The 115,701-nt window shown below is 46.5% G+C and overlaps 3 protein-coding genes across 5 annotated transcripts; 2 read left to right on the forward strand and 1 right to left on the reverse strand.

Moving 5' to 3' along the window:
- The first annotated feature begins 27,217 nt into the window (after positions 1-27,217).
- Positions 27,218-92,511, forward strand: Bicral (BICRA like chromatin remodeling complex associated protein). Of its 3 annotated transcripts, XM_045156365.1 has the most exons (13): positions 27,248-27,297; positions 57,330-57,401; positions 62,994-63,039; positions 66,385-66,433; positions 66,527-66,595; positions 69,755-71,434; positions 80,732-80,837; positions 82,021-82,121; positions 83,558-83,619; positions 84,459-84,604; positions 85,583-85,677; positions 87,502-87,604; positions 91,350-92,511. In XM_045156365.1, exons 3-13 carry the CDS (start codon positions 62,999-63,001, stop codon positions 92,102-92,104), a joined length of 3,207 nt encoding a protein of 1,068 aa, XP_045012300.1. In that variant the 5' UTR covers positions 27,248-27,297; positions 57,330-57,401; positions 62,994-62,998; the 3' UTR covers positions 92,105-92,511. The 3 variants fall into 3 exon arrangements, with proteins under 3 accessions (XP_045012301.1, XP_045012300.1, XP_045012302.1); XM_045156366.1 differs by lacking the exon at positions 57,330-57,401 and having other exon boundaries at positions 27,218-27,297; XM_045156367.1 differs by lacking the exons at positions 27,248-27,297; positions 57,330-57,401 and adding an exon at positions 61,306-61,324.
- A 7,462-nt stretch (positions 92,512-99,973) lies between these two features.
- On the forward strand, positions 99,974-110,286 carry Rpl7l1 (ribosomal protein L7 like 1). The gene is made up of 7 exons (XM_004649497.2): positions 99,974-100,025; positions 101,058-101,166; positions 102,060-102,220; positions 105,875-106,012; positions 106,476-106,585; positions 106,714-106,928; positions 108,824-110,286. Exons 1-6 carry the CDS (start codon positions 99,985-99,987, stop codon positions 106,920-106,922), a joined length of 768 nt encoding a protein of 255 aa, XP_004649554.2. The 5' UTR covers positions 99,974-99,984; the 3' UTR covers positions 106,923-106,928; positions 108,824-110,286.
- A 677-nt stretch (positions 110,287-110,963) lies between these two features.
- C8H6orf226 (chromosome 8 C6orf226 homolog) lies at positions 110,964-111,666 on the reverse strand. Its single transcript, XM_045157467.1, has one exon. It carries the CDS (start codon positions 111,595-111,597, stop codon positions 111,334-111,336), a length of 264 nt encoding a protein of 87 aa, XP_045013402.1. The 5' UTR covers positions 111,598-111,666; the 3' UTR covers positions 110,964-111,333.
- Positions 111,667-115,701: the final 4,035 nt, after the last annotated feature.

The following is a 115,701-nucleotide window of genomic DNA, read 5'->3' on the forward strand; positions in this document are numbered from 1 at the left end:
AGTACAAAAGTGTGATGGGTTTTAACTTTTTTTTTTTTTTTTTTTGGTTTTTTTTGAAGTAGGGTCTCTGGCCCAGGCTGACCTGTAATTCACTATGGAGTCTCAGGGTAGCCTCCAACTCACAGTGATCCTCCTACCTCTGCCTCCTGAGTGCTGGGATTAAAGGCGTGTGCCACCATGCCCGGCTTCATTAAACTTTTTTATATATTCTATTTTTACTTATATTTAGGGGAGAGAGAATGAGTGCACTAGGGCCTTCAGCCACTGCGAAGGAACTCCAGAATTAAGCATCTGACTTACATACTGGGGAATCGAACCTGGGTCCTTTAGCTTTGCAGGTTAGTGCCTTAACCACTAAACCATCCCTCCAACCCTTAGCTTTTTTTTTTTTTTTTTTGAGGTAGAGTCTTGCTCTAGCCCAGGCTGACCTGGAATCACTTGTGTAGTCTCAGGCTGAGAGGATGCTATTTACTTACTTATGTTTTTTAAAATATTTAATGATTTATTTATTGCAAGTAGAGAGAGAGAAGGAATGAGTATGCCAGGGCCTCTAGCCACTGCAAATGAATTATAGATTCATGCGTCACTTTGTGTGTCTGGCTTTACATGGATACTGAGGAATTGGAACCCCAGTCGTTAGACATTGCAGTCAAGCCCTTTAACCACTTTGATACTGATTTATGTTTGGTTTTTTTTTTTTGGTTTTTTGAGGTAGTGTCTCACTCTAGCTCAGGTTCAAATTCATGGCGATCCTTCTACCTCTGCCTCCTGAGTGCTGGGATTAAAGGCATGCATCACCACACCCAGCTGATTTATGGTTTCTTAAAAATATTTTTATGGCCAGGCATGGTGGGGCACACCTTTAATCCCAGCACTTGGGAAGCAGAGGTAGGAGGATCGCTGTGAATTCAAGGTGAGCCTGGGTCAACAGAGTGAGCTCCAGGTCAACCTGGGCTAGAGTAAGACTCTACCTTAAAAAAAAACAAAACCAAAAAAACAAATTTTTTTTTTGTTGGTTATTTTTATTTATTTATTTGAGAGCAACAAACAGAAAGACAAAGAGGAAGAGAGAGAAAGAGAATAGGCGCACCAGGGCCTTCAGCCACTGCAGACAAACTTCAGATACATGCGCCACCTTGTGCATCTGGCTAACGTGGGTCCTGGGGAATCGAGCCTCGAACTGGGGTCCTTAGGCTTCACAGGCAAGCGCTTAACCGCTAAGCCATCTCTCCAGCCCCATTTTTTTTTTTTTTTTAATTTGAGACAGAGAGAATGACAGTTTGGGCCCACAAGGACTCTCTGCCAAACAAAATCCACACGCATTGTGCCACCTCGTGTATCCAACTGTACATGGATACCAGGGAATCGAACCCAAGCTGTCAGCCTTTGCAAGCAAGTACCTTTAGCAGTTGAGCTATCTTTCTAGCCCTATTTAGTGCCCCCTCCCCCCATAGGGTCTCACTGTAGCTCAGGCTGACTTGGATTCACTGTGTAGTTCCAGGGTGGCCTCAAACTCATAGTGATCCTCCTACCTCTGCCTCTGCAGTACTGGGATTAAAGGCATGTGCCACCACGCCCAGTTTTATGTTTTTTTTTTTGTTTGTTTGTTTGTTTTTGTATTATTAAGCAGGGTTTCATTCTAGCCCAGGCAACCTACACTTTACACTCTACAGTTCAGGCTGCCTTTTTTTTTTTTCTTTTTCTTTTTCTGAGAGCAACAGACACAGAGAGAAAGACAGAGGGAGAGAGAGAGAATGGGCGCGCCAGGGCTTCCAGCCTCTGCAAACGAACTCCAGACGTGTGCGCCCCCTTGTGCATCTGGCTAACGTGGGACCTGGGGAACAGAGCCTCGAACCAGGGTCCTTAGGCTTCACAGGCAAGCGCTTAACCGCTAAGCCATCTCTCCAGCCCTCAGGCTGACTTTGAACTCATGGTGATCCTTCTACTTCAGTTTTGGGATTAAAGGTGTGAGACACCCTTCCCCACACCACTTATTTTGATTATTGCAGTAAGATTTGCATGTGTTTAAAGACCAGTGGAAGGGATCCAATGTAGAGGCATACTTCCTTAGTAGAGGGGAGACAAGATACAGATGTACGATACAAGGATCCTGAGAAGGCTGGGGTGGGCACCAAAACATGGTACATGGATTTGTCATAGATAGGAGGAGGAACAGTTTATTGGTTGGATAGTGAGCGCTTAACCTTTTTTTTTTTTTTTTTTTTGGTGGGACTAGAACCCAGGGCTTTGCAAATCCTAGGCAAACACTCTGCTACTATATCTCAGCTGGCCTTGAACTCAAGATTCTCCTGCTGCAGCCTCTCAAGTGCTGGGATGCCAAGCAAGTGGTACTACTACACCTGCAAGCCTTTCACTTCTCCCCCTCCCCCCAAGGTAGGGTCTCCCTCTAGTCGCTCTGGCCCAGGCTGACCTGTGTTGCACTACATGGTCTCAGGGTGGCCTCGAACCCATGGCAATCCAACTCCCTCTGCCTCACGAGTGTTGGGGTTAAAGGCGTGCGCCACCATGCCCGGCTCACCCTTCACTCTTTACAGCTCTGTTCTGTTACAGCTGTCTTGGTTCTTTGTCCCTTATCACTTCTGGTCATCATCCCCAAATTTACTCCACCCGTTCCTTAAATACCAGTGAGACTGCCCTCCATCTTGGCACCTCCCTTCCTGTTTTGTCTCCCCTACCCTTTTGGCAAGATGACTTCCCCCCAGGGAGCCTAAGTCCTGCCAGCCTTGTTTTAAGATTTGAATCAAGGTCGTCTGGCTCCTGGATCCAAGCTGTCAACACTGCATGTCTAATCATGATGCCATATCTATTTATTTGCAAGGAGAGAGAGAGAGGGAGGGAGAGTGGGCATACCTACCAGGGCCTCTAGCTGCTACAAATGAACTCCAGATGCATGCATCACTTTGTGCATCTTACTTTTTATGGGCACTGGGGAATCAAACCCAGGTCGTCAGGCTTTGAAGATAAACACCTTAACCGCTGAGCCGTCTCTCCAGTCCATGATGCTACATCTGACTGTGTTCCTGATGCCACTTCCATACTCTTCCACCCTCTTTGTCCCAAATTAAAAGTGAGGCAGTTTAATCCCAGCACTTGGGAGGAGGGTTTGAGGCCACCCTGAGAATACATAGTGAATTCCAGGTCAACCTGGGCTACAATGAGACCCTACCATGAAAAACCAAAAAAAAAAAAAAAAATGTTTTGTAGGGCAGGAGAGAGAGATGGCCTGGCAGTTAAGGCTGAGTGTCTTCTACCACTACACCACACCACACGAGTACCAGCCAGGTGCCTTGATTCAGTAAACAGTCACTTGGCATACTGATGCAAGACGCTGTAGCTGGGGAAGGAAGAGAGGAAGTATAAAAATAGACCATGGTCTAAGTAGGCTCAAGATCCAGGGTAGACGTTCAGACAAGTCATTATGAGTCACTAGTGGTAGCATGTGTAATGAGGAAGAAGGAAGTTCTTTGGAAGTATGGTGGAAGAAGGGAGAGGAAAAAGGGAAGGCAGGGGAGGTGTCAGAGGAAAGGGATTCTGCACGAGAGGGGTAGGAGGAGTGCTGGACAGGCCCTCCCTGTGTGTGGTGGGTTTAGAGAAGCACTTCTGGGCAAAAGCCAAGAATGATGGGGTTGGTGGGGACAGCTGATGCCTACAGACATTCTGGAGGCTCTGAGGACCCTGAAGTGTGGGCTTTATTTGTTTTTTTTGGGGGGGGATTTTTTTGGTGTGTCTATGGTGTGTATATATTGTTGTATGTGTGTGTGGGTACACATTTGTGCACATGTCTGTGAAGGCCAGAGGGCAATAGCAGGTGTCATACTTGGCCATTCTCTACTTTTTTTTTGATATTTTATTTGCTTATTAGAGAGACAGAGAGAAGCCAGGCGTGGTGGCACACACCTTTAATCCCAGCACTTGGGAGGCAGAGGTAGGAGGATTGCCGTGAGTTTGAGGCCACCCTGAGACTACGTAGTGAATTCCAGGTGAGCCTGGGCTAGAATAAGACCCTACCTTGAAAAACTAAAAAGAGAGAGAGAGAGAGAGAGAGAGAGAGAATGAGTGTGCCAGGACCTCTGGCCACTGCAAACAAACTCCAGAAGCATGTGCCACCATGTGCATCTGGCTTACGTGGGTTCTAGGGAATCAAATCTGGGTCCTTAGTTTACGCAGCCAAAGGCCTTAACCACTGAGCGTCTCTACTGCCCCCCCTTTTTTTTTTAATATTTATTTATTTATTTATTTGAGAGAGAGGGAGAGGATGGGGACACCAAGGCCTCCAGCCACTACAAACGAACTCCACATGCATGCGCCACCTTGTGCATCTGCCTTAGGTGGGTCCTGGGGAATTGAGCCAAGGTCCTGTGGCTCTGCAGGCAAACGCCTTAACCACTAAGACATCTTTCTAGCCCCTTTGGTTTTTTTGAGGCAGGATCTCACTCTAGCCTAATCTGACGTAGAACTCAATCTGTAGCCCAGGCTGGCCTTGTGTTCATGGCACTCCTGTACTTCAGCCTTCCCAGTGGTGGGATTAAAAGCATGAGCCGGACGTGGTGGCGCACACCTTTGATCACAGCACTTGGGAGGCAGAGGTAGGAGGATCACTAAATTCGAGGCCACCCTGAGACTACATAGAGAATTCCAGGTCAGCCTGAGCTAGAGTGAGACCCCACTTTGACAATCCCCCATCCCCTGGGGAAAAAAAAAAACAAAAACAGAGCATGAGCCACTACACCTGGCCTTTCTATTTTTTATTTTAATTTTATTTATTTATTTGAAAGTGACAGAGAGAGACAGAGGCAGAGAGAGAGAGAGATTGAGAATGGGCGCGCCAGGGCCTCCAGCCACTGCAAACGAACTCCAGATGCGAGCGCCCCCTTGTGCATCTGGCTAACGTGGGTCCTGGGGAATCGAGCCTCGAACTGGGGTCCTTTAGGCTTCACAGGCAAGCACTTAACCACTAAGCCATCTCTCCAGCCCTACACCTGGCCTTTCTGCGTATTTATTTATTTATTTATTTATTTATTTATTTATTTATTTAGAGACAGGGTGTCCGGTTAAACCTGGAGCTTACCAATTCAGCTAGACTAGCTAACCAGCAAGACCTAACGACTCTCTTATGTCTGCCTCCCCAGTGCTGGGATTGTAGGCACATGCTGTTACACCCATGAGTGCTGGGGATCCAAGACCCAAGTCCTCAAGCCCGCACTGAGTCACCACGTTCCCAACCCGCCCCTACCAGGGTTCTGAACAAAGCACAAGATACATCTGATAAATGTTGGCATAAGTTGGAGTAGGGGCAGTGCCTTAGAAAGGTAGTTGCCATGGTTTCCTGGATAAATGACAGCCCCTGACCAGAGGGCAGTAGAAATGAAACAGAGGTCACTCTACAATGATTGGTACTTGGAGGCCAATCTGTGAATTTATAATGGGCATGGACTTACCCAGCCACAGGAGTGATGGTCGCTGGCCTGAACACAACTTTTAAAACCGAAGCATATTAATAAATAAAAGGATCTTTGGGCTGGAGAGATGGCTTAACAGTTAAGGCACTTGCCTGAGAACCCTAAGAACCCTAGTTTAATTCCCCAGGACTCACGTAAGCCAGATGTACAAGGGGGCGCACATGTCTGGAGCTCATTTGCAGTGGTAGGGACCCTGGAATGCCCATTCTGTCTATCTGCTTCTCTGTCTCTCCCTCTTTCTAAAGAAATAAATAAAAATATTTTTAAAATAAAAATAAAAGGATCCTTCTGTGAAAAGGGAAGTAAAGCAAAAGGAGTGAGATGGTCTAAAGGGACCTTTTATCTAATCCTGAGCAGTTTCCGCACAGCCATGAAGGTCAAGCTTGGTCTCTGGTGAGGCATTAATCTCCTGAAAGGAGACACTTGGCTTACTGTAGCGGAAGGGCCTGTTCCCCTGACCTGCATTGGGGAGAAACTGGCTGGTATATTTAGGTTACAAGAAAGGGAATTTGGGCTGAAGAGATACCTCAGTAATTAAGGTGCTTGCCTGCAAAGCCCAACAACCCCGGTTTGATTCCCTAGTACCCACGTAAAGCCAGATACACAAAGTGGTGTATCCATCTGGAGTTTGTTTGTAGTGGCTGGAGGCCCTGGTGCACCCATTCTCTCTGTCTCTTCTATCTCTCTCTGCTTGCAAATAAATAAATTAGATTTTTTTACCAAAAAAAAAAAAAAGAAGAAGAAGAGAAAGAAAGGGGAGCTGGGCATGGTGGCGCATGCCTTTAATCCCAGCACTCAGGAGGTGGGAGGATCACCATGAGTTCGAGGCCACCCTGGGACTACATAGTGAATTCCAGGTCAGCCTGAGCTAGAGTGAAACCCTACCTCGAAAAACAGGAAAGAAAAAAAAGGGAACTTGTGAGGCATGGTGGTGGTGGTGTGTGTGGAACCCCAGCTCTCAGGAAGTGGAGCAAGAAGGGTCACTGAGATTCAGGCCGCCCTGGGTACATAGTGAGACTTAAAAACAAACAAACAAAAAGAAAAACTCTTTTAATTTAAAAAAATAAGCCGGGTGTGGTGGCGCAAAAGTAGGAGGGTTCGCCGTGAGTTCGAGGCCACCCTGAGAGTCTGTAGTGAGTTCCAGGTCAGCCTGGGCTAGAGTGACACCCTACCTCGAAAAACCAAAAAAAGAGAGGAATGCCTGCCAGGCGTGGTGGCATATGCCTTTCATCTCACCATTCTGGAGGCAGAGATAGGAGGATCGCCATGAGTTTGAGGCTAGCCTGGGCCGCGGAGTGAGTTCTGGATCAGCTTGGGCTAGAGTGAAGCCCTGGGGAGTAAAAAAAAGAGGAATGATTACAAGGAAAGGGAATCTTCCAGCTGTAATCCTATAAAGGCACCAGACTTCAGGGGCCTGGAATGTCACCAGGTGCTTTCTCCACCTTCTCTCTCCCCGACGCTCCTGGGGAGTCAGCTTTCCCTCGTGCACACCTTGGTCCTTCTGCACCCGTGTACTTGGATGGGCTCCATCACACTCACTCTAAAATGACGGCCCTGCCGGGCGTGGTGGTGCCCATCTTTAATCCCAGCACTCGAGAGGCAGAGGTAGGAGGATCACCGTGAGTTCGAGGCCACCCTAAGAATATATAGTGAGTTCCAGATCAGACTGGACTAGAGTAAGGCCTTATGTCAAAAAAACAAAAACAAACAAGCATACAGAATGGTGGCCTTGACCCCTATTCTTTCCAACCTTGTCATCTTCTCCCCACAGCTGTGTCCCAAGTATTAATACCCAAGGGAGAGGGTCTGATTAGGATGGCGGTAGGAGAAGGAACGTTTCCCTAATGCGGATAGGCTAAAGATATGATATAACAGATTCTTTGAGGGGAGAAAATAGTGATGGGTAGCTGCAGTAGATATACACACACACACACACACACACACACACACACACACATATATATATATATGTATAATTTTTTTTTCTAGGTAGGGTCTCTCTCTGGCCCAGGCTGACCTGGAATTCACTATGGAGTCTCAGGGTGGCCTCGAATTCACAGCGATCCTCCTACCTCTGCCTCCCGAGTACTGGGATTAAAGGCATGCGTACTACGCCTGGCTACAGTATTAAGTTCTAGAATTTGTCTTATATTAGAACCTCTGATTAGTACCAGTCATTCCATAATGTGCCTCCAACATGTAGCAGTTTAAAGCAATAGGTATTTATTTTCTCTTAGTTTCATGGGTCAGGAATCTAGGACAAGTTTAGCTGGTCCCTGGGGTTGTAGGATCTGGGGGATGAGCTACTCTGTGTGTGTGTGTGTGTGTGTGTGTGTGCGCGCGCGCGCACGCGCGCGTGCGCACATGCCAGGACATCTTGCTACTTCAAATGAACTCCAGGTGCATGTGCCACTTGGCACATCTTTATGTGGGAGATAAGGTGTCAAACCTAGGCTGGCAGACTTGGCAAGGAAGTGCCTTTTGGCCATTGAGCCATCTCCCCAGTCCTCAATTTATTTTTTTTCAAGGTAGGTTCTTGCTGTAGCCCAGCCTGATCTGGAATTAGTCTCAGACTGACCTAGAACTCACAGTGATCTTCCTACCTCTGCCTCTCAAGAGCTTGGACTAAAGGCATGTGCCACCATAAAAATTTTAAGTTACCACAACAGTGCCAGTTACATACAGGTACTTTTGCAACTAAAAGCAGATAAGAACTTATATCTGCACTACCTGTGGGACAGTCTGATATTTTCTGTTTTCTTTCGGTTTTTCAAAGCAGAATCTCACTCTAGCCCAGGCTGACCTGGAATTCATTATGTAGTCTCAGGCTGGTCTCAAACTCACAACAACCTGGAGTGCTGGGATTAAAGGCATGTGCCACCATGCCTGGCTTGTCTGATATTTTCCTTTTATTATTATTAATTTTTAATTAATTTATTTTTTGAGACACAGAGAGAGGTCGTGCCAGGGCCTCTGGCCACTGCAAACGAACCCCAGACACATGCACCACCTTGCATGGGACCTGAAGAATTGAAACTGGGTCCTTTGGCTTCTCAGGCAAGCACCTTAACTGCTAAGCCATCTTTCCGGCTCTTTTTTTTTTCTTTTGATTTTTTTTGTTTATTTTAATTTATTTGAGAGTGACAGAGAGAGAAAGAGGCAGATAGAGAGCGAGAGAATGGGCACACCAGGGCCTCCAGCCACTACAAACGAAACTCCAGATGCATGTGCCCCCTTTTGCATCTGGCTAACATGGGTCCCGGGGAATAGAGCCTTGAACTGGGGTCCTTAGGCTTCACAGGCAAGCACTTAACCACTAAGCCATCTCTCCAGTCCTTTTTTTTTTTTTTCTCTTTAAATACCACATTTTATTCAGATTTTACAAAGGAGTACAGAAAGGGGAAGGGTGGGTGGTAAGGAGAGATAAAGTGGGGAGAAGAGAAGAATACCTTGTGGAGCCCAAAAGCCCAGGAGTCTATGTGACCAGATATGGATCTGGGGAAAAAAGAGAGGAAAGAAAAGACAAAGGAAAGTTTAAGGAGCTCCTGCCCTGTGGGGCGCTAGCTGTAGGAGATTAAGAACCCATGTGGAGCCAGCACTCTGTAACTCGGGGTGGTCTCGAACTCAACAGAGATCCTTCTACCTCTTGAGTGCTTGGGTTAAAGTCATGTGCCACCCTGCCCGACTTAGTCTGATATTTTGTAATCTAGCCTGTTTTGTTGTTTTGACATAGGGTCCTATAGGGTCCTACCATGTGGCCGAGGCTGGCTTGGAACTCTCCTTCCTGCCTCACACCAGAGTATTTTTTTTTTTTTAATTTATTTATTTGAGAGCGACAGACAGAGAGAAAGAGGCAGATAGAGATAGATCGAGAATGGGCGTACCAGGGCCTCCAGCCACTGCAAACAAACTCCAGATGCGTGCGCCCCCTTGTACATCTGGCTAACGTGGGTCCTGGGGAATCGAGCCTCGAACTCCGGACCTTAGGCTTCACAGGCAAGCGCTTAACCGCTAAGCCATCTCTTCAGCCTCCACCAGAGTATTTTTGTTGTTATTGTCAAGGTAGGGTCTCACTCTAGCCCAGGCTGGCCTGGAATTCATTGTGTAGTCTCAGGCTGGCCTGGAACTCACAGCAATCCTACCTCTGCCTCCTGAGTGCTGTGATTGAAGGTTTGCGCCACCACACCTGGCTCTATTTCATCTTTTTTTAACTTTTTTTTTCTCTTTCATTTTTCATATCTGTTGGTGACAGTCATGAACTTCACAACCTTTCCCACTGTCATGAGAGGCTAAGGCATAGAGCTCAGTGGTAGAACACTTACAACTCAAGGTCAGGATTCCCTGCCACTGCCCTCAAAACTCTGAGCTATCTGTAAGTGCTGGCTTGCTTTTTGTTTTCTAACCTTTAAAACAAACAAACAAAAAATCATTGATTTATTTATTTGAGAAAAAGAAAGAGGCAGAGAGAGAGGGAGAGAGAATGGTCGTGCCAGGGCCTCCAGCCACTGCAAATGAACTCCAGATGCATGTGCCCCCTTGTGCATCTGGCTTACATGGGTCCTGGAGAATCGAACCAGGATCCTTTGGCTTTGCACGCAAGCACCTTAACTGCTAAGCCATCTCTCCAGCACACCCCCCCTCCCTTTTTTCTTTAATTTAAGAGAGAGTAAGTATGGGTGAGTGAGGGTCACCTGCCATTGTAAATGAACACCAGATGCACATACTTTGTGGATCTGGCTTTACATGAGTATTGGGGAATTGAACTTGGGCTTTTCAAGACAGTACCTTTAATCACAGAGCCATCTCTCCAGCCCCCTTTGCTCAAATTTTTAATCTCAGTACTCAGGAGGATTGTTGTGAGTTTAAGGCCAGCCTGGGCTACTGGACTAGAGAATGGGACCCCTGCCTCAAAAAAAAAAAAAAAATGAAGAAAGAAAGAAGCTGGGTGTGGTGGTGCACACCTTTAATCCTAGCGCTCAGTAGGCAGAGGTAGGAGGATCACCATGAGCTTGAGGCCAGGTCAGCCTGGACTAGCGCGAGACACTACCTTAAGAAAGAAGAGAAACTTTAGCACCTCTGTACCCAGCTGTAGTTCCAACTCATTGAAGCCTAGGACAGCTCGCCTAGGTCTTTGCAAGTGCCTCTGTATCTACCTGGAGCACTCCTCTCTCTGCCCACATGATTTGGAGAACTCTTACTCATTTTAGAAAACCATCTTTAAAATAATTGGGGTGCTTGCCTGCAAAGCCTAACAACCCAGGTTCAATTCCCCAGTACCCACGTAAAGCCAGATGCACAGGGGCATATGCATCTGGAATTTATTTGCAGTGGCTAGAGGCCCTGGCACACCCAATTCTCTCTGTCCTCTCTGTCATTCTCTGCTTACAAATAAACTGTTAAAAAAAAAAAAAAACCTCGGGGATTGGAGAGATGGCTTAGTGGTTAAGGCACATGTCTGTGAAGCCTAAGGACCCTGGTTCGATTCTCCACGTCCCACATGAGCCAGATGCAGATGGTGCATGCGTTTGGAGTTCCTTTGCAGTGGCTAGAGGCCTTGGTGTACCCATTCTCTCTCTCTGTCTCCTTCTATCTGTCTCTAATAAATAGATAAAAATAAAATCTTTAAAAAAATAGAAAAAAAATAGTATGATATGTTATAGTAAAAAGGATTCTGGCTGGAAAAAAAAAAAAAAACTTGGGCAGGAGAGATGGCTTAGCAGTTAAGCACTTGCCTGTGAAGCCTAAGGACCCAGGTTTGAGGGCCCAGGACCCACATTAGCCAGATGCACAAAGTAGTGCATGCATCTGGAGTTTGTTTGCAGTGGCTGGAAGCTCATTTTCTCTTCTCTCTGTTTCATTCTGCTTGCAAATAAATAAAATATTTTTAATAAATACTTTTGTTTATTTTTATTTATTTGAGAGTGACATAGAATCAGGCAAAGAGAGAGAGAGAGAAAGAGAGAGAGAATGGGCACACCAGGGCCTCCAGCCACTGCAAATGGACTCCAGACGCATACGCCCCCTTGTGCATCTGGCTAACGTGGGTCCTGGGTAATCCAGTCTCGAACTGGGGTCCTTAGGCTTCACAGGCAAGCGCTTAATTGCTAAACCATCTCTCCAGCCCCAAATAAAGTTTTGTTTTGTTTTGTTTTGTTTTTTCCTTATTTCATGCCACCTCACTGCCTGGAGAAGATGCCCACACTTTCTTTGGATGTAGTGCTTGTCCTAGGCCACCTCCCCTAACCCTACTATATTCTTTTATTGAGTCTCAAATTAGCATGACACAAATTAGCATGACACAGATTAGCATGAAGATGAACAGTGAGCAGAGCCGGCGCGTGGGGGAGCGCAGGCAGGTTTCCTGTCTGTGGAGCTATGAGCCTCAGAAGCAAGATCCCTCCTGGCCTCATCCATCCTTCAACCTGGAGCTGGATGCCCAGTTCACTGCCACGGTTTGAGGTGCTCTGGGTTTTTTTTTTTTTTTTTTTTTCTCCTACTTTTCTCATCTGTTTTGACATCTGTGCTTAGTGACATATGGAGTTTCAGGTAGAGAGAGGCCTGGGTGGCACCCGCCCAGTGGAGGTTTCCTTTCTGAAGTGGTTCGAAGGAGGGTTTTGAGGTTTTGAATAAAGCTTCTAAATGGCTAAGTGAGAGATTTGTTTGCCCGCATTTGGGACTGTCTTGGCAAGCTAGCAACTTGAATTATTTTCTCGTTGGTTTTGGATGGATGTGGTTCTTATTTTTTAGGGGGAGAAGAATTTACGTCAAGGTGAAATTGTACTGAAATACAAATGCTTTTTCTCTTCTGTGTTTTTTGTTTGTTTGTTTTTTTCGAGGTATGGTCTCACTCTAGCCTAGGCTGACCTGTAATTCCACTCTGTAGTTACTTACTAGTCTCAAATTTGCAGTGATCCTCCTGCCTGTGCCTTCTGAATGCTGGCTTTAAAGCCATGTATCAGTGCCTGGCTCTATATTTTTTTTATGAGGCAGGGTCTCACTCTAGCTCAGGCTGACCTGGACTTCACTATGTAGTCTCAGGCTGGCCTTGAACTCATGGCAATCCTCCTACCTCTGCCTCCCAAATGCTGGGATTAAAGGTTTGTGCCACCACACCTGGCTTCATTTATTTATTCATTTTTAACTGCTGTTAACTTTTGGGTTGAAATTAATCTAATTTACAGGCACAGCCTCTGGGGAGTTCCCAATAGATTACCAATAGATTATATTGTGAACTGCATGTAACCAGGGAAGAAAAAAACACTATTTTGACACAAGCAGATACAAAGCATTCCTTCTCCAATATTTTCACTTCTGCAAGTTTCTTTCTTTCTTTTTTCTCTAGAATTTTATTTAGTTATTTTAGAGCGAGGCAGACAGACAGGGAGAGAGAGAATGGGCATGCCAGGGCCTCCAGCCACTGCAGATGAACTCCAGATGCATGTGCCACCTGTGCATCTGGCTTACATGGGTCCTGGGGAATTGAACCAGGGTCCTTAGGTTTCACAGACAAATGCCTTAACCACTAAGCTGCTTATTGTAGCATATCTTGAAGGATATGGTGGTGTACGCCTTTAATCCCAACACTAAGGAGGCAGATGTAGGAGAAGGATCGCTGTGAGTTCAAGGCCAGCCTGGGTCACAGAGTGAGTTTCAAATTAGACTAGGCTAGAGTGAGACCCTACCTGAAAACAGAAAAAGCATATAGTTTTTTGAGCCTCCTAGTGCTAGATTAAAGGAATGTGCCACCATGCTGGGTTTGATCTAGTGGTTTTTTTTTTGTTTTTTTTTTTTTTTTCTGAGGTAGGGTCTCGCTCTAGCTCAGGCTAACCTGGAATTTACTGTGTGGTCTCAGGGTGGCTTCCAACTCAAGGCAATCCTCCTACCTCTGCCTCCTGAGTGCTGAGATTAAAGGACATGCCACCATGCCCGCTTTTTCTTGTTGTTTTCAAGGTAGGGTTTCACTCTAGCCCAGGCTGACCTGGAATTCACTGTATAGTTTCAGGGTGGTCTCAAACTCATGGGGATCCTCCTACTTCTGCTTCCAAAGTGCTGGGATTAAAGGCATGCACTGTAGTAATTTTTTGACCAGCCACTGACTTTAGATTCTACCATATATTAAGTACTCCTCATTGTTTCTCTTCAGTTTTGACATTATGTCTTTGGAACTCCTTACTACCTATTTTTTTTTAATTTTTATTAACATTTTCCATGATTATAAAATATATCCCATGGTAATTCTCTCCCTCCCCACCCCCACACTTTCCCATTTGAAATTCCATTCTCCATCATATTACCTCCCCATTACAATCATTGTAATTACATATATACAATATCAACTTATTAAGTATCCTCCTCCCTTCCTTTCTCTACCCTTTATGTCTCCTTTTTACCTTACTGGCCTCTGCTACTAAGTATTTTCATTCTCACGCAGAAGCCCAATCATCTGTAGCTAGGATCCACATATGAGAGAGAACATGTGGCGCTTGGCTTTCTGGGCCTGGGTTACCTCACTTCTTACTACCTATTTTGTTTCCTTGTCTTTATCTTGCATCAGCAAATCCTGGAGTAGGATGGCTTTTTTTTCTTCAAATGTTGTAGCTGTGGTTTTTTTTTTTTTTTTTTTTTTTTTCCAGGTAGGGTCTCACTCTAGCCCAGGCTGACCTGAAATTCACTATGTCATCCCAGGCTGGCCTCGAACTCACAGCGATCCTCCTACCTCTGTCTCCAGAGTGCTGGGGATTAAAGGCGTGCGCCACCACCCCTGGTTTACGTAGCTGTGTTTAACAATGTATTTCCTTATTTGCAAGCAGAGAGAGAAAGAAATGGGTGCACCAGGGCCCCCAGCTGCCACAGAGGAACTCCGGATGCATCTCGTGTCACGTGCTCACTGGGGAATTGAATGAGGTCCTCAGTTTTACAGGCAAGCACCCTAACCACTGAGCAATCTCTTCATCCCGTCCCCACCCCACTTTTTTTTGAAGCATTCCAGGGTTTTAATGAGGTGCTAACGGTCTAGGAAAGTCCTTACACCCCAATCTCTAGGTTCACTTCTAATTTTAATCAAAGAATTGAATAAAAGAGAAGACTGAGAAGGGTAATTATTAAATTACTGTATTTGTTGAGGGAAGTACAGAGCCAAGGAAAGGCACCCACGTGGCTAGAGATCCCACGTGGAGGGCCTGGGGGGGGGGGGAGGAAACACATGGAAAGAGAAAAGAAAACTCAAGGAGCTCCTGCCATGTGGGGAGCTGGAGGAGATAAAGAGCCCATGAGGGGAGTAAGAGCTGGGGGCCCTCCTGAGCCAGCCTAGGCCCAGGCTGAGAAAAGCTCACCCACAGCTGGAAGTTCCCAAGTGGTCCGAGGGCAAGGTCCTCCCCTTGCAAAGGCATCTATAACCTTTTAGTGGAGGTGGGCTGCCAGGGGAGCCAGAGGGCCAGCTGGCTGGTTAGGCTGGGGGCTGAACTTGACCAACCACAATGTTTAAATCTTATGAAAGGGCTGGAGAAATGGCTTAGCGGTTAAGCGCTTGCCTGTGAAACCTAAGGACCCTGGTTCAAGGCTCGGTTCCCCAGGTCCCACGTTAGCCAGATGCACAAGGGGGCGCACGCATCTGGAGTTCCTTTGCAGAGGCTGGAAGCCCTGGCACGCCCATTCTCTCTCTCTCCCTCTATCTGTCTTTCTCTCTGTGTCTGTCACTCTCAAATAAATAAATAAAAAATCTTATGAAAGACCTCCCTCCCAGGAGGGGTCCAGGGTCCTAGAGGAACTAGGCAAGAGATAAGAAGTCAGATCATCCTTGATTTCTAGCAAGTGCAAACTTTCCTGCCTGTTTTTTTTTTTTTTTAACCTTGAGGGATCAAGTCACCCTAAGTGTAGCCCCCTCTCAGGCTGGCCTCCAACTCAGTAGTGATCCTGCTCCCTTGGCCTCCTGAGTGCTGGTTACCCCACACCCAGCTTTTAGCTGCTTAAGAAAGAGGCATGAGGGACTCCTTTCAGAGCCTGTCCAGTGAGCCAGGTGCTTCTCAATTCTTTGAAACTCTATGACTTTTTATTCTTTTCTTTTCTTTCTTTTTTCCAAGATAGGGTCTCCCTTGAGCTCAGGCTGACCTGGAATTTACTCTGTAGTCTCAGGCTGGCCTTGAACTCACAACCACCCTCCTACCTTTGCCTCCCAAGTGCTTGGATTAAAGACATGCTCCACCATATCTGGTTTTAGCTCTTTTAAAAAAGGAAATCTATTTGTGGGCTGGAGAGATGGATTAACGGTTAAGGCACTCGCCTGCAAAGCCAAAGGACCTCAGTTCAATTCCCTAGGACCCACGTAAGCCAGATGCACAAGGTGGCGCATGCGTATGGAGTTCATAGGACAGGGACTCTGGTGTGTTCATTCTTTCTCTCTCTCTTATCCTCTACTTGCAAATAAATAAATTAAAAAAAAATTAAAAATCTATTTGTAAGCCGGGCATGGTGGCACATGCCTTTAATCCCAACACTTGGGAGACGGAGGTAGGAGGATCACCATAAATTCAAGGCCAACCTAAGACTACATAGTGAATTCAAGGTTAGCCTGAGCTGCAGTGAAACCCTACCTTGAAAAAAAAAATCTATTTGTGATGGCACACATCTTTAACTCAGCACTCAGGAGGTAAGGGGTAGGAGGATTGCTGTGAGTTCAAGACCATCTGGAGGCTACATTGTAAGTTCCATGTCAGCCTGGGCTAGAGTGAGACCCTACCTCAAAAAAAAAAAATCTGTGTGTGTGTGTGTGTGTGTGCGCGCACACACACACACGCACATGCATAGAGATCAGAGGGCACCATGGTGTGTTGGTTCTCTGTTTCCTCTTCTGCCTCCTGTCTCCAAGTAGGGTCCCACTCTATCCCAGGCTGATCTGGAATTTACTCTGTAATCTATGGGTGGCCTCAAACTCACAGTGATCCTCCTACCTCTACCTCCCCAGTGTGTGCTGGGATTAAAGGCATACAATACCACGCCCAATTTTTGTCTTGGGGGAAGCTATACTAGTATTAAAGGTATGTACCACCATACCTGGCCTAAATTAATGATTCTTTTTTAGGGGGGAGTTGAGGTAGGGTCTCACTTTCTAGCCCAGGCTAACCTGGAACTTACTAGATAGTCTCAGGCTGGCCTTGAGCTCACAGCAATCCCCCAAGGATTGCCTCCCAAGGGGTGGGATTAAAGGCATGCACCACCACACCTGACATTTCTTTTTGCTTTTTTTTTTTTTTTTTTACTATTTTTATTTATTTATTTATTTGAGAGAGAGTTACGGAAATAGGTAGAGAGAGAGAGAGAATGGGCACCCCAGGGCCTCCAGCCACTGCAAATGAACTCCAGATGCCTGCGCCCCCTTATGCTTCTGGTTTACATGGGTTGGGGAATCGAACCTGGGTCCTTTGGCTTTGCAGGCAAGCTTCTTAACCACTAAGCCATCTCTTCATCCCCATTTTTCTTTTTTAAGAAATCATGTATAATTTTATTAAAATTTTAAAATATTTTATTTATTTATTTAAGACAAAGTAGTGGCAGAGAGAGAGAGAATAGGTGTACCAGGACCTCTAGCCATTGCAAATGAACTCCAGACACATACACCCCCTTGACTTCTGGCTTACATTGGTACTAGGGAATTGAACCCTCGTCCTTAGGCTTTGCAGGCAAGCTCCTTAACCAATAAGACATCTCTCCAGCCTTATAATTTTATTTTTTATTTATAATTTTGTTTTTGAGATAGGGTCTTGCTGTAGCCCAGGCTGACCTGATATTCACTATGTAGTCTCAGGCTGGCCTTGTGAATGCTGGGATTAAAGGTGTGCTCTGTCACACCTGTTTTCTATTTATTTTTTATTTTTTATTTTTTTTAATTTATTTATTTGAGAGCAACAGACACAGAGAGAAAGACAGATAGAGGGAGAGAGAGAATGGGCGCGCCAGAGCTTCCAGCCTCTGCAAACGAACTCCAGACGCGTGCGCCCCCTTGTGCATCTGGCTAACATGGGACCTGGGGAACCGAGCCTCGAACTGGGGTCCTTAGGCTTCACAGGCAAGCGCTTAACCGCTAAGCCATCTCTCCAGCCCCTGTTTTCTATTTATTTGGGAGAAAGAGAGAGAGTGTGTGTGTGAATGGAAGTGCCAGGCCTTCTTGCAGCTGCAAATGAACTCCAGACTCACTTGGTGCATCTGGCCTTATGTGGATACTGGGGAATCAAACCTGAGGATATCAGACATCTCCCCAGGCCCTTGTGTGTGTTTTTTTTTTTAAAAAGTATTTTAATTTTTTTTATTTATTGGGCTGGAGAGATGGCTTAGTGGATAAGCGCTTGCCTGTGAACTCTAAGGACCCCGATTTGAGGCTCAATTCCCCAGGACCCACATAAGCCAGATGCACAAGGTGGTGTATGCATCTGGAGTTCGTTTACAGTGGCTGGAGGCCCTGGTGTGCCCATTCTCTCTATGTCTATCTGCCTTTCTCTTGTCTGTCGCTCTCATATAAATAAATAAAAATAAACAAAAATTTATTAAATTTTTATTTATTTATTATGAGAGAGAGAGAGAAAGAATGGGCATACCAGGACTTCTAGCCACTGCAGACAAACTCCAGACGCATGTGCTACCTTGTGCATCTGGCTTTATGTGTACCGGGGAGTCAAACCTGGGTCTTTAGACTTTTTAGGCAAGTACCTTAACTGCTGAGCCATCTCTCCAGCACCCCCTCCCCCACTTTTTGTTTGTTTGGTTTTTTTAGATGGGTCTCGCTCTAGCCCAGACTGAGCTAGAATTCACTATGTAGTCTCAGGGTGGCCTTGAACTCATGGCAATCCTCCTACCTCTGCCTCTCCAGTGCAGGAATGAAAGGGGTGTGCCACCACACCCTGCCCCCCCCCCTCTTTTTTGACACTGTTGTCTCATATAGCTATGATGGCAAGACTCACTGTTTAACGATACACCTCCCAAATTCTGGGATTACAGGTGTGTGCCACCATGCCTGCCTGGCACTCCGATGGAGCACGGGCCAATGAGCTGGAAACTGTCACGGCCTAGTTGCCTTCCAATGACACGTGCTACCCTCCTAACCCGATGGCTGTCTTCCCCCTCGTGTTCTGTGTGGGGAAACAGGCTAGATGTGTAAGACGGAAGGCCAGTGGGAGTGCCGGCTGCCTTTTTTTGTTTTTCTTCTTTTTTTCTTTTTAACAGCTCTGCTGTGTTGTTTTAACTGCTTGTCCTTATACTGGAAACTTGTGGGAGTTCAGATTTTTTTTTAAAGTCTGGGAGTTCAGTTTTGTTTTTTTTTTTAAGTCTGTCACGGAAAATAACTTGAAATATGTCATGACTAGTCTAGCCTTAGTTGAGTCTCTACTAAGGTGATTTAAGGTGGTTTAAAGTGTTTCTAGTCATATAGTAATCAAAGTGATAACACAGTTAAGATACAAAATCTTTGGGCCATTAGTCCAACGAATTGCTTATTTATCATTAGCTTTGAAAGCAATTTCATATTCTTTCTTTCTTCCTCTTTCTTTTTTCTTTCTCCTTTCTTTTTTCCTTCCTTCCTCCCTTCTTTTCTATCCTTCCTCCCCCTCTGTCTTCCTTCCCTCCTCCCTCCCTCCCTTCCTTCCTTTCTTTGCTTTCTTTCTGGTGCTGGGAATTGGACCCAGGACTTCTAGCATGTTGAGCAAGTGCTTACTGCTGAGCCCTACCTCCACGCTTCCTTTTTTGAGACAGGGTCTGATGTATTTCATGCTGACCTCAAACCCCATGTGTAGCTGAGAAGGACCTTGAACTTCTCATCTTCGGCTTCTACCTTTCTGGTGCTTTGATTTCAGATGAGCTATATACCTATAAATATTATACCTAATTTATGTGTACTCAGGGCTGAACCCAGTGCATGCTAGGCAAGCACTCTGTCTAGTTTCTTTCTTTCTTTTCTTTTTTTTTTTTTCGAGGTAGGGTCACACTCTAGCCTAGGCTGACCTGGAATTCATTATGGAGTCTCAGGGTGGCCTTGAACTCACGGCGATCCTCCTGCCTCTGCCTCCCAAGTGCTGGGATTAAAGGCGTGTGCCACCACACCCGGCTAACTCTGTCTAGTTTCTATCCAGTTCATCACTCCTTTTATGACACAGAGAGGGAATTGGCACGCCAGGGCCTCTGGCCACTGCAGTCGAACTCCAGACACACATGCCACCCTGTGCACATGCATCACCGTGTGCATCTGGTTTACGTGGGTTCTTAGGCTTCGTAGGCAAGCACCTTAACCACTAAGCCATCTCTCCCGCTGTTTTTTTTTTCTTTTTCTTTAATGAGAAAACAAGGAGAGACAGAGAGAGAGAATGAATTGGTGCACCAGGGCCTCCAGCCACTGCAGTTGAACTCCAGATGCATGTGCCACCTTGTGCACGTGTGCAACCTTGCACATGCGTTACCTTGTGCATCTGGTTTACCTGGAATATGGGGAGTCAAGCATGGGGTTTAGGCTTCTCAGGCCTAAAGAAAAGCCTTTTTTTTTCGAGGTAGGGTCTCGAAATTTCAGGCTGACCTGGAATTCACTATGTAGTCTCAGGGTGGCCTCGAATTTATGGCAATCCTCCTACCTCTGCCTCCCAAGTGCTAGGATTAAAGGCGTGCGCCACCACGCCCGGCTACCATATTACTTCTAATATTAGCAATAGTTACGATGAAAACTTTTTTTTGTTTTGGTTTTTTGAGGTAGGGTCTCACTGTAGCCCAGGCAGACCACTATGTAGTCTCAGGGTGGCCTGGAACTCACGGTGATCCTCCTATTTCTACCTCCTGAGTGCTGGGATTAAATGCGTGTGCCACCACTCCCAGTCCATAACAATTTTTTTTTTTTTTTGGTTTTTCGAGGTAAGGTCTCACTGTAGCCCAGGCTGACCTGGAATTCACTATGGAGTCTCAGGGTGGCCTCAGTGTCGATCCTCTTACCTCTGCCACCACACCCAGCAATAATAATGGAACATTTGCTATAAACTAGTCACTGAAGCAAAGGGTTTGTATAAGTAATATCCTTTAACTCTCCCTTCCCTTACTCAGATACAAGTTATCTCCTTTTTTTTTTTAAAGAAAAAATATATGTATTTACTTATTTATTTATTTTTTCTTATGAGAGAGAGAGAAAAGAGAATTGGTACTCCAGGGCCTCTGGCCACTGCAAATGAACTCCCTCGCGCCACTTTGTGCATATGTGTGACCTTGGACATCTGGTTTACATGGGATCTGGGAAGTCAAATCTGGGTCCTTAGGCTTCTGAGGCAAGCACCTTAACTGTTAAACCATCTCTGCAGCCCTATTTATTTTTATTTATTGGTTTGTTTTTCTTTTTCTTGTTCTTCTTTTTTCAAGGTAGGGTCTCGCTCTGGCCCAGGCTGACCTGGAATTCACTATGTAGTCTCAGGGTGGCCTCGAACTCTCGGCTATCTTCCTACCTCTGCCTCCCGAGTGCTGGGATTAAAGGCGTGCGCCACGCCTGGCTCTGTTTGTTTATTTTTCATTTTTGGAGGTAGGGTCTCACTCTAGCCCAGGCTGACCTGGAATTCACTATGCAGTCTCAGGGTGGCCTTGAACTCATGGCGATCCTCCTACCTCTGCCTCCCAAGTGCTGGGAGTAAAGATGTGCGCCACCACGCCCGGCCTATTTATTTTTAAAGGGAGAGAGGAAAGGAGGGGAGGGGATGTTCATGTCAGGGCCTCTTGTCATTGGAACCTCACCTGCATGCACCACTTTGTGTGTCTGGTTTCACCTGGGTAAAGTCAGTGTCTTTAACCACTGTGCCATATCCCCAGGTTTGACAACTGGCATTCTTAGAGTAAGTCTTGACTAATGGAAGGGTTGCCCCTCTGCCTGGGCCTCGCCACTGGCTGTAAGATTTATATTAACATTCAAGACCACTGGCTCCTAAGACACCTTCTCAGGCCTGGCAGAGGGTAAGTTTTGGAACCAACCAGACAAGGATTCTCCCATCAGCCCTCATTAGATTGATGATTTCAGGCGAATTCCTGAAACCACTGGTAGCCTCATTTGCAATTTTCAGGACAATTAAACCCTATTCCTTAGGTTGCAGTGAAGGTTCACATGATGATGTGTCCCAAGTAGAGGACATAATCGTGCCTTGTGGCACTGTGTAGATTCCCAAGTCATTGCTCATGTTATGACATTCTTGCCTGCAGTGGCCTGGGTCCTCTTTTTCTTTCTTTTTTTTTTTTTTTTTTGGTTTTTCGCAGTAGGATTTCACTCTAGCTCAGGCTGACCTGGCATTCACTAGGTAGTCTCAGGGTGGCCTCGAACTCACAGCAATCCTACCTCTGCCTCCGGAGTGCTGGGATTAAAGGCATGCACCACCACGCCTGGCTCTCTTTTTACTTTTATTTATTTATTTGACAATGAAGTAGAGAGAGAGAGAATGGGTGCACCAGGGCCTCCAGCCACTGCAAATGAACTCCAGACGCATGCTCCACCTTGTTCATCTGGCTAATGTGGGTCCTGGGGAAACGAACCTGGGTCCTTTGGCTTTGCAGGCATACACGTTAATTGCTAAGCCATCCCCTCCGGCCCCTGGGTCGTCTTTTAAACATTATATTTATTTATTTATTTATTTGAGAGAGCAAGAGAGGGAAAGAAACAGACACAGAGAGAGAATGGATGCACCAGGGCCTCCAACCACTGCAAACAAAAAAACTCCATATGCATGCACTACCGTGTGCATCTGGGGAATTGAACCTGGGTACTTAGACTCCTCAGGCAAGTGCCTTAACCACTAATCCAGCTCCATTATTATTATTATTTCCTTTTTTTTTTTTTTTTGAGGTAGGGTTTCACTATAGTCTAGGCTGACCTGGAATTCACATGTAGTCTCAGGGTGGCCTCTCACCCATGGCAGTCCTCCTACCTCTGCCTTAAGAGTGCTGGGATTAAAGGCATATACCACCATACCCAGCTTTAGCCCCCTTAATAATATCACTGTTATTTGAGGCAAGCCCAACAGACTGGCCCCTTTTTTTATGCAAGAGAAAGAGAGAATTGGCACACCAGGGTCTCAAGCTACAGCCGTCACAATCCAGATGTGCTCCACCCCTTGTGTGCATGTGTGACATGGCACGCTTTCATCACTGTGTCTGGCTTACTTTGGACCTCAGGTTTCAGAGGCGAGCACCTTAACTGCTAAGTCATCTCTCTAGCCCAGCCCCATTATATTTACTTATTTATTGTTAATTAATTTTGTTTTTATTTATTTTTATTTTTTATTTTTAATTTATTTATTTGAGAGCGACAAACACAGAGAGAAAGACAGATAGAGGGAGAGAGAGAGAATGGGCGCGCCAGGGCTTCCAGCCTCTGCAAACGAACTCCAGACGCGTGCGCCCCCTTGTGCATCTGGCTAACGTGGGACCTGGGGAACCGAACCTCGAACCACGGTCCTTAGGCTTCACAGGCAAACGCTTAACCGCTAAGCCATCTCTCCAGTCCTATTTTGGTTTTTTGAGGTAAGATCTCACTTTAGTCCAGGTTGACCTGGAGTTTACTATGTAGTCTCAGGGTGGCCTCAAACTCCCTGCGATCCTCCTACATCTGGCTCCTGAGTGCTGGGATTAAAGGCGTGCGCCACCACTGCCCAGCAATTTATTTATTTATTTTTAGGTATTTTTTATTTAATTAATTTATTGTTTGTTTTCTCAAGGTAAAGTATCACTCTCGTTCAGGCTGACCTGGAATTCCCTATGTAGTCTCAGGGTGGCCTCGAATTTACAGCAATCCTCCTATGTCTGGCTTTCTAGTGTTGGGATTAAAGTCATGCTCCACCATGCCCAGCTGTATTTGTAATTTATTTATTTTTTGATTTTTGTTTTTTTGAGGTAGGGTCTCATTCTAGCTCAGGCTGACCTGCAATTCACTATGTAGGGTGGCCTGGAACTCACAGCGATCTTCCTACCTCTGCCTCCCAAGTGCTGGGATGCACCACCACGCCTGGCTTGTTTGATTGACACATAATTATACATATTTATGAGGCATGTTATATATTTTTATAGAAATAACACAATCGTGTAATGATCAAGTCAGTGTCATGGTGGGTCAGATTTAAAGTGAGATTTTTTATTTCTGTGGGATTTGGCTGTCTGGGAAGGATATCTTTCTGAAATTCATTAATATTTCATTGGAGCTAGCAGCTGTAGAACTTGCTTGGTATGCCTTAATTGCCATGGACTCTTTGGAAATGCAGTTCTTCTAAATGGGCAATATAATTAAATTCCAACCAATCCAAAGTACTTTACAATATGCCTTAAAATTTCCCAAGCCAATTAGAAAATGGGTTGATCCAACTGTCAAGTGTAAGAGAAATATGCTAATTTATGCAAGGACTACTGTTCCAGGAAGGCCTTGGTGGAATTTGAAGTAGAACTTTTAAGGAAACACCTCTGATGATACTATGTAATACAAAGTCACTGAGAGTGTTTTTCAGGTGCATTTATAAATACAAAGCATACATTATATGTAATGGTAGAGTGGCAGTTAGCAAAACAATATATATATGTATTTTTTGTTGTTGTTGTTGTTGTTTTTTGTTTTTTCAAGGTATAGTCTCACTCTGGCTCAGGCTGACCTGGAATTCACTATGGAGTCCCAGGGTGGCCTTGAACTCACGGTGATCCTCCTACCTCTGCCTCCCGAGTGCTGGGATTAAAGGCATGCGCCACCACCACACCCGGCCAAGATGTGTTTTTTAAAAGCTCTTTTAACAGGATATGAGTAGCCCTGACACTTTATTTTGCATAATGTAGTTTAATTACCATATCCTTACATAAGTAAATAAGGCTCACATTATTATTTTTGTTTTGTTTTGTTTTTTCCAGGTAAGGTTTCCGTGTAGCTCAGGCTTGCCTGGAATTCACTATGTAGTCTCAGAGTGGCCTCCTACCTCTGTCATCAGAGTGCTGGGTGAGATGAAAGTTGTGTACCATCAAGCCCAGGTGCATAATTGTTTTTAGTACCAGTTGAACACAGGTTGTCTGTCCAACACTTCCAGCTTCACCTCCCTCGTCCCCTCCCCCCCAGGGTCTCACTGTAGCTCAGGCTGACCTGGAATTCACTATGGAGTCTCAGGGTGGCCTTGAACTCATGGTGATCCTCCTACCTCTGCCTCCTGAGTGCTGGGATTAAAGGCATGAGCCGCCACGCCCAGCTTTTATTTTTTTTTTATAAAAACTAAGCAATAAGTTTGTTTAAATAACTTAAATGTGGACTGGAGGGATGGTTTGCCAGTTAAGGCATTTGCCTGCAAAGCCCGCAAAGCCCAAGGACCCAGGTTTGATTCCCCAGGAGCTATGTTAGCCAGATGCACAAGGGGGTGCATGCGTCTGGAGTTCGTTTGGTGGCTGGAGGCCCTGGCGCGCCCATTCTGTTTCTCTCCTTTTTTCACTGTCAAATGAATAAATAAATAATTTAAATGTAAGTCAGGCGTGGTGGAGGACGCCTTTAATCCTAGCATTTTGGAGGCAGAGGTAGGATTGCCGTGAGTTCAAGGCCATCCTGAGATTACATAGTGAATTCTGGGTCAGCATGAGCTAGAGGGAGAACATACCTGGGAAAAAAAAAATATTTTTTATTATTATTTTATTTTTACTTTTTTTGGTTTTTCAAGGTAGGGTCTCACTTTGTTCCAGGCTGATCTGTAATTAACTATGTAGTCTCAGTGTGGTCTCAAACTCACGGTGATCCTCCTACCTCTGCCTCCCAAGTGGTGGGATTAAAGGTGTGCGCCACCGTGCCAGGCTACAAAACATAATTTAAATGTAGAGATAATTTTATTTATAATCCACTATATACCTGGGGGACTCGGGTTTTCGCATTATGGTCATAAATTGGGCACCGTTACTATGTACATCACATACTGATTTAAAAGACTTAGAACACTTTTAATTTTTTTGTTGTTGGTGTTGGTTTTCTGAGGCAGGGTCTCACTCTAGCCCAAGCTGACCTGGAATTCACTATGTAGTCTCAGGGTGGCTTCAAAATCAGAGCAATCCTCCTATGTCTGCCTCCTGAGTGCTGGGATTAAAGGTGTGTGCTACCGTAATACTCGGCTACACTTTTGTTATATATGTGTGTGTCTGTGTGTATACAAACTTGTGACAGAATGGGCATGCCAGAGATTCTTGCTGTTGCTAATGATTTGTGCATCTGGCCTTATGTGGGTACTGGGGAATGGGGAATTGAACCCAGGCCACCAGGCTTTGCAAGCAAGTGCCTTTAATTGCTGAGCCATCTCCCCAGCCTTGTGTGTGTATGTATGTGTGTGTGTATATATATATGTGTGTATATATGTATATATATATATACACACACACACACACACATCACATCTTGAATCCTATTCTTGTACAATTCATACTTTACCCATCTCTGATATTTTATGGTGCAGGGTGCGGACTGGGGTGATGGCTTAACAGTTAAAGGTGCTTATTGCAAAGCTTGCTTGCTTGGGTAAATTTCTCCAGCCATCCATGTAAAGATAGAAGGACATTTGTTTGTGGTGGCAAGAGACCCTGGTGCGTCCTTAAATGAAAATTAAAAAAAAAAATAGTTAAGCAAAACAAGTGACAACAGCCAAACCTTACTACATCTTGTGGGTATCTGTGGTTAGCCGACTAAGAGAAGTCTCATAATGAACATTAATTTATGAACATTTATTTACTTTGCATACTAGACAGCTTAAGAAATATCAATAATTATTTGAGATTTAAAACAATTGGTAATGAAATAGCTGGTCCAAGGAGTGCTAAGGTGTTGTAGCTTCCTTTTTAAGAACTGTGGTTATTAAATGCAAATTCCACAAATAGGGAGATTAAAAAAAAAAAAGCTATGCAAAGAAAAGGCAGGAAGATTGCAATGTTTTGAGTGTGCTTCCCTCAGCTTCTCCCCTTTATCTTAGCCACTAATTTTAGCTTTCCTCTATTTTTTTGGTAGCTTTCCTTTTTAATTGAAATATACAAGTTTCACAGATAAGATTTCACAGCATCTCAGAATGAAAAAGGATAAATTATAAAGTTTAGCCATGCAGGAGAAAAGTTAAACCAGTTACTTAAAAGTACATGCAAAAGAAAAAAAAATTTAATGTGGCTCGCTCTAAGTAGAATTCTAAACAAATACTGTTTTTGTCTTTATCCTCCCTCCAAAGTCAACCTTTAACATCGGAGCATGTGTGTGTATGTGTGTGCACACACGTGTGTACAGGATGCCTGCGGGGTGGGGGGGGGGTGGAATTAGCACACATCTTGTAGATCTAAAAAAAAAAAAAAAATCCAAATAAACCTGTTTCTTTCATAAACCCCAATCTATTTCAAAGTTCCAAAGAATCCTATCAGAAAACAGGGAATTTTTCACCACCATTTGGAGCTTTTTGTTTTCTTAGGGGGAAAAAAAAAATTTTTTTTTTTTAATTAAAAAAATCCTAATCTCCACATTTTTTTTTTTTTTTTTCCTTCTCCCTGGGCCAGGCAAGAAGCGAAGTTTGGAGGGTTTGACGAGCCAGGCAGGCGAACGGGTGAACCCGGGGCGCGGAGCAATGAAGGCCGGGCGGGCGCGGGGAGCGGGCGCCCGCCGCCCGGCGCGGGGGTGAGAGCGGAGCGAGGAGAGAGAGAGCGAGCGGAGCGCGTGTGGCCGGCGCCGCTCGGCCGGGAGCTCCCGCGCCCGCGCCCCGCGCCCCGCGCCCGCCGCCGCCGCCGCCGCCGCCGCCGCCCCTGGTGCGATGGCGCAGAAACCCCGTTGACAAGGCACTGCTTTTTCATGACGGTGAGTTTCCCTTTGAGTGTATTATAATTTTGTGATAAAAATTTCATGGAGAGCGAGCGAGAGAGAGAGAGTGAGGAAAGGGAGAGAGAGAAAGAGAGGAAAAAAAAACACACACAACCTCCTTCCTCTGCCTCCTTTCCTTCGGGGAGGGGAGAAACGAGGGAGGGAAAGAAGAAGAAAAAAAAAAAAGGAGGTGGTGGAGGTGGAGGTGGCGGTGGCGATGGTGGGGGGGGAGGAGGACAAGGCTGGATGCAGAGATCTCTCTCTCGCTCCAGACAGACAGAAAAGCAGAGAGAGAGAGAGAGAGAGAGAGGAGCAAATTAAACACCGACTTGCCAAAACCAGGATATTAGGTTTCAGCCCAGAGAGCTATTGGCTAAGGCTGTGTTTTTTTTTTTTTGGGGGGGGGTGGGTTTGTGGGTGGGTGATGGTGGTGGTGGTGGTGGTGGTGGTGGTGGGTGGATGTTTAATGGACACGGAGGGGAGAGAGGAAAAAAAAAAAAAAAGACAGGGAGGAAAAGGGGAGTCGAGTTGTTGATGTGTCTCCTGTCTTCCCCGGGCGCCGGCGGGGGCCCCTGGGCAGCCCCCCAAGTTCAGTGTCTCGGGCGGGGGCGCGGGCCGGGAAGCATGGGGGGGGAAGGGCGCCTTCTCTCACTCTCTCCAACCATCGCCCCCCTCATTTATTTTTTCTTTCCCCTTTTCTTCTCTTCCCCCCCCCCACCACCACCCTCACCCCCCCGCCGCCTTTCTCCCGCCGATGCAAATCTCCAGATCGCGGAGACGGGGAGGGCGACCGAGCCCGGGCCGGGCGGGGGGCGGCGGCGGCGGCGGGATGGCGTGGCGGTTGGCGGCGGGGAGGGCGCGGGAGGGGAGGGAAGCCTTTTAATGACTCATTGATTGAGCCCGTTTAAAATTAGTCCGCGTCGCCGCGCCGGGCGAGGGCTGGTCTTCCGCGCCCCCCGCCCCCCACCCGCCGCCGGGAGCCCGAGCGCGGAGGAGAGGGCGCGGGGCGCCGGCGGGCCGGGGGGCCCCGCGGGGGGACGCGCCCCGCGCCCTCTCCTCCCCGCCTTCCTCCCGCTTCTTCCCTTCGATTCTTTATTTTGCTTTTTTTTTTTTCCTCCCCCGCCGTCGCGGACGCTCGTGGGTGTGAATCATCGCCTTTTTTTTGTTGTTTTTCCCCTCATTTTCCCCCCTTTCTTCTCGGGCTTTAAAATGGAGCCCGCGGCGGGGGAGGGGACGCGCTGCGGAGGGAGGGCGGCGGCGGCGGCGGCGGCGGCGGCGGCCGGGACTCGGCTGATCGTTCACCCCGGCTTTTTATTTAACAAAAAAAAATTTTTTTTTTTCTTCAAATTCCTCCTTTTCCTCCGTCGTCACTGCCTTTTGCGCGCGGCGGCGGGGAGAGCCGCTGGGCCGGGCCCACACACACCCCCCCATCGCCCCGCGGCCTGCTCCGGGAAGCGGCTGCGGCTGCGGCCTCCGACCGCCCCGCGGCCCCGGCTCGTCCCGACCCCGGCCCGGCCCCGGCTCGCCACGTCTCCCGGGCGCCGCCGAGCGACCCGCGGGGCCCCGAGACCGCCGCGGCCCGGCCGGGCTTTTCATTGCCCGTCTCGTCTTGCGGACGGCGGAGCCCCTGGCCGAGCCCCCCGTCGCCCCGAAAAGCGGGGTCGCTCGGGGCGAGTGTGTGTGTGCAGGTGTGAGGGGGAGAGAGAGGGACGAAGGCGCTAAGATGGCGCTGGGCCTGGCCGGTCGCCAGGGCCGGTGGCGCAGTTCGCTCGGCGGGCGCCATCTTCCCCGGGCGGCGGCCGGAGCCGGGCCTGGGCCTGGGCCTGGGCCGCGTCCCCGGCGCCGTCGTTGGAGCCGCCCCGGGCCGAGGGCCAGGGACGCCGCGCGGCCGCGGCCGGGTGCTGGCTGCCGTCGATGGTGGTGGCGGTCGTTGCTTGGGGAGGGGGCCGTCCCCGCGTCCCCGCGTCCCGCAGCCCCAGAGACTTCGGATCGGAGGAGGGGGACGGGGCTTAGGGCGACGTGTTGTTGGCTGTCATCTCTCAGCCGGGCAAATGCGGGGTGCGGCCGGGGTCCCCTCTCCCTGGGACCACCCCCAGCCACCCGCGTCCCGCCGGTCCAGGCTGGAGGTGGGGAGACGGGGCTGCCGGCTGCCCTGGACCCGGCCGGGAGCGGGGTGGGCACGCCGGTCCTGCAGCCCCCGCCCCCCCATACTAGGCCAGGTTGCAGAGTTGGAGGACGGTGGCCTCAGTGGCCTCTATCCCCCCCCCCCCCGGGGGGATTTTCCTTTCCTTTTCAGTTTATTTGCAGTCTCTTGTGTTGTAAAACAGCCTGGGAGGGACCTTGATTAGTTCAATTGTGGGAAAGCGAAGGTCTTTGCAGGTGATTTGGAACCGCTGGTGGCCTTCACATGACTTCAAATGAAAGTAAATTAAAAGCTACTTAGAGGTCTGTAGGGAAAAACAACTCAGAATACGTTTTTTAAACACCGATGACCTTCCTAAAGACCACAAGGACGACTTTCATAACGCCTATACGAGTACCAGGGAGGGTTTTAATTGCTTGGAATTGTTACCGAAAAGTGGAAACGGGTCTGTATAGGAGTCCAGAGCTGAAAATAAAAGAGTTACTTTCTAGGGGGGATTTACCCGCTGGCCCTCCCATCTCGCCAAATATCCTGCTTTTCTTTCCTATAATTAATCTTAAAAAGAAAAGTGTCATAGTTGGGGGAGACAATAGAGGAGGTGTCTTGTGTTTCTGCACACAGTATTGTTAGTGGATGTTAGGGACGTACATACTGAACTCTAGCTCTTAGGAACTACAGTTCCTGTTTATTGCATCAGCCCCGAAATACTACCCGCTTACCCGGAAAGGCACTGATTGCTCAAGGTCTTGCCTTTGTAAGTAAGCCTTTGCTGGTGCAGACCCAGTACTGGCTACACCTGTATTTCAAAATTAACTGGGAAATTTTTAAAAACATAGATTAATAAGGCCAGTGTGTCCTTTAATAAGATGAAGCAGCTTTTTGTTGTCTTGTTTTGTTTTTGCTTTTTGAGGTAGAGTCTCACTAGCCCAAGCTGACCTGGAATTCACTATGTAGTCTTAGGGTGGCCTCAGACTTACTGGGCGATCTTCCTACCTCTGCCTCCCAAGTGCTGGCATTAAAGGTGTGTGCCACCACGCCCAGCCTGCAAGCTCAGTTTTAACACTGTCTTGAAATGCACTGATGCCCCTGTTCCCACCAGTATTGAAATTCTGGCCTCCCTGTGATCCCTTAAGTCTCAATGGGACTAGCCTGTCTGTTGCTGTAGAGCTCTCCAAGGGAGTCCAGTGTGACACAGGTACACGCTTGGAGCATCCTATGATGAGACTGCGACATGCTACTGAGCATGAGAACTGAGGTCCCCATCATAGCTTGGATTGCTGCTCATGTCACTTTTTTTCTTTTTGGCTGTCGTTTATCAAGTTAATAAAATTGTCTTCATATACAAAGAGGGCGTAGTCTGTGAGTAAATTCTTAGTACAGAGATGGGCATGATACACCTCAAGTTCCAGGTCATCCTGGGCTACATTGTGAGGACCTTGTTCTATCAAGCAACCACATGAATGAATGATCACCACTTTTTTTTTAAAAAGTATTCTGTCTCATTTTAATGACAAGTTACCAGAATTTGGGTTTGTCAATCTGGACTGGAGGTTTTAAAGACAAGGCCATAAAACTGGCATCCCCAACAGGGTGGGCTCAGCCACCCATTCTCATGTCAGTTAAAAGACAAGAAGAGGCCGGGCGTGGTGGCGCACACCTTTAATCCCAGCACTTGGGAGGCAGAGGTAGGAGGATTGCCGTAAGTTCGAGGCCACCCTGCAACTCCATAGTGAATTCCAGGTCAGCCTGGGCTAGAGTGAGACCCTACCTCAAAAAAAAAAAAAAAAAAAAAAAAAAAAAAAAGACAAGAAGAGGGCTGGAGATATAGCTCAGTGGTTGAAGGGACTTGCTTACAAATCCTGACAGTCTGGGTTCGACTCCCCAGTGCCCACAGAGAGCCAGGTGCACAAAGTCTGGAAATCATTTGCAGTAGCAAGAGGCCCTGGTGTATGTTCTCTTCCCCACCCTCCCTTTCTCCCCTAATCTCTCTAATAAATAAAAATATCAAAAAGACACAAGAAGGGCTGGAGAGATTGCTCAGTGGTTAAGGTGCTTGTCCTCAAAGCCTAAAGACCCAAGTTTAGTTCCCCAGTGGCCCTGGTGTGTCTAGTCTCTCTTCTTCCTGCTTGCAAATAAAAATATTTTTTAAAAAGAGAAAGCTGGGCCCACGTGGTGGTGCATGCCTGCAATTCCAGCACTTGGGAGACAGGTCAGAGGCACTCTGAGACTATAGTGAATTCCAGGTCAGCCTGGGCTGGAGTGAGACCCTGCCTTGGAAAAGAGAGAGAAATGAATGGCCACATTGGGAACAGGAACAGATAGAGGGGTCCAGTGACCTTAACCCTGCACTTTACTGACATGAACTTGAGTGTTACTGCTAAATATCAGGGCAGGAGGTACGAGTCATGCACAATTGAGCATCCCTTGTTCAGGTGTGGTCTCGTTCTTCAAGGTAGTCCTGGAGTTGTCACTGGTGGTACCAGTGGGGGGCAGCCCAATTCTCGTGAGGTAGATGACCTCTGTTCCAGGACGCAGCCTCACTGGCACCAGTAATTCCCCCATTTGAGCATAGTGTGTTCTGCAGGCACACTGTTGCTCGGGGATGGTTTATCTATTGGTCCTGCTGGTCCTGGAATCCAGGATGACTCAAGGGCAAAGGTTAAGGAAAACAAGATGGAGTCAGTCCTGCCAGTGACTGGTGTACCTCCCTGTAAGTGTAGCCAGGCCATCTAGTCATAACAGCTCTGCAAGAAAAATAGAATTCAACCCAGGGTTTACACAAAATTAGGAATCGATAGAAAAGACTCTGAAATAAAGACCTAGAGATAAATGATGTAAGAAAAAAAATACTATTTTGAATTGTAGATGCATCTTTTGGGGTTTGGGCAATATGATAGGCAAACTATATTTATTTCAGAGAGAGAGAATGAGCGTGCCAGGGCCTCTAGCTGTAGTAAATGAACTCCAGGGGACTGTGCCACATTGTGCATCTGGCTTTCCATGGGTACTGGGGAATCGAACCTAGGTTCTTAGGCTTAGCATTTTAAGTGCCCTAACCACCGAGAAATCTCTCCAGCCCCTGAAGAAATAATTATAAACATGCAACCTAGCAAGAACAGAATGTGGATGAAAACACAGATGGGCCGGGCGTGGTGGCGCATGCCTTTAATCCCAGCACTCAGGAGGCAGAGGTAGGATTGCTGTGAGTTCGAGGCCATCCTGAGACTCCATAGTGAATTCCAGGTCAGCTTGGGCTAGAGTGAGACCCTACCTTAAAAAAACCAAAAAAAAAAAAAAGAAAGAAAAAGAAAAGAAAACACAGATGGGCATGAATGTGCTTATCTGTAATCCTAGCACTGGGGAGGCTAAGTCAGGAGGATTGCTTCAAGTTCAAGGCCAGCCATGGTTTAGAAGAACAAAAAGACAAAGTCACATAGGTGAGAAAGGAAAAGGCCTGGAAACATGCTGACTGCAGAGAGAAGGGATGGAGCCTGACTGCGTTCATGTATTTTCCTTCTTTATCACCTTTGTCATCAGCGATATTAGTGAACGCATATGTGGTGTATGTTCCTACGTGTGGAGGTGTTTGGCCTGAATCACTGTACAATCCCTTACTGAGGCTGTCTCACTTGAACCCCATGCTCGCCTATTCTGCTTGCCCCGTGGGTCCTGTCTCTGCCTCCTCAGTGCTGAGACTGCAGACAGGCGGCCACGTCCACAGCATTTATGAGGGGCTGGGGATCTGACTTCAGGACCTCTCGTCTGTGCAGCAAGCACTTTATCCACCCCGCAAGCCATCCCTGCAGCCCCAACCCCGGATGCTTTTTTAAAAAAATACTTGAGAGAGGGGAGATAGAGAGAGAGAGAGAGAGGAAGAGGCAGATAGACAGAATGGGTGTGCCAGGGCCTGTAGCCACTGCAAACAAACTCCAGACACATGCACCACCATGTACATCTGGCTTATGTGGGTTCTGGAGAGTCAAATCTGGGTCCCTAGGCTTCACAGGCAAGTGTCTTAACTGCTAAACCATCTCTCCAACCCCGAGCTTACAAATTTCATACCAAATAGCAGAGAGAGAAAATAAAGTAAAAGCCAGGCATGGTGACTCACACCTTTATACTCAGCACTAGAGAGGCTGAGGTAGGAGGATTGCCATGGGTTTGAGGACAGCCCGGGCTAGAGTGAGAAGCTAGTTTGAAAACAAAACAAAAAAAGATTAATTAAAAAAAAACAAACTGTGCTGAGAATAATCATACTGGCTAGTAAGGGTCAAGGAGAATTTCTCTAAAGAGGTGGCTGGAAACGAGCCGTGCTAGCCTGGGAAAGGCTGGGTGCCATTCCAGGCCCGTGTGGGGAGACAGGGTTCAGCTCTGGGTGAGTTCTCCTTTCCCATGGAAGGAGTGGCCTCCCTCCTCTGCGGAACGCTGCCGAGGAGGTCAGCAGGAAGGGGGATGTCCATTTGGCTTTGGCATCGGCTGAGCGTTTTAACAGGTAGCTGGGAGAGAGAGTGGATGTGTGGAGACGTGAGGCGGGGCAGCAGTGGAAGAGAAGGTGCAGCAGTAAGCTGGGGGAGGTGCTCAGGACAAGAGCTTTCATTTATTTTTCTTAAGGGGAAGGTAGTGGGATGAAATTAGGATCTTCTAAAAAATATTTATATATATGAAAAAGAATGGGCATACCAGGGCCTGTAGCCACTGCAAACGAACTCCAAACACATGTATGTGCCCCTTGTGCATCTGGCTTACGTGGGTCCTGGGGAATCGAACCTGCGTCCTTTGGCTTTGTAGGCAAATGCCTTAAGCCCTATCTATGCTGTCTCTCCAGCCTGCGAGCTTTCATTTTTTTATGATGAGAGATACAAGTACATTTTTCTCCCTCTCCACATTTTAACTACACACGCACACGCACACGCACACACACACATTTGAGAGACAGAAAGAGGCAGAGGGAGAGAGAGAGATGGGTACGCCAGGCCTCCAGCCACTGCAAACAAACTCCAGATGCATGCATCCCTATGTGCATTTGGCTTAAGATGCACAAAGTCGAACCGGGATCTTTTAGCCTTGCAGGCAGACACCTTAACTGCTAAGCTCTCTCTCCAGTCCACCTCTCTCTTTCTCTCTCACTGTAGCCCAGGCTGACCTGGAATTCACTATGTAGTCTCAGGGTGGTCTTGAACTCACGGTGATCCTCCTACCTCTGCCTCCGAGTGCGGAGGTTAAGGCGTACGCCACCTCCCTTCATTTTCAGTTGCTGGTCTTGCCTTCTTGTCACACTGAGGAAACAGGAGCCATCAGAACATGCAGCTTGCTCCTGTCTGCCACTCTTACACTCCCTGAACCTGTGTTCACATTTTCCATCTTCCCTGTCCTGCGGCAAGTCTTGCAGCTGTACCACAGCAAGGCCCTCCTCTGTTTTGTTTGTTTGTTTTCCGAGGTAGAGTCTCACTCTCGCCCAGGCTGACCTGGCACTAACTGTAGTTCCAGGCTGGCCTTGAACTCAGTGATCCTCCTACCTTTGCCTCCCAAGTGCTAGGATTAAAGGTGTGAGCTACCATGATTGGCTCCTACTTCTGTTTTAAATTCCTTTTACTACCTTGAGAATTTGTTCCTTTCATAATCTCATCTATTTTCTTTAGTAGTCTTTCCTTAAAAAATAAATCTCAGGCTGGAGAGATGGCTTAGCCCTTAAGGCATTTGCCTATAAAGCCAAAGGACCCAGGTTCGATTCCCCAGTACCTGTGTAAGCCAGATGCTCAAAGTGGAGCACGCATCTGGAGTTTGTTTGCAGTGGCTGGAGGCCTTGGCATGCCCATTGTCTCAGTCTCTTTCTCTCTCTCAAATAAATAAATAAAAATAAATCTTAAGCTGGGCATGGTGGCGCACGCCTTTAATCCAGCAATTGGGAGGCAGAGGTAGGAGGATGTGTGAGTTCGAGGCTACCCTGAGATTACATAGTGAATTCCAGGTCAGCCTGGGCTGGAGTGAAATTTTCCCTCAAAATAGATAAATAAGTGAAAATGAAGGGAGGAAGAGTGGGTGTTAGCTTTAGGAGCAGTGGATCTTCATTTTAGGCAGTGAACAAAGGCATGTTGGATGGCTGACTGGCTTGGAGTTGTGAATGTCAAGTGAACCTGTCCAGCTAGGAATGTGGTTTTCTGCCAGTAATACTCAGCTGCTACCAGGGCAACAGAAAGCAGACAGGTGATTAACTGAGATTGGAGATTTTTTTCTTGCAAATGTGACTGGAAGAGGCTAGTCACTAAGGAATTGAAGGCAGTTGAGAGGGAATAATTTTATTTTATTTATTTTTATTTGTGTATTTGAGAGTGACAGACACACAGAGAGAAAGAGACAGATAGAGAGAATAGGCACGAACTCCAGGCACGTGCACCCCTTTGTGCATCTGGCTAATGTGGGTCCTGGGGACTCAAGCCTCAAACCCGGGTCCTTAGGCCTCCCAGGCAAGTGCTTAACTGCTAAGCCATCTCTCCGACCCAAAGAGGGAATAATTTTCATGATGTTGTCTTGGCTCACAAAGCAAGAAAAGGTAAGGGAGGGGTGGGGCTAATGAATTTGACCATAGAAGTCATGATGGTTAAAAATGAATTAATGAAAGCCAAGTGTGGTGGTGCATGCCTTTAATCTCAACACTCAGGAGGTAGAGAGAGGATTGCGGTGAGTTCAAAGCCACCTTGAGACTACATAGTGAATACAGGTCAGCCTGGGCTAGAGTGAGACTCTACCTCAAAAAACAAACAAACAAAAAAAAAGTTAATGAGGGCTAGAGAGATGCCATAGCAGTTAAGGCACTTGCCTGCAAAACCAAAGGACCCAGGTTTGATTCCCCAGTCCCCACATAAGTCAGCTGCACAAGGGGCGCATGCATCTAGAGTTCGTTTACAGTGGCTGGAGGCCCTGGTGTACCCATTCTCTCTACCTCTTGGTCTCCGTATCGAATTTCAGTTAGCCTGTAAGTAGGATGTGGCTCTTAGCCTTTAAGTTTGAGTTTGCCGGGCACACGAGGCACAGAAGAAGCGCTGCGCGCAGTGCAGCCGAAAGGCAAACCTTCTGGGGAAGCCATTCTCGTTCATTCTTGACAATGTCTTGTTGGAACTGAGGTCGCTCTGAGTATAATCATTCCCTTAGTGCTGGTGTAGAGTGTTTTCTATTAAACAAGCTAATCAAAGGCATATTGTTTTACCATCGCATTCATGACATACTATGATTGTTCTGATATGATCTTATGAAGTGAATAAAAGCAAACTCTGAAAGCCAAGAGCATTAAAAATAAAAATTAAAAAAAAAAAAACCAAAAAACCAACAGGTGTGGTGGCGCACGCCTTTGATCCCAGCACTCGAGAGGCAGAGGTAGAATTCGAGGCCACCCTGAGACTACATAGTGAATTCTAGGTCAGCCTGGACTAGAGAAAGACTCTACCTCGAACCCTCCCCCCCAATAAAAAAGAATGAGCTAATGGCCAGAGCTTCACTTAGGGATGATGGAATCGTTGGGAGCTGGACAATGATTATACCATGGGACTGTATAGTGAAAATGGTAAAATTGGGTCTGGGAAGATGGCTTACTGGTTAAAGTTGCTTGTTTGCAAAGGTTGATTGCCAGGGTTCAGTTCCCCAGTACCCAGGTAAAGTCAGATGCACAAAGTGGCACATGCATCTGGAGTTGTGGTGGCTGGAGGCCCTGGCACACCCATTCTCTCTCCTTGCAAATAAATTAAAAAGAAAATGGGGGGGGGGCAGGCTGGAGAGATGGCTTAGTGGTTAAGGCACATGCCCGCAAAGCCCAAGGGCCTTGGTTCAGTTCTCCAGGTCCCATGTAAGCCAGATGCACATGATGGCACATGTGTCTGGAGTTCATGTGCAGTGGCTAGAGGCCATGGTGTGCCCATTCTTATTCTCTCTCTGTGTCAAATAAGTAAAAGTAAATCTTTTTAAAAATCATTAAAAAAAAAAGAAAATGGGTGCTTTAGAGCAATGGCTCAGTGGGTAAGGCACTTGCCTGAGAAGCCTAACAACCTGAGTTCAATTCCCCAGTTCCCAAGTAAAGCGAGATGCACAAAGTACTTAGGATTTGCAATTGCTGAACCATCTCTCCAACCCTGGAAGAGTTTTTTTTTTTTTTTTTTTTTTTTCCCTTCCCCATAGAGTTTTTTTGAAATACATAATGTCTATCAGTTAGTTGCCTATATCACAAAACTCAAAAAAGATCAGTAACACCTAAGTCTATTGGAGAGATCCCTGAGAAAAAGACCACTTGGTGTGGCAGCTGTCCTTGACATTCTGCTCTTTCCTCACTGTGAGAAAAAGTCACATTAGAGGGAAGTGAGGATGTTCAGAAAATTATTTTTCAAAGATACAAGCAATGCCAAATGGAGGTCTGTAGTACTCCTCTTAACCTTTTCCTTTACTTTTTTTTTGGGGGGAGGGTTCAAGGTAGGGTCTCACTCTAGTCCAGGCTGACCTGGAATTCACTATGTAATCTCACGATGGCCTTGAACTCTTGGCAATCCTTCTACCTCTGCCTCCTGAATGCTGGCATTAAAGACGTGTGCCATCAAGCCCAGCTTCTTTCCTTTTTGAATCTGCTGTTTTTACTTATTTTATCTTATTTATTTTTAATTAAAAAATTATTTTATTTGAGAAAGATACACAGAAATAGGCAGGTAGAGAGAGAGAATGGACATGCCAGGGCCTCTAGCCACTGCAAATGAACTCCAGATGTGTGTGCCTCTCCCCCCCCCCCTCGTGCATCTGGCTTACATGGGTTCTGAGGAGTCGAACCTGGGTCCTTTGGCTTTGCAGGCAAGTGCCTTAACTGCTAAGCCATCTCTCCAGCCCTGTTTTTACTTTTTCAAGAGGTTCTTGGGTCCCTGAATTGACTAGAATACTAGTAGAATAAGATTAGGAAAAGAGTAAAAACTGGGGTAGATAATGAATGGACTCAAACTAGATGCCAAAATAGATGACGCAGGTAGGGCTGTGCTCTCAGGCTGGCCTTGAACTCACGGAAGTCCTCCTACCCCCGCCTCCTCCTGAGTGCTGGGATTAAAGTCAGGGACCACCACGCCGATTTATCTAGGTGTTTTGAGTTTAAGGAGAAGGGGCCCTTGTGCAAAGTGTCCTGTGTGGGTAGACGTAGTGGATAAAGTAGTGCTTGGCACCATTTACACGACATGCCACATCCATCTGCAGGCCATACCACTCTGTGACTGGTGTCGGGTTGTGAGAAGTGGGCGGCAGAGCGAGGGAGCTGGCAGAAAGATGGAGGGGTGTCCTGGGGTCTGGAGGGAAAGCCTTGAGGTGGGGACCTCTAAGTGGTACCTGGCTGGAGAGGGAGCCCAGGGCACTTGTGCTGGGAATTGAAGAGGGAGACCATTCACCTAGGTTCTCCTGGGAAGTGGGGGGGGGGGGGGGCTCTGCTCTGCCAGCTCTCCATTCAGGGGGGAAAAAAATCCTGAGACCTGCCTGCCTCAGATCTATTTATACCCCGGCCCCCCTTAGTCCTAACCAACTTCATAAAGTTGTAATTTGTTTAATGATGAAATTCTTTTTAATAAACTTGTGAACTTGAACATTTCCTGTTTTTGTGGATTCTTTGGCTCTCTGTGTTGCAAACACATTAAACACTTTGCCTGACCCAAGCCCTGCATGGGCAAGTGAGGGAATGGGTAAAGCCAGGTGTTGCCTTTTGAAGTTCCCAGAATCCCAGGGTGTTTCCTGGAATCATAAGGAATTAAACTTTGTGTCTGGGCCATAGTTTAAACATTTTCACAAGGAAGAATTTGGGGTAAACAAGAAAGAATAACTGTTAAATTTTGATATTGCTTCAGAACTTGATGGCTTTTTAAAGTGTTGGAAATGAGATCATGTGCCATCATGCCCAGCTATGTTTATTTTTTTTAAATATGCTTATTTATTCGCAAAGGATAGAGAGAGAAAGAATTGGTGCGCCTGGACCTCTTGCCACTGTAAATGAACTTCAGACGCATGTGCCACCTTGTGCATTTGGCTCTACGTAGGTTCTGGAGAATTGAATCCCATCCTTGTGCTAAGTCAGCTCTCTAGCCTGGTTGGCTGGTGAGTTAGTTTTTTGTTTTGTTTTGGGTGTTTATTTTATTTTATTTTATTTTTGGGTTTTTCAAGATAATGTTTCACTCTAGCCCAGGCTGACCTGGAATTCATTATGTAGTCTCAAGGTGGTCTCAAACTCATGGAAACCCTCCTACCTCTGCCTCCCAAGTGATGGGATTAAGGGCGAGCGCCACCACACCTGGCTTTAAACTTTTTATTGACAACTTCCATAATTATAGACAATAAACCAAGATAATTCCCTCCCCTCCTCTACTTTCCCTTTCACAAATACTCTCTCCATCACATCCCCCTCTGAAGGGGTAATGGCCTTCCCTGAAAACTAGAGGGAACTAAAGAGTGAATAGCTCTCCCTAAAACTAGCAGGCAATAAAGTCACAGAGACATGTGGTCTTGACAGCTCCTCCCCCATTGATAACTGCCCTTAGCTCAGAAAACCTTGGACAAAAACTGTCTGGTGTGATATCTTCCCTAGACAATTTGGCTAAAAAAGCTTATTCTGAGCAAAGACACACGTAACTACAGTTCCTTATCTACTCCCCTTGGGCCTGTAGCTGGTACAGTCTGTTTTTCTTAGGATCCTCCTTATAAGCTTACAGCCCAGCCTGGCCCAGGGCTTCAGTCTTCCTCCTGGCAAAAGGTTGCTGCCCCTCCTGTTTCTCAATAAACCGTCTGTAGAGATCAAATCAAGTTTTCTCTTTTGATTTTCTTACACTTTCCTTACATCCTCCCCCTCAATTTTTCTCTCTTATCTTGAGGTCGTCATTTTTGTTCCTCCTAGTGTAAGGATCTTCTGTAGCACTGGGCACTATGAGGTCATGGTTATCAAGGCAAATTTCTATGTGGAAGATTGCATTCTCAGCAGTCCTTCCCTTCCTTGGCTCTTACATTGTTTCTGCCACTTCTTCTACAATGGACCCTGAGCCTTGGAAGGTGTGATGTCTAAACATTGGTAGCTAGGATCCACATTTGAGAGAGACCATCCAGCATTTGGCTTCCCGGGCCTGGATTACCTCACTTAGTATAATCATTTCCAAATCCAACTATTTCCCTGCAACTTTCATAATTTCATTTTTCTTTACCACTGAATAGAACTCCACTGTATAGCTGGGCGTGGTGGCACACACCTTTAATCCCAGCACTTGGGAGGCAGAGGTAGGAGGATCACCATGAGTTCGATGCCACCCTGGGACTACCTAGTGAATTCCAGGTCAGCCTGGGCTAAAATGAAACCCTATCTCCAAAAACAACAACAAAAAACGCCATTTATAAATTTACCACTTCATTATCCACTCATCAGTTGAGGGGCATCTAGCTAGTGTGAATAGAGTGGCAAGGCAATAAGCATGGATGTGGATGTGCAAAGGTAGTACAAGGAGTCCTTGGGATATATACCTAGGAGTGCTATAGCTGGGTCGTATGATAGATCAATTTTTAGTTGTCTCAGGAACCTCCACACTGATTTCCACAATGGCTATACCAGATTCCATTCCTACCAACAGTGTAGAAGGATCTTTCTTTATTCCATATCCTCGTCAGCATTTATTATTATTATTTTTTAATTGGTGTTTTGTTTTTTTCAAGGTAGGGTCTCACTCTAGCCCAAGCCGACCTGGAATTCACTTTGAATTCTCAGAGTGGCCTTGAAGTCACAGCGATCCTCCTACCTCTGCCTCCCAGTGCTGGGATTAAAGGTGTGCGCCACCACGCCCGGCTTCATTTGGTTTTTTGTTTGTTTTTTTAAATTTTTTGTTCGTTTTCATTTTTATTTATTTATTTGACTATGACAGAGTGAAAGAGACAGAGAGAGAGAGAGAATGGGCATACCAGGGCTTCCAGCCATTGCTAACAAACTCCAGACGCGTGTGCCCCCTTGTGCATCTGGCTAACATGGGTCCTGGGGAATTAAGCCTTTAACTGGGGTCCTTAGGCTTCATAGGCAAATGCTTAACCACTAAGCCATCTCTCCAGCCCTCATTTGTTTTTTGTTTTTTGTTTTTTGATAGCCTTTCTGACAGGAGTGAGGTGGAATCTCAAAGTAGTTTTAATTTGCACAGAGCTCTCTCTCCTCCCTGCCCCTACAATTTTCTACTTTGGCTGCTGGAAGAATGAAGGTGTGATATTTTTATTTTTTTTTGTGGGGCAGGGGTTGTTGAAGGTGTGATTTTTGGTTAAGAGTTCCAGAAGAGATTGTTTCATGTTAGTGAAGTGAAGTTTACCCTTGTCCCCAGCTCTGGTAGAGAATCAAGAGTTTCCATGTCTTTTTCCACTACTGTATTGGGCTTTTACAAATCGTAACATGAATTTCCACTGCGTGCTGTTTAAGCTCACAGGGATTTAGCTGTCTTGACCTTGCTCAGTCAGGGGAATTCTTTAGGAACCGGTGATAGTGATGTATCCTTTCTTTACTGCTGAAATTGACAGCCTGCTGCTACCTTCCTGTGTTTCCCAAGTAATAATAATGTGTCGGGACTGGAGAGATGGCTCAGCTATGAAAGGCTGTTACTTGCAAAGCCTAGTGGCCCAGGGTCAATTCCCCAGTATGCATGTAAAGCTAGATGCACAGAGTGGCACACACATCTGGAGTTGGTTTGCAGAAGAAAGAGGCCCTAGTGTACCCATCATATATAAATATCTCTTTCTTTGCTCTTAATTTTTTTTAAATTTTTTTGGTTTTCTGAGGTAGGGTCTCACTGTAGCTCAGGTTGACCTGGAATTCACTATGTAGTCTCAGGGTGGCCTCGAACTCATGGCACTCCTCCTACCTCTGCCTCCCAAGTGCTGGGATTAAATCAGGCATGTGCCACCATGCCCGGCTTAAATAATTTTTTAAAAATTATTTATTTATTTGAGAGAGAGATAATGAGCACACCAAGGGCTCTAGCTACTGCAAATGAGCTCCAGACACATGTGCCACCATGTACATCTGGCTTATGTGGGTACTGGGAATCAAACGGGGGTCCTTAGGGTTCACAGGCAAGTGCCCTAACCATTAAGCAATCTCTCCAGCCCAATTAAAAAAAAACTTTTTTAAAGAAGTGGCTTAGTGTTATAAGTCATTTTGAAAATAAAGTATCTTGAAATAAAAAAAAAGAAAGAAAGCGGGCTGGAGAGATCTTAGTGATTAAGGCATGTGCTTGCGAAGCCTAAGGACCCAGGTTCAATTCTCCAGGCCCCACATAAGCCAGATGCACATAGTAGCGCGTGCATCTGGAATTTGTTTGCAATGGCTAGAGGCCTTGGCGTGCCCATTTTCACTTTCTCTCTCTAACAAATTATCAGCACTCGGGAGGCAGAGGTAGGAGGATTGCCAAGAGTTCGAGGCCACCCTGGGACTACATAATGAATTCCAGGTGAGCCTGAGCTAGAGTGGCACTTGTCTGCAAAGCCAAAGGACTTAGGTTCAATTCCCCAGAACCCACGTAAACTGGATGCACACGGTGGCATATACATCGGAGTTTGTTCCTAGTGGCTAGAGGCCCTGGTACACTCATCCTCCCTGCCCCTCTCCCTCCCTCCCTCTCTCTCTCTCTCAAATAAATAAATAAAAGTAAAATATTTAAAAAAGAATTTGGGAAGGGGGATATTCGGGAATTGGCATGCAAACAAACAAAAATTTGCATCTTTGAAATTTATCATTTCCTATTCTACAAAAGCCACCCAATAGTACCTGGGAATTTGTTGCTTGGTATAGTAATTTTTAAGAATGTTCTGGAGTTGGTCATGGTGGCACACACCTTTAATTCCAGCACTTGGAAGGCAGAGGTAGGTGGATCACTATGAGTTTGAGTCCACCTTGAGACTACACAATGAATTCCAGATCATCCTAAGCTAGAGTAAAACCCTACCTTGAAAAAAAATGTTTTGGGACTGGAGAGATAGCTTAGAGGTTAATGTGCTTGCCTGCGAAGCCTAAGAACCTAGGTTCAATTCCCCAGGACCCACATAAGTCAGATGCACAGGGTGGCACATGCGTCTGGAGTTCATTTGCAGTGGGTGGAGATCCTGGTACAACCATTCTGTCTGTTTCTATATATCTCCCTCTCTCTCTGTCAAATAAATAAATAAAATATTTTTAAAAGAATATTTAGGGCTGGAGAAATGGCTTAGCGGTTAAGTGCTTGCCTGTGAAGCCTAAGGACCCTGGTTTGAGGCTCGGTTCCCCAGGTCCCACGTTAGCCAGATGCACAAGGGGGCGCACGCGTCTGGAGTTCGTTTGCAGAGGCTGGAAGCCCTGGCGCGCCCATTCTCTCTCTCTCCCTCTATCTGTCTTTCTCTCTGTGTCTGTCGCTCTCAAATAAATAAATTACAAATGAACAAAAAAAAAATTTTTAAAAAAGAATATTTATTTATTTGACAGAGAGAGGCCTCTAGCCAATGCAAATGAATTCCAGACCCATGTGCCACTTTGTTGTGCAGATGGTTTTACATGGGTACCCGAAAATCGAACCCAGCCACAGTTAGCTTATCCAAGTAAGTGCCTTTAACTGCTCAGCCATCTCTCCAGCTCCCAATGTAATTATTTTTATGTCATATTAGATATTCTATGTCACACAAATCTTTTATATCACAAGATATTAATATATCTTGAGCTAGGTGTGGTGATGCATGCCTTTAATCCCAGAGTGGCAGGGGTAAGAGCATTGCTGTGAGTTCAAGGCCAACATGAAACTGCAGAGTAAGTTCCAGATCAGCCTGGGCTAGAGTGAACCCTACCCCTAAAATAACAAAACAAAAAATAACACACAGTAGGCTGGAGAAATGGATCAGCAGCTAAGGAGCTGGGTTGCAAACCTGATGTCTTTGGTTTGATTCCCCAGTGCCCATGTAAAGCCAGATGCACAAAGTGGCGCTTGTGTCTGGAGCTGGTTTGCAGCAGCAGGAGGCCCTGAACACCTATTCTCTCTCCCTCTTGCTTTGCAAATAAATAAATAATATTAAAAAAGGAAACAAAAAAGATATCTTGAAACCTAGGCATAGTGGAGATTCATGCCTGTAATCTTGGGAAGCTGAGATATGAGGAAGGATATAAGTTTGAGGCTAGGCTGGGCTAGAGGAAGACCTTGCCTCAAAAACAAACAAAAAATTGATTTTTAGGGCTGGAGAGATGGCTTAGCGGTTAAGTGCTTGCCTGTGGCTCCTAAGGACCCTGGTTTGAGGCTCAATTCCCCAGGACCTACCCAGATGCACAAGGGGGCACACACATCTGGAGTTCATTTGCAGTGGCTGGAGGCCCTAGAACGCCCATTCTCTCTCTCTGTTTCCCTCTTTCTCTCTCTGTCTGTTGCTCTCAAATAAATAAATAAATAAAAATATTGATTTTAAAAGATTCTAGGCTGGGCATGGCGGCACATACCTTTAATCCCAGTACCAGGGAGGCAGAGGTAGGAGGATTGCTATGAATTCAAGGCCAGAGACTACATAGTAAATTCCAGGTCAGCCTGGGCTAGAGCAAGACTCTACCTTGAAAAAAAAAAATCACATAAATTGGGCTGTAGCAATGAGTCACAGTTTAAGATGCTTGCCTGCAAAGCCTAATGACACGGGTTGGATTCCTCAGTACTCTTATAAAGCCAGCGGCACAAAGTGGCACATGCATCTGGGGTTTGTTTGTAGCAACTAACGGTCCTGGTGTGCCTATCCTCCCTCTTTCTCTCCTTGCAAATAAAATTATATATATTTTAAATCAAGCTGGGCGTGGTGGCACACACCTTTAATCCCAGCACTCAAGAGGCAGAGGTAGGAGGATTGTCAAGAGTTCAAGGCCACCCTGAGACTATATAGTGAATTCCAGGCTAGCCTGGACTAGAGTGAGACCCTACCTTGAAAAACAAAACAAAACAGAAAAAAACATAAATTCATACCACATATATAACCAATATTTTACATGTATGTGATGTGCATGCATGTGTGTATGTGTTTTCAAGGTATCTTGAGGGCTGGAGAGATGGCTTAGTGGTTAAGGTGCTTGCCTGAAAAGCCAAAGGACCCAGATTCGATTCCGCAGGACCCATATAAGCCAAATGCTCAAGGAGGCACATGTGTCTGGAATTCATTTGCAGCTAGAGGCCCATGGCATGCCGTTCTCTCTCTCTGTGTCTCTTTCTCTACCTCTCTCTCAAATACATAAATAAAGTATTTAAAAAACGATACCTTGAAAGCCGGGCTCATATGGGTGTCCATGCACTTGTGTCCTGGGGTGTGGAGATGAGAGGTTGGTTTTAGGTGTCCTCCTCTATCACTAACAAATTTTTTGTTGTAAGTGTTTTTGTTTTTTTGAGGCAGGATCTCACTGTAGCTCAGGCTGACTTGGAGCTCACTAAGTAGTCTCAGGGTGGCTTGAAGTTATGGTGATCCTCCTAGCTCTGCCTCCCAAGTGCTGGAATTACAGGCATGCACTGCCAAACCCAGCTTTCTATCATTTTAAAAATTTCATTTTTATTTTTGTTTATTTGAGAGAGATAGAGTCAGAGAAAGAGAAAGGGAGAGAGACAGAGAGACTAGGCACACCAGGGTCTTCAGCCGCTGCCAATGAACTCCACACACAAGCACCACCTTGTGCATCTGGCTTGTGTGGGTCCTGGGGAATTGAACATGGGTCCTTAGGCTTCTCAGGCAAGCGCCCCCAAAATCTTGATAGACTTGCATTGCTACGTCTTGCTTGGAGTGATGTGGTACACAGACTTTTGTCCACATTCTTTCTCAAATCTTTTATCACTTTGAGGCATTAGCTCATTGTGCAGTTAGTGTGGCCTGGAGCTCACGGTCCTTCTGCAGTGTCAGTCAGGATATATTCCTGTCATTTTCTTCCCCCGTGGCCCAATCATGCTCAGGCTAATCTGGAACTGGATCTATAGTTTGATGCTGGCCTCAAACTTACGATGATCCTCCTATCTCTGTTAGCACTTAAGGCATGTGCCACTATGCCCTGCTCATGTAATTTTTTTTTTTTTTTCCAAGGTAGGGTCTCACTGTAGCTCAGGCTGACCTGGAATTCACTATGTAGTCTCAGGGTGGCCTCAAACTCATGGTGATCCTCCTATCTTTCTCTGCCACCCAAGTGCTGGGTTTGAAGCGTGCACCACCACGCCCGGTTTGCTCATGTTATTTGTAGGCTTGTAAGAAATCCTCTAGTTTTTAACTCTCCTTAAACATTGATTTTGCTCCACAATGCCTCGTGCGCAGGCCTTCATGAAAAGTTGCTCAGGACTGTTCCTTGGTAACATCGCAGACTCTAAGTGGAATTGTTAACGATGTGGGTTGTTTTCATACAGCTTGTTTTTCTTGGAACTCGCTACAAAACCAAAATATTTTGAGTGTTACTCATTGACAGAGAGCAGTGAGAGTGGAGTGTTTACACAATAACTTTTACCACATACCTAAAATGATGCTTCATGAACTCAGGCTGTCAGGATTTGCAAGCAATTACCTTTAACCACTCCCATCTCCCCAGCCCTGGATTGAACATTTTTAAAATTTGGGGGTGGGGGTGGTCGCCAGCTTAAAATTTTGTTTTAATTTTAATTGTTACAGGAAGAGAAAGAGGCATATAGAGAATAGATGTACCAGGGCTTCTATCCACTGCCAACAAACTTCAGGTGCATGCACCACTTTGTGCATCTGTCTTTTTTGTGGATACTCAGGAATCAAACCTGGGTCTTTTGGCTTTGGCAGCAAGCACCTTAACTGCTAAGCTGTCGCCCCATCCCATCAACCTTTTATTTTTCATGTTGCATTTATTTGTTTGAGAGAGAAAATAGATGGACACACTAGAGCCTACTCTTGCTGCTAATGAACTCTAGATGCATGTACCTCTTTGTGCATCTGGCTTTACAGGGGCACCGGGGAGTTGAACTTAGTGCCTTTACTCCCCAGGATTCAACTTTTATTTGGAAGCATAATACAAAACTCTGTGTGTGTGTGTGTGTGTGTGTGTGTGTGTGTGTGTGTGTGTGGTGTACACGTGTATGTGCTGATGCAGGGTCCTGTGCATATGCCTGCAGTGACTGGAGAACATGTGGCGTCTCCTATCACTCACCTGCCTGTTTTTTTTTGCAATGAAGTGTCTTACAGCCATTCTAAATACCAGCAATTCTCTAGTCTCTGCTTCCCCAGAGGGGAAGAACTGGGGTTGTAGGCCACTGTGACCACATCCCGCTGTTTATTAGGGCTTTGAAAATTCAAACTTGGGCAGTCTCAGGTCCTCATCCTTTCATAGGAAGCATATTTAAATGGTGAGCCATGTCTCCAGACCTACCTACCTACCTTCCTTCCTTCTATCCTTCCTTCCTTCCTTCCTTTTCTTTTTTTCCTAAAATTTAGACTAGGTCACGATAGGTTCCTCTGGCTGGTCTTGGGTTCCTAGACTTACTTAGGCGGTCCTCCCACCTCAGCCTCTCAGCTGGTGCTATGAATAGGCACTACCACATCCAATTCACTTACAGAAATTGTTTGATTGAGATTTAGTATGGGGGGCTGAGGTAGGAGGATCACTGTGCATTCCAGGTCAGCCTGGGCTAGAGTAAGACCCTGACTCAAAAAAAAAAACAAAAAAAATTTAGGGGCTGGAGAGACGGCTTAGTGGTTAAGGCACTTGCCTACAAAGCCAAAGGTCCCAGGTTTGATTCCCCAGGACTCTCAGGTTTGATTCCCCAAGACTCATGGAAGCCAGATGCACAAAGGTGGTGCATGTTTGTTTGCAGTGGCTGGATACCATGGCATGCCCATTCTCTTTCCCTCTTTCCCTCCCTCACCTCTCTCTGCCTCTCCCTCTCTCTCAAATAAATGAAAATTAAGAAAAAAAAAGTTTAAAAATTGTTTTGGTAATATAACTAGCCATTTTTCTTCCATTTAACAAAAATTTGTCTATATATCTGTATCCCAAAATGTGCAAAGAACTCATAGCTCAAAAATAAAACAATAGGGCTGAAGAAGATGGCTTAATGGTTAAGGCATTTGCCTGCAAAGGCAAAGGACCCCAGTTCAATTCCCCAGGTCCCATGTAAGCCAGATGCATAATGGGGCACATGCATCTGGAGTTCATTTGCAGTGGCTGGAGGCCCTGGCATGCCCATTCATTCCCTTTCTCTCTCTCTCTTTCTTCCCCCCACCTCTCTCTCTCTCTCTCTCTCTCTCTCTCTCTTCATATATATATATCTATATCTATATCTATATCTATATATATATATATATATATATGGTATATTTTAAAAAAGAAAATAAAAAATAAAAAAGGCTAGAGAGGGCTGCAGAGATGGCTTAGCCATTACATACTTGCCTGTGAAGCCTAAGGACTCTGGGTCAAGGCTTGACTCCCCAGGACCCACGTTAGCTAGATGCACAAGGGGGCCCACACATCTGGAGTTTGTTTGCAGTGGCTGGAGGCCCTGGCACACCCATTCTCCCTCTTTCTCTCTCTGCCTCTTTCTCTCTCTGTCTGTTGCTAAACAAATAAATAAAAATAAAAATAAATTCTTTTTAAAAAAGGCTAGAGAGATGACTTAGTCGAGGTGCTTGCCTGCAAAGCCAAAGGATCCAGGTTCGATTCCCTAGGACCCATGTAAACCAGACACACAAGGTGACACATGCTTCTGGAATTCGTTTGTAGTGGCTAAAGGTCCTGGTGTACCCACTCTCTTTTTCTCTCTCCCTCTCTCTCTGCCTCTTTTTCTCTTTTTTGACTTATTTTTAAAAAATTGATTAGTTAATTATTTATTTACTTAAAGAGAAAGAGAGAAAGGCAGATATATATAGAGAGAATGAGTGCACCAGGGCTTCTATCCACTGCAAACAAACTTTAGATGCATGCATCTCTTTGTACGTCTGGCTTATGTGGGTTCTGGGGAATCAAACCTGGGTCCTTAGGCTTCACAGGCAAATGCCTTAACAATATATAGGGCTAGGGAGATGGCTTAGTGGAGATGGCACTTGCTGTGTAAGTATGAGTACCTGAGTTTGGCTCCACTGACCCCACACAAAAACTGTAAGCTGGGGCAGGCTTCTGTCAGCCTGGCATATTTATGGTGAGATGGGAGGCAAAGACAGGAGAATTTCCCAGAAGCTCATTGGCTAGTCTGGCATAGGCAGCAGCAACAAATCCACATGGGGGCTGGAGCAATGTTGGTGCAGCGGTTAAGAAACTCGCCTCCAAAGCCTGCAGCATAAAACCAGATGCACAGTGGCACATGTTATCTGGATTTGTTTGCAGTGGCTGGAGACCCTGACAAGCCCCTTCTCTCTCTCTCCTTTTTCCTCTCTCCTTTCTCTGCTTGCAAATAAATAGATAAATAGAGCAACAGAAGACTCTGCTCTTACAAAACAAGGTGGAAGGTGAGAACAGACTCCAGAGTTGTCCTTTGACTTCTACATCTGCACCTGCTTGCACTCACACACATGAACACACACACACACACACACACACACACACACACACACACACACACACACAGGTAAAGTGGGCTGGAGAGATGGCTTATTGGTTAAGGCATTTGTTTGCAAAGTCATAGGACCCAGATTTTATTCCCCAAGACTCACATAAGCCAGATGCATAAAGTGGCACATGTGGGCTGGAGAGATGGCTTAGTGGTGAAGCGCTTGCCTGTGAAGCCTAAGGACCCCGGTTCGAGGATCGACTCCCCAGGACCCATGTTAGCCAGATGCACAAGGGGGCGCACACGTCTGGAGTTCCTTTGCAGTGGCTGGAGGCCCTGGCGCACCCATTCTCTCTCCCTCTATCTGCCTCTTTCTCTCTCTGTCTGTCACTCTCAAATATATAAATAACAATAAGGTGGCACATGTGTCTGGAGTTTGCAGGAACTGGAGGCTCTAGAACATCCATTTCTCTCTCTGCCTCTTTCTCTTCACTAAATCTTCACTAAAACAAATTTTTTAATTTTTTTTTTTGGTTTTTCAAGGTAGAGTTTCACTTTAGCCCTGGCTGACCTGGAATTCACTATGTAGTCTCAGGATAGCCTCGAACTCACCATCCTCCTACCTCTGCCTTCCGAGTGCTGGGATTAAAGGCATGCACCACCATGCCAGGCCTAAAAAGAGGTTTTCTAAGTAAAGCAACTGAACACATATTGAGAAAAGGGGAACACATCATCATTTGTCACTGAGGGGCTCACACGTCTGTAAAGCACGCTAGTCTGTGTCCTGAAGTCACGTGGATTGTCCTGAATGCAGCTTTGCTTAAGAGTTCACAGAAACCACCCAAGTGTGGCAATGTACTTAAGTCCTAGCTACTTGGGAGGTTGAGGCAGGGGGGCGTCATTTGAAATCAGGAGGTCAAGGACAGGTTGGCACAGAGATTTTCTTTTCCATATTTTATTTTATTTTTGTTTTGAGAGGAAGAGATATAGAAATAGTCAGGTAGCGAGAACGACAGAATGGGTGTGCCAGGGCCTCAGTCCATTGCAAAGGAACTCCAGATGTGTATGCTCCCTTGTGCATCTGGCTTACATGGGACCTAGGGAGTAGAACTTGGGTCCTTTGGGTTTGCAGGTAAACACCTGAACTGCTAAGCCATCTCTTCAGCCCCTTCCCAATCTCTTAGGAAACAGTAATTTATTTTATTTTATTTTATTTATTTGCAAGCAGAGAGAGTAAGAGAGAAGAGAGACAGAGAAAGAGTGGGCATGCCAGGGCCTCTAGCCACTGGCTTACATGGGTCCTGGGGAATTGAACCTGGGTCCTTTGGCATTGCAGGCAAACACCTTAACCACTAAGCCAAGTTTCCAGCCCAGGAAATATTTTTAAAAAGCTATCAAGTATGTTAGCTGGGTGTAATGGCGCCTCCTGTAATCTCAGCACATGGCAGGCTGAGGCAGGAGGATCAGAATCAGTCCAAGGCCAGCCTGGGCTACATGAAACCTTATCTCAAAACCAAATAAAATGCCTTTGAGCCTAGCACTTGGGCATGAGTCAGGAAAATCAGTTACCTTTGGCTACATAGCAATGTCATGCCAGATTCATCTACATGAGGCCCTGCCTCAAAAAAAGAAAAATTTTTGTTACTAGAAAAGCCTTTTCCCCTGTATTGTAGAGTTGCTTTTTTATTTCTTTAAAATATAATTGGTTAGCAGGATGTGGTGGTGCACGCCTTTAATCAAGGCGACCCTGAGACTCCATAGTGAATTCCAGATCAGCCTGGGCTAGAGTGAGACCCTACCTTGAAAAACCAAGATAGATAGATAGATAGATAGATAGATAGATAGATAGATAGATATATACACACACACACACACACACATATACATATATATATACATATACACACACACACATATATATATACACACACACACACACACACACACACACACAGTGGTGCATGCCTTTAATCCCAGTACTCCAGAGGCCAAGGTAGGAGGATCACTTTGAGTCCTAGGCAAGCCTCAGACTATATGGTAAATTCCAGGTTAGCCTAGGCTAGAGTGAGACTGTACCTTGAAAAAATAATAAAAAAGAATCTAATTGGTACCCTATAAAAGTTATATATAGCTTTTCCAAAACTTCTTTATCTCTGATTTCCTTTTTCAAGGTAGGGTCAAACTGTAGTGCAGGCTAACCAGGAATTCACTACGTAGTCTCAGGGTGGCCTCGAACTTACTGCGATCCTCCAACCTCTGCCTCTCTCTGCTGGGGTTAAAGGCATGTGCCACCACGCTTGGCCAACATCATACATTTTTAAAAATACTTTTTTATTTATTTATTTGAGTGAGTGAGAGAGAAAGAGACAGATAGAGAGAATGGGAGCGCCAGGGCTTCCAGCCGCTGCAAATAAACTCCAGACACATGTGCCCCCTTATGCATCTGGCTTACGTGTGTCCTGGGGAATTGAACCAGAGTCGTTAGGTTTCACAGGCAAACGCCTTAACCACTAAGCCATTTTCCCAGCCCCTGACATCATACTTTTTGACTTTAGTCCTTTGGCTGCAGGAGTGTGATACTCAAAACTTGCCTAGTCTGTCTGAGGCTCTGGTTCGATCTCTAGCAACGCTAAAATCAATAAAGTTAACAAAGAAAGTTCTTTGGCGCTCAATAGAGTAAACATTTACTGGGCATGTGTATCTTAGTCGTTACACTGAGCTCTTAGGGGTACAAAAATGAAGCAAAACTGATCCAACTTGCATGGGATTTATAAGCTAATGCTTAGGTCAGAAAAGCAGTGTTATAGATGTGCCACCATTGGAAAAGTATCAGATGAGCTCAAGGGATTCAAGTAAGTGAACAGATTTATGGACGGGGAGTGCATTAAACAGTAAAAGAAGGCCTGACGTGTTGGCTTGCTCTAGCCCAGGTTGACCTGGAATTCACTATGTAGTCTCAGGGTGGCCCCCAAGCTCAGCTTAGCTCACTTTTAATTCCAGTGGTACCCGGGAGGCAGAGATAGGAGGGTCACCTTGAGTTCCAGGCTAGCCTGGGGCTACAGGATGAGTTTCAGGTCAGCCTGGGCTAGAGTGAGACCCTGCCTCAAAAAGAAAAAGATAGTGGAGACATGGCTTAGCGGTTAAGCGTTTGCCTGTGTAGCCTAAGGACCCTGGTTTGAGGCTTGATTCCCCAGGACCCACGTAAGCCAGTGGCTGGAGGCCCTGATGCACCCATTCTCCCTCTCTCTGTCTTTTTCTGTCTCTGTCTGTTGCTCTCAAATAAATTAAAAATAAACAAAAATTTTTTAAAAAGAGAGAGAGAGAGAGAGAGAGGAAAGAGGGAAGGAAAGAGAAGGGAAAAAAAAAAAAACTAGGGAAAGGTAACATCATTTTACTCAAGGTCTTAAAGGGTATTATCGCTTGACCACAGGAGGCATGTGAGGTCTGTTTGTCTTCTAATAGAAGGATGAGTATAAAGTCAAAAAATAGCTAAGTAGGGCTGGAGAGATGGCTTAGCGGTTAAGCGCTTGCCTATGAAGCCTAAGGACCCCGGTTCGAGGCTCGGATCCCCAGGTCCCACATTAGCCAGATGCACAAGGGGGCGCACGCATCTGGAGTTCGTTTGCAGAGGCTGGAGGCCCTGGCGCGCCCATTCTCTCTCTCTCCCTCTATCTGTCTTTCTCTCTGTGTCTGTCGCTCTCAAATAAATAATAATAAAAAAATTAAAAAAAAAAATAGCTAAGTATTAGGGACATCAAAAGTAAGAAGAGGGATGGAGGGGTGATGGCGCTTGCCAGCAAAGCGAAAGGACGTAGGTTTGATCCCCAGTACCCACCGAAGGCCAAATGCAGAAGGTGACACATGTGTCTGGAGTTCGTTTGCAGTGGCTAGAGACCCCTCACCCTATGTATCATCTCTCTCTCTCAAATAAAATATTTAAAGACTAAGAAGAGGGGCTGGAGAGATGACACATCCATTAAAGGTGCTTGCTTGCAAAACCTGCCTGCCTGAGTTCAATTCTCCTATATTCACATAAAGCCAGATGCGCAGACTGGTACATACCTCTAGAGTTCCTTTGCAGTGGCAGAAGGTCTGATGCACCCATTCCCCCCACCCATTATCTCTTTCTCTGCTTGCAAACAAATAAATAAAAATATTTTTTTGTGGGTTGGAGAGATGGCTTAGGGGTTAAGGTGCTTGCCTGAAAAGCCTAAGGGCTCATGTTTGACTCTCCAGGTCCCACGTAAGCCGGACACACAAAGTGACACAAGTCACACACGTGGGCCCAAGGGGGCGCACGCGTCTGGAGTGCTCTTGCAGTGACTGAGGCCCTGGCGTGCCAATCCTCCCTCCCTCTCTCTCTTTCTCTCATTCTCTCACATAAAAAATAATTTTTGTGTTTGCATGTATATGTAGCATGTGTGATGTGGTATACATGTGTGGTATATGCACTTGTGTGTGCAGATGGCACATGCCCTGTGTGACATGTGTGGAAGCCACAGGAAAATGTTGGATGTCTTCATTGATCACTTATCTGTGTATTTCCTTAAAATGCAGTCTCTCAGGCTGGAGAGATGGCTTAGTGGCTAAGGTGCTTCCCTGCGAAGTCAAAGGACCCAGGTTTGATTTCCCAGTACCCACATAAGCCAGATGTACAAGGTGGTGCATATGTCTGGAGTTCATTTGCAGTGGCTAAAGGCCCTGCCATGCCCAATCTCTTTCTCTCTATCTCTCTCATTCTCCCTCTCTCTCTCAAATAAATAAGTAAATAAAATATCTTTTTTATACTGCAGTCTCTCTCTCTGAACCTGGACTACATTTCACAAGCCTCAATGATTCTCCTGTCTCTGATCCCCACAACCTGTGGGCATATCAGTTCCTCTCAGGCCTTTGAGCAACATGTATTCTTACTCTCTGAGCCAACATACAATTTTAAACAAGGGACTGGAGAAATGGCTTAGTGGTTAAGGTGCTTCCCTGTGAAGTCAAAGGACCCTGGTTCAATTCCCCAGTATCCACATAAGCCAGATACACAAGGTGGTGCATGCATCTGGAGTTTGTTTGCAGTAGCTAGAGGCTCTGCCGTGTCCATTTTCTTTCTCTCTATATATCTGCCTCTCTCTCTTAAATAAATAAAGGACGTTTACCAAAATTTAAACAAGACAATATTGATGAGCAACCTGATAAACCCCAGTGTATCCCAATCTAATCCTTACAAGTAGTTGTAAGGAGAAAAATTAAAGCATCCATAAGAAGGGGAATAAAAGAAAGCAAAACTTTTCTTTTGGAATAATACAAGTGAAAAACAGCAGTGGGCTGGAGAGATGACCTGGAATTCACTATGTAGTCTCAGGCTGGCCTTGAACTCATGGCAAGTCTCATACCTCTGCCTCCTGAGTGCTGGGATTAAAGGAGACATGGGCCACCTCACAGCTTTTTTGTTGTTGTTGTTTTGTTGTGTTGTGTTGTATTTTTTTTTTTAATTTTTATTAGCATTTTCCATGAATTGTGTTGTATTTTTTTTAAGGTAGGGTCTCACTGTAGCCCAGGCTGACCTGGAATATACTATGTAGCCTCAGGGTGGCCTTGAACTCACAGTGAACCTCCTACCTCTGCCTCCTGAGTGCTGGGATTAAAGGTGTGCGCCACCACTGGGTTATTTAGTTTTGTTACGAGAGAGAAAGAATGAGTGCACCAGGGCCTCCAGGCAGTGCAAACAAACTTCAGATGTATGTGTCACCATGTGCATCTGGCTAACATGGGTCCTGGGGAATTGAGCCTGGGTCCTTTGGCTTCGCAGGCAGGTGCCTTAACCATTAAGCCATCTTCCAACCCTCAATAAGATATTTTAAAAAGAAGTGGGGGATTAGAGAGATGACTCAGTGGTTAAGGCACTTGCTTTCAAACCCTGTTGACCAGGGTTCAAATCCCCAGTACCCACAAAAAGCCAGATGCAACAAAGTGGCACATGCATATGGAGTTTATTTGTGGTGTCAGGAGGCCCTGGCAAGCCCTTTCTTCCTCCCTTTCTTCCTCCTTCTCATTCTCTTGTGAATAAATAAAATATTAGAAAATAAAAAGAACTGAAAGCACTTTGGAGGCACAGGCAGGAAGATCACTGAGTTCAAGGCCACCCTAAGACTACATAGTGAATTTCAGGTCAGCCTTGGCTTGAGCAAGGCGCAACCTGAGTGGGGGAAAGTAAAGTATAGGTAGAGTTGGGTGTAGCTCAAGGGTAGAACACTTACCTAGCATATTTCATGGCTCTGGGTTCCCTCCCCAGCAACAAATAAAGTAAATAAATCAAAACAAGCACTTTAAAAAAGATACACAGCAGCAGGAGATGGTGGCACATGCCTTTGATCCCAGCACTCAGGAGGCAGAGGTATGAGAGGAACCATGAGTTCAAGGCCAGCCGGAGACTATATAATGAATTCCAGGTCAACCATCACTAGAGTGAGACCCTACATCGGGAAAACAAAACAAAAATTTAAAGGGTGGGGGTCTGGAGAGGGCTGAACAAAGGCATTTGATTTTAAAGCCTACTGACTTGGGTTTGTTGCAGAAATTCTCTGGAAAGACCACTCCAATGCCAGGATGAGTGAAAGGAGAAGTATTTATTATCCTGGGGCCAAAGAGCTTGAGGTAGCCCTCAAGGGGGGGCAGAGTAAATGAACTAACAAGATGTGGCAATGTGCATATCAGTCATTTCTATAGTCAGACCACCCTAACAATCAATTCCATTTTACTTTGTCTTAGCTTAAACTGTCTTTTCTTTTTATAGTCCCTCTGGTCCCTTTCTGGACCTTTCTCTCTTTGGAATATTTCCATCTGCTGACAAAGATAAGTTTAGCTCCTCAGCAGTTAACTCTTAACAGTAGTAGCTCAGTGAATCCGTTCAACTTTTAGTGTCTTTTCTACAACAGGTTCAGTTCCCCAGGACCCACGTAAAGCCAAATTGGCACATGCATCCGTACTTCATTTGTAACTGCTAATATGTCCATTCTCTCTTTCTCTCTCCTTGCAAATAAATAATATATTTGAAAAAATACTTGAAAGTGGGGGTGTACCAGAGAGATGTCTTAGCAGTTAAGGCATTTGCCTATAAAGCCAAAGGATCCCTATATGATTATCCAGGACCCAGGTAAGCCAGATGCCAGGGGGCACATGCGTCTGGAGTTCAATTGCAGTAGCATATAAGTATGTGTTTTTCATGGTAGGGTATCACTCAAGCTGTGGGTGACCTGGAATTCACTATGTAGTCTCAATGTGGCCTCGAACTCAAGGTAATCCTTCTACCTCTGTCTCCCAAGTGCTGAGATTAAAGGCAGATGCTGGTCTCCCAAGTGTTGGGATTAAAGGCATGCACGCCCAGCATCTGCTGATATTCTGCCTCTATTTCTCAGGTGCGGGATTACAAGCATGTGCCGCCATGCCCAGATTCTCATGTCACTTTTGATGAAAAGCTATTATTCAAGGTATTTATTACTGTGTTCAGAACAATTTTACACATTAGCTTTAAGTTTTTTTGTGGGGGGGTGGGGAGGCGGCATTCAAGGTAGGGTCTCATTCTAGCCAGGCTGACCTGGAACTCACTCTAGTCCTGGCTGACCTCAAACTCACTGTAATCCTCCTACCTCAGTCTCCTGAGTGTTGAGATTAAAGGTTTACTCCACCATGCCATGCTGTATTAACATTATTTATTTGTTTGTTTGTTTGTTTGTTTATTCAAATTAGGGTCTCACTCTAGCTCAGGCTGACCTGGAATTCACTGTCTTTATTATTGATTGTTTTATTTATTCACTTTTTTTTGGTGGTGGGGGGGGAGTTTCAAGGTAGGGTCTCACTTTGGCCCTGGCTGACCTGGAATTCACTGTGTAGTCTCAGGATGGCCTCGAACTCACAGCGATCCTCCTACCTCTGCTTCTTGAGTGCTGGAATTAAAAAGTGTACACTGGCCTGGAGAGATGCCTTAGTGGTTAAGCGCTTGCCTGTGATGCCTAAGGACCCTGGTTTGAGGCTCGATTCCCCAGGACCCACATTAGCCAGAGGCACAAGGGGGTGCACACATCTGGAGTTTTGCAGTGGCTGGAGGCCCTGCCATGCCTATTTTTTTTCTCTCACTCTCTCTCTGCCTCTTTCTCTCTGTCACTCTGAAATAAATAAATAAAAATAAACAAAAAAAAATTTTTAAGTGTACGCTACCACGCCCGGCTATTCACTATTTTTTAAGAGTAGTAGCCAAGCATCCAGGACAACTTTTTTTGTTTTTTTGGTTTTTTGAAGTAGGGTTTCACTCTAATTCAGGCTGACCTGGAATTCACTATGTAGTCTCAGGGTGGCCTCGAACTCACCATGATCCTGCTACTTCTGCCTCCCGAGTGCTGGGATTAAAGGCGTGCGCCACCACACCCGGCATCGGCCTTTCAGAACTTTGTAGGAGCTGTGCTCCCCCATCCCACCCCATGACAAGTCTGAGAGCCGCTGTTACTAAGGTGACTTTGTGTCGCTCACCGGCTGATCTTGGAACCCAGAACTGGTATCCAACCACAGATCTAGGAGTTTCTCCTTAGAGAAGAACAGCTTACAGAAGTCACAAGGCAACAAGTCCAACTGGCAGTTGAAGGACTGTTACTTGAATAAGAAAAGAACCTTAGTGAGGTCCAGAAATAAAGAATCCAGGACTACAGAGGTGGTTTGGTTCCTTGGTTAAGGCACTTGCCTGTAAAGCCAAAGGACCAGTGTTCAAGTCCCCTGAACCCACATAATGCTAGATGCACAAGGTGGTACATGGGTGTGGCATTTGTTTGCAGTGGCTAGAGACCCTGGCGTGCCCATTCGCTATCTGCCTCTTTCTCTCTCTCAAATTAAGTAAATAAAAAACTATTTTTTAAAGAATCCAGATGGGTAAGTGTGATGGCTCACCCCTTTAATCCCACCACTTGGGAGGCAGGGGTAGGAGGATCGCTGTGAGTTGGAGGGCAGCCTGAGACTACATAGCGAATGCCACGTCAGCGTAGGCTAGAGTGAGACCTACCTCAAAAAAAAAAAAAAGTGGGGGGATGCCTTGCGCCTTGCTGTGGAGTCATCAGCTTCTGATATTTTTCTTTTTTTAGTTTTTCAAGGTAGTGTTTTACTCTAGTCCAGGCTGGAATTCACTGTATAGTCTTAAGGTGGCTTCGAACTCACAGTGATCCTCCTACCCCTGCCTCCCAAGTGCTGGGATTAAAGGTGTGTACAACCATACCCAATCCAGCTGTTTTGTTTTTTCAAGATAGGGTCTCATTCTAACTCAAGCTGACCTGGAATTCACTATGTAGTCTCAGGGTGGCCTTGAACTCATGACAGTCCTCTTATCTCTGCCTCCCAAGTGCTAGAATTAAAGGCATGCACCACCATGCCCAGCTAGCTTCTGATTTTTATGTTGTCTTGCATTTATTATTATTATTATTATTATTATTATTATTATTATTATTATTGGTCTTTCAAGGTGAGGTCTTGCTCTGTAGTCACAGGCTGGCCTTGAACTCACAGTGATCCTCCTACTTCTGCCTCCCAAGTGCTACAATTAAAGGTGTGTGCCACCATGCGCTGCTATATGGACTTCTTTTTTTTATTTTTAATTTTTATTTATTTGCAAGCAGAGAAAGAGAAAGAAGAGAGGCAGAGAGGGAATGGGCACGCCAGGGCCTCTAGCCACTGCAAACGAACTCCAGACACGTGTGCCCCTTGTGTGTGTGGCTTACGTGGGTCCTAGGGAATTGAACCTAGATCCTTTGGTTTTGCAAACACCTTAACTACTAAGCCATTTCTCCAGCCCTATTTGGACTTCTTAAGGAGTAGCATGTCCAAGCTCGGAAGTCCAGGTGGCCATGGCATCTCGGAGTGACTGAGCTTGAGTAGGTTGGCAGTAGGGAGAAGCTGGGAAAGCTGTAAACGTGGTTTTCTTTGGGAGCAGGGTGGGCTCTCTCACATTTGCTATTAGTTACTTTGTATCAGAGGCTCAGAGAGTTTCTTTTTTGTGGTGCTAGGGATCATATGTGCCTCATTTGCTGAAAGTGTGGTGGGCTGCAGAGCCTCCTCCCCATCCCATACACTTTAGAAAGTAAACTTCAAAAGGATACATTGACACTCCATTTCAATAGTCATGTTGAAATAAAGAAATAACCCTATTTATAGGCTCAACTGTACATTATTATTGGGTAATTTACTCCGCGTGTTGTCTAGGAGACAAACACATGGTGTATAATGACAGTGAGCTGTGGCTAATGTCACCCTACCATGTTAAATGTGGGATGTATCACAGATTTGGTTGCTTTTGTTTTGTTTTGTTTTTCGAGGTAGGGTCTCACTCTAGCCCAGGCTGACCTGGAATTCACTATGGAGTCTCAGGGTGGCCTCAAACTCATGTCAGTCCTCCTACCTCTGCCTCCTGAGTACTGGGATTAAATGATTAAATGCGTGTGCCACCACGCCCGGCTTTAAATTGTGTGTGACACCGTGACATGCATGTGGAGGTAAGAGGACAACCTGGAGGTGTCATTGCTCCACCATCTGAGACAATGTATCTTGCCCTATGCAACCATGAGCTTCAGATTTTTTCCTGCTGTGCGTGCTGGGGAACCGAACCTGGGCCAGCTGGCTTTGCTGCCTTGCTTGTCTTGAGACAAGCTCCTTCCATGTAGCCTTGGCTGGTCTGGAACTCACGAGGTAGACCAGGCTGGCCTCAGGCTTGTGGCAAATCTCCTGTCTCTGCCTTTCAAGTGCTGAGGACACGCCTGCCTGTCACAGATTTCTATATACCCGGTGCTGTCCAGTCCCATTTTCCCTGCTGTGTCCACCCTCCTGCCAGCGCGACCTGGAGTAACTCCGAGTCTGGGTCCTAAAAAGCAGCTTTCTCTTGGCTGGCTGTCTTTAGTTTCAGGCGTTGATGTCACCTTTTGGTGAGCTGCTCCCACACTTCCGTCTTCCTTGCTCACCCTTCCTCTCTCCTCTCCACCGGGTTCTAATCATCCCATCATCTCTCAGCCACTGAGCCAACCCGGCCACCAGTGGGAAGGTCCCGCGTCCAGAACTTACCCTTCTTGGCTCTGCCCGAGGAGAGAGCAAGTGCTCTGCCCTGTGGCGGGAGACTGCCAGCTTTGGGGGACCTGAGAGGAGATGGCAGTTTTGACAAGGGGGAAAGAAAAGCCACCCAGTAGAGACTCTTCCTTCTTCCTTCCCCGGGCGTGTCCTGTTCTGGGCATCTCTTCAGGATTTCATTCCTCCCTCCAACTGCCGTTCACAACTGCCCTTTCCAACTGCTCCAGAACTCTTGGCCCTGGCATTCTGTGATGTAAATTATTCCACGCATGGCTTGAAATGGGTGAGAGGCAGTGTTGCCAGGTGTCGGATCACTAGTGTAAGTTGACTGGCTCTCGGGGGAGAACCACTGGTGGAATTCGCACAGTTGGTACCGTGTCAGCCAGAGGCGGTCACGGGGCCTGCGGGCCAGGCCGGGGGCTGCCTGCGGCCGGGGAGAGGGAGTCAGGGCCGCCGCCGTGGGCTGGCCTTTGGCTTGAGATGTTCTCCTGGGAACATTCTGGGGACGGCTATGGATTGCCTGGTACTGGCCCGGGCCAGTGCTGCTGCCCATGGGAGCCCAGAGCCCATGGCCCGGGCTGGGCCTGCTCTGCCCTGCAGGGAGGGCCTCTTCCTCCTCCTCCTCCTCCTCCTCCTCCTCCTCCTCCTCCTCCTCCTCCTCCTCCTCCTCCTCCTCCTCCTCCTCCTCCTGCCTCCAAGTGCTGGGAGGGCCCGCTGCTCTGTCTCCCTAAAAACATAGTGAAAATGGCTAGAAATCTAGATGATTCTCTGTGTTGAGAAGCATCCAGTCCCAAAATGTGATGCTTGCAGAGCTTGTGAGGGCTTGTCTTAAAAATAATAATATAATAATAATAAAGTGTCTCTCCCCTCCTTCATGGCCCTTGTGATGAAGTCACCGTTGCTTGTTTATGGGCCTGTGGGGACTGCATGCCGGGGAGGTTGCCGCCAGCTATCTTTCTTGACTTGTAAGTTGAGGGTTGAGCTATAAGAAAAGCAACTTAAATGAAATACTTTATCTTAAATAACTAGAGATATATCTTTCTTTCTCTCTTTCTCTTTTTTTTTTCTTTCTTTCTGTTGGTCTTTTTGAGCCAGGGTCTCATGTTGGCCTCAAACTGCTATGTAGCTGAGTATAACCTTGAATTCCTGATCCGCTTGCCTCCACCTCCCAAATGCTGGGCCACAGATGGGCACAACTGTGCCTGGTTCTGTCATTTATCTATCTACTTACCTACTCCCTCGCTATATAGCTACCCACCCCACCCCCTTTTTTCTGGTTTTACGAGGCAGGACCTCACTCTGTAGCCCAGGCTGGCCCGAACTCATGGCCATCCTCCTACCTCATCCTCCCTAGCGCTGGGATTACAAGTGTGAGCCACCATGCCCAGCCTATCTGCTTCGGAGGTGAACTCTTACTGCTGCGCAGGTTTGCACTGAACACGTAGGCTCATTAAGCTCCTGCTTCAGCCTCCTGAGGAGCTGGGATTCCACTGTGCTCAGCAATGAAAACATTTTTAAAAAATTATTATTATTATTATTTTTAGATTTTTGAGGTAGTGTCTCACTCTAGAATTTATGGTAGTCTCAGGGTGGCCTCAAACCCACATGATCCTCCTACCTTTGGCTCCCAAGTCTGGAATTAAAGGCGTGCGCCGCCACACCCAGCTTAAAAATATATATGTAATACTTTTTTTTTTTTTTTTGGATTTTTGAGGTAGGGTCTCACTCTAGCCCAGGCTGACCTGGAATTCACAATGTAGTCTCAGGGAGGCCTCGAACTCATGGTGATCCTCCTACTTTTGTCTCCCAAGTGCTGGAATTAAAGACATGCGCCACCACCCCCGGCTCAGCCCCCAAGTTTTTAATATCAGTCATAATAAGCAATGGGAAAAAAAGTTCATGTAAATGCAGAGTGACTTATGTTTTCTGTTGCTTGGCCGCCACAGCACCTGCCTTGCTGAAAGCTTTTCCTTTGCTTTGCTTTGCAGTTGTCATGGACGATGATGACGACTCCTGTCTCCTTGATCTTATTGGGTAAGATGCTCCTCCCCCATCCAGGTGGACCATGTGTGCGGTTTGATGAGCAACAATAGCCCACTAAGTACATTGAAACCTGTGGATTTTTAAATAATAATAATAAAATTAGCCAGGCGTGGTGGCGCACACCTTTAATCCCAGCGCTCGGGAGGCAGAGGTAGGAGGATTGCTGTGAGTTTGAGGCCAGTCTGAGACTACATAATGAATTCCAGGTCAGCCTGGGCTACAGTGAGACCCTACCTCGAAAAACCAATAATAATAACTAATCATAGTTATAGCAGAGGTACAGAGATATAGATTAAGGGTTGTAACTCAGTGATACTTTTTTTGTCCTAACAAGTCCCAGGAGGCGGGGTCAGGCGTGGTGTCCAGTGTTAGGGTTCACACCTGGATTGCTCAAGGCCTTTACTCCCAGCTCTGGGGGGAAAAAATCCCAAGAGGCACAAGGAGGGATGAAGGAACTAGAACAACATGAATTATTTTATTTAATTAATTAATTAATTTATTTTCCTGAGGTAAGGTTTCACTCTAGTCAAGGCTGACCTGGAACTCTCTATGCAATCTCAGGTTGGCCTCAAACACACGGCAATCCACCTACCTCTGCCTCCCAGTTGCTGGGATTAAAAGCATGTGCCACCATGCCCAGCACTATTTCATTTTTTTAATATTTTATTTATTTATTTTTGAGAAAGAGAGAGGAGGGATGGATGATCATGCCAGGGCCTCCTGTTGCTGTGAATGAACTCCAGATGCATCTATCACTTTGTGCATCTGGCTCTATGTGGGTACTGGGAAATTAAGCTCAGGCCATCAGGATTTGCAAGCAAGTGACTGAGTCATCACTCCAGCCTAACATGAATTATTTTTTTTCCAGGGTGGGGTCTCACTCTAGCCTAGGCTGACCTGGAATTCACTATGTAGTCTCAGGCTGTTCTTGTGGGTTTTTTGGTTTGTTTGTTTGTTTTGTTTTGTATTATTGACAACTTATATAATTATAGACAATAAGCCATGATAATTCCCTCACCCTTCACTTTCCTTTTCACAACTCCACTCTTCATCATATCCTCTCCCCCTCTAAAATAGTCTCTCTTAGCTAGGCATAGTGATGTACACCTTTAACCCCAGCACTCGGGAAGCAAGAGGATCGCCGTGAGCTCAAAGCCACCCTGAGAACACGGAGTGAATTCCAGGTCAGCCTGGGCCAGAGTGAGACCTTACCTCAAAAAACAAAAAACAAAAAACAAAAAACAAAAAAAAAAAAAGAAAGAAAGAAAAGAAAAGAAAAAGAAAAAGAAAAAGAAAAGTTTCTCTTTTATTTTTATGTCATCTTTTCCTCCTATTATGAGTGTCTTATAAGGAGTCCTACCCTTCCTTTGGCTCTTACATTCTTTCCACCACCTCTTCCTCAATGGACCCTGAGCCTTGGAAGGTGTGACAGAGATGTCTCAGTGGTAAGCACTCCTCTGTCACTTCTTTTCAGCACTATGGTGCATTTTGAGTCAGCCCAAAAGAAAAGAGAAGCTTCTCTAACCAAAAGTGAGAGTAGCATTAATAAATGGGTTGAACATTAAGAAAAGTGCTTACTGGGCAGTTTGGAGAGGATAGTATATGAATTTAACCAGATACTAGCAGACGTTACACCCTAGAGCTCATGACTTCCCCCTTCATAGGTTTTCAGTATCAGGGATGTGTTCCCTTCCATGGAGCAAGTTTCCAGTCCAGCTAGAGGGCAGTTGATTTCCCCCATAACAGACTATTGTACCCGTTGGCTCATTTGCCCTGACTGGCCCATCTTAAAGCTTGCAGTGTCCACCGTCACTTATCTCCACTGGTGACTCCTCTCTCTCCCATGGAGCTGCATGCAGCATAGTTGGCTTTTTTTACCCCCAGCTTTCTGTCAGCTGGTCTACATGGAGGAGGTGTTCAGCTCAGCTCCAGCAGGATTTCTCAGTGGTCTTGCAGCCCAAGCATGTGGAATCTTTAGCAATAGTGTCCTACCATCTATTCCTGGTGGGAAACCAAGAGCCTCGGCAATGGCCTGTAATATTTTGGGGCATCAGGGACCTCCCTGGCCAACAACTCACTGAAATATATCCCACCTTGCTTGGGTTCTTTATTAAATTAAAAAATATATATTTTGGTTTTTCAAGGTAGGGACTCACTCTAGCCCAGGTATACCTGAAATTCACTATGTAGTCTCAGGGTGGCATCGAACTTACAGTCTCATGGTGATCTTCTTACCTCTGCCTCCCCAAAACTGGGATTATAGGCATGTGCCACAATACCCAGCTTTGCTTTTTTTTTTTTTTTCTGACCAACATGCATTTTATTTATTTATTCATTTGTGATTTTTTAATTTTAATTTAATTTTATTTACTTGAGAGAGAGAGGAATGGGCACACCAGGGCCTCCAGCTGCTGCATACAAACTCCAGATGGATGCACCACCTTTTATGTTGGTCCTGGGAAATCAAAGCTGGGTCCTTTGGCTTTGCAGGCAAGCGTCTTAACTGCCAAGCCATCTGTCCAGCCTTTGTTTTTTTTTTTTTTTGTTTTTTTTTTTTTTCATTTTTTTGAAGTAGGATCTCACTCTAGCCCAGGCTAACCTGGAATTCACTTGTGCCCTTGAACTCATAGTGATCCTCCTATCTTTGCCTCCTGAGTGCTGGGATTAAAGGCATGCACCACCATGTCTGGCCCAGCATGCACTTTAAAAAGAAAAATAGAACCTACATCAACACACACAAAAAAAAACAAAAAACTGTGAACAAAATCATTTTTAAAAATTTTTTGTTTATTATTTATTTATTTATTTGAGAACAATAGACAGAGAAAGAAAGAGGGAGAGAGGGAGGAGAGGGAGAGAGAGAGAGAGAGAATGGGCACGCCAGGGTCTCCAGCCACTACAAATGAACTTCAGATGCATGCGCCACTTTGTGCATCTGGTTTACGTGGGTCCTGAGGAATCGAGCCTCGAACCGGGGTCCTTAGGCTTCACAGGCAAGCACTTAACCACTAAGCCATCTCTCCAGCCCAACAAAATCATTTTAAAGGGCTGGGGAGTTGGCTCATCTGGCTGATCCCAGTTCCATTTACAAAGCACCCACATAAGCCAAACACAAAAAGTGACAAAAGTGTCTGGCTTTCCAGTAGCAAGAGGCCCTGGTACGTCCGTTCTCCACTGCCACACACACGCAAATAAGTCATTTTAAATAAGGGAGAAAATTTTGTTCAGGCTGATATGATTCGTTCTTTTTACCCCGTTAAAAATGTAGGTAATGTATTTAAATTAATTGTATGAAGTAGTATTTATTTACTTTTCTTTCTTTCTTTTTTATTCTAGAGACCCACAAGCATTGAACTATTTTCTACATGGACCTAGTAATAAATCTGTAAGTAATACTTAGACTGTCACAGAGAGAGTCACGAATTTCATTTTTCCTTTCTGTTCAAGTCACCACTGTGTTGAATTTGCCCTTTTGCAGAGCAGCGATGACTTGACGAGCGCAGGCTATGCTGCCGCCAACTCAAATTCAATTTTCGCCAACTCCACTGTGAGTACGGGACACGCTGAGCTGCCCTGTTCACTTGAGATTTCCTTTGCCATTGCGTAATGCTAAGAACCCTTACTTTGACCTTTACATTTTATAGGGGAGGAAGAAGAAGCTCTATTGAACTAGGTTGTTTCCCTACTTTTTGTCACATACAGCAGGCTATAAAGAGATTTACTTTGCTAATTTTGTAAGCCTCCAACTTTTTTTTTAAAATATTTTAGAGCTGGGTGTGGTGGTACATGCCTTTAATTATTTTATTTTATTTTATTTATTTGAGAGTGACAGACAGGGAGAGAAAGAGGGGGAAAGAAAGAGAGAGAGAATGGGCGCGCCAGGACTTCCAGCCTCTGCAAACGAACTCCAGACACGTGCGCCCCCTTGTGCATCTGGCTAACGTGTGTCCTGGGGAATCGAGCCTCGAACCGGGGTCCTTAGGCTTCACAGGCAAGCTCTTAACCGCTAAGCCATCTCTCCAGCCCAGCCTCCAACTTTTTTAAATGATTCAGAAATGCTATAACTTGAGAAAGTCATATGAGAATGTTTTGAACCTTGTTACATAGCTTTAAAGAAATTATTCTTAGTTATAATTATAAATCATTTTCATGTAAAATAAGAAAAACTTGACTAATATTTAAATGAGTATTTAGGCTTTTTCTTTTCTTTTTGTTGTTTTTCGAGGTAGGGTCTCACTCTAGCTCAGGCTGACCTGGAATTCACTTTGTAGTCTCAGGGTGGCCATGAACTCATGGTGATCCTCCTACCTCTGCCTCCCGAGTGCTGGGATTAAAGGTGTATGCCACCATGCCCAGCCAGTTTTTCTTTTTGTTTGTTTGTTTTTAATTTCTATTTATTTATTGATTGATGAGAAAAAGAATGGGCACACCAGGGCGTCTATCCACTGCAAATAAACTTTAGATATATATGCTGCCTTGTGCATCTGGCTTACTTGAGTTCTTGGGAGTGGAACTTAGGTCCTTAGGCTTCTCAGCCAAGTGCATTAACCATTAAGCCATCTCTCCCACCCCCTGTTTTTATTTTTATATTTTATTTATTTGAAATAGAGAGGGAGAGGAAGAGTCAGATAAAGAGAGAATGGGAGCCGGGCGTGGTGGCACATGCCTTTAATCCCAGCACTTGGGGAGGCAAGAGTTTGAGGCCACCCTGAGAATACATAGTGAATTCCAGGTCAGCCTGGGCTAGAGTGAGACCCTACCATGAAAAAAAAAAAGAGAGAGAGAGAAGGGGAGTGCCAGGGCCGCCAACCAATGCAGCAAACGAACTTCAGACACACATACCATTCTGTGCATCTGGCTTATGTGGGTACTAGAGAATCAAACCTGGGACCTTATGCTTCACAGGCAAGCACCTTAACCATTAAGCCATTTCTCCAGTGCCTGTTTGTTTTTGTTTTTGTTTTTGCTTTTGAGGGTAGGATCTTGCCTTCTACTCCTGCCTCCTGAGTACTGGGATTAAAGGCATGTGCCACCACTCCCAGCACTTACTGATTATGTAGTTTGTGCTTGTTACTAAATGCTTAAATGAACTTCATTTATCCTCGCAATATTTTCATGATTTTGTTTTAAGATTTTATTTATTTGAAACAGAGAGAGAGAGAGAGAGAGGCAGAGAGAGAGGATGGGAGTGCCCCAGGGACTTTAGCCACTGCAAGCAAACTTCAGACATGAGCACCACCTCAACTGCTGAGCCATCTCTCTACCTTCATGATGTGGGTTTTTATTTTGTTTTGTTTTTTGAGGTAGGGTCTCACTCCTCTAGTGCAAGTTGACCTGGAATTCACTCTGTATTCTCAGGGTGGCCTCAAACTCACAGCAGTCCTCCTACCTCTGCCTCCCAAGTGCTGGGATTAAAGGCGTGCACCACCACGCCCGGCCTGATGTGGTTTTACTGTGAGCCATACTTTATAGATGAGAAAACAAGAGCCCAGAGTGTTTTTTGCTTGTTCCAGTGTTACATAGCCATGTGTTGCAGAGCTGGGATTCTGACCCAGGTCCCCAGTTCTGCACCCCATATTGCTAAGCTTCAGGAGCAGCTAGATAAGATGAATTGGTAGTCTTGCTCAGGGACTGCATTAAGATTGAGTGTGCCCCCTTGTGCGTCTGGCTTACGTGGGTTCTGGGGAGTCGAACCTGGGTCCTTTGGCTTTGTAGGCAAATGCCTTAACCACTAAGCCATCTTTCCAGCCCTCTTTTTGTTTTTTTGAGGCAAGGTCTCTTCTTAGCCCAGGCTGATCTGGAACTCTGTAGACTAGGCCTCCCTAGTGCAGCAATTAGAGTTGTGCACCACCATGTCTGGCTACTCCATCTTGCTTTTTATATGTTCCCTATAAAATTATCAGACCAATGAATGCATACACTTACAGATAAAGTATCATTACTAAAGAAATGAAATATGAGAGCTGGGTGTGGTGGTGCATGCTTTTAAAACTAACACTTGGGCCGGGTGTGGTGGTGCACGCCTTTAATCCTAGCACTTGGGAGGCAGAAGTAGGAGGATCGCCGTGAGTTCAAGGCCACCCTGAGACTACAGAGTTAATTCCAGGTCAGCGTGGACCAGAGTGAGACCCTACCTGGAAAAACAAAACAAAACAAAAACACTAGCACTTGGGAGGCAGAGATAATAGGATCACTGCAAGTTTGAGGCCACCCTGAGACTACATAACGAATTCTAGGTCAGCCTGGGCTAGAGTGAGACCCTATCTTGAAAAACCAAAAAGAAAAGAAATGAGCCGGGTGTGGTGGCGCACGCCTTTAATCCCAGCACTCGGGAGGCAGAGGTAGGAGTATTGCCGAGAGTTCGAGGCCACCCTGAGACTACATAGCTAATTCTAGGTCAGCCTAGAGCAGAGTGGGACCCTACCTTGAAAAAGAAAATAAATGAAATATGAGAAATAAGGTAAGCATTTGGGAGTTATACAGGAGGAGCACTGGTTCGAGGCCAGCTTAGGCTACATAGCAAGACTATTCAACAACAAGCAGTTACGCCTTGAAAGGATAGTTACACTTTCAGTATTCATTCAGAAGTGCAGTTTATACGTCTCTTGAAAGGATAGTTACACTTCCAGTATTCATTCAGGAGTGCAGTTTATACATCTCTTTCATAAGCTGCTCACACCCTGTAACCCATGCTTGTATTTTCTAGAATGCTGATCCTAAATCATCCCTCAAAGGTGTGAGCAGCCAGCTTGGAGAAGGGCCCAGTGATGGACTGCCGCTCTCAAGTAGCCTTCAGTTTCTTGAAGATGAACTTGAGTCTTCTCCTCTCCCTGACCTCAGTGAGGACCAGCCTTTCGACATTCTTCAGAAATCCTTGCAGGAGGCTAACATCACTGAGCAGACATTGGCCGAGGAGGCGTATTTGGATGCCAGTATAGGCTCAAGCCAGCAGTTTGCACAAGCTCAGCTCCATCCGTCTTCATCAGCGTCCTTCACTCAGGCTTCTAGCGTTTCTAATTACTCAGGTCAGACTCTGCAGCCTATCGGGGTGACGCACGTGCCTGTTGGAGCATCGTTCGCAAGCAATACAGTGGGTGTGCAGCATGGCTTTATGCAACACGTGGGGATCAGTGTGCCCAGCCAGCACTTGCCTAATAACAGTCAGATTAGTGGTTCTGGGCAGATACAATTAATTGGGTCATTTGGGAATCAGCCTTCCATGATGACTATCAATAACCTAGATGGATCTCAAATCATACTGAAGGGCAGTGGGCAGCAAGCCCCGTCAAATGTGAGTGGAGGGCTTCTGGTTCACAGACAGACCCCTAATGGCAACTCCTTGTTTGGGAACTCCAGCTCCAGCCCCGTGGCACAGCCTGTTACCGTTCCTTTTAACAGCACAAACTTTCAGACATCTTTGCCCGTGCATAACATCATCATTCAAAGGGGTCTTGCACCAAATTCAAATAAAGTCCCAATTAACATTCAGCCAAAGCCTATCCAGTTGGGTCAGCAGAATACCTACAATGTGAACAGTCTGGGAATCCCACAGCACCACGTCCAACAAGGAATCTCTTTCGCCCCCGCCAGCTCGCCCCAAGGCTCCGTTGTTGGTCCACATATGTCTGTGAACATTGTAAACCAACAGAACGCGAGAAAGCCCGTCACCTCGCAGGCAGTGAGCAGTTCCGGGGGCAGCATTGTCATTCATTCCCCTATGGGCCAGCCTCATGCACCCCAAAGTCAGTTCCTCATACCTACAAGCCTTTCTGTCAGCTCCAACTCGGTACACCACGTCCAGACCATAAATGGGCAACTCCTTCAGACCCAGCCGTCTCAGCTCATCTCTGGCCAAGTGGCCTCAGAGCATGTCATGTTGAACAGGAATTCTTCGAACATGCTCAGGACCAACCAACCATATTCTGGACAGATGCTCAACAGCCAGAACACCGCTGTCCAGCTGGTGTCTGGGCAGACCTTCGCCACCTCCGGAAGCCCCGTGGTAGTCAATCACACGTCCCCCCAGATCGTTGGCGGACAGATGCCCTTGCAGCAGGCATCACCAACGGTGTTACACCTGTCCCCGGGGCAGAGCAGCGTTTCCCAAGCAAGACCAGGCTTCAGCACCATGCCCCCCGCGACAAGCATGTCAGGACCTTCTCGCTTCCCCGCCGTCAGCTCAGCCAGCACCGCTCACCCGAGTCTCGGGTCGGCCGTGCAGTCTGGGTCATCAGGATCAAACTTTCCCGGAGATCAGCTGACCCAGCCAAACAGGACTCCCGTGCCAGTCAGCGGGTCTCACCGTCTTCCAGCCTCTTCTTCCAAATCTACCAGCACCTTCAGTAACGCGCCCGGAGCCGGCGCTCAGCAGCAGTTCTTCTGCCAGGTAGCGTGTCTGCCACACTGTGGGATGGGACAGTGGCATGATGTCATTTCACCTTCAGTCCCAATTTACTGAGATTTTCACTGTATGATTGATTGTAGTCTTTCTTTCTTTCATTTATTTATTTCGGTTAGTGAGTCCTAGTGATTCTCTGGTCTCTGCCACACCCACCATGGACATGTGTGGCCATGCTTCGCTTTTTTTGTTGTTGTTGAGACAGGGTCTCACTGTAGCCCAGGCTGACCTGGAATTCACTCTGTAGTCTCAGGGTGGCCTCGAACTCACGGCGATCCTCTTACCTCTGCCTCCCGAGTGCTGGGATTAAAGGCGTGCGCCACCACGCCCGGCTATCAGCTTCATTTTTACATAGTTTTTAGAGAGTCAAACTTATTGAGTCTCAGGCCCTCATGTTTATGCAGCAAGTGCTCTCCCAGCCTGGCCTTTTTTCTTCTTAATTAAAGCTGTTTATTTTGTTTTATTTATTTGAGAAAGAAAAAAACAGAAGCAGACAGAGAGCGAGATTGAGCACTCCAGAGCCTCCTGTCCCTGCAAAGAAACTCCAGAAATATCCTCCACTTTGTGCATCTGGCTTTACATAGGTCCTGAGGAACCTAGGCTGTTGGGCTTTACAAGCAAGCGCTTTTACCACTGAGCCATCTTTCCAGTCCAAGAATGGGTGCTTTTAGATTTTTGGAGATGTAAATTCCTTGAGAGCTGCTGAGCCCATATCACCTGCAGCGCCCATTGAGCCTTGACACAGGCACGAGTGGCTGGAGTGCCCCACTTGATGTCTGCAGCCTTCCTGCTCGCCCCACCTCCCCCCACTGCCTTACCCAGACCAACTTCAGGGTCTAGATGCCACTGCTTTCTTCCTCTCTATACCTATAGTACCTCACTGAGCCCTTTAAACTGTTCTTTGAAAATATCTCTAATAGTGGTGAAAATACTAACAGGGATTGTGCCAGGGTTTTGAACACCACTTCTAACCCTTTCCTTGGAGCTGCACTGGCACAATTGTGACTTCCCCACGTCACAGAGGTGAGCAGAGAGCTCATAAAGGCAGACTTTACCCGCTAGCTGTCTCCCTGTGCTTCCCCAGCCCTCACGTTTTCTGCGTGCCTACCCTGAGGTGAGCTCTCAGGGGACTGAAATATAATGGCAAAACGAAAGTTGGATCAGTAGGCAGAACTATGCCAGGGAATGGTCTGTGGTCTAAGCTTCTGTCTTAAATACTCTGAGCCATGGGTCTCTTCTGGAAAACGAGGAGCTTAGCTGCATGATAGTCATCTGGGGAGCCTTTCAAAAGTACGGATGCCTGGACATCGCCCCCATAAATTCTGTTTTAAGTGGTCTGGAGAAAAGGGCATCAGGCATCAGAATTTTCCAAGAGCTCCCAAGTGATTGTAAAGTGGAGCCAGGGTGGAGAAGGCCAAGCAAGATGGTTTCCACGGCCCATTAAGGCCTTAACGTCTCCTCATTAGACAAGTGTAGCATCATCTGGGTGATGGATCGCCTGTTTCTCACGGCAGACTGCCAGCACATTCACCCTCCTCATGCATTCGCCTGATAACCTGAGCCAGCTCATCTGGGAGCTTCCCACTCCTTCCGGAGCAAGCACAGGGCCTGACCCGCACTCGAGTCTCTGGTCACACACCTTCATTCAGGGAGGCCGGTCCCCCATTGTCCCCAACCTCTACTGAAGGTATCCAGTGCTTATTCTTTGCTTTATTTTATTTATTTATTTTTTTCCTTTTTCGAGGTAGGGTCTCACTCTAGCCCAGGCTGACCTGGAATTCACTATGGAGTCTCAGGGTGGCCTCGAACACGGTGATCCTCCTACCTCTGCCTTCCGAGTGCTGGGATTAAAGGCATGTGCCACCACACCCAGCTATTTTTATTATTTATTTATTTTCAAGGAGGGAGAGAATGGGTGTACCAGGGCCTCTAGCCGCTGCAAACAAACTACAGACATGTGCACCACTTCGTGCATCTGGCTTTAAGTGGGTACTGGGGAATCGAGCCCAGGCTGGTAGGCTTTGCAAGCAAGTGTCTTAACCTCTGAGCCATCTCTCCAGCCCTGCACATTCTTTTCTCTCTTCCTGGTTTCTTCCCCTCCTAAGAGCCCCACCCAGATCCCTAAAGGATCAAGCCGTGACTTCCTTTCTCTTCCGATGTCCTCACCTTTTCCCTTGGTCAGTGCTGCCCCCTAGGTGTGCGAGTCCCACTGGGCTAGATGTCTCTTCATGACCCGCTCACCCAGCACTTAGAATTGCCTCCCAGCAGGCCCGCGCGGTCAGAACTTCCCACACTTATGCCATGCTTGGGTAATGAGGCGCTAAGGCTCCAGGAAAGCCCTTGCACCCAAACCCTAGGTTCGTTTCAATTTTAGTCAAAGAATTGAGTTAAAAAATGAGAAGGAGAATTGTTAACTTATTATATTTGTTGAGGGAAGTACAGAGCCAAGGAAAGGCACCCACGTGGCTAGAGATCCCACGTGGAGGGCCTGGGGTGGGGGAAACACATGGAAAGAGAAAAGAAAGTTCAAGGAGCTCCTGCCATGTGGGGAGCTGGAGGGGATAAAGAGCCCATGCGGGGAGTAAGAGCTGGGGGCCCTCCTGAGCCAGCCCAGGCCCAGGCTGAGAAAAGCTCACCCACAGCTGGAAGTTCCCAAGTGGTCCGAGGGCAAGGTCCTCCCCTTGCAAAGGCATCTATAACCTTTTAGTGGAGGTGGGCTGCCAGGTGAGCCAGAGGGCCAGCTGGCTGGTTAGGCTGGGGGCTGAATTTGACCAACCACAATGTTTAAATCTTATGAAAGACCTCCCTCCCAGGAGGGGTCCTGGCTGTTTGCGGAAATATAGGTCTAGGGGGAACTAAGGGAAGAGATAAGAAGTCAGATCATCTCGTATCTCTATCAAGTGCATACTTTCCTGCATTTTTCACCTTCAGGGGTCCAGTCACCCTAATTCTATCCTCCTCTCACTTAGACAAGCTCTAATGAGATGTGACAGTTCAGGAAGTTTCCCTGGAGACAGTACGACCTGCTCTGGCACCATCTATGAGGAAGGGTTAACCAAGCAGAGAGGGTCTGGGTGTACAATGTTCCAGGAAGGAGAAACCACATAACTAAAAAGCCCATCGTACAGTAGCTGGGCATAGTGGCGCACACCTTTATTCCCAGTACTCTGGAGGCAGAGGTAGGAGCAACGCTGTGGATCTGAGGCCAGTCTGGGACTACAGAGTGAGCACCAGGTCACCCTAAGGGCTGGGGAGATGGCCAGTGATTGAAGGTGCTTGCCTGCAAAGCCTAAGGACCAGGGCTCAGTTCCTCAGTACCCAGGTATAACCAGATGCACAAGATGATGCATGTATCTGGAGTTCATTGGCATTGGCTGGAATCCCTGCTAGGTCTGTTCTCTCTCTCTCATAAACAAACAACTAACATATTTAAAGAAAACTAAGATGATCTAGGCATGGTAGCGCACACCTTTAATCTCAGCACTCAGGAGGCAGAGGTCGGAGGATCATCAGTAATTCGAGGCCACCCTGTGACTACAGAGAGAATTCCAGGTCAGCCTGGGCTAAAGTGAGACCCAACCTGGAAAAAACAAAAAAGTCTAAAAAGATTGTGCAGTACTGTGGGGAAGGAAGTGTATCTAAGTAAAAGGAGGTAGGTGAGAAAGCTGTCAAGTAGAAAAGAGCACAGAGGCCCCATGTTACAGATCTTAAACGCTAAGAGCCTGAGGCTAAGCTAGGTGTGGTGGCCCCCACCCTGTACACCCCGCACTTGGGAGGTTGAGGCAGGAGTCCAGGGTCATCCTCGGCTACACAGCCAGTATAAATCCTGTCTCAAAAAAAAAAAAAAAAAAGCCAGGGGAGGGGGAGAAGAAGGAAGCCCACCTGGCTCCCAGGTTTGCAGACAATGAACAGCAGGGAAAGCAGCTGGGCGGGAGCAAGAAGCAAGTTGGGATGCCCTGTTTTTGTTTTTTTGTTTTTTTTTTTTGAGGTAGGGTCTCACTCTTTCCCTGGCTGGCCTGGAATTCACGGCGATCCCACCTCTGCCTCCCAAGTGCTGGGATTAAAGGCGTGCGCCACCACACCCGGCCCATTCATTGTTTTTTGTTTTTTTTTTCTAAAATATGTGTTTATTAAAGAGAGAGAGAAATATGTAGGTAGACAGAGGAAGAGAGAATGGGTGTGCCAGGGCCTCCACCAACTACAAAAAAACTCTGGATGTATATGCTACCCTGTGCATCTGGCTTAAGTGGCTACTACTGGGAAATTGAATATGGGTCCTTAGGCTTCATAGGAAAGTGCCTTAACCACTAAGCCACCTCTCCAGCACCTGATTTTTGTGTTTTGAGGTAAGGTCTTGCTTAACCCCGAGCTGACCTGTAGTCTCAGGTGGCCTTAAAATCACAGCGCTCTTCTACCTTGCCTCCCAAGTGCTGGGATTAAAGGCATGGGCTACCACGCCCAGCGCCAGCCCCTGATTTTTATTAATAGCTGTTAATCTTTGTCTAATAGCTGCTAGTGTTCACGCCCCACTCTGGCACTGCAAGAATGACAGTAAACAAGACAGAGCAGAGTCCTGTCCTCCCAGCAAGAGGACCGGGAGGAGCCAGGTCACCAGTGGACTTCCCTGGGTGCAGTCCCTGGCAGCAGAGCCTTCTAGACACAGGCTCAGGGCATCCAGGGGTCCTGTTGCAGTTACATTCTCAAGGCTGGGACAAATCACTCACCTAGAAGCAGCTTATAGAGAAAATGGGTTTTGAGCTCGAGAGATGGCTTATTAAGGCGCTTGCCTGCAAAGCCAAAGGACCCAAGTTCGATTCCCCTGGACCCACGTGAGCCAGATGCACAAGGTGACACATGCATCTGGAGTTCATTTGCAGTGGCTGGAGGCCCCTGCCATGCTCATTCTCTCTCAAATAAATAAAAAATTAAAGTTGGGCATGGTGGCACGCACCTATAATTCCAGCATTTGGGGAGGCAAAGGTAAGAGGGTCACCATGAGTTTGAAGCCACCCTGAGACTCCATAGTGAATTCCAGGTCAGCCTGGGCTAGAGTGAGACCCTACCTCAAAAAACAACAAAATTTTTTAACTGGGTATGGCAGCACACACCTTTATTTCCAGTACTTGGGGAGGCAGAGGTAGGAGGATCACCATGAGTTTGAAATTGCCCTGTGACTACATAGTGAATTTCACGTCAGCCTTGGCTTCAGTGAAACCCTACCTGGAAAAAAAAAAAAAAGTAAGCCTAGGCAAGCCTATAATTCAAAACCCCCTGTCTTTGCCTCCTGCGTTCTGAGATTACATATTTTTTTGTTTTATTTTTAAATATTTTATTTGTATTTATCTATTGTCTCACTGGGAGAGACAGGTAGAGAGAGAGTATGGGTGTGCCCGAGCATCAAGCAACTGCAAAGGAACCCCAGACGCATGAGCCACCTTATGCATCTGGCTTACATGGGTCCTGGGGAATCAAACCTGGGTCCTCTGGCTTTGCAGGCAAGTGTTAACCGTTAAGCCATCTCGCCAGCCCTTTGGGTTTTTTGAGGTAGGGTCTCACTCTAGCCCAGGCAGACCTGGAATTCACTCTGTATTCTCTGGACGGCCTCAAACTCAGCAGCATGCACACCCAGCTACACAAGGTTTTGATTGTCTTATGAGTCAGACGGCCCAGGCTGGTGGCCTTGCCTCCTGCTCCCACCACAGCCAGTGCTGTCGTTATTTTAAGCAAGGCTGGAGGAGGACTCATGGAGGAGGACTCATGGAGGAGGACTCATGGAGGAGGACTCATGGAAGAGGACTCAGACCTCAGTTTTCTTCCTAGGAATTTGTTGTTTGTCCATCAAGAGGATGTGCAGGCGGAGCTTTTTTTGTTTGTTTTGAGGCAGGGTCTCACTCTAGCTCAGGCTGATCTAGAATTCACTATGTAGTCTCAGGGTGGCCTCGAACTCACAGCAGTCCTCCTACCTCTGCCTCCTGAGTGCTGGTATTAAAGGTATATGCCACCACGCCTGTTTTTTTTTTTTTTTTTTTTTTTTTTTTGGTTTTGAGCTTTTCTTTTTTTTTTTAATTTTTTTTAAATTTTTTATTTATTTATTTTGAGAGCGACAGACACAGAGAGAAAGACAGAGGGAGAGAGAGAGAATGGGCGCGCCAGGGCCTCCAGCCTCTGCAAATGAACTCCAGACGCGTGTGCCCCCTTGTGCATCTGGCTAACGTGGGACCTGGGGAACCGAGCCTCGAACCGGGGTCCTTAGGCTTCACAGGCAAGCGCTTAACCACTAAGCCATCTCTCCAGCCCGAGCTTTTCTTTTTAATTAAAAAAAATTTAAACATATTTATTTGTTTATTTAAGAGAGAGAAAGAGAGAGATTGGGCGCTCCAGGGCCTCAAGCCATGGCAAATGAACTCCAGATGCATTCACTCCCTTGTGCATCTGGCTTACATGGGTCCTGGAGAGTTGAACCACGATCCTTTGGCTTTGCAGGCAAATACGTTAACCTCTGAGCCATCTTTCCAGCCCTTTAATTTAAATTGTATGGGCAACTTTCATATAAGAACATACTGCAAGTTGGTCATACTTTCATCAGGTTGTCCTCTTCTGTACCCTCTCTCCTGCCCCATCGTCCTGAGGGCCATCTTCCCACCTCCACCTCATAAGTGTTGGGATTAAAGGCATGTGCCACCACACCTGGCCTTTTTTTGAAAAAAATATTTATTTATTTATTCATTTATTTGAGATAGGGAGAATGGTCTCGCCAGGGCCTCTAGCCACTGCATACGAACCCCAGATGCATGTGCCAACTTGGGCATATGGCTTACGTGGGTCCTGGGGAATTGAACCTGGGTCCTTTGGCTTGGCAGGCAAGTGCCTTAATTGCTAAGCCATCCCTCTACCCCTGCTTTTTTTTCTTTTTTTAAATTTTTTTTTTAATTTTTTTGGTTTATTTTTATTTATTTATTTGAGGCAGAGAGAGAAAGAGGCAGAGAGAGAGAGAGAGAGAGAGAGAGAGAGAGAGAGAGAGAGAGAATGGGGACGCCAGGGCTTCCAGCCACTGCAAACGAACTCCAGATGCGTGAGCCCCCTTGTGCATCTGGCTAATGTGGGTCCTGGAGGAATATGAGCCTTGAACTGGGGTCCTTAGGCTTCACAGGCAAGCGCTTAACCGCTAAGCCATCTCTCCAGCCCATCTACCCCTGCTTTTGAAAAATATTTTTATTTATTTTTTTGAGAGAAAGAGGGAAAGAGAATGGGTGTGCCAGGGCCTCCAACCTTTGCAAAAGAACTCCAGATGCATGTGCCACCTTGTGCATCTGGCTTTACATGGGTTCTGGGGACTCAAACTGAAGTCCTTTTGCTTTGCAGGCAAGTGCCTTAACTGCTAAGCCATCTCTCCAGCCCAACATGAACTTTTCTAACGAGGACTAATATTGTATTGGATTTACATTTCCTGATTTCTTGCCACCTAAAGTTGATATGGTGTAAACTAGAGACACCTAGAAGCAGGAATAAAGAATACTTCAAAAAATAAAAGAATACTTCAAGCCCAGTGTGGTGGCACACGCCTTTAATCTCAGCCTTCAGGAGACAGACATAGGAAGCTCACTGTTAGTTCAAGGCCAGCCTGGGACTCCATAGTGAATTCCTGGTCAGCCTGGGCTAGAGTGAGACCCTATCTCCAAAAAGAATAAAAGGGCTAGAGAGATGGCTTGGCAGTTAAGGCACTTGCCTGCGAAGCCTAAGAACCCATGTTGGACTCTCCAGGACCCACATAAGCCAGATGCACAAGGTAGCACAAGCGTGCAAGGTCACACGTGCTCACAAGGTGACACACACACCTGGAGTTCGATTACAGTGGCAGTTCTCCCCCCCCTCTCTCTCTCTCACACACACACACACACACACACACACACACACACACTTTTTTTTTTTTTTTTAAGGCCAGTCTGTTGGGCTTGCCTCAAAAAAAAAATACTTAATGTTCTCTACAAAGCAAAACCTTCATGCTCTCTACACAGCCAAACCGTGTACATTGACAGTGAATCTAGGGGTGGCCTTCAGACCCCCAATGAGGTATTTGAAATATCCATGTAGGTTCATACTGGGAGTCAGAATCATATGCTATGGCAGACCCAAAATAAAATTATCAGGGATAGGAACTAGAATGACAAGTAGCATTAAGAAACGTGGCATTCTTGGACTAGAGAGTTGGTTCAGCAGTTAAGGCTCTTGCCTGCCATAGCCTAAGAAGACCCAAATTCAATTCCCCAGAGTCTACTTAAGCCAGATGCACAGAGTGGTGCATCTGGAGTTTGTTTGTAGTGGCTGGAGGCCCTAGCACACCCATACTCACAATCTCTCACTCCCCCCCCCATGTATATATCTCTGCTTGCAAATAAATAAATAAAAATATATTTTAAAAACAGAAGTATGGTATTCTCTATCTGCTTCTCTCTCCCTCTCTCTTTCAAATAAGTAGATTAAAATGAAATGGGGCAGCTGGGCATGACAGTTCACGCCTTTAGTCCCAGCACTCAGGAGTTAGAGGTAGGAGGATCACAGTGAGTTCGAGGCCACCCTGAGACTACATAGTGAATTCTAAGTCAGCCTGAGCTAGAGTGAGACCTTTCCACGAAAAAAAGTAAATAAACAAAAAAATAAAATAAAGGGCTTCCGCAGTTAAAGATGCTTGCTTGCAAAGTCTAAGGACTTGGGTTCAGTTCCCCACTACCCATGTAGAGTCAGGTACGCAAGGTGGTACATGCATCTGGAGTTGGCAGTGGCCAGAGGCTTTGGCGTGCCCATTTTCTCTATCTGCCTCTTTCTTCCTCTCAACTCAGTAAGTGTGGGATTGGGCTGAAGAGATTGCTCAGTGGTTAAAGGTGATTGTTTGCAAAACCGAACAACCCGGATTCGATTCCCCAGTGCCGACATTAGCTGGATGCATAAAGTGGAACATGCCTCCGAAGTTCGTTTGCAGTGGCAGGAGGCCCTGGGGTGCCCATACTCACTCTGCCTCTTTCTTGAATGAATGAAATATGCCTTTTTTGTTTGTTTGTTTGTTTTTGTTGTTCAAGGTAGGATCTCCCTATAGCCCAGGCTGACCTGGAATTTACTATGTAGTCTCAGGCAATGCTCCTACCTCTGCCAGATTAAAGGAATGCCCCACTACGCCTGGCTTGGATGAAAAAAAAAATTTTTAAAGTGCGGCATTTAGCTTGGTGCTATCTTAACTCATCTATTAAAGCTTTTAAGACTGACTGAGATTAATCTTTCCATGTTCCGCAGGCTCAGAAAAAAAGTTTGAATCAGACCTCCCCCATTTCCACTTCCAAGACGCCAGACAGCCTGAGGCAAGCGCAGATCCCTGGACTCTTGAGCACCGCACTGCCAGGTCAGGAGCCAATGCACGCGTCCCGCAGCCTGCCCGCCCTTGCAGCGCCCAGGGCGTATGCTTTCAAAAGCCCCTGTCATGCGGTCTGACTGCAAGACACCTTCTCTGTCATTCCTTTCCACCCAAACAATAGACCTTGTTTCCTCAACTATGAGAGACCATCCGTTGGGAGGCATTCCGTCTTTATACTGCTAAGAAAAAGGCACTTTAGTGAATTATGTGGGGACACCTCTGACTTTATTATCCTCCTGTGGTATGCATGTATATTTAGAATCCCTACCTCCAAAACTAAATATAGTGTAGGATATATCCGTGTTTTTTTTTTGTTGTTGTTGTTTTTTTGTTTTTGTTTTTTGGTTTTTCAAGGTAGGGTCTCACTCTGGTCCAGGCTGACCTGGAATTAACTCTGTCATCTCAGGGTGGCCTTGAACTCATGGCAATCCTCCTACCTCTGCCTCCCGAGTGCTGGGATTAAAGGCGTGCGCCACCACGCCCAGCTATATCCGGTTTTTGTTTGTTTTTTTTTGTTTGTTTTTTCAGGGTAGGGTCTCACTCTAGCCCAGGCTGACCTGGACTTCACCATGTAGTCTCAGGGTGGCCTTGAACTCACGGCAATCCTCCTACCTCTGCCTCCCAAATGCTGGGATTAAAGGTGTGTACCACCACGCCCGGCTGGATATATCCATTTTTATTCCTAAAGCTTTCAACACTCATAGGACTAATAATAGTAAAAATAAAAGTCATTCCTCAGCCTTCTAGTTGAGATCTAGTATCTGTTCTTATCAGTGTAATATCTAAAAAAGGATGCAAGAGCATTCCTACTTAGTTCTCTCTTTGGGCCTTTCCCTGCAGTTGTAGTTTGAGGTTCTCAAGTGCTAACAGACTACAAGCTTGAAGCCCATTTATCAATCACAAATACTTTGAAACTGTAACATTTGCCGTTCGGGTTATTACCACGTATTGAGTTGGTTATATTCATTACCTCCATAGAGTTTCATAGCTCTTCTCTCTGTCACTAGAGCTTCTAGATCAATGTCCCTCCCTTCTCCCGTCCTCCTGGGAAGCATTCATAAAGAAGTCCCGTCAGGAATATTTGGGCACCTGTGTATGCTGGGCTCTGGGGTGTACAGTGGAGCTGCCTTACTGTTTCTGAGGAACACTATCTTCTGATCGATTCTAACAGGGCAGGATTCTGGAAGCAAAGTCATGCCAGCATCCTTAGGAACCACACAGCCACAGCCGGAAAAAGCACTTGGAGCATCTCCTGGCCAGCCAACAGTGCAGGTAGGAACTTTGCAGAGCCCCTTGCGCTTAGTCGAACGACAGTGTGGTTGTGGCAGCTGCTTTGTGGTGGCTGCCGTCTAGCACTGTGCACACCGCCCCGCCTCCTGTGTGCCCACAGCCGTGTAGGCTGGTCATGTTCTTTTTGTTTGTTTGTTAGATTCTTGCAGTTGTTGTTGTTTGTTTTTCTAAGGTAGGGTCTTGCTCTAGGCTTACCTGGAATTCACTGTATAGTCTCAGGGTGGCCTCGAACCCACAGCAATCCTCCTACCTCTGCTTCCCACGTGCTAAGATTAAAGGTGTGCGCCACCACACTTTATTATTATTATTATTATTATTATTATTATTATTATTATTATTATTATTTTTGGTTTTCCCAGGTAGGGTCTCACACTAGCTCAAGCTAACCTGGAATTCACTATGTAGTTTCAGGGTGGCCTCAAATTCTTGGCAATCCTCCTACCTCTGCCTCCTGAGTGCTGGGATTAAAGGCGTGTGCCACCATGCCTGTCCATAATGACCTTTATGTGGAAGAATGTTTTACAGACTGGAGAGATGGCTCAGTGGTTAAGAGGCTTGCCAGCAAAGCCTAACAACCTGGATTCAATTCCCCATTACCCACATGCACATGTGTCTGGAGTTGCCCATTCTCTCTCTTCTCTTTCTCTCTCTGCTTTCAAATAAATACATGTTTTTTAAAAAAAGACATTTTTAAAGAATGTTTTTGGGCTGGAGAGATGGCTTAGCAGTTAAGACGCTTGCCTGGAAAGCCTAACAACTCTGGCTTGATACCCCAGGACCCACATAAAGCCAGATGCAAAGAGTGGTGCATACATCTGGAATTCATTTGCAGCAGCTGGAGGTCCTGGTGCACCCATTCTGTTTGTCTGTCTCTATTCTATCGCTCTCTTCTTGCAAATAAATAAATAATTGTGGGGTTTTGTTTTTTGTTTTTTTTGGGTTTTTCTAGGTAGGGTCTCACTCTAGCTCAGGCTGACCTGGAATTCTCTATGTAGTCTAAGGCTGGCTTCAAACTTACGGTGATCCTCCTACCTCTGCCTCCCGAGTGCTGGGATTAAAGGTGTGCACCACCACGCCTGGCATAAGAATTTTCTTTTAAAAATATATTTTGTGAGCTAAAGAGATGGCTTAGCAGTTGGGCGCTTGTCTATGAAGCCTAAGGACCCCGGTTCAAGACTTGATTCTCCAGGACCCACGTTGGCCAGATGCACAAGGGGTCGCACGCTTCTGAAGTTCCTTTGCAGTGGCTGGAGGCCCAGGCGCACCCATTCTCTCTCTCTATCTGCCTCTTTCTCTCTCTGTCTGTTGCTTTCAAATAAATAAATAAAAATAAACAACAAAAAAATTATATAAAAATGTTTTCCATCTTTTTTTTTTTAAGACAGTGTTTTATAAGCCGATGTATGTTTTCCCTTTAGGTGGACGGTCACTCAGGGGGACAGAAAAGGCCTGCTGCAGAACAGCTAACTAAAGGAGCATTGTAAGTCTCATTTTTTGTTATTGTTCATTTTGTTTTTTTCAAGGTAGAATCTTGCTCTAGCCCAAGATGACCTGAAATTAGTCTCAGGCTGGCCTCAAACCCACAGCAATCCTCCTGCCTCAGCCTCTGAAATGCTGGGATTAAAGGCATCCAATCCACCACCACCCCACCCCTGGGACAAGTGTTAGCGTGAGCATGGTCAGCCTTTGCCAGAGTCTCTGAGAGCCTAGGCATGAATGCTGTCACTGGAAACACTGTGTTGTTTTTGTTAAAAATGTTATTTATTTATTTGAGGGAAGGAGGGGGCAGATAGAGAGTGGGTGCACCAGGGCCTCTAGCCCTTCTTAACTATTGTTATAAATAACGTGGAGTGGGCATATCTTAGCCTCTCTTAGTTCGTATTGGCCAGATCTGGACTTCCTTGCATGGGGCTGGTCTTTAGACTTAATTGGGGCTGGGCGTGGTGGCGCATGCCTTTAATCCCAGCATTTGGGAGGCAGAGGTAGGAGGATCACCCTGAGTTCAAGGCCAACCTGAGACTACATAGTAAATTCCAGGTCAGCCTTGGCTAAAGTGAGACCCTACCTCGAAAACAAATACAAACAACAAAAACAAAATAGAGAGCTGGGCTTGGTGGCATATACCTTTTATCCCAGCACTCAGGAGGCAGAGGATTGCCATGAGTTCAAGGCCACCCTGAGACTACAGTGTGCATTCCAGGTCAGCCTGGGATAGAGCAAGACACTACCTCGAAAAACCAAAATAAAAAAAAAAAAAGATATATCATTAGATTTGGTTTCCTCACATGACCTTCCCTGGACACCATCTCTCTCTTAAAGCATCCTCCAGCAGTTACAGAGGGACCAAGCCCATGCTGTGACGCCTGACAAAAGCCAGTTCAGATCACTGAGTGACGCGGTACAGAGACTGCTCTCCTACCACGTGTGCCAGGGCTCCATGCCCACAGAGGAAGACCTGCAGAAAGGTAAACAGGCTGTAGCTCTAGGGCATAGCTAAGGCGCCAGCTATACCCCAAGCGGTAGATAGGGCAGAACATCCTTTGACAGGGTTCCTCAAATGCCATTTCCTCTCCTTGTCACCCTGAAGAAGATGCGTGGTCAGGTTGGTTTGGGTTGAGCTTGCCCTTGCCCTGAGCTCTTTCTGGTGCTGGTAACAAGGTAGCTGGTTTTGCCCTAAGGTCCCAAAGTGAGTCTAGGGCATTGAGAGAATTTCAGGATCCTGACCTTCAGAAGGTTAGGGATCAGAGCTCCTTCTCACAACCTAGAACTCTGCCGATTCTGATACCTGAACCTGCTGCCTCTCTAAGCCCAGAGCTCTTTCTCTCTTCGCTGCCAAGTCCTGAGCCCGTCAATGCCCTCCACTACTCTAGTCCCTTCCTGGACTGCCACCTGGTCTGAGTACAGTGGTATCCCCCTGCCCGCTGTGGGCCTCCTTGGGAGTCTGAGGGACAATGTCAAGATCCAGCAGCCAGGAGAGGTGTGGCGATGCTGGTGAATTAGGAAATGTGAAGTCTCAGAGACCACAAGGAAGGACAGAGCCCCCGCCCCGTGGCCTGTCAGGTGCCGCGGTCTGCTTTCCGGCCGTACGTGAAGCAGGGCTACCCAGCATGGCACTGTTCAGCAGGCTTCGCTGGTGCCATTTTTCATGCCTCTGGAAAGAGATGGAGCTTGGCGCCACTGAACAAGCCCATCGTTCTCTTCATCCATCCTTCTTCCTGGCCTGCTGCATAGCTTCATTTTATAGGTGATTTTTCAAAGGCATTTGTCCTTGGCTTCCTAGCCTGTGTTACAGTGGGTTTCCATGACCACATCCCCAGTGGAAGGTATGGGAAAGCAGTGAGGTTGCTGAATAGGGCCCAACTGCATTTGAGTCTCAGTACATGAAAGAGCTAGCCAGTGATGGATATTCTCTCTGACTATTCTCTCTCTCTCTCTTTTTAAAGTGGACAATGAATTTGAAACGGTTGCCACTCAGCTCCTAAAAAGGACCCAAGCTATGTTGAACAAATACAGATGCCTGCTTCTAGAAGATGCCATGGTAAAGTGCTTGCAGAGACTCAGCTGCCTTTTTTAAAAATGATTTTTAAAAAATATTTATGTAGGCCGGGCATGGTGGCACATGCCTTTAATCCCAACACTTGGGAAGCCGAGGTAGGAGGATTGCTGTGAGACTACATAGTGAATCCCAGGTCAGCCTGGGCTAGAGTGAAACCTTACCTCGAAAAACCAAAAACAAAACAAAAAAAAATATTTATTTAAAAGAGGGACAAGACTAGAGAAATTGCTTAGTGATTAAGGCGTTTGCCTACAAAACCAAAGAATCCTGGTTTGATTCTCCAGAACCCACATAAGCCAGATGCACAAGGGGCACATGCATCTGGAGTTTGTTTGCAGTGGCTGGAGGCTCTGGTGTACCCATTCTCCCTATCTCTCTCTCTCTTTCTGCCTCTTTTTCTCAAATAAATAAAATATATTTTAAAAAATAAATAAAAATTTTAAAAAGAGAGACAGACATAAAGAGGCAAACAGAGAGAGAGTGAGCATGGGTGCACCAGGTCCTCCTACCACTGCAAACAATGCACCATTTTGTACATCTGGTGTTATGTGGATAGTGGGGAATTGAACCCAGGCCATCAGGCTTTGCAAGCAAGTGCCTTTAGCTGCTGAACCGTCTCCCAAGCCCCATAGCTGCCTTTCAGCTCCACACACCACAGCTTCTGAGTCAGAGAGAAAAAAGTCAGGGAATTATATTTTCAGAATGTAATTTAAAAAGCACAGATATGAGATTGGGGAGATTGCTCAGGCACTGGTTGCATGAGGATCTAAGCCCCATCCCTGGCACCCACATAAGAAGCTGGGTGTGGCCACGCACGTAGTAACCCCAGCCTTGAGGGGCAGAGACAAGAATTGCTGGAGCTCCCTTGTGTAACTGAACATATGGGAAGCTCCGGCGTCAGTGAGAGACCCTGTCTCAATGGAATGAGGCAGAGGAGTGATAGAGCAGGACACCCGCTGTCCACCTCTGGCCTCCACACACGTGCACACACACACCCAAGCCACACATAGTACACCACACAAAAAATACATATCTGGCTGGGCGTGGTGGTGCACGCCTTTAATCCCAGCACTTGGGAGGCAGAGGTAGGAGGATTGCCTTGAGTTCAAGGCCACCCTGAGACTACATAGTGAATTCCAGGTCAGCCTGGGCTAGAGTGAGACTCTACCTTGAAAAAATATATATATGTGGGGCTGGAGAGATGGCTTAGTGGTTAAGCGCTTGCCTGTGAAGCCTAAGGACCCCAGTTTGAGGCTTGATTCCCCAGGACTCGCATTAGCCTGTTGCACAAGGTGGCACACACGTCTGGAGTTCATTTGCAGTGGTTGGAAGCCCTGGTGCACCCATTCTCTCTCTCTCTCTATCTACCTCTTTCTCTCTCTGTTAATCTCAAAGAAATAAATAAATAAATAAAAATGAACAAAAAAATTTAAAAAAAACATGTGTACATATAAAGTACAGATATTTAGAGTTGGAGGAAAATATCACACTCAGCTGCCATCACTGAGGCGAGCAGCTAACTTTGGCATGATTACATGCCAGATCACAATCAGGGCTGTTGTTTTCACAAATAAGGAAGCATTGCATGAAATCTACCTGGCCCAGAGAGACCACATATCCCAACTCATATGTGAAATCTATAAAATCTGGTCTGAGCCGGGCATGGTGGCGCATGCGACTAGATGTGATATGGCCAGGATTTAGACAGGAAAACCTCACTGTGATTGCTTCATTGGTTCCTAAGGTGTGGTGATTTGCTTGCTCATAATAAAAGGCATCTGAAGTGACTGGCTTCTCTGCTTTCAGCGGGTCAACCCCTCAGCCGAGATGGTGATGATCGATAGAATGTTCAACCAGGAGGAAAGGGCCTCCCTGTCTCGGGACAAGCGTCTGGCACTCGTAGACCCGGGTAAGAAATGTCTGCGTACAGATGGAGGAGGGCTCTCCCGACTGTGGGGCTTTAGGGAGACTGTGGGAACTGACTCTTGTTGACGCCATAAGGTAGGACATGAAATTCTGGGAGGCAAAAAACACACAGTTAGGCTGGAGAGATGGCTTAGCAGTTAAGCCTGTAAAGCCAAAGGGCCTAGGTTCGATTCTCCAGAATCCATGTAAGCCAGATGCACAAGGTGGAGCATGTGTCTGGAGTTCCTTTGTAGTGGCTGAAGACCTAAGCATGTCCATTCTCTCTCTCTCTCCCTCTCTCTCTCTCTTTTTCTCTCTCTTTGCCTCTATCTCTCAAATTAAAGAATAATAAAATTTTTGCTAGGCGTGGTGGCACACACCTTTAATCCCAGCACCCAGGAGGCAGAGGTAGGAGTATCACCATGAGTTCGAGGCCACCCTGAGACTACATAGTGAATTCCAGGTCAGCCTGAGCTAAAGTGAAACCGTACCTTGTGTGTGTGGGGGGGAACAGTTGAGAGCAGTAACAAACACTGTGAGAATGTCTCTGCTCCACAAAGTCCACACCTAAAGTTTGCATTTAGCTAAGTGATTCTTTTCCCCCATTGTGAACCTCAACCTCTCTGTCTTTGTCTAGCCTGTGAGAACTAAATTAAATTGTAAGGCCATGTAAAAGCAATTAAACCTCAGCATATTAGGCAAAGGCTGTTACTTAGGAGGAAAACATCAGTAAAAGAGTCCCTGACCTCAAGCCAGTAAATCGCAATGTTCCATGGAAGTACTTTTTTCTGATCCCATCAGCTTCCTGCCAGCTGGATGAATTTTAGGTGTATTAGTTAACTTCTTGTTGCTGGGACAAAATGTCTGACAAAAATCAAAAGCTGGAGTCGGGTGTGGTGGCACACGTCTTTAATCCCACCACTCGGGAGGCAGAGGCAGGAGGATCACCAGGAGTTCGAGGTCAGCCTGAGACTACATAGTGAATTCCAGGTCAGCCTGGGCTAGAGTGAGACCCTACATCAAAAAACAAACAAACAAAAAATGAGTTCTGAAGGCTGGGGTGATGGCTCAGAGCTTAAAAGTGCTTGCTTGCAAAGCTTGTTGGATTCCCCTGTACATGTAAAGCTAGATGCACAAAGTAATATATGCATCTGGAGCTAGTTAGCAGCAACAAGAAGCCCTGACATATTCACACAGCAGTTAAAGGCACTTGTTTGCAAAGCCTGATGACACAGGTTCAATTCCCCAGCACCCACATAAAACTGGATGCAAAGTGGCACATGCATCTATCTATTGTTTCCAGTGGCAGGAGACCCTGACCCACCCATACACTCTCTCTCTCTCTCTCTCTCTCTCTCTCTCTCTCTCAGGTGTGCACAAATATAAAAATTTTAACTTTTTTGTTTACTTTTATTTATCTATTTGAGAGTAACAGATAGAGAGAAAGACGGAGGGAGAGAGAGGGAGGGAGGGAGAGAAAGAGAGAAAGAGAATGTGTGCGCCAGTGCTTCCAGCCATTGCAAATGAACTCCAGACGCATGCACCCCCTTATACATCTGGATCCTGGGGAATCGAGCCTCAAGCCAGGGTCCTTAGGCTTCACAGGCAAGTGCTTAACTACTAAGCCATCTCTCCAGCCCTAAAAATTTTTAAATAATCTTTAGAGTTGGGTTTGATGGCACATGCCTTTAACCCAGCACTGGTATGGCAGAGGTAGGAGGATCCCTGTAAGTTTGAGGCCACCCTGAGACTCCATAGTGAATTCCAGACCAGCCTGGGCCCTAGAGAGACCTACCTCAAAGAAAAACCAAAAAGAAGGGGGCTAGAGGGATGTCTTAGTGGTTAAGGCACTTGGCTACAAAGCCTAAGGACCCATTTTCAATTCCCCAGTACCCACATATAGCCAGATGCACAAGGTGACACATGCATCTGGAGTTCATTTTCAATGGCTGCAAATCCTAGGGCACCCATTCTATCTACCCCCCCCCGAATTAAAAATAAATAAATATTTTTTGAAAACCTTTAGAATAGTATTTAATATATTTGAATATATTGGTCTTGATAATTTAGCCAATCCATGTGCCTGCTATTGGTCTACTGGTTTCCTGTGGCTTTATTCATTCCTTCAGAGTCTTTTCTGAAATGTGCATATTAAGGGTCTGTCTCAGGGGTTATGTGGCTCCGGAAGTTTCCAGATGCAGTGCATGCTCTCACACTCAGTTAGGGACCATGCTCAGACAAACACCATGTACCTGGCCAGAGGCAGAGCAGAGCCTTTGCTCTTTCTAGAAAGGCAGTCAGCAATGGAGGGCCTGCTTCTGCCCTTGCACTTCCTTCTCCTCTCCTCCCCCCCCGCTCCCCGCCCTCTTTTCCAGTGTACTGAAAGCGCAAGAAGGGCAGCAGCCTGGCAGCAACCAGGCCCCACTTGCAGCCTTCCGCCTTTTCTCTTACAACCCAGGTCTCTTTGTGTTCTGTTTTCAAAGTCAGGTAGAGTCTCACTTTAGCCCAGACTGACCTGGAACTCACTATGCAGTCTCTCAGGGTGGCCTCAAACTCAGTGATTCTCCTGACTCAGCCTGTGGTGAGAACCACGATGCTGGTTCCCTGTTTGTTTTTTTGTTTTTCAAGGTGAGGTAGGGTCTCATTCTAGACCTAAAATTTGCTATGTAGTCTCTGGTTAGCCTTGAACTCATGGCCATCCTCTGCCTCCCAAGTGGTGGAATTAAAGGCAAGCACCCAGCTCCTTTTTTTTTTTTTTCCCCCTAGGTAGCGTCTCACTCTAGCCCAGGCTGACCTGGAATTCACTATGTAGTCTCAGGGTGGCCTTGAACTCATGGCAGTCCTCCTACCTCTGCCTCCCAAGTGGTAGGATTAAAGGCGTGCGTCACCATGCCTCTTGCCTTTTTTCTTTTTCTTTTGATTTTTCAAGGTAGGGTTTCACTCTAGTCCAGCCTGACCTGGAATTTACTATGTACTCTCAGGTGGCCTTGAACTCACAGTGATCCTCCTACCTCTGCATCCCAAGTGCTGGGATTAAAGGGTGCACCCCATGCCTGGCCCTCTTGCCTTTGATGAGGCAGCTTGTCATAAACCTTGCCACTTTGTCACAGATACCTCAGTCCTGAGTGCCACAAATGCAGGGCCTGTGCTGCAGCCTCCTGTCTAAATGCTGCACAAATAATGACTATTGGAGGGAATTCTGTTTTTACAAGCCATGTATGTGTATATTTATTTATGAGAGAAAATGAGTCACAGCAGAGTTTCTTCCCTCTACCAATAACTCCAGATGCATATGCCACTTTGTGCATCTGGTTTTATGTGGGTACTAGAAAATCCAACCCCGACCTGCAAAAGGCATCTCTCCATCTCAGAATCCTCTTTTCACTTTTTAAATATTTATCAGAGCGAGAGAGACGGAGACAGACACAGAGTATGTGTACCAGGGCCTTCAGCCACTGCCGAGGAACTCTAGACATATCACCACTTAGTGCATCTGGTTTTAAGTGGGTACTGGGGTATCAAACTCAGGTCCTTAGGCTTTGCAAGCAAGCACGTTAACTGTAGAGCCATCTCTCCAGACCATTTTGGTTTGGTTTGTTTCTGTTTTGTTGAATTTTATTTGTATATTTGCATGGGGGGGAGGGCTGGCTTGCAGGTATGTGTGGCTACAGAGGGCAGGGGCGGGACTCTGCTCGCCCTTGGCACTTGCCTACGCTGTCATTAAACGTCCTTTCTAATCCTCGTTCCAGAGGGTTTTCAGGCAGATTTCTGTTGTTCCTTCAAACCCGGCGAAACTGCGCAGGACACCCCGTGTGACCGGAGCGACCAGCCGGGCAGCAAGACAGCCAGCTCCGTCCCCTCGGCGCCCACGGGCCCCAGCAGAGACCGAGGCAAGCCGGGCCTGGCCGAGGCCGCGCGCGACCCGTTTCCTGCAGTGCCTAATCACGTCGTGGTCTCCGCGGAGGGCAGCATCTCCGCGCCGGCCCCGGACTGCCTGGGCAGAACCCCGAAACTCGACAAGTACCGGGGCGCGCCCGAGGAGAAGGGCGGCCGGCGGGAGCCCAGGGCGGGCGCGCGGGCGCCGTCGCCGGGTGCGGGTCCCCGCAGGGCCCCGGCGCGGCCCGACCCCGAGGGGCGCGGCGCTGGCGGCGGCCTGGGCAACTCGCACCCCGACGAGCCCTTCGCGGCGCGCGGCTCTCCAAAGAGCGAGGTTTTGCACACGGACGTCATGAAGGGGTCGGGCGAGCCGCAGCCCGACCTCCAGCTCGGCCGCAGCCTGGAGAGCACGTTCAAGAACATTCTGGAACTGAAGAAGGCCGGGCGGCCGCCCAGCGACCCGGCCGGGAGCGGCTCGGTGGAGCTGGACTTCCCCAACTTCTCGCCCATGGCCATGGCCGCGCCGCAGGAGAACTGCCTGGAGAAGTTCATCCCGGACCACAGCGAAGGCGTGGTGGAGACGGACTCGATCCTGGAAGCCGCTGTAAATAGTATCCTCGAGTGTTAATAGCCGCCCGCCCGCCCCATCCTCCCGCACAAGCAAACGGACGGTCGCCTGCCTCACCCGCTTGGTCCTTCGCACAGGTCGTTCTTTCTAAGCCCAGCCCTGGTCGTCGTTTAAGAGCAATACTCGGCGCTCACCGGGAGATCCTCCGTGACCGGTCCTTGTCCGACCGGCCCCGCGCCGCGCGCGCTGGGAAAGTGCTTATGGCCCTCCTCGTCGTCCTTGTTCTGTTTGCGTGTTTTCTTTAACGCTCACTCAGTGAGAACGCAGTACACTTGGCCCTGGGTAAAATTTTGACAATCATTAAGTCACTTGAAAAGAATAGACTTTATTAAAGAAAAAATCAAACGGGACTAATAGAAGCTACTTTTTAAAGTATCTCACTGCAGCTCCAAAATAGTGTTTTCTTTCTTTCTTTTTTTTTTTTTTTTTTTTTGTTGGTTTTATCTTGTTTTTGGATTGTTTTTTTTTTGTGGGGGGGAGTTGTTAAGGGAAGACCACGTGATTCCTTCCTGCCCTGAGTAGTGTAGCTGGCCCCTCTGCCTGGGACCCCAAGGCCCTTTGAGAAGCCAGTGGCTCCTAAGCAGGGCATCTGCAGGCCTTTCCTCTTGAATATCCAAGTGCTTTCTGATGCTGCTGGAGCAAACCTCATGCTCTTCAACATTTCCATGTTGAATTTTTGTCTAGGGAATGCTCTGTTCTTTGTTGCAAGAGCATAACTTGAAATAGTTTCACCAAGCTAAATAAAGAAAAACGAAAACCAGTTAGTTGAAAGGCACAGTGTGCAAGGGGGGCTGGATTGAGCCACAAGGATTAAAATGTGTATATATGTAAAAGCGTATATATGTTAACTACTGAGAACAGAGCGGAGTTTTGCATTATATGATTGGGCGTAATCACCAAACACTGTGTTCTCGGTCACTGCTGGGTATTTGCTTAGCCTTCTTCACACCCTCTCCCTCAACAAAAAGCCAAGCGTCAAAAGCACTTTCACTTGAAAACTATGTGGTAACTTTTAATTTAAACTTTTTAAGGAGACTTTGGCCTTGTTCATGAACGTCTTGTTGTCTGAGAACAGTAGTCACCCCTGGCAGCAGTCATTACCAAAACACAGACAAACCAAAGGTAAGGAGCCAGCCAACGACTAGGGGAAACAGCTGAGACGCAGGAGCCCACGTGAGAGCCAAAGGATGTGCCCTCCTCCCGGGTGTGTTTGGCCCAAGCTCACCTTAGTGAACATGACTTACTGTTCTATTTATTTATGTTTCTTTTCAGGGAGCGCTCCCCCTTCCCTTGCTTGTGTACCTTTCGCGGTTCATGGCATTTCTGTTGCTCCTGTCGTTCTCAGTGTCACAGTAACCATCACTGGAAAAGCCACATAGTGGTGGTGTGTGTGTGTGCACGTGTATGCGCACGTGCCTTTCATCCCACCTGCACGCTTCTCTGAGCTGGTGGGATCCTGCCACCATTCCGGTTTCATGATGCACACTCACTCTGTTCATCCTGGCTGTGGAGATGCACTGGTGGATCTCCACTTCTTCCATGTGCCCCCAGAATGGGGTGACCCTCATTGTCATGCCACTGAGCATTTCTTTTCTAGATTGGCCCACAGTGGAAAGGAAGGCATCCAAATTAAAAAAGAAAGAAAGAAAACAGTAACAAGCCAAGTACACACCTGTAATCCCAGCACTCGGGAGGCTGAGACAGGAGGATCACAAGTTTGAGGCCGGCTTGGGCTACACTGTGAGACCCTGACTCCAAAAAGAAAGAAAGAAACAGATAACCTGTACCCTCCCTGTCGCTGTGTCCCACTGCACAGAGACACCCAGCCTGATTCATGAGAGCAGTGCACCTTCTCCCAAGCCCACACCCCGACCAAGGAAAATCGGGCCATTTTAGGGTTACCATTTTTTCCTTATCTGTGCCAATTTTTCAAAGTCACAGACTTCCCCTTCTCCCTGTATGATAACATGTTAGTTAACAAGATGAGTTGGTATTGCCAGTTGGAACTTTCTGGTTGGGCAGCCCTGGGTTAACAGGCTGCCTTGGACTCTTGGATTTCACAGGTTCGTCTTGTAGACTTGCACTTCCCTAATTCAAGACAGTCCCCCAAAGCCTTTACAAGGCCGCTAATGAATTAGATTAATTATTGTGAATCAGTGGAATTCTTAAGAGACAAGAAGTTTCATGGACATTTGTCCCCTCTTTCCGCCCCTCCTGCTTTGCTACCCCAATCCTCACTTTTTTAAATGCCATTTTACAGGGAGGTTAAGCCCTGATATTTGTCCCACAGATGGAGAGCCTAACGTACCAAAATGAAACTTGTAAATTTTCGTGTCCTTGTATGTAAGTTTACTTTTTATGGAGGGAAGATTCTAGATAATGACAAATGAAGATTATAAAATGTATTTTACTCCTGTGATTAAGTTCCACACACATGGGTCATAACTCACATATCGAGCTCCCTCTGGCGAAGGGTGAGAGAGCTCAGCCTTGGTGGCCAACATTCAGTTGTTCAGGTTAATTAGTTAAGTTTTAGAACTGCTTGTACTCAGTAACAAAAATCATTTTTCTTTTTTTTTTCTGTTTGTTGTTGTGGAAAAGTGTGAATTTGTTATTACGCATTTGATTTTCTGTGTCCTTAAGTACTGCCTAAAGATAAAGCAAATTTTAAACTGGCAATTACGAAAAAAAAAAAAAAAAAGAAAGAAATATTTTAGCTCCGAAGAATTTAGTAGACTCTGTTAGATTAGGGAGGCCTTACAGACTGACCTGACTTAAAAGAGGGCGCGTACTCACTGTCAGTGTGGTGTGGGCTTTATTTGCTTAAATACCTTCATTTGTAAAGTATGTCTCACTTGAAATTGCTTTGTATACATTTTGTAAAAATATTTATAAAATGTTTTGTAAAAAAAAAAAGTATAACAAATTGCAGTTTATTTTGTTATGTTGGATAAATACTGTTAAAAGAAACCAGTCAGTAACTATATTGTTAATCCATGGTTAGGAAATGTTTAGTTGGAGATTACAAAATGAAACAACCATTGCAATACAGCCAAAGATTTGGGAAAATGTGAAACTGTGATTGTCTTGATTTTGCAACCAGGCATGGCTGCTTTCCCGAGGGGGAAAAAAAAAAAGTTTAAGTGTTCCTTTGGTGGGAGTTCTGTTTCGCTCCTTTCACCATTGCCAGAAAGTAGCCATTCAAACAGAATTGATCAATGAGGTTTAGTTATGTAAGCATCAGGCCTCCTTGCTTACTCCTGTCAGCGGGTCCTTAGCTGAGGAAGGAAGATGGTAGCCAGGCATGGTGGCGCACGCCTTTAATTCCAGCACTCGGGAGGCCAAGGTAGGAGGATCACTGTGAGTTTGAGGCCGACCTAAGACTACATAGTGAATTCCAGGTCAGCCTGGGCTAAAGTGAGACCCTATGGTGAACCCCCACCCCCAAAAAAAACTGGACTGCCACTTGGTCAAGGGCTACAAGGGCCTTGGATGTTGGTACAGTTCCCTGAGTTATGTCTCAGCGGGGAAAAATCAATAATTTTTCTTCAGGAATGAAGATAAAGGTTTTTTTGTTTTGTTTTTTTGTTTTTCAAGGTAGGATTTCATTCTAGACCAGGCTGGCCTGGAATTCACTACAGAGTCTCAGGGTGGCCTCGAACTCACGGAGATCCTCCTACCTCTACCTCCCGAGTGCTGGGATTAAAGGCATGAGCCACCACGCCCGGCTAGGATAAAGGATCTTTGTTGTTGTTGTTGTTTGTTTGTTTTTTGTAAGTGGAGAGATCTGGTTTGGTACATACAAAAGGTAGGAACACATTTACAGTGTAAGGTGGGTTCTGGGGCCTGTGGGTACAGCTCACAAAGGAAGGGTGCTTGCTTGACTAGTAAGTGAGGCCCTTGATTTCATCCCCTGCACTCTTCCCCCACCAAAAAAGTATTCTGAAGTATGAATATTCTGTCAAGATTATTGCCGCAGGAGCAGGAGAGATTGCTTAATGGTTAAAGGTGCTTGTTTGCAAAACCTGCTAGCCTGGGTTTGATTCCTCCCCAGTATCCACATAAAGCCAGATGCTCAAAGTGATACATGTATCTGGAATGTATCTGGAGTCTATATGTAGTGGCAAGAGGCCCTGCCGCACACATTCTCTCTCTCTCTCTGGAAATATAAAAATAAATATTACTAGTCAGGTGTGGTAGCACATGCCTTTAACACTCAGGAGGCAAGAGGTAGGAGGATCGTCATGAGTTCGAGGCCACCCTGAAACTACATAGTGAATTCCAGGTCAGCCTGAGTAAAATGAGACTTTACCTCAGAAAAAAAAAGGAAAATCACAATCTTTATTATTTTTTAAATTTATTTATTTGAGAGAGGAAGAGGCAGGCAGAGAGAGAATGAGTGTGCCAGGGCGTTTAGCTGCTGCAAATGAACTCCAGATGCATGCACCACCTTATGCATCTGGCTTATGTGGGTACTGGGGAATTGAACCTGGGTTCTTTGGCTTTGCAGGCAAGTGCTTTAACTGCTAAGCCATCTCTCCAGCCCTCAGAATCTTTTTGTTGTTGTTTTTTTTTTCAGAGAAAGGGAAAGAGAGAATGGGTGCACCAGGGTTTTGAGCCTCTGCATTTGGACTCCAGACACGTGCGGAATCTTGTACCTCTGGTTTACATGGGTATAGAAGAATCAAACCTGGGTCTTTAGGCTTTGCAGCCAAGTGCCTTGACCTCTAAGACATCTCTCCAGCCTTCTTCTTTTTTTTTTTTTTTGGTAGTCATAGGCTGGCCTCCAACTCACAGATATCCTTCTACCTCTTCCTCCCAAGTGCTGGGATTAAAGGCGTGCACCACCACCCCTGGCAAAATTAGAATCTAGTGTCTTTCCCAGTGCTAGGACATGCAGTCAGTATTCAGTAAACATGATTTCAGGTGGTAATTTTCTTGGGGGGGGTGCAAGGGGTTTTGAAGTAGGATCTCACTTTATTTAGCCCAAGCTACCTGGAACTCACTCTAGCTCCAGGCTGACGTTGAGCCCACGGCGATCCTGCTTCCTCTGCCTCCCATGTGCTGGGATTAAAAGCGTGTACCTCCATGCCCAGTTTAATAGTTGGTAATTTGTTGCCTGAAAACAAACTTCCATCTTTTCCTCTGGTGCAGTGGTGGCGTTGCCTTGGGAAAAAAAAGTATGTTCACAGCACCATCTGCTGGTACAGGAAACCATTTCCTGAAACCTGACATCTACAGTCTCATTCAGCTGGAAGTCAGTAACTGAAATTCCTCCTCCCTTGTTAGTACAGCAGCGTCGACCTTTTTTTAGCCATAGATAGAGGCCACCCTGAGACTACATAGTGAATGCCAGGTTAGCTTGAAGTAGAACAAGACCCTATCTCAAAAAAAAAAAAAAAATGTTGGGCATGGTGGCACACACCTTTAATCCCATCACGCAGGAGGCAGAGATAGGAGAATCAACATGAGTTTAATGCCACCTTGAGACTACATAGTGAATTTCAGATCAGCCTCTGCTAGAGTGAGGCTCTCGAAAACAAAAACTTTTTAAAATTATTTGTTGTCTGGTGGGGTTCTGGCTTAGCAGTTAAGGTGTTTGCCTGCAAAGCCAAAGGACCCAGGGTCAATTCCTCAGGACCCACATAAACCAGATGCACAAAGTGGTGCATGTTTCGGGAGTTTATTTGCAGCAGTTGAAGACCCTGGTATACCCAGTCTCTCTATCTGCCAATTAAATTAAAAGTTATTCTAAAGTTATTACACATGTGGTGTGGTTTGGGTGGGCAGGGTCTCTTGTCACTGCAGATGAATGCCAGATGCTTGGACTACTTTCTTTTTCTTTTTCTTTTTTTTTTCCGAGGTAGCAACTTACACTAGTCCAGGCTGACCTGGAATTCACTATGTGGTTTCAGGGGGCCTTGGTGATCCTCCTACCTCTGCCTCCAAAGTGCTGGGATTAAATGTATGTGCCATCATGCACAGCTATATTTTACTTAGTTGCAAGGGGAGAGAAAATGGATTCACTAGGGCCTATTCTACTTCAAACAAACTCCACACATGTGCGCCACTTTGTGCATTTGGCTTTACATGGGTAATGGGGAATCAAGCCAAAACCATAAGGTTTACCAGGCGTGGTGGCACACACCTTTAATCCCAGCACTCGGGAAGCAGAGGTAGGAGGATCATGGTGAGTTCAAGGCCACCCTGAGACTACATAGTTAATTCCAGGTCAGCCTGAGACTCTACTTCAGGGAAAAAACAAAACACAAAAAACATAAGGCTTCACAAGCAACTGCCCTATCCAGTGGGCTATCTCCAGCTAATTTTTTTTTTTCAAGGTAGAGTCTCACTCTAGCTCAGGCTAACCTGGAATTCATTATGTAGTCTCAGGCTGGTCACGAATTTATAACAATCCTACCTCTGCCTCTCAAGTGCTGGGATTAAAGGCGTGTGCCACTATATCCAGCTCCAATATTTTTTTGTTTTGCTTTGCTTTTTGGTTTTGGTAGGGTTATTTTGTTTATTTTGTTTTGGTTTTGTTTTTTTTTTCGAGGTAGGGTCTCACTCTAGTCCAAGCTGACCTGAAATTCACTATGTAGCCCCAGGGTGGCCTCAAATTTACCTCTGCCTCCTGAGTGCTAGGATTAAAGACATGTGCCACCACGCCCTGCTGTTTTGGTTTTTCAAGTAGGTTCTCACTTTAGCCCAGGTTGATCTGGAATTCACTAGGTAATCTCAGGGTGGCCTCAAATTTAGTGCAATCCTCCTATCTCTGCCTCCCCAGTGCTGCTGGGATTAAAGGCATTCGCCACTATGCCCAGCCAAAATTATATTTATGTATGTGTGTATTTTCTTTTGAAATATTTTATTTATTTATTTATTTATTTATTTATTTGAAAGAGAGGAAGAGACAGGTAGAGAGAATGGACACGCCAGGGTTGCTAACCACTGCAAATTAACTCCAGATGCATGAATCATCTTGTGCATCTGGCTTACATGGGTACTAGGCAATTGAACCTGGGTTCTTAGGCTTTACTGGCAAGTACCTTAACCACTAAGCAATCTCTCCAGCACCTATATTATTTTTTAGTAACTAACTTTTTTGAAGTAGGGTCTCACTCTAGCCTAGGCTGACCTGGAACTCTGTAGTCCCAGGCTGGCCTTGAATTTACATTAATCCTAAAGACCCTACCTTGAAAAAAAACATGCAGTCATTAGCCTATTCTCATGGCAGATACCTGTCATCAAAACACTCGGAAGAGTATACAGGTAAGAAGAAAATGGAAGGCTAGCAGGGCATGGTGGTACACACCTTTAATTCCAGCACTTAGAGAGGCAGAGGTTGGAGAATTGCCATAAGTTTGAGGCCATTCTGAGACTACATAGTGAATTCCAGGTCAGCCTGGGCTAGAGTGAAACCCTATCTGGAAAAAAAGAAAAGAAAATGGAGCCGGGCATGGTGGCGCACGCCTTTAATCCCAGCACTCGGGAGGCAGAGATAGGATCGCCATGAGTTCGAGGCCACCCTGAGACTCCATAGTGAATTCCAGGTCAGCCTGGGCTAGAGTGAGACCCTACCTCCAAAAAGAAAAAGAAAGAAAGAAAGAAAGAAAGAAAGAAAGAAAGAAAGAAAGAAAGAAAGAAAGAAAGAAAGGAAGGAAGGAAAGAGGGAAAGAGAAAGAGAGAAAGAAAAGAAAAGAAAATGGAAGGTTAAGTACACAGTGAATTCCAGGTCAGCCTGGGCTAGAGTGAGACCCTACCTCCAAAAAGAAAAAGAAAGAAAGAGAGCCACCGGCCGGGTCCTCCAGCGTGCGCTAGAACGGACGTCTCTATGGTCCAGGGGGCGTAGAGTGCGTCCGCTCGTTCTCTCGGCGCGCATGCGCAGTAGCTCTAACGCGGGAAAGATGGCGGAGCAAGAGTGAGTGTCGGGCCTCTGAGACTTGGCGTGGAGCCTTGGGTATCCGATGCCATCCTTGGTGTCTTATGCTTTGGTGGTAGGGAAGGTTATGGCTGAGGAAAGGGAAAAGAAGAGGGTGGTTCCAGATCGCACCGGGGAGAGGTGGGGATGCAGATGCTGTAGGGCCTGGGGTGAACGGCGCGGGCCGCGGTTACCTGGAGCGGCCGAGATGGACTGTCCGGCAGCGGGGTGGAGAGACAGGGTCAGAGGGCGAGGGTGGCTGGAGAGTAAGAGATAAATTCGCCTAGCTCACCTAAGGATACTCCCCGTTTGTGGATCTGCAATGACTTTTACTGGAATTTCTTCGCCTCCAGTGTCTATGAAAAACCTGGGAGTTGGGCTGGAGAGATGGCTTAGCGGTTTAAGGCGATTGCCCGAGAAGCCTAAGGATCCAGGTTCGATTCTCCAGATTCCACGTCAGCCAGATGCACATGATGGCGCAAGCATCTGGACTTTGTTTGCAATGGCTTGAGGCCCTGGCGCGCCCATTCTCTCTCTCGCTCATAAATAAATTTTTAAAATACACTAAAACTGGGACTAAAAGTATTGAAATAAGAACATACCCCACAGAACAAAGGTTTCGTGTGTTTTAAGGGCTTTGGGGAACGAGTGACTGTTTAAAGGGTTACATTTTTTAAAAGTATTTTTACCTATTTATTTGAAAGAGCATGAGAGAGAGGCAGACACAGAGTGAGAGAGAGAATGGGCGCACCAGGCTCTCCAGCCACTGCAGACGAACTACAGACGCTTGCACTACCTTGTGCTTCTGGTTCACTCGGGTCCTAGGGAATCAAACCGAGGTTCTTTGGCTTTGCAGGCAAACGCCGTAACTGCTAAGCCATCTCTCCTGCCCAAAAAGTTCCATTTTGAAAACTGATGAGAAACCATAAGTTTCTCCGTCCTCAGGAATCTGAAGACAGCAGCGTTCCCTGAAGTCTTAAGATTTGAAATGTTTGTTTCCTGCATGTTACCATGTGTGTGTTTATGTGCCAGGGAAAGAAAAAAGATCCCTTTGGTTCCAGAAAATCTCCTGAAAAAGAGGAAGGCTTACCAAGCCCTCAAAGCCACCCAGGCAAAGCAGGCTCTCCTGGCAAAGAGAGAGGTAAGAATCCCAGGAAGCAAAGGAGGGGGTGCTTTTAGGGTCTTAATGGGTGAGCTTTATCCAGTGTTAAATGAGATGTGGTATCTTTTAAGTCTTATCTGCTCTCATTCCCATAAACCTGGTATATGGTTCATGTCTTCATTTTACCAAACACTTGTCTCAGCACTGTGGCCAAATGCTAAAACAGAGCTTAAGATGTTTTCTGGATTTGTATTTAGTTATGAGAGAGGAAATATGACAGATAACAAAACAAAACCTGTTTTTGTTTTTTTTCCCCCTAAGTGTAGGATCTTGCTCAAGCCCAGGCTGAACTTGAATTCACTATGTAGTCTCAGAGCAGCCTTGAACTCACAGTGATCCTTCTACCTCTACCTCCCGAGTACTGGTATTAAAGGCATTCACAACCACACGTGGCTCTGCAGGGTCCCCCCTCCCCCCGAGGTAAATGTGTTGTTTTTTCTTTTTTTTTTATTAACAGCTTCCATGATCATAAAAAATATCCCATGGTAATATCCCCCACCCACCCCCCCACTATCCCCTTTGAAACTTTTTGTTTTTGAGATAGGGCCTTTCTCTACCCAGGCCGACCTGCAATTCACTATGTAGTGTCTGGCTTTGAACTCACAATGATCCTCCTAACTTGGCCTCCCGAGTGCTGGGATTAATTTTCTTTTGTTTGGCATGAACTTTTCTCGATGATTTCCAAGTTTTCTCAGCTTCAACTTTCCTTGGGTTTCCCTTACATGTAACAGTGATAGTATGTTTATTTTCCCACTGTACCCAATGTAGGAGGAAGTAAACCGTTATTTATTAGTGGCTTATGAATGGTGGTGTGGAGGTAAAGATGAGTGTGGGCGTAAAGTGGTGATGACAGTCCATCTCCTCTGTTGTAGAGGAAGGGGAAGGAGCTCAGGTTTAAACGACTGGAATCGTTCGTTCATGATTCTTGGCGGCAGCAGCGGGACAAGGTGCGCGTGCGACGACTGGACGTGAAGCCTCGAGCTTTGGAAGTGCCTGACAAACATTCCTTAGCCTTTGTTGTACGCATCGAAAGGTAGAGTGATAATGGCTCTTCAGATTCCCTGAGCTGTGGGTGAACTGTTGATTTACCGTTATTTCTTTTATTTTTATTTGTGTGTGTGTGTGCGCGCGCGCGTGCACTTGGTGTCTTGGTGATGCTAATGAATGCCAGATGCCTGAGCCACTATTTGCATCTGGCTTTACATGGTTGCTGGAGAATAGAACCTGGGCTGACCAGCTTTGCTGGGCGGGTGCATTTAACCAGTGACCCATCTCCCCAGCCCTGTTTTAGCTTCTAGGAAGATCAGAGATAGTAAGACCTAAGCCACTAATTGTGCTAGAGATTCAGAGTTGAGCACAGTAGATAAAATAAATTCAGAGCCGGGTGTGGTGGCACACACCTTTTATCCCAGCACTTAGGAGGCAGAGGTAGGATTGCCATGAGTTCAAGGCTACCCTGAGACCACACATGAATTCCAGGTCAGCTTGAGCTAGAATGAGACCCTACCTCAAAAAACCAAAATAAAATAAAGCAAAAACTTCAATCTGAGACCATAAGAAACCTGAAGAGTTCACCAGTGTGGGCTTTCTAGGTTTGTGTGCCAGGTTCCAGGATGGAGGGCTTGAGGCACCTTTAAAGGAAGTAGAACCAGATTGGTGGAGCATGTTCAGTGCTGGAAGAAATTTCCACCTGTACTTTCCTTACCTGTCCCTATCCTCACATAAAATTACATGTTTCTGTTTGATTTTTTGCGGGGGAGGGGATTTCAAGGTAGTGTCTCACTGTAGCCTAGGCTGACCTATTCGCTATGTCCTCTCAGGGTGGCCTCAAGCTCTCAGCAGTGCTGGACTCGATATTTTTACTATTATTTATTTTTTTTTTAAATTTTTTATTTTATTTATTTGAGAGAGACAGACATAGAGAGAAAGACAGATAGAGGGAGAGAGAGAATGGGCGCGCCAGGACTTCCAGCCTCTGCAAACGAACTCCAGACGCGTGCGCCCCCTTGTGCATCTGGCTAATGTGGGACCTGGGGAACCGAGCCTTGAACCGGGGTCCTTAGGCTTCACAGGCAAGCGCTTAACCGCTAAGCCATCTCTCCAGCCCTTATTATTTATTTTTGAGAGAAAGAGGCAGAGAGAGAATGGGTGCACCAGGGTCTTTCAGGCACTGTAAATGAACTCCAGACACATGCGCACCCCTGTGTGAATGTGTGACATCGCATGCTGTGTCACTGTACATCTGGCTTACATGAGACCTGGAGATTCAAACATGCATTCTTAGGCTTCCCAGGCAAGCACCTTAACCACTAAGCAATCTCTTCAACCCTAAACTCAGTTTTTTAAAACATATTTTATTTTTATTTATTTATATTTGACAGAGAAAGTGGGAGAGAGTGAGATAGAATGGGTGTGCCAGGGCCTCCAGCCACTGCAAATGGACTCCAGATGCAAGCACCTCCTTGTGCATGTGGCTAATGTGGATCCTGGGGAATCGAACCTAGGTCCATTGGCTTTGCAGGTGAATGCCGTAACTGCTAAGCCATCACTCCATCCCCTGAACTCAATTAAAAAAAAAAAATGGGGCTGGAGAGATGGCTTAGCGGTTAAGCGCTTGCCTGTGAAGCCTAAGGACCCCGGTTCGAGGCTCGATTCCCCAGGTCCCACGTTAGCCAGAAGCACAAGGGGGCGCAAGCATCTGGAGTTCGTTTGCAGTGGCTGGAAGCCCTGGCGCACCCATTCTCTCTCTCTCCCTCTATCTGTCTTTCTCTCTGTGTCTGTCACTCTCAAATAAATAAATAACTTAAAAAATGGTTTAAGTCGGGCGTGGTGGTGCACACCTTTAATCCCAGCACTCGGAAGGCAGAGGTAGGTGGATCGCCATGAGTTCGAAGCTACCCTGAGACTACATAGTGAGTTCCAGGTAAGCCTGAGCTAGAGTGAGACCCTACCTTGAAAAGGGGGGAAAAAAAAGGTTTATTATTTGTTTTTGTTTTTATTTAAGTAGGTACTGGGGAATTGAACCTGGCCCATCAGTCAGGCTTTGCAAGCAAGTGCTTTTAACCCCTCAGTAATCTTCCCAGCCCTTTCCTCGACTCTTGCATTAGTTTTGCTTGCTTGTTTGCTGTGTTTTTTGAGGTAGTATCTCACTGTAGTTCAGGCTGACCCGGAATTCACTATGCAGTCTCAGGATGGCCTCCCATTCATAGTAATCCTCTTAGCTCTGCCTGAGCTAGAGCAAAACCCTACTTCCAAAAAAAGAAGGCCGGGTGGTGCACGCCTTTAATCCCAGCACTTGGGAGGCTGAGGTAGGAGGTTTGCCGTGAGTTCCAGGCCACCCTGAGACTACATAGTGAATTTCAGGTCAGTTTGGGCTAGAGTGAAACTCTTCCTTGAAAAAGAAATAAAAAACGAAATGGGGGGCTGGAGAGATGGCTTAGCGGTTAAGCGCTTGCCTGTGAAGCCTAAGGACCCCGGTTTGAGGCTCGGTCCCCCAGGTCCCACGTTAGCCAGATGCACAAAGGGGTCCATGTGTCTGGAGTTCGTTTGCAGAGGCTGGAAGCCCTGGCACGCCCATTCTCTCTCTCTCCCTCTATCTTTCTCTCTGTGTCTGTCGCTCTCAAATAAATAAATAAATAAAATTTTAAAAAACAAAATGGGGGCTAGAGTGATGGCTTAGGAGTTAAGGCATTTGCCTGCAAAGCCAAAGGGCCCAGGTTGATTCCCCAGCACCCACGTTAGCCAGATGCATAAGGGGGTGCAAGCATCTAGAGTTTGGTTGCAGTGGCTGGAGGTCCTGGCATGCCCATTTTAGGAAAAAAAGAAAACAAAGTGTCTCTTGCTTAAAATTTGCAATAGCTTTTACTATCCACAGAAGCAGTCTAGCTTCTTAGGTATGTATACATAATGAGGGCTGGATAGATGCTGAGCAGTTAAGATGTTTGCCTGCAAAACCTAAGGACCAAGGTTTGATTCCCAGGACCCACATAAGCCAGATGCATAAGGCTGTGCAAGTGTCTCAAGTTCATTTGCAGTGGCTGAAGGTACTGGCGCACCCATTCTCATTCCCATTCTATCTATCTACCGACCTGTCTACTTCTCCCTTTCTCTCAAATGAAGAAATAAATAAACATTTTTAGAAAAGATACATGTAAGAGCCGGGTATGGTGGCGCATACCTTTAATCCCAGCACTAGGGAGGCAGAGGTGGGAGGATCTTCATGAGCTTGAGGCCACCGTGAGACTATATAGTGAATTCCAGGTCAGCCTGGGGTAGAGTGAGACCCTACCTTGAGGGAAAAAAAAAGACACATGTAATCCTTTAGTCCCCCATCCCACCAGTTGGGGACCATGTGTTTTCCTACAGTACTTTCAGCATTGTTCCATACCACAGGAAAATGATTTGTTTTTATTTAAACTGAGCTCTTTAAGGTGTAGTCTGTGTCTGGGGATCCAGGGTAGTGGTATGTGGTTTTTTGTTTTTTGAGGTAGGGTCTCACTCTAGCCCAGGCTGAACTAGAATTCATTCTGTAGTCTCAGGGTGGCCTCAAACTTACAATGATTCTCCTACCTCTGCCTCCCAAGTACTGGGATTAAAGGGGTGCACCACCATGCCTGGCTGGTATGTATTTTGTTAAGTGCTTGCTAGACTGACGGACTGGAAAAGAGCGTGACTTCCTTCATTTCAGGATCGATGGGGTGAGCATGCTGGTGCAGAAGACCATTGCAAGACTTCGTCTGAAGAAACTGTTCAGTGGTGTCTTTGTCAGGGTCACCCCCCAAACCGTAAAAATGCTGCGTATAGTGGAACCTTACGTGACTTGGGGGTGAGTGCGTTCTTGCATGTGAATTCCCTTGTTTCTAAGTGTATGGGGTGGCATGCCGAGTGTTGTTTGCCAGGCTCATGTGGCTGTGGGACATTTTGCTGTGGCCAGTCATGAGAAATCAAGAACTTTGGGACGCCGGGGGTGAAAGGAGGAGGACCAGTGATGCTGATAGAATAGTCTGACGGTACCGTTCAAGGGATGTTCCTGTAGGCTGAAACTGAGTGAGCTGGGTGCAATTCACACTTGGTCCTGAAGCTAAGTAATGGCAGCCAGTGCCTACAAGTAGTGTTCTTGGCTGGCCGTGGTGACTCACGTAGAATTCCAGCACTTGGGAAGCTGAGGCAGGGAGATTGCTGTGAGTTTGAGGCCATCTTGGGCTACAGTGTGAGTTGCAGGGTGTGAGACCATGCCTGGGAATCCAAGCAGCCATTGTAATGCCAGGTTCTTTATTCTGCTCACATAGATTTCCAAACCTGAAGTCTGTCCGGGAACTCATCTTGAAACGTGGGCAAGCGAGGGTTAAGAGTAAGACCATCCCGCTGACAGACAACACGGTGATCGAGGAGCATCTGGGTGAGTGCTGTGGTTTCAGGGTCCTGGTAGCCAGAGCACGGATCCAGAACATTCCAGAGCCGCTTCTGTCACGTAAGAGTTTCTACTGTATTGGCTCTGTGGTAAAGGAATCTGCCCTTCTGTCTCAGGGAGATTTGGTGTCATCTGCCTGGAAGACCTCATTCATGAAATTGCCTTCCCGGGGAAGCATTTCCAGGGGATTGCCTCGTTCTTGCGCCCTTTCCAGCTCTCCGTGGCCCGTCATGCTACCAAGAATAGAGTGGGATTCCTCAAGGAGATGGGCTCCCCCGGCTACCGGGGTGAGCGCATCAATCAGCTTATCCGCCAGCTGAACTAGACCCAGGTGAGCCTGGCTGCAAACCCCTGTGGGCCCGTTTGGATGGCCATGCTTTGTCACTTAACAGTCCTGTGTGGCCCGTCATGGTCAGTGGCAGAGACACTCCTAGGATGCACAGGACTTGGCTACAGTCACCTGCACCTCAGAAAGTCCTCTTTGCATTAGCTGAAGACTGGGAGAAAGGAGCATGCTGGTGTTTTAGTAGCTGATGGAGACTGCTTGGAAGTATGAGCACGTCGTTAGGACATGAGGCTATGAATATGTTACAGGCTATTTTTTTAACATATACATATATTAATTTTATTTATTTGAAAAAGAAAGAGAAAGAGGCAGACAGAGAATGGGCATGCCAGGGCCTCCAGCTACTGTAAAGGACATGATGCATGTGCTACCTTGTGTCCCTGGCTTATATAGGTCCTGGGGAATAAAACTGAGGTCCTTTGGCTTTGCAGGCAAATGCCTTAACCACTAAGCCATCTCTCCAGTCCTTTTACATATATTGTTTGTTTGTTTTCTAAGGTAGGGTCTCACTCTAGCTCAGGCTGACCCGGAATTCACTATGTATTCTCAGGGTGGCCTCGAACTCTCAGCGATCCTCCTACCTCTGCCTCCCGCGTGCTGGGATTAAAGGCGTGCACCACCACACTTGGCTTTAATATATTTTTTATTTACTTACTTACTTGAGAGAAAAAGAGGCAGATAGAGAATGGGCATGCCAAGGCCTCTAACCACTGCAAATGAACTCTATATTCATGCACTACCTTGTGTGTCTGGCTTTACCTGGGCACTGGGGAATTAAACCTGGGTCCTTTGGCTTTGTAGGCAAGTGTCTCAACCACTATCCAGCCTGTTTTGTTTACTTTGGGGTTTTTCAAGGTAGAGCTTCACTTTAGCCTGGGCTGACCTGGATTCACTATGGCTCTCAGGCTGGCCTCAAACTCACAGCAATCCTACCTCTGCCTCCCAACTACTGGGAGTAAAGGCATGCACCACCACATCTGGCTTCAGTCCTGTTTTTCTTTTTTTGGCGGGGAGGGTCTCATTCTAGTGCAGGCTGACCTGGAACTTACTATGTAGTCTCAGGGTGGCCTCAAACTCAACAGTGATCCAACTATCTCTGCCTCCTGTGCGGCACCATACCTGACCCTTTATTTTATTTGAGAGAGAGAGAGGCAAAGGAAAGAATGAGGATGGCAAGGCCTCTAGCTACTGTAGACAAACTCCAGATGCATGCAACACCTTGTGCGTCTGGCTTTACGTGGGTACTGAGGAATTGGACCTGGGTCCATAGGCTTGCAGGCAAGTGCCTTAATCACTGAGCCATCTCTCTAACCCTAGAGAAGTTTTGTTTACTGTGGCCACTTAGCTGAAAATGGAGAAGGAATAACATCAAAAACTAATTTCAGGACTGTAGAGATGGCTTAGCAATTAAGCTTGCTTACAAAGCCAAAGGGCCCAGGTTCTATTTCCTAAGACCCACATAAGCCAGATGCACAAGATGGCATATGTGTCTGGAGTTTATTTGCAATGGCTACAGACTCTAGTGTGGCCATTCTTCCTCTGTCTGCTCCTCTCTTTCTCAATCTCTCTCTCAAGTAAATAAATAATAAAATTAAAAGAAATAATTTCAAGCTAGGCATAGTGGCACATACCTTTGTTTTTATTTATTTATTTATGTTGTTTTTCAATGTTGCCATGAGTTTGAGGTCACCCTGAGACTACAGAGTGAATTCCAGGTCAGCCTGAGCTAGAGTGAGACCCTACCTGGGGGCAGGGGGGAAGAATTGTTATGTATTTTGTTGACAGAATCTTGACTTATTGAAATTGTTTTTTGTTGTCATTATCCTTAGCGCCAAATCTTAGCTAATTTGTATTGATGTAGTTTTGTTTTCCTTCCTTAGAACATCTGGGAGCACAATCTGTTGGAACTGTGTCTTTGGAATGATCAAGTATCTTCAGAGAAGATTATTTTCTGCCTTCAAAAACTGGAAGGGGCCAGGGGGAAGATTAGCTTATGGTCATGGCAGACACCTGCCGTGACAGCCCAACTCCAAAGAGAGGGTTCATTGTTTCCACATTTGCCGCCACTGACTCTTACCAGCACGTGCTGTGGAGGACGGAGTTGTCCTGCCCTTGGGCTTATTTAACCTGACTGTGCAGGGCTGGCTCCCCTTGCAGCAGTGGACCACACCTGGAGCATACTTGAATCCAGAGTCTCATTTTCTGTTTTGTGTTTGGTTGGGGATGGGGCACTAGGGCATTGTCTTACCGTGTTGCCTTGAACCTGAGCAGTCTGCCTTCACCTCCAAGGTGCTGAGAGTGCAGGTGTGTACCCCATGGCCGGCAGGGCCTTGTCCTAAAGGATCTGAAGTACGCTTGAGCACCAAGACGAACACAAGTCCTGGGCGCCAGGAGTCCATGTTCTGGGTTTCCAGAGTCAGCCTTGAAGGTCCTCACATTTGCTAGAGCTTAACACTGTCTGTCTGGAAACTTGTATCCTACCCTGCAACAGACATAATCTTTTTGTCTAGCTAAGAGTTAGAACAGAAAGGACCCCTTTACCAGGAAACATACATATACTCAATTTTTTACCTGAAACTTGAGGGTGTTCATAGACCTTTTGAGGACTCATGCATTTTGTGAGGACATTGCTTCTTACTCTTCTCCCTGCCCCCCCCCCTCCATTTTTGAGTGTTTCCTATTAAGTGGTGTGTGATCCCAGCACTTGGGAGGATGCGGTATAGGAGAGTCACTGTGAGTGAGATCAGCCTGGGCTAGTGAGGCTCTGCTTCAGAAGAAAAAGCATGGCATATTCTGTTGCTTCCTGTACCTTTTGTACCTAGGAAATGCCCACCCAGTTTCCCTCTGGGCTTCAGGATGGATTTGCCAGGTTTCCCTGATGAGCCCTTAAAACATCAGGAAGAAACAAGCTTTCTAGGTCCTTGCATGTTCTGGACTTGGAAGTAATGCCCATGTAGTGCATCACCAGCAAGGCTTCTGAACAGCCCTGGGAAATGGTCTGCTACAACTGTTTTCCTATAATTTTGGTTCATGGGGCCTCAAAATCAACTGAAATGGATTCAGAGGCTTAACAATGCCATACAACATGCCAGTTATGAGGTAATTAATTTGCTGATTCCAGAGCTAACCTGCCAGCAGTAGATTTTTACCTCTTGCATTGTAGAGCATTGTGAAATCACATTACTTTAAAATGATGTATTGCAGTGTTTCATGGGCATACAACATTCTGGGATATAAACTCCCATTCTTACTAAATAAGGGTACAAGGGTAAGGTTAATGCTTAATGTGTGTGAGGGCGTGGGTTTGACTCCCCTCTCCCCAAATAAATGAACATTGTTTCTACTCTTATGGGCCATCTTTCTGTTTTCCCTGGTAGTTAAAACAATTTAGGAGAAAAAAAAAAATTGGGAGGGTTCCGAGGTAGGGTCTCCCTTTGGCCCAGGGTAACCTGCAATTTGCTATGCGGTACCAGGCTGGCCTCAAACTCAGCAATTCTCCCTCTGCATTCGGAGTGCTGGGAATAAAGGCATGTGTCACCCTGCCCAGCTTAATTTATAATTTTATATAAAGGATTATTTTAAAATGTGTCAGTGTATAAAGACTTCTAAATAAATCATGGAGCTATATTTCGGGAAAAGGTGGACCTATTTTATAGCCAGTAAACTATGACATTGGGATGCATTGCCTAGGTTTTCAATAATTATGCAGAGAGCAGCCTATTTTAGGAGACCTGAGAAGGTGCTTTTCCATTACTGTAAATCTAGCCTCAAACCAGTCCCAGCTGGATCCAGACAGCCAGTTTGTTTTCCAGGTAGGGTCTCACTGTAGTCCAGGCTGATCTGGAATTCAGTATGTAGTCTCGGGATGGCCTCGAACTCTGGGTAATCCTTACTAAGCCTCCAGAGTGCTGGGAGTGAGCTAACCCTCCGGCCTGGCTTGTTCTTTTTTTTTTTTCCAGCTCATGTTTTGTTTTCTTAACACTTAAGAGACTTTTATTAGTATCATTGAAATTACAGGACCAAGTTTTACCAAACTTTATTAGCTCCTTACAAATGCCTTTCAGATCCCAAGCTCAGTCCTGGTACAGAATAAGCTGGCCAGGAGATCAGCAGCTTCGAACCCGTGAGTGGCCTGTTCATATGTTTTGAAAATGAGAACACTATTAAAATCTGGGAGTCGCTTCCGTTACATAGACGGATCATACATGATGGCGGTTTCTTAAAACTGCAGCTCACGGCTCAGAAATACAGGAGTGAATGGCCACACTGAAGTTCCCAGGAGGACTCGGTCCAGCGGAGGCAGGTCAGGGCAAAAGCAGGAAAAGATGAATTGGTGGCAGGTGTCGCCAAGTCCGTGCAGGACAAGGTCAGGTTCTCCAGATCTCGAGCCTCAGGAGCCCGCCGGGCTGCTCCGAGGCGGTTCCTGCAGGGTCTGTGGGGCCGGGCCCGCGGTGCGCGACAACTCGGAAGAGCCCGCGGCCTCCCAGGGCTTGGGCCTCCGCGGGAGCACGGATGCCGTGGGCTGGCCCCGGGTCGCCGTGATGCGCCGTTCCTCCAGGCCCGGGAGCTCGCGGCCCTGCTGGAGCAGCTGCAGGAGCTGAGCCAGGGTGAGCGAGGCGGGCGCCGGCTCCACCTCGCCGTCCCGCAGCTCCATGTCGGCGCGAAATCCCGGGGTAACGGAGGGGAGGTAGCGGTCTGTGCCACGCCGAATCCCCGCGAAGGGCGGAAGGAGCAGGCGGACGCGCCGCGCGGACGGTGAGGGCACTTCCGGTGTCCGCCGGAAGTCCCGCCCCGCGGCGGCGGCTGGGCGGGGCCGGCGTCGCGAGCCCAGGCTGCTCGGCGATGACGGCTGCGGAGACCCCTAGCGCCGAGCGGGTTCCGGGTCGTTTTCCGCTGGCGAGCGCACAAGCAGAAACGAGTCCCACGTGGGCTTTCATTCCTGGACGGTGCGCGCCCGAACTGCTGCTGATTCCCAGCTGCTCCTTGAAAGCTCCGAACTGCTGATGATTCCAGTTTGTTCTTTGTCTTGCTAGTGTGGTAAAAAATTCAAACTAAGCCAACCTTTCTCCTTTTCTATGCTGAGCAGTGTTTTGCAAGCACCTCAGTGTTTTCTTTTTGTTTTTCGAGGTAGGGTCTCTAGCTCAGGGCGACCTGGAATTCACTATGCAGTCTCAGGGTCTCAGATTTTAGCTGAGAAAAATGTAAACAACCTTGTCCAATTTTTTTTTTTTTTTTTTTTTTGACAGGGAGCGCGATTGGGCGCACCAGGGCCTCTAGCCACTGAAAACCGAACTCCAGACTCATGCACCACACCCTAGCTGGCTTATGTGGGTACTGGGGAATCGAACCTGGGGCCTTTGGCTCTACAGGCACGTGCCTTAACCACTGAACCATCCCTTCAGCCCCAACCTTGGCCTATTCTTACTAAAAACCCAGCACAACTGTGTCACTGAGTTCCATCTTGGGTCAGTAAGAGATTTTACCATGGGTAAAAACACCCTTGAGCCAGTTGTGGTGGCACACACCTTTATCTCAGCATTCAGGAGGCCAGAGGTGGAAAGATCAAGGAGTTCAAAGCCAGTCTGAGACTACATAGTGAATTCCCGATCAGTCTGTGCTGGAGTGAGACCCTACCTCAAGAAAAGGAAGTGGGACAAGCTGGGCATGGTGGTGCACGACTTTAATCTCACCACTCCGGAGGCAGAGGTAGGAGCATCGTCGTGAGTTCCAGGTCACCCTGAGACTGCACAGTGAATTCCAAGTCAGCCTGGGCTACAGTGAGATCCTACCTCGGAAAACCAAAAATAAATAAATAACTCAATCTCTAACCAATGCGTCGTGTCTGTTTACCCAAATCAGAACTCGGCACGGAAGTCAGTGGAACTTCCCCGCTGGTCAGATGTCAGGAGGGTGAGGACTTGAATCTCTGGGCAGAGACCATGCTGGGCCTCCCTTGTGGGTGTCTTCATTTAGCTGGTCATGATAATTTATGTCCTCTATAATTAAACCATGGTTCTAAGAACAGCTCTTTCTTGAGTTCTGTGAGTCACCCCGTGAATGGTTTGCTTTGGTTTGGGCTTGGGATTTGGAAGCAGGATCTCACTGCTTATCCCAGACTGGTCAGGAGCTCACGAGGAAGCACAGGCTGACCTTGGACTCCTGTATCCACCTCCCAAATGCTGGGATTGCAGATGTGCCACCACGCCTAGCTTTTCTTTCTTGTTCATTGTTTTCTTTTTTTTTTTTTTCCTGTGTATGTGTGTGTGTCTGTGCAGGTGTGTGTTGGGGATGGTTGGGGATCGAACTCAAGGCCTTGCATGTGCTAAGCAAGTACTCTACCAATGAGCTACATCACCAGCCCTTAGTAATTTAAATATATGTTTTTTTTCTAGATAGGGTCTCGCTCTAGCCCAGGCTGACACTGGAATTCACTCTATAGTCTCAGGGTGGCCTTGAATTTATGGCAGTCCTCCTTCCTCTGCCTCCCAGGTGTAGGATTAAAGGCGTGCGCCACTATGCTCTGCTACTAGTAAATTTTTTAATCTGAGGAAGACAGTGGGAGCTCCTGAATTCATCACCAGTCAGTTGGAAGTGTGGACGGCCTGGAGACACCTGAACTTGCAGCTGACATTGAACTAAAAGCAGTCTTGTTACACACTGTGCCCTGTAACTTCTGGGCTCATAGCTACGTGGGCCGTGAGGGCCAGCAATGAATGCAGCTTAACACTTGCTATTTAACAAAATACTGAAGTCAGGAGTCAGTTTTTCTCTGAGCTCTCACTCTGTAGCCTAGGCTGTCCTGAACCCACAGTGATCCACCTGCCTCAGCCTCCCCAGTGCTGGAATTATAGGTGTGAACCACCATGCCCAGCTCTTCCTATAGATTTTTTTTTTTTTTTTTTAATGTGAGAGAGGGAAAGTGAGAGACAGTTTGTGTGAGGGAGAATCAGCACACCAGGGCCTCCAGCCACTACAGTCAAACTCCAGACACGTGCACCCCCTTGTGCACATATGCAACCTTGCGCTTGGGTCAACTTGTGCTTCTGACTGACATGGAACCTGGAAAGTTGAACATAGGTCCTTAGGCTTCGCAGGCAAGCACATCAACCGCTATGCCATCTCTTCAGCCCTACAGTTCATTCTTTTAATATATAAAAGTTATTTTTAAAAAAGATTTTAGAAGCTGGGCGTGGTGGCGCACGCCTTTAATCCCAGCACACAGGAGGCAGAGGTAGGAGGATTGCTGTGAGTTCGAGGCCACTCTGAGACTGCATAGTGAATTCCAGGTCAGCCTGGGCTAGAGTGAGACCCTATCTCAAAAAAAAAAAAAAAGGTTTTAGAGCCGGGTGTGGTGGTACATGCCTTTAATCCTAGCACTCAGGAGGCAGAGGTAGGAGGGTTGCTGTGAGTTCAAGGCCACCCTGAGACTACATAGTTACATAGTTAATTCTAGGGTCAGCCTGGGCCAGAGTAAAACCCTACCTGGAAAAGCCAAATTTAAAAAAAAGGGGGGGCTGGAGAGATGGCTTAGCAGTTAAGCGCTTGCCTGTGAAGCCTAAGGACCCCGGTTCGAGGCTCGGTTCCCCAGGTCCCACGTTAGCCAGATGCACAAGGGGGCGCACACGTCTGGAGTTCCTTTGCAGAGGCTGGAAGCCCTGGCACGCCCATTCTCTCTCCCTCTGTCTTTCTCTCTGTGTCTGTCGCTCTCAAATAAATAAATAAAAAGTTTTAAAGTACCAGAGAGATAGCTTAGCGTTAAGTCGCTTGCCTGCAAAACCTAAGGATCCAGGTTCAATTCTCCAGGTCCCATGTAAGCCAGATGCACAAGGTGACACATGTATCTGGAGTTTGCAGTGGCTAGAGGCCCTGGTGCACCCATTCTCTGTCTCTCTCTTTCTAATAAATAAGTAAATAGAAATAAATATTTTTTAAAAAGGTTTTAGGGCTGGAGGAATGGCTTAACAGTTAAGGTGTTTGCCTGCAAAGCCAAAAGACCTAGGATCGATTCTCAGGACGCATGTTAGCCAGATGCACAAGGGGGCGCACCCTTCTGGAGTTTGTTTGCAGTGGCTAAAGACCCTGTAGCACCCATTCATTCTCTCTCTTCAGTCCTCTCTCTCTCCTCTGTTGCAGTCCTGTTCGCATTGCTGGTAGAAATCACCCATCAAAGAGCGGCTTCTGGGAAACAGAGATTTATTTTGACTTACAGGCTCAGGGGGAAGCTCCACGATGGCAGGGGAAAACGATGGCATGAGCAGAGGGTGGACATCACCCCCTGGCCAACAGAAGGTGGACACAGCAACAGGAGGGTGTGCCAAACACTAGCCTGGGGAAACTGGCTATAAAGCCCATAAACCCGCCCCCAACAATACACTCCCTCCAGGAGGCATTAATTTCCAAATATCCATCAGCTGGGGAGCTAGCCTTCACAACACCTAAGTTTATGGGGGACACCTGAATCAAACCACCACATTCCACCCCTGGCCCCCATAAACTGATATCCATACATGATGTAAAATACAATGCATTCAGTCTGACTTTAAAAGTCCCCATAGTTTTTATCAATCCAAATGATGTTCATACATCCCCATAGTCCAAGATCTTTTAACTGAGCCATAATACCAAAAAATAACCTCAAAAAACCCATAATGGCACAGAATAAATATTCACTGCAAAAGATGGCATTGGGAGATCTACTGCCCAGGTCTTGGCACCAAGATCTGCTATCTTCATTCCACTAAAAGGAACCAGGCATCCT

The sequence above is a fragment of the Jaculus jaculus genome, chromosome 8 (assembly GCF_020740685.1).
Source record: "Jaculus jaculus isolate mJacJac1 chromosome 8, mJacJac1.mat.Y.cur, whole genome shotgun sequence".
NCBI lineage: Eukaryota > Metazoa > Chordata > Mammalia > Rodentia > Dipodidae > Jaculus > Jaculus jaculus.

What these genes read in the sequence shown, in the direction of transcription:
- Rpl7l1 (XM_004649497.2), top strand. Translation starts at nt 99,985, where the DNA reads ATGCGCAGTAGCTCTAACGCGGGAAAGATGGCGGAGCAAGA. An exon ending in GGAAAGATGGCGGAGCAAGA is followed by an intron (nt 100,026 to 101,057) that starts GTGAGTGTCGGG and finishes TTTATGTGCCAG; the next exon opens with GGAAAGAAAAAAGATCCCTT. An exon ending in GAACCTTACGTGACTTGGGG is followed by an intron (nt 106,013 to 106,475) that starts GTGAGTGCGTTC and finishes CTGCTCACATAG; the next exon opens with ATTTCCAAACCTGAAGTCTG.
- Bicral (XM_045156366.1), top strand. Translation starts at nt 62,999, where the DNA reads ATGGACGATGATGACGACTCCTGTCTCCTTGATCTTATTGG. An exon ending in CAATTTTCGCCAACTCCACT is followed by an intron (nt 66,596 to 69,754) that starts GTGAGTACGGGA and finishes TGTATTTTCTAG; the next exon opens with AATGCTGATCCTAAATCATC. An exon ending in AGCAGCAGTTCTTCTGCCAG is followed by an intron (nt 71,435 to 80,731) that starts GTAGCGTGTCTG and finishes CATGTTCCGCAG; the next exon opens with GCTCAGAAAAAAAGTTTGAA.
- C8H6orf226 (XM_045157467.1), bottom strand. Translation starts at nt 111,597, where the DNA reads ATGGAGCTGCGGGACGGCGAGGTGGAGCCGGCGCCCGCCTCGCTCACC.